Source organism: Lithobates pipiens, unplaced genomic scaffold, assembly GCF_037356315.1.
Source record: "Lithobates pipiens isolate NorthernLeopardFrog02 unplaced genomic scaffold, aLitPip1_a1.2 Scaffold_27, whole genome shotgun sequence".
Classification (NCBI taxonomy): domain Eukaryota; kingdom Metazoa; phylum Chordata; class Amphibia; order Anura; family Ranidae; genus Lithobates; species Lithobates pipiens.
The window spans coordinates 57,915,824-58,060,002 of NW_027507788.1; the positions used below are offsets into that span (position 1 = coordinate 57,915,824).

Genomic DNA, 144,179 nt, shown 5'->3' on the forward strand with positions numbered 1-144,179 from the left:
GTAAGTGGAGCGGTACTATAGCCGGCTGGGTGCTTCAGCTTAATACAGCAACAAAAATAAGACATGTGGAAGATGGTGGAGATTTTAAGGAGATGGGGAGACAATGGGGGCAGTGGAGGGGGGTTGCATGCAGAGGGCAGAGCTGAATAGGGGTAAAAGTGAAATATGGATGCTGGTGCAGAGATAAGCAGCTGTGGAAGAATGCTGAATTCTGCACTCTGTGTGTAGCACAACCCTAAACTCTGCACTATTTATGTAGCACACCCTAAACTCTGCAGTCTGTGTGTAACCCCCTCCCTGAACTCTGTACATAATGCACTCCTGGTATTTAATGACCCTATTAAGACCCTCCCACTGTTAGTGAAATGTGACCACACCCACTATTCGATGCAGTTTGGAGGGTGTGTGTTGAGTTCCTATACCTTTTTTTAGAGAAAAAAAGCCCTGACTCAAAGTATAGGTATTCTACACTTTCAGGGGAGCAGCTTTTTCAGTTTAACACATTTAAAAGAAGAAATTAATAATTTGTTTCCACTTTTTGGCACGAGGTGCCTTTTTAGTTATGGGAGTTGGGTGTCTCAGCCTTAAGGGGACACAACACTGATATCTGCGAAATGTTTTTGAAGGCGGTGCACTACTTTCTGAGTGTGATATATTTTTTAGCTTTTAATAAAGTTTATAGTGTTTTTATGGTATTACACTATCCAAGATCCAAGACTTTGTTTTGTTTTTTGAACAGAGGAGTCCTAAAGGTTGGTGTGGAGTTGGACAGTTATTATCAAAGAAACATTGATGACTGTGGGAGAGCAGTGGTGCCTTTGAATTAACGTTTTAAAGGGGAATGTGCATCTATTTTCAACCAAATACAGGTCCAAAGAGTAAGGTGAGAGCGGAGGGTGAATGGTGGTAGAACCCTCTCCACTTTATTCAGTATAAAGGATGTTTGAAAACTCCACAAAGCACAGCATCTAGTTGTTCACGCATTTTAAGGGACTGCATCATTGGACATTTTTTCTTTTATTTAATAGTATCTTATATATCATTTCACTCATCTTATGATTATGATGTTTATGTACTGTATGTGTGACAGTTCATTTATATGCTGATCATACAGTATCTCACAAAAGTGAGTACACCCCTCACATTTTTGTAAATATTTTATTATATCTTTTCATGCTACAACACTGAAGTAATGACACTTTGCTACAATGTAAAGTAGTGAGTATACAGCTTGTATAACAGTGTAAATTTGCTGTCCCCTCAAAATAAATCAACACACAGCCATTAATGTCTAAATCGCTGGCAAGAAAAGTGCAGACACCCAAACTGGTCCCAATTATCCATTTTCTCTTCCCAGTGCCATGTGACTCGTTAGTGTTACAAGGTCTTAGGTGTGAATGGGGAGCAGGTGTGTTAAATTTGGTGTTATTACTCTCACTCTCCCACTGGAAGTTCAACATGGCACCTCATGGCAAAGAACTCTCTGAGGATCTGAAAAAAAAAAAATAGTTGCTCTACATAAAGATTGCCTAGGCTATAAGAGGATTGCCAAGACCCTGAAACTGAGCTGCAGCCTGGTGGCCAAGACCATACAGCGGTTTAACAGGACAGGTTCCACTCAACAGTAGAACAGGTCTCGTCATGGTCGACCAAAGAAGTTGAGTGCACATACTCAGCGTCATATCCAGGGGTTATCTTTGGGAAATAGATGTATGAGTACTGCCAGCATTGCTGCAGAGATTGAAGGGGTGGGGGGTCAGCCTGTCAGTGCTCAGATCATACGCCGCACGCTGCATCAAATTGGTCTGCATGGCTGTCGTCCCAGAAGGAAGCCTCTTCTAAAAGATGACGCACAAGAAAGCTCGCAAACAGTTTGCTGAAAACAAGCAGACTATAGACACAGATTACTGAAACCATGTCCTGTGGTCTGATGAGGCCAAGATAAACGTATTTGGTTCAGATGGTGTCAAGTGCGTGTGTGGCGGCAACTAGGTGAAGAGTACAAAGACAAGTGTGTCCTGCCTACAGTCAAGCATGGTGGTGGGAGTGTCATGGTCGGGGGCTGTATGAGTGCTGCTGGCACTGGGGAGCTACAGCTCATTGAGGGAACCATGAATGCCAACATGTACTGTGACATACTGAAGCAGAGCATGATCCCCTCCCTTCGGGGGACTGGGCCACAGGGCAGTATTCCAACATGATAATGACCCCAAACACACCTCCAAGATGACCACTGGCTTGCTAAAGAAGCAGAGGGTAAAGGTGATGGACTGAACAAGCATGTCTCCAGACCTAAACCCTATTGAGCATCTGTGGGGCATCCTCAAACAGAATGTGGAGGAGCGCTAGGTCTCCAACATCTACCAGCTTCGTGATGTCGTCATGGAGGAGTGGGGTTAAGGCGATGCTGGAAAATAATGGTGGCCACACAAAATATTGACACTTTGGGCCCAATTTGGACATTTTTAACTTAGGGGTTTACTCACTTTTGTTGCCATTAGACATTATTGGCCGTGTGTTGAGTTATTTTGAGGGGACAGCAAATTTACACTGTAATACAAGCTGTACACTCACTACTTATTACTCACTACTTAAAATATTTACAAGAATGTGAGGGGGTGTGCTCACTTTTGTGAAATACTGTGTGTGTGTGTGTGTATATATATATATATATATATATATATATATATATATATATATATATATATATATAAACATTATATATTATCATTACATCAGGGCCTGCCTCTTACATTGGGGTCACCAGAGAGCTGTCACGTCACTTGCCACAAGATGCAGATTGTCAGACTGGGTATATACAGAGAGGCTGGGTTTATACAAAGAGGCTGGGTATTTACAGAAGATATGCTAGGGTAGTACAGAGTTTCCTAGCCTCAATAGCCATCCCCTAGGGAAGTCACTGGGCAAGTGGTTAACATCTAAAAACAAAACAAAAAAAAACGTTAGCTCTGCTGCTTAACCGCAGCAGAGCTAGCATTTATTTTCCTTTTTCTTCACATGCCAGCACCTCCGTGTATTCTCCGCGTGTTGTGCATCTGTATAGGTACATATCAGGGCTACATAATAGAAGGGGTTTTGTGTTTTACAATAAAGCTTTGTTAGTTTAAAAAAAACTTGCTCCTAACTTTTTTTTTTGCTGGCTCCTAGATTCACAATATGTCAAGCCCTGGTGTGGACGCATAAGTGTCTCCTGAGCTGGATAGCGCAAACACACCCACAAACAGGAAGGGGGAGCTTACGGCTTTGGGACTGGTCACAGGAGAACAAAGAAGACAATTTTAAAAAGAAAGGCTCCTCCTATAAAGTAAGTTTGGGCCTCTTAAAAAAAATTATAATAATAAAGTTATGGGTTTATTCACTTTATCTGCTACCGGACCGCCCACCGCATATATACTGCGGTCGATGTAATTGGACACAGCAGGAGCCAATCAGCAGGTCCGGCGGTCGTGATGGCCACCGACCACCTGCGATCGTTCAGAGGAACGACGGAATGGCATTACTAGTTAAAAATAAAAAAAAGTCCCTAAATCTATCCAATAGTTTGTAGACACGATAACTTTTGTGGAAACCAAAATATGTAGCAGAATATAAATTGATGAAGAAATTTGATTTTTTTTATATTTTTTTTGGATATGTTTTATAGCAGAAAGTAAAAAATATTGTTTTTTTTATTTTATTTTTTTTCAAAATTGTTGCTCTTTTTCTGTTTATAGCGCAAAATATAAAAACTACAATGGGGATCAAATACCACCAAAATAAATCTCTATTTGTGGGAAAAAAATTGCATCAATTTTGTTTGGGTCAATGTCAATTGTCAGTACTGTATCGCAAAAATGGCCTGGTCATTAAGGGGGTAAATCCATCGGGGCTGAAGTGGTTGAAGAACAAGTCCACTTTTTCTTTCCCTGTTTCTTGACCTCCCTAATGTAAGGTGACTAGATTCTTAAAATGAAATCCAGGGACATATTTTTTTTATTACCAAATGGTAAACTATTTTATAAGAATATTTTCCTCAAATTATATATGTAGAGTATGTGGTATGTGTTTATGGAATGATTGTATGATATTTACATTTTTTTCTCCCATTTCATCCATGAGATAAAAAAAATACTTCTAGAATTTTTTGGGGATATGGTAACCAAATGTTAATAAGATAAGATAGAGAAAAAACTTTTCAATGCATATTTTGTATTTTATTCTTACCAAAGAAGCGCAGAGGTGCACTATATACAGAGTGCAGAGTTCAGGGGTGCGCTATATACAGAACCACATATTAGGTTAGGGTGACCAGGCGCCCTCCGGACTGAGAACACTGTTCCCGGACCAAGTCTGTCCCCGGCAAGGGTGGCACCAGGTGGGTACTTGAGTGTGCTTAAGCACCCCTAAAAAAAAATTAAATGCCCTCATAGCACCCCCCAAATTTCAAATGCCAATACTTGCATCTGTCACAATTTTTTTTTTTTTTTAATACCTGCACATCCCCTATCAATATCAGAAGGCTGGAGGCTCTTTATTTTCCTGTGGAGGGATACAGCTGCTTTAGCTGCATAAACTGATAATCTTTAGTTAGACCAGGCAGCCTGATTTCAGGGGTGGATTGATATACAGCCTCTCTGCTGCTTCCTTTAGCCAATGAGAAAGCATTGTACCCACCCCCTTCCTCAGCCCGCCTGATTTGACTTCTATGCCAAGCTGTATCAGGAGGAGGTGCCGGCAGATCGATAGGAGTGGAGAGAACTGAGCCTGCTTTGGTGGATGAATTAAAAGAGGCAGACGTATCATTTCTTAGCCTCTGCAGTGAGCCTGCGAGTCTAAAGAAACAGCTTCTGCCAGCAATGAGAGAGCAGGGGCTGTTTTCACAGTGTGTGATACAGAAAGTTAGAAGAGCAGCACCAGGACAGGATAATTATCTATCTACCTCCCTCCACCCCCCCCCCCTCACTCTATGCAATCATACCTCTCTCCCTCTGTCCAACCATATATCCATCCCTCCCTCATCCAACCATCTCTCCCTCCCTCTGTCCATCCAACCAACCATCTCTTGTACCATCCACCTAACCATCTCTCCCTCCCTCCATTCAGCCCTCCCTCCAACCATCCCTTGCACCATCTATTCCTCTCTCCCTCCATCCAGGCCAGTGCTCTTGTACACAGGTGGCTGAGCCCATTCAGTGTATTTGCAGCCCAGGTGCAATGTACAGCCCTTCACTGACAAATAGTTGTGTGCTGCTGTATTACTCTATACAGTGATCATAAACATCAGTACAGCAGTGTACAACTATTCATGTCAGTGACGGGGTGTACATTGCACCTGGGCTGCAATTACACTGAATGGGCTCAGCCACCTGTGTGCAAAAGCCCTGGATTTCAATAAAAGTAATGTGAACTTTCTCTCTGTATTATGTCTCTTTTTTCATGTTAGTGTAAACGATATCTCATATTGAGTTTGGTGGTCAGTACCATCACCAAATGCAATCTTTTCAAGAGAGTCTGCTAATTCACAAATCCACACTCTATGTAGTGCATGCCTGAATGCTACACTCTGTACATAGCGTGCTCCTTAACGCTGCACTGTGTACGTAGCGCGCTCCTGATCTCTGCACTGTGTACGTAGCGCACTCCTGATCTCTGCACTGTGTACGTAGCGCACTCCTGATCTCTGCACTGTGTACGTAGCGCACTCCTGATCTCTGCACTGTGTACGTAGCGCACTCCTGATCTCTGCACTGTGTACGTAGCGCACTCCTGATCTCTGCACTGTGTACGTAGCGCACTCCTGATCTCTGCACTGTGTACGTAGCGCACTCCTGATCTCTGCACTGTGTACGTAGCGCACTCCTGATCTCTGCACTGTGTACGTAGCGCACTCCTGATCTCTGCACTGTGTACGTAGCGCACTCCTGATCTCTGCACTGTGTACGTAGCGCACTCCTGATCTCTGCACTGTGTACGTAGCGCACGCCTGATCTCTGCACTGTGTACGTAGCGCACGCCTGATCTCTGCACTGTGTACGTAGCGCACTCCTGATCTCTGCACTGTGTACGTAGCGCACTCCTGATCTCTGCACTGTGTACGTAGCGCACTCCTGATCTCTGCACTGTGTACGTAGCGCACTCCTGATCTCTGCACTGTGTACGTAGCGCACTCCTGATCTCTGCACTGTGTACGTAGCGCACGCCTGATCTCTGCACTGTGTACGTAGCGCACGCCTGATCTCTGCACTGTGTACGTAGCGCACGCCCGATCTCTGCACTGTGTACGTAGCGCACGCCCGATCTCTGCACTGTGTACGTAGCGCACGCCCGATCTCTGCACTGTGTACGTAGCGCACGCCCGATCTCTGCACTGTGTACGTAGCGCACGCCCGATCTCTGCACTGTGTACGTAGCGCACGCCCGATCTCTGCACTGTGTACGTAGCGCACGCCCGATCTCTGCACTGTGTACGTAGCGCACGCCCGATCTCTGCACTGTGTACGTAGCGCACGCCCGATCTCTGCACTGTGTACGTAGCGCACGCCCGATCTCTGCACTGTGTACGTAGCGCACGCCCGATCTCTGCACTGTGTACGTAGCGCACGCCCGATCTCTGCACTGTGTACGTAGCGCACGCCCGATCTCTGCACTGTGTACGTAGCGCACGCCCGATCTCTGCACTGTGTACGTAGCGCACGCCCGATCTCTGCACTGTGTACGTAGCGCACGCCCGATCTCTGCACTGTGTACGTAGCGCACGCCCGATCTCTGCACTGTGTACGTAGCGCACGCCCGATCTCTGCACTGTGTACGTAGCGCACGCCCGATCTCTGCACTGTGTACGTAGCGCACGCCCGATCTCTGCACTGTGTACGTAGCGCACGCCCGATCTCTGCACTGTGTACGTAGCGCACGCCTGATCTCTGCACTGTGTACTTAGCGCACTCCTGATCTCTACACTGTGTACGTAATGCACTCCTGATCTCTGCACTGTATATGTAGCGCACTATTGAACTGTTTATAGCGCCCCCTTGAACTCTGTATATAGTACACCCTTGAACTCTGCACTCTTAATGTTGCGTGCGCCTTAACGCTGTACATCGCGCACCCCTGAACTCTGCACTCTGGATATAGTGCATCTCTGTGCTTCTTTGGTGAAAATAAAATACAAAATATCCATTGAAAAGTTTTTTCTCTATCTTACCTTCTTAACATTTGGTAGTCATATGCCAAAAAATTCTAAGAAGTATCGTTTTTTTGTTTAATCACATGGATGAATAGTGAGAAATAATGTATATACCATACAATTATTCCATAAACACATACCACATAAACTGCATATATAAACTTGAGGAAAATATACTTAAAAATAGTTTACCATTTGCCAATGAAAAAAACATTGTCCTCAGATTTCATTTTAAAAATCTGGTCATCTTAACCCAGTGTTTCTCAAATCCAGTCCTCAGGCCCCCCCCAACAGGTCATGTTTTCAGGTTTTCCATTATTTTTCACAGGTAATTTAATCAGTTTCACTGCCTTAGCAATTACCACAGCCGTTTCATCTGAGGGAAATCCTGAAAACATGACCTGTTGGGGGGGCCTGAGGACTGGATTTGAGAAACACTGCCTTAACCTAATACAAATGTACCAATGATCCCCCAAAGGGTTGGGACTTTAGAGGCAGAACTGTATCACCATTTTTGCAAAAAAATTACATAATCTTTATTATATCAATAATAGTAAAACAATGAATTAAAACAAAATCTGTCCGGCTGTTTTCCTCCTATACAAATAAACTGCACTGTCGTACTATATTCTTTGTAAGACTTGTTACATAGACTTGATATTCAGAGTTGTCATAGAGATACCTGACACATTTTAGAGTAAAAAGTTCTCCTTCTTCAGGGATAACTACAAAAAGTGCAGCACAATCGTAACTCACAAACCCAAAAAGGAAATAGGGGTGATGTCAGGGCTGGGCTTAGCCCTTCCTTCTTAGAGCTGGTCACTCAGCTGTCCGCTAATTGCCAGCTCCTATTTCTCCGCAGTTACTCAGCTGTTGATGATATCCTGCTTGTCAGTCCTGCCTACTTAAGCAGTTCAGCCCAAGGGATCTGTGCCTTCGCCTTGGTCAACATCACAAGACACAAACTCCTGCTTTCCTTTTAAAGACTTGCTTTGCTGACATCCCTTCTAGCTCCAGATCCTGCTTGCTGTTTCACTCATTGATCCCTGACTTCTGACTTGACTGACTATCCATTTCAGTTACTGAACTTTGGCTGTTTTGACTACATTTGTTCTTTTTATATTTATTATTAAAAAAAGTGTGATTTTTAACTGTACTTCTGTCTCGGTCTGATTTCATGGTTTCTGACAAGTGATCCCAGTCAGGTGTGATGCGCCCAGAAAGCACTGAGGTCACCCAGAGAGATGTTTTTATTTAGTGAGCCTCTTCATAGGAAATATGAGGCATGCAAAAAGGAAATATAGGAAACATGCAGGGAAGGTCTTCTCTCAGAGCCATCTATTTGCCATAAGCCGTCTTAAAGGGGACCATCCCAGACATAAGGAAGTGAAAGAAGGCGGATGAACTGAGTGACAAGAAGTTGGAGACTGAGTGATTTTATTCACATAACCCCTTAAAGGGATAAAGCTCGGGTGAGTGGGGACCCGAGGGGGCAAGCATGGAGGAAGTCACTGGATTTTTCCTGATTGCGCACTCAAGTCACTTAACCTGATTCTCATATATATATATATATATATATATATATATATATATATATATATATATATATATATATATATATATATATAAAATTTTACTCTGGAGACTTGTTACACATTAACTGAACACCTCATCATTTTTCTTCTTTTTTTCATTTTTTTATTTTTATTCTTATCTCCATTTTTATTTAAATTTTTTCAGTTTTATTATTATTTTTTTATTATATAACAATTTTTTGGTTTATATATGTTTTATATTTCTTCACAAGATTTTTCAAAGCAGTTGGTTTGAGATATAAAAATTGTTGGTGCTGCACTGGTTTGCACATGATTTTGCACTTTTGTGCACAATGTACTTTATGTAATCTGGAGAACTCTGCTTTTTTGCACATTTTTTTCTTTTGCTCATTATTTGGACTCTATCAACACATGGATGGACTAATGACATTTTTCTTATTTTTTGCACCTAGAGATATATAGAGTAATTTATTGAACTTCATAGAAGCACTGGATTTAAGGGTTTCACATCTATATTTATAGTTGTAATTATACATATTTTTCCGTGTTTGATATTGATATTCCTTTACATTTGTGTATCACAGTTCATTGGTTTAACTCATCCCTATACTCTGTATTGCTTTATGCAAACAGGCTGTACGTAAACAACGGGGTGTTTTTAACCTGCTCACTTTAAGGGTTAATTGCACACGCACTTAATATAGGGGAACACTGCATATAATTTCCATAGTCTCATTGGATGATTCAATTTGAAAAAAAATAGAGGTAGTGTGATTTCACTACTAGAGAAGATATTCTGGACCTCCCATTGTGTAGGAGGGCCTTCGACCTTGACTAGCTAAGAGGACTTAAAGGCCCCCCAGAATATCGTTTTAGCCCATATAATATATATATTTGAGGTAGCGCTTGGGGCCCTATTATTCTTTAAAAAAAAATATGCAAAAGAGGAAATGTGGCTAATCGCCCAAAGAGGAATAAAAAAAAAAAAAAATGTATATTTCTTTCTTTGCTCCCTACTCTATATCCAATGGACAATTGTAGCATAAAAGAAATAAGTATTCGGTCCTGGATGTCTAACAGAAAATATATTCCTATGGAGGAGGCAAATAACTGCATCCGTTTCAAGAAGAGATACTGCCAGTAAAGGCAAGGATATGGTCCGGTAGGAGTCTAGGCTGAGGCCACTTTCGATCTGCACTTAGTATATGGGCTGTTGGGTGTGTGACATCTTTGCAGCTTATGTTACACAATGGGCTTAGATGAACACTACAGACACTGGCACCCAGATTCGGTGGATCACTGAAGCTGAACCTTCAGCGCTTAGAGTGGTGCTCTAAGTAATCTAAAAGGGTCACATTTGTCCTACATGAACAGGAGATTGAGCTGCAGAGTTCTGGAGTGAAAATGGACTAAGTCAAAGGCATCTACCATCTTCACCAGCACCTTTTATGCATGCTCTAATTGAGGGATTTTCCAACAAATGCAAAAACTTCTAAACTGAGGAAGCAGTACCTATACCTGTGCTGTGTACAGAACTAAGTCTAAGTACTCCTGTCAGAACCAAGGCCAACTTCTGAACTTCTGAATTTTTAGCACTCTTCCAAACCTATCCAGGACTTGCACTATCTGCAGGACATTTGATGTCAGTTTCTGAGCCGATTTCTCCCTTAGAAGCATGTCATCCAGGTACCTCACAATGGGGATACCCCAAGTCCTCAACAACTCTTAATGGTTCTTCAACTTCAATCACAGAAACCATTGGTGAGGCTAGAAAATCTGCATGCGGAGGTAGAAATACTCAATATTCACTGACCCCAGGAAGTGAGGCAATCTCCGACCAAGCTTACTCCCGTCTTTATTTTATTTTTACCATCAGGAACTTGTTAAGACACTTGAGGTCCAGAATGGGCCGATCGCCTCCATATGGCTTGGGAACTGTGAACAGGTTTGAAAGGAAAAAGACAGAAAAATTCTCTTTTTTGTGGATTCGAAGATACCCTTGAGTGCATAAAACATGGAGGGGGAAAGCAGCAAAACTCCAACTTGTAGCCTCTGGTCACTTCTTGAGTCCATGCGTCTGCAAAGGTCAGTAAACGTCCCCTCAAAACCATGCATGTGGGGGGTGATCCTTCACTGTGAAGGATTTGCCTCCAGGAACAGAGGACTTGGGGGTCCAATTTTTCCTCACAGAACTGGGATGCAGCCTGTTACTTGGAGCAAAAGGCTTGTTGCTTACAAAAGGAACTCTTCTTGAATTCTGAAGGCATCACAAGTTTTTGACCTGACATTTTTCTTCTTCTTAACCGCTTCAGCCCCGAAGATTTTACCCCCTTCCTGACCAGAGCATTTTTTGCGATTCGGCACTGCGTCGCTTTGACAATTGCATGGTCGTGCGACGTGGCTCCCAAACAAACATCCTTTTTTTTCCCCACAAATAGAGCTTTCTTTTGGTGGTATTTGATCACCCCTGCGGTTTTTATTTTTTGTGCTATAAACAAAAAAAGAGTGACAATTAAAAAAAAAAAAAAAACTAATTTTTTTACATTTTGCTATAATAAATATCCCCCAAAAATATATATATATATAAAAAAAAAATTCCTTCAGTTTAGGCCAATACGTATTCTTCTACATATTTTTGGTAAAAAAAAAAAAAAAAAAAATCGCAATAAGTGTTTATTGATTGGTTTACGCAAAAGTTATAGCGTTTACAAAATAGGGGATAGTTTTATGGCATTTTTATAAATTTTTTTTTTTTGCTAGTAATGGCGGTGATCTGCGATTTTTTTTTTTTGATTGTGACTACGACATTATGGCAAATACATCGGACATTTTTGACCCATTTTTGGGACCATTGTCATTTATACAGCCATCAGTGCTATACAAATGCACTGATTCCTGTGTAAATGACACTGGCAGTGAAGGGGGTCAGAGTAAACGTGTCCTGGGGCATGTTTCTAACTGTGGGGGGGAGACATGGCTACGTGTGACACGTCACTGATCTCTGCTCCCGATCACAGGGAGCAGATATCATTGACACTGTCACTAGGCAGAACGGGGATGCTTGTTTACATTAGCATCTCCCCGTTCTTCCTCCCTGTGAGACGATCGTGGGTATCCACGTGGCGATATAGTCTGCGGGACCCGCGACCCGACTCACGGAGGTCCCGGCTGGTGCGCACGGCAGCAAATTTAAAGGGACATACCTGTGCGCCTGTCGGTAACTGGTTAAAGTGTAAGTAAACCCCCCTATCGTTTTCAGCCAAGGAAGCTGACATCTTTGCCTCTGTTTAACCTACAACTGCCATGATGCTGCACATGTGATCAGTTTAGACACCAGCCATTGGATGGTTTGACAGTTTGGTTGAGAGCACAACCAAAGGGAGTGTTAACTTTATGGCACGTGCTGGAAATTAATTGTTTTATGGATGGGTTTACTTCTGCTTTAAGGGGTAAGAGCCATGTTTATCTCCACAATCACCTTCTGAACAAAGGCATCCAAGTATTGTCCAAACAAGCATTTACCCCAAAGGGCAGCTTTTCCATTTGGTTTGTACAATGCAGTTCCACTGACCAATAATTGAGCCATAGGATCTTTTTTATGTGGGCAGATATGGCGTCACTGCGTCACTGCGTCACTGCGTCACTCAATCATAGGTGTAAATGGAAAAAGGTAGGTATAGCGTTGTTCTGGGGTGCAATATTGCATACCACTGTGTAACAATCTGTGCGTCTCCAAATAGTCAAAAAATGTATAAAAATAAAGCGACAGGTGCTCTTCAAATCCGTGATCCTTATAGACCCCTATAGGTATTGCACTCACCCCATACAGGGGTATCTGGCTTTCACAGTATCTGCCAATGTGCAGCAATCTCCAAATCTGTGTCTGCGGTATCAGCTATGCCTTTCCTAACTTGCGGTGTCAGGTGTACCTTTCTCCTTTAAATCTCATGCTGCATCCCCCGCCTATAGGAACGACACATCTCCATAGTGTGATTCAGTTTTAAATTAAAATTACCACAAATGGATTGAAAACTTACTCACATTGCTTCAAATGCATATACAGCCTTTATAAACAGGAAGCCGGGATGATTCAGATATATAAATCCAGCCTAAAGGTTTGTATTTTAAGAACAGAGCATTATGCCTCACTCAGACTTTAAAGTGTTTCTTAAAATGATTCTAAAGGTCATCATTTAAAAAAAAAAAATACAAACATTATACTTGCCTGCTCTGTGCAATGGTTTTGCACAGAGCAGCCCCGATCCTCTTCTTTTTGGCTCTACCACTTCAATGAGTGCCCCCATAAACAACCGCTTTCTACGGGGGCACCTGTGCGGGCTTGCTCCCAAGATACCCTGTCTGCGTTTGTCCAGTGCAGAGGGAGAGATCGGTTGCTCTTGTGCTCATTGTTGGATCGAGATCTGGCTCAGATTGGTATGGGGCAGGCTGGAGGGATCCTCTAGCAGAGGTTTTTTTGCCTTAATGCAAAGAATGTATTGCTTTCTGCACTGATGTGCAGACATGTTGAAACAGGAAGGGCCATCCCCAAACTGTTCCCACAAAGTTGGGAGCATGAAATTGTCCAAAATGTCTTGCTATGCTGACACCTTAAGAGTGCCCTTCACTGAAACTAAGGGGCCAAGCCCAACCCCTCAAAAACAACCCCACACCATAATCCCCCCTAAACCAAATGATTTGGACCAGTGCACAAAGCAAGGTCCATAAAGACATGGATGAGCGAGTTTGGCATGGAGGAACTTGACTGGCCTGCACAAAGTCCTGACATCAACCTAATAGAACACCTTTGGGATGAATTAGAGCAGAGACTGCGAGCCAGGCTCTCGGCCACATAAGTGCCTGACCTCACAAATGCGCTTCTGGAAGAATGGTCAAACATTCCCATAGACACACTCCTAAACCTTGTGGACAGCCTTTACAGAAGAGTTAAAGCTGTTTATAGCTGCAAAGGGGTGAGCCAACTCAATATTGAACCATGCAGACTTAAGCCTCGTACACACGATTGGACTTTCCAACAGGAAATGTTCGATGACAGGCTGTTGGCGGAAAATTTGACAGTGTGTATGCTCCATCAGACAATTGTTGTAGGATTTTCCGCCAACAAATGTTGGCTAGCAGGTTTTCAAATTTACCGGACAAATGTGTGTTGCTGCATTTTCTGAGCGTGTGGACAAAAGTCCAAAGTACAAACGCGCATGCTCGGAAGCAAGGACGAGCCACAAGCGGTTGGTCTTGTAAACTAGTGTGCGTAATGGAAAATTAATATTCGTGACGTGGCAAATTATGAAATCTCAAAACGCAGCGCACATTCTCTTCTTCTTTAATGGGATAATAATGAAGCTGCTTTTGCTGGCGATACTGATGGAGCTATTGCAAATGAATTTTCAAAGGCTTTTTTTTTCTAGTGATATCAAGAATATTATTAGTATTTTTTTAGGCAAGTTACAACACCATTATCCTATAGTTTTTACGATCAAAGATACAACTATGTCCCTGGCCAATTTTACATTGTATATTTTTTTAAATGAAACTGCCTACTCCCAAACTGTCATTTGAAGTAAAACATAGCCAACTATCATTCTCCACAATTTTGTTTATTGTGCATTAAAAAAATACAATTAGACATGCTATCTGCTAATAGAACTTAACCAAAAGGTGCATTCAAAAATATACCAAATCAAATCATTATTCAACCAAAAAAAACAATGTCAAAGCACTAACTCCAAGGCCAATAACAAGTTATCTCTTCCAATTCCACAACATGGCTGGTTGACAAACGACCATTCAGAAAAACATTAAGTGAAAAGTGTGAATCAACACTCACCAAACCTCTACTAACATGAAATTAGCAGAAGGAGCCCAAAGGGTGGTGCTAAAGAGCTGAAAAACCAACATAGTATGTCACTACGTTCGTGATTGTTGGCCAACAATTGTGTGACCGTGTGTATGCAAGACAAGTCTGGGCCAATGCCCTTTAACCACTGGGCACTTAAACACCCTTAATAACTAGACCAATTTTCAGCTTTCGGTGCTCTCACATTTTGAATGACAATTACTCAGTCATGCAACACTGGACCTATATGAAATTTTTGTCCTTTTTTTCACACAAATGGAGCTTTCTTTTGGTGGTATTTAATCACCGCTCGTTTTTTTTATTTTTTGTGCTATAAAAGAAAAAATACAGAAAATTCTGTAAAAAAATGAATTTTTCTTTGTTTCTGTTATAAAATTTAGCAGATTAGTCATTTTTTCTTCATAAATTTTGGCCAAAATTTATACTACTACATATCTTTGGTAAAAATAAGTACAAATTGGTGGATATTATTTGGTCTTTGTGAAAGTTATAGAGTCCACAAGCTATGGTGCCAATATCTGAAAATTGATCACACCTGAAGACGGCCTATTTCAATTCTTGAGACCCTAACATGCCAGAAAAGTACAAATACCCCCCAAATGACCCCTTTTTGGAAAGAAGACATTCCAAGGTATTTAGTAAGAGGCATGATGAGTTTTTTGAAGTTGTCATTTTTTCCCACAATTCTTTGCAAAATCAAGATTTTTTTTACTTATTTTTTTCTTCACAAAATTGTCATATTATCAGTTTATTTCTCACAGACAGCATATGCATACCACAAATTACACCCCAAAACACATTCTGCTATTACTCCCGAGTACGGCGATACCACATGTGTGAGACTTTTACACAGTGTGGCCACATACAGAGGCCCAACATGCAGGGAGCGCCATCAGGCATTCTGGAGAACCCAGGACAATTCTGACATTTCTCTCCTACATGTAAAAATCATCATTTATTTGCTAGAAAATTACATAAAATCCCAAAACATTATATATGTTTTTTTAGCAAACACCCTGGAGAATACAATGGTGGTCGTTGCAACTTTTTATCTCGCACGGTATTTGCGCAGCAATTTTTCGAATGCTTTTTTGGGAAAAAAAAAAAACAGTTTTGTGCTTAAAAAAAAAAAAACTGTAAAGTTAGCCCAATTTTTGCATAATGTGAAAGATGAAGTTACGTTGAGTAAATAGATACCTAACATGTCACTCTTCAAAATTGCACACGCTCGTGGAATGGCACCAAACGTTGCTACTTAAAAATCCCCATAGGCAACGATTTTTTTTTTTTTTTACTGGTTATATGTTTTGAGTTATAGAGGAGGTCTAGGGCTAGAATTATTGCTCTCGCTCTAAGGTTCGCAGCGATACCTCACATGTGTGGTTTGAACACTGTTTTCATATGTGGGCGGGACTTGTATGCGTTCGCTTCTGCATGCGAGCACATGGGGAGAGGGGCGCTTTAAAAAAAAAAAAAATGTATTGTTCATTTTACTTTATTTATGTTAGTTTGACATTTTTTTCCCCAAAAATAAATTTTTTGATCACTTTTATTCCTATTACAAGGAATGTAAACATCCCTTGTAATAGGAATATGGCATGACAGGTCCTCTTTACAGTGAGATATGGGGTCAATAAGACCCCGCATCTCACCTCTAAGCTGGGAAGCCTGAAAAAAAAAAAAAAAAAAAAAGATTCTGGATTTGATAGTATTGGCGAGTCGGTAGAAGCACCAGAGGGCGGCAGGAGGGGGGGATGTCTATGGCTGGGTATCTCAGAGTATGGCGTTGCAGAGCATTGCAGGATATTGGCGGGTGTTGCAGAGCATTGCAGGGTATTGGTGGGTGTTGCAGAGCATTGCAGAGTGTTGCAGGGTATTGGTGGGTGTTGCAGAGCATTGCAGTGTTGCAGGGTATTGGCAGGTGTTGCAGAGCATTGCAGGGTATTGGCGGGTGTTGCAGAGCATTGCAGAGTGTTGCAGGGTATTGGCGGGTGTTGCAGAGTGTTGCAGGGTATTGGCGGGTGTTGCAGATCGTTGCAGGGTATTGGCGGGTGTTGCAGATCGTTGCAGGGTATTGGCGAGTGTTGCAGGGTATCGGCGGGTATTGCAGAGTAATGCAGGGTATTGCAGAGTGTTGCAGGGTATTGCAGAGTAATGGCAGGGAATTGAGGGGTTAATTTTCGGTGAGCAGCGATGTGGGCACTGCAGATGCAACCCACATCGCTGCTGACACAGATCTCTTCCCCCTCCGCTGTACTGATCAGTACAGAGAGGGGGATGGAGGAACCAGCGTCATACCATGACGCCGGTTTGTTTACAAGTGATCACTCCGTCATTTGATGGAGCGATCGCGTGGTAAACGGCCGCGATGAGCGGGCGTTTACCGTGATCCATGATGCGCCGGGTCCTATGGACCCGGCGGTCACGGATGCTCTCGAGTGCACGCCCCAGGGGCCTCGTGAGAGCGGAATTCTGGGAGGACGTCATATGACGGCCTCCTAGAGTTAAACAACCGCCCTGTAGCCGTCATTCGGCTATGGGCCGGTTGTTAAGTGGTTAAACAAAAGTCCACAGTTTTGTTGGCCAACAATCCGATCGTGTGTAGGCTTAAGACTCCATTAAAATTAATGTGCGTGTAAAGGCAGGTGTTCCAATACTTTTGATAATATAGTGTATATGTAGGCACAGCTGTCGCCTAAGGACACTTGCAAAAAACCAAGGCTTAGCCAAGTGTGGAAGGGATATGTCTGGGTGGGAATTTCTGACTTTATTTGGCCAGTGTCCACTCACCTGAAAGGTGACAGCATAACACAATTAGTAATGAACTTTAAAGCCTGTGTCCGGTGATGTTCCCATAAAGAAAGGAATTGTTCTTGGCCTTCAAGGAGGGGGTAAGCCTTCCCATACGGAGCCCTAAGCTTCTTGGGGCAGGTGGGTACTCTTGTTTGAGGAGGGTGACCAGTGCAGCTCCTAATGGATGATGTCCTTAGATGGGGATGAAAAGCAAACGCTTTTTGAGTGAAGGTTTCACAGGCAAATACTTTAGCAGCTGAGTCCTTCCCATGTTCCCTGACAGGAGACTGATAAGGGGGAAATGCGAGAGGGGTTATTTAACAAGCCATCTACACTGTGGGGTAGATTTACTAAAACTGGTGCACTCAGAATTTGGTGCAGCTGTGCATGGTAGCCAATGAGCTTCTAACTTAAAGCGGTTGGATACTGCTGGAAGTTTTTTTTTTTTTTTTCTTCCTGCAAGATAAAGGCATAATGTGCTAGTATACATTGCATACTAGCACATTATGTGGAATTTACCTTAAAAGGAAGCGGTTCCAGTACCACGATGTCAGCATGCAGCCGCTTCCATTTTCACCCATCTTGTTTCTGGGTTCGCAGGCTCCGGCTCTGTGATGGGCCTAAGCCACAATGACGTTCACGGCCCAGGGCTCAGAAGGAATGGCACCTGCTGCCGTTCCTTCAGAGCGCATGCGCCAGCGATGTCACTGGCTGCATGTAATATAAATCTCTCCGAAACGGTACTAGTTTAGGAGCGATTTACACTACCTATAGGCAAGCCTTATAAGCTTGTAAATGACAGCAGAGGAATTTTATTTTCTCTTTAACCACTTTAGGACTGAGCCTCTTTCTGAGATTTGTTGTTTTTGCTAGAAAATTACTTAGAATCCCCAAACATCATATATATATTTTTTTGGCCCTTTGTCATTTAAAAAAAAAAAAATATATATATATATATATATAGGAAAAAAAAAAGTCCCTTTAAGAGCTATGGCCGGAAGTGACATTTTGATGTTGATTCCACCCTGCAGGGATATGGATATGGCGCCGCGCCCCCCCCCCCCATCATCATCATCTCCATACCCAGGCAGAGACAGACACGTTTGCCCTCGCCTCTACCGACAGCTCCGGTAAGTGTCGGAAGGCACCATAACGCAGCAAGGAATGAACTGCCATAGTGACAAGATTTCTTATAATGACCTTAGTCCAGTCAGCATGGTCAACACAAGTTGCAGTCCTTCAACTGTCACAAAAAGATTTAGACAGGGCCTCCAAATGCTGGTCAATGGGATCCTTAAAAAAAAAAAAAAAAACTGTTGCATCCTCCACAGCGATGGTTAAAGATTTGTTAACCACTTCAGCCCCAGAAGAATTTACTCCCTTCCTGACCAGAGCACTTTTTGTGATTTGGCACTGCGTCGTTTTAACTGACACTTGCGTGGTCTTGCGACGTGGCTCCCAAACAAAATTGATGTCCTTTTTTCCCCTCACAAATAGAGCTTTCTTTTGGTGGTATTTGATCAGCTCTGCGGTTTTTATTTTTGCATAAAAAAAAAAAAAAAAAAAAAAAAGCTAAAATTTTGAAAAAAAAAAAAAAAACACAAAGCATTTTTTACTATAATAGATATCCCCGAAAAATATATATATATATAAAAAAAAAAATTCGGCTCAGTTTAGGCTGCTGCCAATTCTTGTACTTGTATTTTTGGTAAAAAAAAAAAAAATTTGCGCAAAAGTTTAGCATCTACAAAATAGGGGATAGTTTTATGGCATTTTTATTGGATTTTTTTTATCTAGTAATGGCAGCGAATTTTGACACATTTTTGGGACCATTGCCATTAATACAGCGATTAATGCTAAAAAACAATTGCATTGGTTACTGTAAAAAATGCCACTGGCAGTGAAGGGGTTAACCACTCAGTGGCGATGTAGGGGTTAAGTGTGTCCTAGGGAGTGATTCTAACTGTGGGGGGCTGTGTGTGACATGTCACTGATCCCTGCTCCCGATTACAGGGAGTGCTGATCAGTGTCATTAGGCAGAATGGGGAGATGCTTGTTTCAATTAGTATCTCTCCATTCTTCCTCACTGTGAGACAATCACGGAGACAGCGTCCACAGGACCCGCGATTACAGGGCTCCCAGCGGGTGCGCACCCGCAAGCCACCTCTTAAAGGGCACCGTACAGGTACGTTAATCTGCCTGTACATGCCCTTCTGCCACAGTAGATCTGCGTGAGGCAGATGGGAAATGTTTAAGATGGGATACTTACTGCCTGATCCACTGAGGGATTAGTCAGTTTTTAGCCAAATCTTACTCAAATGGGTACAGGGCTGATAGAAATGTATAAACTTGTTGGCATTCCTACAGTCACCATAAATATTTAGGGACTTTTTTTTTTTTTTTTAAATGGTAGCGATAAGCAAATTTTTTTAGTGGGATTACAACAGACAAATCTGACCTCAATTCCTCAGAATTGAGTGATTACACATTTTTTTCCTTCTGCTTGATCTGCAATTGCATCTGACTACTTACATTTTTTTTTTTTAAACTGTTGCTTAAAGCCAGAAGATTGGAATGTTAAATGAAAGTAGTTTTGAGGCAGGTCTGTGATTAATTGTGTAGAGGAGAAAAAAAGATAAAAAACGCACGCACCCCTTGTTTGCAACTCCCCACAGCTCACAACCGGTCCTGCTTTTCAGCGGGCACTGCTATAGCTACAGACATTCAAGCCTGACTCCAGACCACGACACCAGGGCTCAGATACTTACAAACCCAGCCACTAGCAGCAGGAGAGGGCCAGGTGGCTGATGGCTAGTTGGCAGCAGAGACTGTACACGGGCAGAGCATTCCATATGTAATTTGCAGTCCAAAGATGCAGCAGAAAAGGCACTTTCATAATGCGTCAGCGCAGAGACCAGAAACATTGTGCCTAAGTCAAGCTTGGAAAAAGCTCAACTAGATAGCTAGAAACACCTCTTTTTGTCTTTCTTCAAGATCTAGACCTTATCCATCCTTCTACCCCTGTTTTTGAGTTTGCAATGGTACCCTGGCCAAAGAATCTTCAGCACAATTTCTGGTGATATGGGTCTGCTCAATGCTGCTACAGTGTCACTTTAAAAAGGTGTTCCTCACTTTCCTTGTACATAATGCTAGCCTGAACTGGCCTAAATTCAAGCTGCAGGTGGCCCTGACAAATAATTTTTGCATCCAAACATATGCAGTCACTTATGAGACTGCAATTGTTTAAAAATTGAACAGGCAGCAGGGAAAATTCCTCCATCTATACTGTTTAGCATGGATTTTTTTTTTTTTTTGATGATTGCTTGTGGTGCAAGCTATATTAAAATAACCTTTGGTCTCTCTCTCTCTCTCTCACACACACACACACACACACACACACACACACACGTTGGTGCATTAAGTATATGCTAAATGAAGTTCTGATGAAGAGCGTCACCCCCACGAAACCAGGCAGCGGCGAGGCATGCTCAATCCACTGGAATGTAGTTCCTGAAAAGCAAAAATCATTTTTTGCAAGGGAAGTTGCACTTTGTAAAGAATTTTTCCCAGAGCTTTTTTCCTACTTCCAGATAATTGGGTTTTGTTTGCAAAGCAAAAATTCACAAAAAAAAAAAAAATACACACCACCCACACACAAACAAACAAACTCAGGTATTTCATTGCTGCAAGCTGGGTTCAAGCAGGTCTTCCTGGATTTTATATAGAAAGCAAGTTTGTAAATCTTATTTACGAGTGCCAGTTTTTACCATTTTCCATAACGTTAAGAAGGTGCGGCAGGTTGCTTATGAACGATTTGTTTTATAGTGGGTGCTTGAAGCCATATCACCTGCAACTATAGAGCCATGTATCTATAGCCATAATCAGAGATGAGCAAGGGTGAGATAGTGAAAAATGTATAAAATAGTGCATCCCCAAAAAAAAAAAAAAAAAAAACACACAGCTCTGTCAAACTTAATGGTTTTTATTAACAAAAAAATAAAAGTTTGAGTGCACAAGCTGATGCCAAATAGCTATGATAGTTCCGCCTCATACTCCTGTGTATAATAACGCAAAAGTTTAAAAAGGATACATACTAGATGTGCCTTTGTACTTTTTTTTGACATGGAATATGTTTGGATTTTTACTGAAAGTGCAAAATATTATATCTTATTTTATTAGAAAGCAGATTTTACTCTGCCAAGTAGAGCTAGAACTCTCCAAGCAACAAGAGCTTTGCCAATATCAGTCTAAGGTCTCACTCAGCAGTGGGCATGTTAGCAAAGACCTCTGCTTCCACATGGATAACAAGAGCCCTTCTGTAGCACGCTGGCAAAGGATAGGCATTTATGCCCAGACTGTGGCTGCTTAAAAAAAAAAAAAAAAAAAAACCACACAAGTAGGAGAAGACTTTTCTTAGCTTTTGTTCTGATGCAGCTGAAATGCATTTACATTAAAACTAAAGTTAAATTTGGTTTTAATTGAACAAAAATAAATTAGAATTACAGGTACCAGGAGCTGCAACAGATGTCCTAAATGGCACTGGAATTATTCAATATCTGCATCCATTTTACTTGTTTGATGTACTCCTTTGCACATTCATAACGTATACAATTTTTCCTCTACGCTTCAAGGTAAATACCACACATGTTGTCATCTACAACTGTAACAGTTATTGTCAACTACAGCATTAAAAAAAATTAAATACAACCATATGGTTCCAAAACAACGTTAAGTAAAAAACCAATGCTGACCTTTGAGAACTCAACAATGAGCCCATCTCTGTTGGGGTTTCATAAAATGAGAACAAGGATTACCAATTTTTTACATTTTTTTCCCCCCAGTAAGGAGAAACCATGGTTTAAAATAAATGCAAACTTCTACATGCCAAGAACACACAAATTAAAAGCATGATTTGTCAGCACATAATTGGTAAATGCATCCTGCTGCATGTTGGGCTGTAGGAGTCACTGCCAAATCTCTTAAGTCTTTACATAATATTTTGGGCATCACAGCGATTTTTCTTTGTCTTCTCCATGGACATCTGCTTTACATTTGGATAGAGACTGGTACAAAGCTAGTCCAAGTGGAAGGGTCGTTGTAGTAAATGTCCTTGAGATACTACCGATTTCCCCCCTCCTGCGTTTGAGCATTGTGTAGAGGACATCTAGGAGCTGTGACTTGTCACATCCTCTTCATAGCCTTCTGTTTTCATATCATTGAGGCCAAGATCTTCATTCTGATCAAATGATCGTTTATACTTCTCCACTGTCATTTCTGGATCTTGCTCTGGTGCATAGACATTCTGCAAGAGAAGAGGAAAATACCCAATCCACATGGTGAAATATAGTAGCCCCTAGCAGAGCTGACCTTTTGCACATAAGAATCATTTTGCCAGGTCCCTTTCTTAGCATTCCTATAGTGGCCACCAAACTGCAGCTCTCACAGAACAAAACAGGGCTGTTGTCAAATTTGTTTTTTTTTTTTAGACAATAGACTATGCAGCTCAAAGTGGGAACACACTCTGGATATTGCTGGATTAGGGCTAAAGATATTTATTAAAGTTGTCCTTCTTGCAAATTAAAGCAGACCTTAACCAAAAAGGTACAGTTGTCCTTTAAGCTAGTCTTTTGTGGCCATCAGTAGGGTTTCTATTAGAGGTCAACCGATATGGGTTTTTCTCTGACCGATGCCGAGATTTAGCAATCACGGCGGCAGATATATGATGCCGATTTTTTTGGGCCGATATGTTAGGCCACTTCCCCCCCCCCCTTCATCTCATAAAATCTAACAGACACCTTTCCCACTGGGGCGTTTTTCAGGGGCTTTTGGGCTAAAAATAATGCCTGTAAAGTGCCCCTGCAGTCTGTGTGAAAGCCTGAGTGCTTTCACACTGAGATTTGCTGGCAGGATGAAAAAAATAAAAATAAAAGTCCTGCAAGCAGCATCTTTGGAGTGGTGTATACTGCTCCTCCACCACTCCTGCCCATTGATTTGAATGGGCACCACTGCTGAAGCGCATGCAATGCGCTTTGGCAGCGGTGATTCACAGGTGCATTTAACCTCTTCCTTGGCCACTAGCTGGGTTATATGCACCCCACTAGCAGCCGAATAGCACCGCTAAAATGACGGTAAAGCGCCGCTAAAACATTAAACAAAACAAACCTCCAATCAGTTTACTTGTATGTATAATTTATTTTTTTTTCCAAAAAAAAAAAAAAAAATTGCGTTTGAAAGACCTCTGCGCAAATGCCGTGTGACATAAAATATTGCAACAACCGCCATTTTATTCCCCAGGATCTCTGCTAAAAAAAAAATTCTGTATAATTTTTGGGGGTTCTAAGTGATTTTCTGGCAGAAAATACAGGAATTTTACTTGTAAGCAACAAGTGTTAGAAAAGATTTAGTCTTTAAAATGGTTAAACTGAGAACTCTACACACTGAGTTGAGTTCATTCATAAGTGTAAACATTGTATCTCTTTACTCTTTTCTTGGCAGACTGCCCAGAGAGGAGGAAAGTCTTCACTGAAGACTCAGGCAACTTGCATTGACTTCTATTACAGAAGTCATTTGCAAGTCTCGCATCGGCAAATATCGGCCGGCCGATATATCGGTCGACCTCTAGTTTCTATACACGTTTATAAAAAGCATCTAAATAATATATTTTAATTATGGTGTGGGTTTGTTTTTCAGGGGTTGGGCTTGCCCCCTTAGCTCTGCTTAAGGCGGAAGCATACCAAGACATTTTGGACAATTTCAAGCACCAAACTTTGTGGAAATAATGTTTCCACAAAGAGGATGGCCCCTTCCTATTCCAACAGGACTGCACACCAGTGCACAAAGCAGTCCACAAAGACATGCATGAGATTTTAGTTAGAAATCTGCCTTCTACTATAAACTTTCAACAGGCAAAGTGGTGACTGGCTTGGAGCAAGAATGAGAAGGTAAAATCTGAACTTCTTACGTGCACAATTAGGAGGTCATTGATGCAAATCTTAACAAAACAATTGCACAACATAGCCAGGTTTTAGCAACCTGTATGGTTAGGTGACGTAACAGTCTTTCCGTTTGATAGTGTTTGGAAGTTTACCTGAAGGTAGCTGTTTCCAGCTGCATCATCAAGAATTAAATGAACTTTCATCTGGCCTTCTAGGATCTGCAGACAAACACAGACAACTTCAGTTTGAACAAATGACAGCAAGTTATATACACACATTTCTTGCGTCGATACTGAAGGCACTCCGGTACAGTCACATGATCTCCCCAGAGGCTGGCTTCAGTAGAGAGGAGAGCTCACCAACAATGGCTGCAGTGCCTATTCGGTAATGTCACACAGACTACTACAGGGCATCCATTGTTGGATATCCCTGTGTTGGGAGCCATTTATGCAACTGGACTGGACTGGAGTGCCCTTAGAATAAGTACAGACATATTTCCTTTACAGGGTAGTTAGTATAGGGCTTAGAATGAGGGTTGAAGCAGGTTTAAGCTTAGATAGTATTTGACTGGACTACTTCATTTGAAGTGTGGACTCAGAGGGGATTTTTGAGGGAAAAGGGTTTTTGTTCAACCGAACCAGCCAAATGAAATCCATGAGTACCTTATAAAAAGGACTTAAGGTGGAAGCGGAGGTAATGTGTGCGCTGTCACACTAGGTTATGCGCCCGAGACCAACCTCTGAGTTAACAAATTTGAAAACTTTGCACAAAAAAAAAAAAAAAAAAAAAAAAAAAGAAGAAGGGGGGCGGGGGGGTGGCAAAGAACCCCCCCCCCCAAAAAAAAACATTGGCTTACCGAACTCCTAATCCCATCCCAGTGAGCCAATGAGAGACTGGGACCTGATGAAACATGAAGTTGCATCATTGTTGGTTATACAAGTACGTTCCACTGCCAGAAGAGGATGGAATCAGGTCACCACTCAGATAGAAAAAGAAATGGACCCAAATTATATCGCCCCTCAGCAGGAATGTGAGATGTTCGCATCTGAGTGTATGCATCTATACCTGCGACACACACACACACACACACACACACACACACACACACACACACACACACACACACACACACACACACACTTCTATTTCCTGGAAAGGATTGCTTGAATCTCTGGATTTGTTAAAGCTCTGAACCAAAATGCGTTTAAAATGATTCACCCTAAAATGGCACATGGATACTTTACCTTTTCTGGATCTTCATATCTGGAAAGGACCGTATGCGTCCATCTCTACAGACCTTTTTATCTTTTTCGCAAAAAGCACAGCAGGCAATTCCCTACTTCATTTCAGACGCGCCCATCACCCACATTTGATTAATTCCATACCAAAAAGGGTAAATTACTTAGAATTAAAACAGAATTGTAGTGATAACATGGACTTTTTGAAACCAGCTAAAAGCTTGGACATTTTATAGAAAGGCATTATAGTCGAAAATTATGGAGAAGAGCCTTCCCCCTGAGCAGCAGAATATACTCCTTCATGAAATTCAACAACCTGCATACACATTTGAGGCATGTATTGAATACCCACCGGCATCTCCTTAAGAATGATCCAACACTAAATCTATTTATAGACACTGAACCACACATCACATTTGGGTGCAAGCAGATTTATTGGATTTGAGATAAAAGGGTCAGGACCCATGTGGATCACTCCCACAGGGTACCTACAAATGTAGCACATGCAGGTTTTTTCAGTTTGTAAAAAAAAAAAAAAAAAAAAAAAAAAAGAAGAAGTGTAGGTCAGTGGTACCCTTTAACCACTTCCATACATATTCACGGCAGGTTAGCTCACCTGCACGAATCGTCGTATATGTAAGGCAGCTCCTTTAACCACTGGGCACTTAAACACCCTTAATAACCAGACCAAGTTTCAGCTTTTGGTGCTCTCACATTTTGAATGACAATTACTCAGTCATGCAACACTGTACCCTTATGAAATTACTGTCCTTTTTTCACACAAATAGAGCTTTTTAGTGGTATTTAATCACCTCTCGGTTTTTTATGCTCTAAAAGAAAGAAAGACCGAAAATTCTGTAAAAAAAAAAAAAAAATGAATTTTTGTCTGTTATAACATTTAGCAGATTAGTAAGTGGTCTTCATAAATTTTGGCCAAAATGTATACTACTACATATCTTTGGTAAAAATAAGTACAAATTGGTGGATATTATTTGGTCTTTGTGAAAGTTAGAGTCCACAAGCTATGGTGCCAATATCTGAAAATTGATCACACCTGAAGTACTGATGGCCTATTTCAATTCTTGAGACCCTAACATGCCAGAAAAGTACAAATACCCCTTTTTGGAAAGAAGGCATTCCAAGGTATTTAGAAAGATGCATGGTGAGTTTTTTTGAAGTTGTCATTTTTTCCCCACAATTCTTTGCAAAAATCAAGATTTTTTTTTTTTACTCCCCCCCCCCCCCCCCCCACACAAAATTGTCATATTATCAGTTTATTTATTTCTCACACACAGCATATGCATACCACAAATTACACCCCAAAACACATTCTGCTATTACTCCCGAGTACGGCGATATCACATGTGAGATTTTTACACAGCGTGGCCACATACAGAGGCCCAAAATGCAGGGAGCGCCATCAGGCGTTCTGGAGCACCCAGGACAATTCTGACATTTCTCTCCTACATGTAAAAATCATCATTTATTTGCTAGAAAATTACATAGAACCCCAAAACATTATATATATTTTTTAGCAAAGACCCTGGAGAATACAATGGTGGTTGTTGCAAATTTTTATCTCACACAGTATTTGCGCAGTAAATTTTTCGAACACGTTTTTTGGGGGGGAAACAGTTTTGTGCAAAAAAAAAAATAAAAAAAAAAAAACCACAGTAAAGTTAGCCCAATTTTTGCATAAAGTGAAAGATGAAGTTATGCTGAGTAAATAGATATCGAACATGTCACTCTTCAAAATTGAACATGCCCGTGGAATGGCACCAAGCGTCGCTACTTAAAAATCCCCATAGGCGACGATTAAATTTTTTTTTACTGGTTACATGTTTTGAGTTAGAGGAGGTCTAGGGCTAGAATTATTGCTCTCGCTCGTTCTCGCTCGTTATTGCGCTCGTTCGCAGCGATACCTCACGTGTGGTTTGAACACCGTTTTCATATGTGGGCGGGGCTTACGTATGCGTTCGCTTCTGCATGCGAGCACATGGGGACAGGGGCGCTTTTTTTTTGTTCATTTTACTTTATTTTAGTTTGAATTTTTTTTCCCCCAAAAATACATTTTTGATCACTTTTTTTTCCTATTACAAGGAATGTAAACATCCCTTGTAATAGGAATATGGCATGACAGGTCCTCTTTACAGTGAGATCTGGGGGTCAATAAGACCCCGCATCTCACCTCTAGGCTGGGAAGCCTGAAATAAAAAAAATAAAAAAAAAAAAAAATTCTGGCTTTGATCGTATTGGCAAGTTGGTAGAAGCACCGGAGGGCGGGCGGTGGCGTCTATGGCTGGGTATCACCGAGTATGGCAGGGTATGGAGGGGTTAAATTCGGTGAGCAACGATGTGGGCACTGCAGATGCAGCCCACAGCGCTGCCGACACCGATCTTTCCCCTCCGCTATACCGATCGGTACAGAGAGGGGGAGGGAGGAACCGGCGTCATAACATGACGCCGGTTTGTTTACAAGTGATCACTCCGTCATTTGACGGAGCGATCACGTGGTAAACGGCCGCGATGACCCGACGGTCACGGATGCTCTCGTGTGCGCGCGAGAGCAGAATTCTGGGAGGCCGTTAATTAACGGCCTCTCAGAGTTAAACATCCGCCGTGAAGCCGTTAATCGGCTATGGGCGGTTGTTAAGTGGTTAAGAGCCATAGTGGAAAACAAAAAAAGGGATAGAGTTTACCCAATCGTGTACCTGTACATCATTTTGTGCAAGTGGTTGTACCAGGGTGATATTTGTAGCTGCAGGCATCACCCCAGTACCGTTTTTCTTTTTAGAGCCAACAGTTGGCTTTCTTGTACTAACCGATGAAACCCTCCCTCCACCTCTTAAACCCCCCCCCCCCCCCAAACCCCGCTTTGTGTTCGCGTACCATAGTAAAACATATAAGCAAGTCGCGCCAGCAAATGTAAACCCACACGCAAGGTATCGCCGTGATCGTTCGAGAGCAATAATTCTAGCACAAGACCTCCTCTTACTCTAAACAGGTAACTGTTAAATTTTTAACTATCCACTGAAAAAAAAAAAAAAAAAAAAAAAAAAAAAAAAAAGTGTGTGTAATTATATATATATATATATATATATATATATATATATATATATATATATATATATATATATATATATATATATATATATATATATATATATATATATATATATATATATATATACACATATACATACACACACACACACACCCACCCCCGAGGTATCCATCTTTTCAGTGGGCGGTTACATTTATGATAATGGTGGTCTCCACGCCACGAGATAACCGTTAGCAGAAAAACGTCACTTCCGCCCATACATCTTAAAGAGCTATTTTTGTTGTATTTTTCAAACAATTTTTTTTTTTATTGCATTTAAGTCCAATTATGAAATCTGAAGTTTGAACCCAGATCTCATGTTTAAGAGGACCTGTCATGCTTTTTTCTAAACAGTTTTAAAAATCAAATAAGGAGAAAAAAAATAAAAAAATTTAAAAAAGCCCCATCCAAACGAGCTCACGGGCAGAAGCAAACGCATATGTGAGCAGCGCCCACATATGAAAACTGTTCAAACCACACATGTAAGGCATCGCCGCGATTGGTAGAGTGAGGGCAATAATTCTAGCCCTAGACCTGCTCTAACTCAAAACATGCAACCTGTAGAATTTTTTTAAAAGAAACAAAAACTGGCGCTGGAGAAAATGTGATAAAAATCCAAAAGTATGTCTTTGACGCCCTGGAGGAGGGGCAAAACGCGTCAATGTCATTTCCGGCCTGCGGCTTAACCAGAGACGCCATTTCACGCCTCTGGAGCGCGCGCTGTACGAGCAGTGATCGAGGAAGTTTGCTATCTGAAAGTTTGCTCTCATATCCTGCAAGTAGCGCCAAAGTGCAGAATTTCAATTGAGCCTCACAGCACTTCACCATGCAGCTTTCTCTTTTATCAGTGGACCATGAAAATTCTCCTGTGATCCAGTGTGTACCCAACGTCTTTGCCTGGAATTTTTACACACCATCAGTTCATTTGCCTGATTTTGGAGTGGAAAGTTTTTGCTTGTTTGGCGAGTGCGGTCTAAGAAGGGGACACATTGTATGCACTCTATTCACGTTGGACTCATTTTAAATTCAACTATTGTCAGATATCGTGGCCATTGATATGAGTCTATTTATTTTCTCACATTCACATGTTTGGCTATTGACATATAGAATTTTTTTTTAAACGTCACCTATGGAGTTTAAGGGTAAATGTTTGACACCATTCCACGAGCGGGCGCAATTTTGAAGAGTGACATGTTGGGTATAAAAAGTTGGGCCGACTTTACCGTTTCGTTTTTTTTTTTTTTTAAATTGTAAAAATGTAGTAATTGAAGCAATATTTTTGGAAAAAAAAAATAAAGTTGATCGCTGCACAAACAAGATTGCAATGACCGCCATTTTATTCTTTAGGGAGAGCCATCTCTATATATAAAATGTTTAGGGGTTCCAAGTAAATTGCTAGGAAGAAAAATAAATACCCGATCAATTTTCTTGCCAAATGCCTGCAACTTTTCCATCCTAGATGATGTACAGCTGTCTCCGAGGGTGAAAGGGTTCTTGCAAACTACCTGCAGACAAAAAACAAACAAACATTCACAAAAATAATGCAACACTGATTTCACCGATCATAGAGCTAAGTAATGAAGAGTGATAAATTTGTACCAAATCTCGGATGTCTTTCAAGAGTCCCTCCAGAGTTGTGAATTTTCCTCCCAACGCTCCCATTCCTATTTCAAATTCTAGCTCTGGAATACTAATACTGCAGGTTTCGGACTGTTGAGATAAAAAACACAATACATTGTTTTCAAGTGCTTTAATTAAAGATGTTAAAAACATAACTGCAACTACCATTAACCACTTGGTAACTGACGGTAAAAGAAAAATGTTTGACACTTGAACACACCACACAAAATATACTGACGCTGCCCTAGACTCCAACCCCCTAGATCACATCCATACAACCCCCCCCTCCCCCCATACTTCTGTGGGTAATGAGCCGCCAGTGGCCATGCAGCCGGAGGAGCTGCTTGGAGATTTGAAATCTCTTTACGCTCTTTCTGCAGCGCTAAAAGGGACAGATCAGAGCAACGCTCTGTACCAGCACTGACCAATAGGAATGACTCAGAACTGTCCCTGAAGTGCTGCAGAAAGGTGGTTTAAGAGCGGGGACTGCAAATCACTCCAGCTGTGTGGGGGCTGACAGATCATCACTGATGAAGGCAAGTACACCAGGGACCGGGGGTGTTGGAATGGTAAGCATTTCAGTGGTGAAGATACCTTCACCAGATGAGCCCAACCTGCATACATTGTCTTGTGTGAAGGTGCACTGGAAAGGACTTTTGTGATTAATTCGTTCATATAATGGTTTTTAGTGCTGGTTGACTTCTACCCTTTCTTCTGATGAATCACTACAGCTTTGCACCCTGCCCCCTGCTTAAAGTACCTATCAAAATACCAATTATAATTTTGACATACCCAGAAAAGTAGGAGGGAGAGAGGGGAAGAGGGAGGCCCACACATTTAGCATTACGTTCAAAAGTTTTGTAAAGCACACTTAGGGCCGGGTCACACATGTCCTCGCATGAATTGCACAGGAACATGGGCTAAAATGTCACTACACCAAAAAGAAGTGCATGCGCTATTCAGATCACATGGTACAAAAGTGCCATACGATCTGATGCGGGCAGATGCACTGCGTTTGCAACTTGCATTTGATATGTTCACTTTATCGACACTCGCTGCCATTGCAAATGGAATGAGTTTTGCATGCCGTCTGAATTGCAAAGAAATGCAGTGTGGTATGGTGTGAAGCGGCCCTTAGGCTCCTTTACCAATATGATCATACATACCTTTAAGACATCCCTGGTAAGGTCAGATGGATCAGTGATATGAAGTGTAATTTTTGTGCCAAGAGATTCAATTGCACCTCCTGATTTTACCTGAAACAAAAAAGCATCAAAATCATTTACTAAAGCCTTCTTGAATTATTTGTCATGTTTTCACTGGTGTGGCACTTTAACCCCTTGTTTCTAGAGAAGTATTTGCACACATTAAAAGTAATTGTAATCCTAAGGCCTAATTTAATCCCCCAAAAAGCATAGCAGAGAACATGCAGAATAAAATGGTGGCACGTTCAATTTTTATTTTTTTTTTTGTTTTTTGTGTCTTAATATTAGTGCAACAGTTTATTAAGCTCAAATATTCAGTAAAAGATCCAAATAAATTTCATTGTAAACAAAACATATTACTCATTTTCATTTTATTTTTTTCATGTGAAGGAACTTTGCCATCACACCATGTGCAACAGCATTTTTATTGTGACAGCTTCTACTGAAGCCAAAAGTCAGAGTGCAGAGTGTGGGAAACCGTATGGATCGGGGGGTCAGGAGAGAGAGTACCTGTAAACAATGGTCCCTCTCCCCCACTGCTGCCAACATTACATATTTCAGTGGCAAAAAAAAAAAAAAAAAAAAAAAAAAGAGGGGGGGGGGGGGGGGGGTTCCACCTTTCAACCTTTTGCAAATTAACAAAAGCTATGCAACAGTAAGTTACAGAACAAAGTTAAAATTTAAAAGCTTACCTCATTCGTTCGATGGCCACAAGCATCACAGTTGTGGCCATGATAATAACTTCCTTGAAATGAGGAATTTCTAGCATTCTGTCAAGGAATTTAAAAATTGGATATACACAATGCCATCTTTTCCTTTTCCATCACAAAACATTTTAAGTGAAATGCAACCCCGCCCCCATTGCATTACTACTAGCTAGCTTATGTGCAAAAACTAGACACAAATTAGCAGTAGCTGCCCGCAGCCCACAATGAGGCTTACAAGTTAAAAACTCAATATTTATTGCTGGAAAATTTCTCAGAATCCTCACAAATATACATACAAGACCCGGGGGGCGGCGGTTAAAGTAAACCCAATTTTTTTGTATAATGTGAAAGATAAAAGTTACGCTGTGAGAATCCTGATCTTTATTCTAATGCCGCATACACAAGACCGGACTTCCCGGCAGCCTAGGTTCGATGGAATCAGTCTGGACAATCCGATCGTGTGTGGGCTAAACTGATAGTTTTTAGTTTTAAAAATCAGACGGACCTAGAAATAGAACGTTTCAAATCTGTCCGGACTCAATTCCTATTGCGAAAAATCAGTCTGTATGCTGGTCCGACGGACCAAAAAAAAAAATATATATGACGCAAGGGAAGCTATCGGCTACTGGCTATTGAACTTCTTTTAGTCTCGTCTTACGTTATGTTCAAACTAAATGGACTTAGTCTGTTCGTGTGTCGCCAAGTCCATTCGTTAAGTCTGTCGGAAGTCCGTCGGGAAGACCGGTGGACCTAGTCTGCCGGAAAGTCCGGTCATGTGTATGCGGCATAAGTTAAAAAATCATGCAGCTCTGTCTAGGCAACCTGAAGCACAGATCAAATAATTAGTCTTTTAAACCATTTCAGCCCTGGAAGATTTTAACCTGTTCACGACCAGGCCATTTTTGCAATACGGCACTGCGTTGCTTTGACAAGTGCATGGTCATGCGACGTACCTAAAGTGTGGCCTCTCCCCCCCCCCCCAGAGCTTTCTTTTGGCGATATTTAATTACCTCTGCAGTTTTAATTTTTTGCGCCATCAACAAACACCCAAAAACAAAATAGACACCCCAATAAGTGTATATTGATTGGTTTGCGCAAAAGTTACCGTGTCTACAAACTGTGGGATATTTAGATGACATTTTAATTTTTTACTAGTAATGGCAGCGATCAGCAATTTAGTGGGACTGCAACATTGTGGCGGACAAATCGGACACCAAGTAAAACTGGTCCACACACACAGAACTATAAAACACCAAACGGATCAGTAAATATATGATGAACTGGTGAAAACTTTGGGTGGGCTCTTGCAGCAAGGTCAGAGCATGGAAGAGAGAACCCCCCCCCCCCTTTTTGCAGGAATATGCATTGCTTCAAAAGGATACGCACTAACTTCATGTTGGTGGCTGCAGGAGCATTACATTCTGGGCAATTGGTTTGGAACTGAAGCACCTGTAAAAGCAAGATATCTGTAACATCTGGTGTTATTATAGTCAGTCTATAATGGAGAAAGGAACCACAACATTCAAGTACAATGAAAGAAATTAAATACTATTTTTTGATAAAAATTAAATACTGAAGGCTTAAAACCCTCCTTTTATTCACCCAAACCCCTTCTCTCCACAAGTGTTAAATATGAACATATTTTGTAATATGCCTTTGTTTAGTCCCTGTATGTAAAAATTCAAGATCATGCACCCCCTGCTGGTACGGCACAGAGGGAGCCCATACGTCAACTAGGAGGCAAAGTGGGAGGACTGGAGCCTCAAGAAGAAGGTAAAGGAACTAAATGTCTCCAGAACAGCCCTGAGAGATCACAGCTCCCCACACAGGTCTTCTTGGCTGGCCAGAGGAAACAAAAACTGAAGAGGAGTGGGTGGAGGCCTCCTTTTAAAGACTTTGAGGCGCTTCCTGTCCTCTGGAAGGAGCCATGATCTCAGGTGCTGTCCCGAGGGAGGGGGGGGGGGGGGGGGGACGACAAAAAAAACACCCCACACCATCAATGAGCAGCGCCGCTGGACCGCCAGCGGTTTTAACCCTTTCGGCCCAACGCCTCAGTGTGAAAGCACTTATACCTGCCTACATCTTCCTAAAGCAATCTGTATAAGAACCTAGGAAGAGGTTTAAACCTATATCACTTGTATTAGAGATGTTAACAGAATGAGCAACAGTGCGCACATGCTAGCATTAGAAGCATTTACTATTCATCATAGAATTTACCAACATGTTTAAAACCAACCAATAAAAAAAAAAAAAAAAAAAAAAAAAAAAAAAGAGAAGAGTATTCCCTTTTCCAAACTACGATCCAGTCCTGATAAAGGCATTGTAATACATCTGTCTGGTATGCGATTGCCTATTCACATATTTAAGTTTTGAAATCAAGACTTTTGTTTTTTAAAATGGTGTTTGCAAACCCACAATGTGTTGACACACGTTAGCCATTTCTGGAGAAATACATGCAGTGTTGGACCCAATAAAAAAAATAAAAAATAAAAAGCTGTGAATTCATCCCACAATACATCTGTACTGCAGAATCACTACGACTACATACTTTGCCTACAACGAGATACAACTGGAGGCATTCTGAATTTTCATAGAAGAGACAGTGCTTTCATTGTCATGCTCAAAGTTACATTTTGTTCTAAAAATCTGGGGGGGGGGAGAATAGCTTTAGGAATGGAAACCAGTCCTTTGCGCACCTTGTTCTACATTCATGGACCCCTACTAAATGTGCATCCCAAGCCCCTTCCACTGTTCTTCACAAGAAGCCAAAGTTTCCAATGTGCGTTTAGCAGTAATCAATGGGAATCTGTTCTGCCAGATCTAACCTATCCCAAACTGTACACTACCTTACCTCATTACGGAGGTCTTCAGCATCATCTTCACTTTTCTCTTCAGTCTGCAGGTCAATTGTGCTCTGAAAAAAAATAAAATAAAAAAAAAATAAAACACACACACTTGTAAATTTTCTATTAAAAAGATGTGTAGAGAATAAAAACGAATCTCCTGAAAATAGCAGGCGTCTGGCTGACTTTGTCAGGGACCCAGAACAAATGTGCATCAAATACAGTCAGTCAATACGTCCAAGTCGCATACTTGTTCTGGGTCAGTGACTTAACATATTAGGCCTCTTGCACACTGCAGCTTGAAAAAGTCCAGTACAGTTTTATTTTTTTAATGAATACAGTCCATTCACTGTAATGTGCCTATGCACACAAGTGTGTAAAGAAGCGCCATGCATTAGATAAAAATGTTCTACTTACCTCTATGCACAGGAAGGTCACTTAACTCTGTCAGTTCCCAGCCAGCACTGTGCGCTCTGTCCTCCCCTGGGTGCCTCGGAGGCATTCATGCATGCTCTAAAGCCAGGCTGTGTGCATCCATAGGCTCCCACAGCAACAGTGAGGCCCATCCCTGCTCTCTCCTCATAGGAGCCTGACTGACTGCAGAAGCCTATGGGTCCCACTACCCTCCATGTGAGACCAGGAAGTGAAGAGAACGGTACTGCAACCGAAACAGGGCTGGAGCAGTGACAAGATCCAGGTAATTGTGTAGGGATGGGGGGTGGGCAAGACAGGTAGTGGGGCATCTTTTACCTCTGACTCAGAGCTCAATAATTTATAAAAAAACAAAAAAAAAAACAAACACACACACACACACCTCCAGCGTACCCTAGCATCCAACTATGCTGTTTTATAAGAATGTGTTCAGAAATGTTTGTCCAGGTACACTTTACATAGCTTAGTATCGATTAACTCACCTCGATGCCTAGTAAGGAGTCCTGTTCTTTGCTTCTCCTGTAATGTGTTATTGTGAGGTCCTCATCTTTGTGAGGAGCAAAAGGATTCTCATAAAACTGTTCCCAGAGGGGTCATCTAGAATCTAAGAAACAAATAATTGTATGTATCAAATTTTGTAAAGGCATTATAAATCATCCAGCCTGCATAAAATGTGTATTGATCATATACATTTCAAGGTGTCGTTTATAGCCCTGTATGCAGTCTATAGTAGAATTAAACCTCGTAAACACAATCTGATTGTTGGCCAACAGAGCGTCAGACTTCCCCCCCCCAAAGGGCGTGCCAGGAACTTGTCTTGCATACTAATGGCACACAATTGTCAGCAAACACGAACGTAGCGACATACTACATGGAATTTCAGCTCGAGCCCCACCCTTTGGGCACGTTCTGCTAAAGGTCGTGTTTAGTAAGCATTGATTTCAAGCATGCGTGTTTGTACTTTTGACTTGTGTAAACACGATACAAAAATTTGACAGACTGTTGTCCGCCAAAAATTTACTAGCCTGCCATCCAACATCTGTTTGCCAACAATTGTCTGATGGAGCGTACGAACAGTCAGGTTTTAGGCAGACAGTCTGTCACACAATTCCTTGCCAAAAATCAGATTGTGTGTACAAGGATTAAGTCTTTACATACTGTCAGCAGTTTGTATTCAAATATGAGGCGAGGCACAGCACAAGTTAATGTCATGAACTGTCTGTAGTGCGAGGACATGTCTACCAAGTATTCAACAACCCCTGGATCTTAGTCTAGTGCTGTGCAGGTGAGAACTACACAGTAAATTATGACCAGGGCTGCCATCAGAAATTTTAGACATTAGGTCAGACAATTTTCTGATCGACTTGGGTGCAACCAGCATGTTGGCTTTTTAGCATGAGCTTGCCAGCAGCTAAAGACGCAGGGATGGCTCCTTGTAACCCCCCCCCCCCCCCCGCGAACAATAGCGCCGCAAGAGGGAGAGATCAACACAGCACGCACCCCCCCCCCCCCCCCAAAATCAACACGATCTGTGCAATGTTGCTTTCATCCAACACAATCTATGGCTTGCTTTAGCCAAGTTCTCTATGAATTATATAGCTCCCCCCCCCCCCCCCCCAAATAGAACAGGAATTACTTTGTTTACATTTTGAGCAATCCTAGATTTGTCTACTCACAAATGTGAAGGGTGTTTCCCCAGCCTTTAGACTTTCAAGTTTTGCAATGAACTCCTCGATCTTGTTTGCGATGTCGGCATTTTCAGCCTATGGTGTAACAGAAGAGATATTACCCAGATGCATGTTGCTTATGTACTGATAAGGACAGACTGCTTGACTGAAGGGGAACACAAAATAAGGTTAGAACAAGACATTTAGTCTATAAATTAGACAAGATTTGTTACAGGTGGGATCACCCATTAACCTTGGGATACAGATCCAAAGCTTACGTCAGCACTGCTATAGCAGAGTAGAATGCCCAATCCCAAAAGGGTGCATCAAAAAAAAAATAAATAAATAAATAAAAAACACAACACACACCACAACCTTAACAGATAAGTATTTGTATGCTTAACTTTCTACAGTCACTGTCCAGCACAATGCTTACTTGCTTTAGTGTTCCCGTTTCTAATAAACCATAAGCACCAGCATAAAGCAAGGTACAAGGAGTCTCTAGGCAGACTTGTTATTTCCGAGAAGCCATGTCCATACACATCAAAATAAGTTAGCAAGTCTATCTTAAAATTTTCCCTAAACGTCTTTCAGGACAGCACCCGAGGATAATCAAGACTTACCAACTAGGGAGGGACAACAGCCTGCAGGACCTTTCTGCCAAATTCCTGATCACCGGCTGACAAAATCCAGTGTAATGACGAACAAACATTAGGTAACTTGACCACGTAAGCTCCTTATAAATTTGATCTGAGGGTGGCACCAGCTTTTTCTGCCCATGCAGTGGCCAGAGCTCCTGTAGAGTGTGCTTGTATTCCCGACAGGAGAGACAAACCCCATCTGGGAATAAGCTTCCGAAAGAGCCGATTTTAGCCATCTAGCAATTGACCCCTTTGATGGCAGAAAAAAGTAAATAATTGGAAGGCGTTTGAAGACTTAAAGTCCCTCGTTACTTCCAAGTAATGTAATAAAATTCTTCTTACATCCAAGTACAAAAAAAAAAAATATAAAAAAAAAAAAAAAACACCCCACACTCTTACTGATAGAGCGGGTAGTTCACGGAATCTTAGGAAGGAGGAAAAAGAAAAGAGGAAAGAAGACCCCGTTTTACAGAATCTATTTGATAACCTGGAATCTGAACTTTGAGCTGGACTGAAATTTTCGAAGGTTCACAATCCAGTCCAAGGCTTCCAAATGACTGAGCCTTGGCCAGGTCCATCTGCAGTTTCTCTAGAAATAGTAAAGAGGTCGTTGTCCAGATAAGGCAATCCAGCCTCTGCGGACAGCACCTCAGGGACCCCAACTCCCACTAGGTGCTCCCTTGTGGGGGGGGGGGGGGGGACCACAAGCATCCTTTTAAAAAATTGAGTGGCTTTTCCTAGTGGGTGGAGCCACTCAGTTGCTGTCCTGAGACTTTTAGGGGGAAAAAATAAATAAATAAATATTGTCCTGTAAAAGGGGGTAAAATCTTTGAGGTCAAGTGGTTAAACTGCTGGTGTGACCCATCATTTGGATGTGGCAGAATGGTGGTTTTATTTCAGGGCACCTTATTCGCAAGCATGGTCAGAAATATCAGACTTACCCTGCGGTGAGGCTGCTCCTGCTGTAAACCTGCAATAGTTCTTTCCAAGAGTCCTTCAATTGTTGTAAGAGCTAACAAGAAGAAGAAAATAAAAAAAGGTATACAACTTAAATTAAATTAAAGTGGTTGCAATGTTAAATAACTATTACTGCCAGCCCCTCTGTTCTACTAAGCAAGCCTACACTGTGTACATTTTTTTTTTCCCCAAAATTGTCCCTGTAAATTTTATTTAAGATAGTTTCTGGCCAGTCACATAACCTCTGGCTGCTCTAAGGGCTACAGCAGGAGCCAAGATCAGAGGTCAGCCAGTAGGTCATGTTGGGGAGGCTCAAGGGGTATAAATAATTCTTTCAGAATAAGGGATCCAGCAGGCTTTATACAGCATATAAAAATCAGGAATTTTAACCGTGCTCACAATTGCAAAAATTCTTAATAAAAATGTCTAAAACCTATAACAAAATAATATGTATACACCATAACTAGTCAGATTATAGTGCCAAAAATCCAAAGAAGTGAATGATAGAATTATAGAGGGTAGAAAAGTAGTGGTGCGCAGTACTGTGGTGAAGAGTCTGGTCAGAACAGGTTAATAGATTCAATAGGTGCTCAAATGATTAGGTGATAAATATACTGTCGTCCAAACTAAAAGGTAATGTATAAACCGTAAAAAACAATATATGCGTTTAGAGAATAGTGAGGGGCCCTCACTGCTATACCGTAGTAATATTTTGAGTAATGATCAAGTGGATATAGGAAAATACTAATAATTAAAGCTGGTGATTCCCAGCGTGGGGGGGGGGGGGGGGGTACCTCGGCGGTTTTATGTAAGGGGTTAAACAGATGAGGAGGAAGGGAGCCCCATAGTGTAGTAATTTTTAACAGTGTTGAAGTTTATTCATAAAAACAAATTTAGTACTCACAAACAGTATTTTTGTATGAGGTATAAACGAGCCTTGAGCTCGATTGCGTCACTTCCGGTAGCGTCCCGACGCGTGTTCGTCACGTGACTTCATCAGGGGAGATCCCCTGATGAAGTCATGTGACCGTGACGAACACGCGTCGGGACGCTACCGGAAGTGACGCAATCGAGCTGGAGGCTCGTTTATACCTCATACAAAAATACTGTTTGTGAGTACTAAATTTGTTTATGAATAAACTTCAACACTGTTAAAAATTACTACACTATGGGGCTCCCTTCCTCCTCATCTGTTTAACCCCTTACATAAAACCGCCGAGGTACCCCCCCCCCCCCCCCCCCCCACACTGGGAATCACCAGCTTTAATTATTAGTATTTTCCTATATCCACTTGATCATTACTCAAAATATTACTACGGTATAGCAGTGAGGGCCCCTCACTATTCTCTAAAAACATATATTGTTTTTTACGGTTTATACATTACCTTTTAGTTTGGACGACAGTATATTTATCACCTAATCATTTGAGCACCTATTGAATCTATTAACCTGTTTTGACCAGACTCTTCACCACAGTACTGCGCACCACTACTTTTCTACCCTCTGTTTTCTTTAATTGGGGTTCTAGTACCCCATCCCAGTGTGTGCAGCGGTACAACAATTAGACTCCTTTCTGATTAGGCGCAGGAATAATTCCTTTTACACTTAGCTTGATAGAATTATACTCTATAACTTTAAACTCATACAATAATGAAGTGTACAAAAAAAAAAAAAAAAATAGATCTCTCTCTCGATATATAAGCAACAGTTCCTCATAAAGATGTGATCATGAGCATACAGTAATAGAGTGCACAGAATATACAGCACCCACACCCCACACCCCCCCCCCCCCCCCCCGATGCCTGGCATGAGCACCAGGATTAAGCGGGGTGCACCCCCCCCTCTCCCCAATGTGTGGGAGGTGCAAGCATGGGGGAGAAGTGAGCAGACGGCCCTCACAGTTATAATATTCAGTTGCAAGCAGCAATTCTATTAAGCGGACACAGTCCAAGCCCCTCTTCTGGGTTGTTTCCCCATTTTTTTGTGTATTTAATGATGTACACAAACCTTAAGCGGGTATAGGTTGTTTTTAACTGTACATGAATACACACACTGGCCAGGACAGAGCTGCAAGACACAGCGCCAGGGGAGGACCCAGATTGGCCGCAGAGCGCCCAAATCACACTGCCCCGGTGGGAACACTGGGAGAAGTGGATGGCCCCCCTCGGAGCCAGATCTGCACAAGAGAGGAGCTGGCGGGCGGCTGAATCACAACCCCCCCCACAGTTGCACTGTGCCATGTAAGAAGTCATATGAAGCAGCAAACAGAGGCTGGGTCCAGCTCACCAGCATGGCTCATGGTGTGGTGGGTAACTTGGATAAGGAAAAATGTCAGAGTAGTGGAGCGTAAAGTCAGGACACCTCAACTGTCAAACTTTGCCAGTCACCATGGCAACCAGGATTTAGCAGGTTCTGGTAAGACACAAAGGATAAAACTTTAGGATGACATAACATTGAAGTGGTCTGCTTCCCAATGCATAAGTGTTCTAGGTCAGTGACAAAAAAAAAAAAAAAAAAAAAGGAAGCCAGAGGAGCAGCATGACTGCCAGGGAAGAGGCAGTAGATGTTAGCAAAGGTAGCACACAGAATTCTGTCTGCAAAGCAGTCAGTCATTGCACAGCAACATCTATAAATTGGTGGACAAAGCACCAAAGGCTCTCCATTTTCATAAATGTTGCTAGGAGGAATCAGAGGGCCTTGCTCATTAGAGCTAGCAATCAAGTAGCGATAAAAAAAAAAAAAAAAAAAAAAAAAAAAATCTGATGGAGAAAATAAAGTACAGTTGTAAGACAGGGGCAGAATAAGCTTCTCTGAAAAGGAGTTTTTTCAGGGGATTGTCTAAAAGCAAACAGTAGGGGATAAATATTGGGACAGATTGGAGGTAGGGAGTTTGTAGGATGGGAGAAGCTTGGGAAAAGTCCTGGAGCTGAGCACGGGAGGAGCAGACGAGGGAGCTAGAGAGCAGGAGGTCGGCATTTTGAGGCTAGGTTAGTGATGTAGCAGAGTTGTGGACGACTTGGTAAGTTGTTAGCATTTTAAAATTTAAATTTGTTGGGTGATTAAAAGCCAGTGGAGGGATTGAGAGGAGTAGCAGACACTCAACGTTTGGTAAAGTGGATGAGCATGGTAGAAGCATTCACGATGGACTGAAAAGGGGGGGGGGGGGGGGGTTGGTTATTTCATAAGGAGGGAGTTGCAGTAATCAAGACAAGAGATGACCAGGGAGTGAACTAGGAGCTTTGTGGTGTCATTTGTTATGAAGGGGTGTATTTTGGAGATGTTGGAGGTTGAGGCAGCGAGATTTGGACAGTGATTGGATGTGGGTCCGAAAGGATAGTTCGATAGTTCAGAGTCCAGGATAAGTACAAACAAGAGCTGCTAGGAAGACAATTTATGGATGTCACAATATTCAACCCAATACCAGAAACAAAAATTTACAAGCAGACAATATAAATACCTCCTTTCTGAGTGCAAGCTGGAATTTCAAAATCAATCTCAGGGATACGAGTTGTTGCATAATCTGTTTTTACCACCTCACGGTTGACATCCTGTCCAGATGGGGAAAAAATAAAAATAAAATAAGGAGTCAGGCACGCAAGAGTCACATTGAACAAAAAATATACAGAGACACACACATTGATCTTTTAGGTCTGCGAAAGCTCTGATTTAGGACTCATCTACACACTGTGCATTTATACTAGTCAAACATAACATGATGGTAGTCAAGTTGGAGGAGAAAAAAAAAACAAAAAAAATAAAAAAATAAAACACACCTGTGATGAAAGCAGTTTTTCTGGAAAGAGGCCAATCACCATACTCTTCTTGTAAAATGAAGATGTGCTGGAAAGAACTTAAGATATTTGGGTGGCTACCAGGACCCAAAAACAGCAACTGAAGGGAAGAGGATTATGGTAGCAGTAACTCAATTACCGTATATACTCGAGTATAAGCCGAGATTTTCAGCCTCTTTTTTGAGGCTGAAAGTGCCCCCCTCGGCTTATACTCGAGTCACCGCTGTCTGCCCGCTCGATCAGCGTGTCGAGCAGACAGACAGCGGCCATTCTATTCAAAAGCCGCGCCTCCGGCTCCGCCTTCGCCTGTGATAGGCGGAACACTGAATTTCCCAGCAGCCTGTGTTCCGCCTATCACGGACATCGTATCATCCTCGTACTACGGACGAGGATGATACGACGTCTGTGATAGGCGGAACACAGGCTGCTGGGAAATTCAGTGTTCCGCCTATCACAGGCGAAGGCGGCGGCGCAGCTTTTGAACTTTACAATGGCCGCCGACGAAGAGGGCACGGGACGGAGGCAAGGGAAGGCACGGCACGGGACGGCGGCGGCAAGGCAAGGCAAGGCACGACACGGGACGGATGCAAGGAGGCAAGTCACGGCACGGGACGGAGGCAAGGAGGCAAGTCACGGCACGGGACGGAGGCAAGGAGGCAAGGCACGGGACGGAGGCTCGGGACAAAGGTAGGCTGGACACACACACACACACACGGATGGAGACACACACAGGGATGGATGGATGGATGGAGACACACACACACACAGGGATGGATGGACGGATGGATGGAGACACACACACACACAGGGATGGATGGATGGATGGAGACACACACACACAGGGATGGATGGATGGATGGACACACACACAGGGATGGATGGATGGATGGACACACACACACACACAGGGATGGATGGACGGACACACAGGGATGGACGGACACACAGGGATGGACGGACACACAGGGATGGACGGACACACACACAGGGATGGACAGGCATGTCTCACCCTCGGCTTATACACGAGTCAATAAGTTTGCCAGTTTTTTTGGGGGTAAATTGGGGGCCTCGGCTTATATTCGGGTCGGCCTATACTCGAGTATATACGGTATTAGTCCGCACCACATCCACCAGGAAGCCCACTGTGTGCGACAGTCCTGGACCCTGCAACTCTGCCTGGGAGGACTTGTCCATAGTGGATTCCCGATTCTGATTCTCAGCAGCTTCCCCTTCTTCATCCTGAGGCATATCCTATATTTCCTCAAAGGGGGGGGGGAGGAGGAGAGTGCCCACATTTGCGTTCAAAGTCAGCAAGACCCCTGAAAGTTGATCACACAGCCCAGATATGGCTGCAGAAAAGACCTCCCTTAAAAAATAAAAGCTCCAAATGTACTGTTCTTGGGACCCAATGAATATGGTGCTTGCATCCTCTTCCACTGATATCCTAAGGAATGTATGTATGTATGTATGTATGTATGTATGTATGTATGTATGTATGTATGTATGTATGTATGTATGTATGTATGTATGTATGTATGTATGTATGTATGTATGTATGTATGTATGCATGCATGCATGCATGTTATAGGAGTGTGTCTATGGGAATGTTTGACCACTCTACCAGAAGCAAATTTGTGAGAGTCAGACACTGATATTGGACATGAGGGCCTGGCTTGCGCTCTTGGCTCCGATTCATCCCAAAGGTTTTATCGTGTTTTGGTTAGTACTCTGGACAGGCCAGTTAACTTTCTCCACCCCAAAACATACTCCGTGTCTTTATGGACCTTGCTTTATGCATTGGTTCGCAGTCATGTAGGAACAGGAAGGGGGCTATCTCCAAACTGTTCCCACAAAGTTGGGAGCATGAAGTTGTCCAAAATGTCTTGGTATGTTGACACCTTAAGTGTTCCCTTCACTGAAACTAAGGGACCAAGCCCAACCCCTGAAAAACAACCCCACACCATAATCTCCCCTCCAAATGATTTGGACCAGTGCACAAAGCAAGGTCCATAAAGACATGGATGAGCAAGTTTGGGGTGGAGGAACTTGACTGGCCTGCACAGAGTCCTGACCTTAACCCGATAGAACACCTTTGGGATGAATTAGTGTGATGACTGCAAGCCAAGTCTTATCGCCCACATCAGTGCCTGACCTCACAAATGCTCTTCTGGAAGAATGGTTAAACATTCCCATAGACACTCTTAAACCTTGTGGACAGCCTTCCCAGAAGAGTTGAAACTGTTATAGCTGCAAAGGGTGGGCAAACTTAATATTGAACCCTACGGACTAAGACAGATGCCATTAAAAAAAGGTCACGCATGTGTAAAAGCAGGTTTCCCAATACTTTTAGTAATATCGTGTCTGGATATATAATGTGCACAACACACACACCGCTTTCTGCAAAATTGGGTTATGACCATAATCAAATATGTACATCAAGTGTTAGGTCATGTTCAATAAAAAAGAGGATATTTCAGGCTTTATAGTTAAAGAAAGTCTTTCTTTAGGACCAGGATCACGTTTCCTCTAGGCAGCATACACATCCTTACCGTTCTGTTTCCAACATTGAGTGAATATCGAACACCTTGTTCCTGGATCCGCCCAGCAGACTGGATCTCTGTGTTGGTCCAACTACACGAGTCACACGTGAATGAGCTGACAATGATCTCTTTGAAGAAGGGAACTCGGGTGAAGAGAAGTCTTGTCACTCCCTGCATGGGATGCACACAATCATTTTACAATTCAATAGGAATTGTTCAGGGACTTCACATAAATATGGGCACCAACATTATAATTACATTGTAAAGAAACTCAACTATGACAAAACTATGTTAGCTGCCTATTAGAGCTGCACAATTAAGCGTGGGAAAAAAAAAAAAAAAACCCACAGCCTCCTCAAACACTTATTCCATTACAGTAAATTAACTAATCTTAACGCCCCGCAACAGCCTGCTAGAGCATTTGGGGTGTTACCATATACTTGAAAGGCTTCAAATATGGAACTTCCACTTTAAGTACCTGTGACCCCCCTGACGTGCCATTTTGGGGGGGGGGCATGGGTACCTAGTTATACGTACCCAGCTCCCACTTCCTCTCCTGGCGCCAAGCAGAAGTTCACCTCCTCACCCCCCAAATTTGCAACACGCAGCCCAGCTCTCGCAATGTGATCCTGTCTGTAAAGCCACAGAGGGGCACCCACACTTGCAATGCCAGTGCCACAGGGGTAGAGGTGTGAGGCTTCGGGTAGCCACATTGCTGGACCATGGGACAGGTGAGTGTTTATTAAAAGTCAGCGGCTATACTTTTTGTAGCTGCTGACTTTAAAATGGGTGGAACTCCGCTTTAATGCCAGTGTGAACACAGACACTTGTCGCTTACAAGTTAAAAATCTGTATTTTCTGCTAGAAGTCTGGGGACTGCGCTGTCTCTAACCACTTCAATACTAAGCACGTTCACGCTTTAAAATGACAATTGTGCAGTCATGCAACACTGTACTGTTGAGAAGTATTGGTATCTGCTTGCCAGACCTATATACCCCCAAAAAGGTATGTCTAACGTGCCTTGGGTAAAGCACAGCCACTTAATTATACAACCAACTACTCCGCTTCCATCGTGATGCAGAAAGTGAACAGTAATAGCTAGGCATATTAGTAACAACCTCTGAGTTTTCCATTCAGACTCCATGAGGCTAGTAAGAGCATTATTTTAACTTTGGTCAGAGATATAAACATGTGTATCTATAGAGGCCCCTTTATCTGTATAGCAGTGGTTCTCAGGACCCACGAACAGGCCAGATTTTAAGTATTACTTTGGGGAGATCAAATCTGAAGATGTCTGAGACGCAACACATCAGTAAGGACTCCATGCCGCCATAATTTTACTTAAAGAGGGATTCCACCAAAAAAATTATATATATATATATATATATATATATATATATATATATATATATATATATATATATATATATATATATATATATATATATATATATATATATATATATATATATATATATAGCCAGCAGCTATAAATACTACAGCTGCTGACTTAATAAATGGACACTCACCTGTCCCGGGTTCCAGCGATGCCGGCAACCGAGGCCGATCGATCGCTTGGCTGCTGCCGTCACCATTCTAGGTGAGGGAATCAGGAAGTGAAGCGAATCGGCTTCAGTTCCCTACTGCGTATGCGCGAATCGCGCAGCGCAATAGGAATTGTCCGCGCTGTCACTGGGACCCGTGTGTGTCCCAGCAGACAGCGCGGCAGGACAGGAAGTGACAGACTCCCACGGGAGTCTATGCCCGGAAGTGGGTGTAAATACCTGTCTTTGACAGGTATCTCCACCCCCCTGTAAGGTGCCAATTGTGACACCGGAGGGGGGGGGGGAGGGTTCCGATCAGCAGAAGTTCCACTTTAGGGTGGAACCCCGCTTTAAAGCGCTCAAACTGCCTTCTAAAATGTAAGTGTTATACCTTCATTAAATTTTGTTTACTCTTACAGAATCACGCTATGTGGCCTTCTTTTATTCTCCCGTTACTGAATATCCACACCACATTGATGAGAATCTGAGACAGTCTTGTATGAAATCACCCTCTTATGGAGACAGATTCCAGGAATATCTAGTCAGAGGATCCCCCAAGTCTTCACCCAGTTTGTAAACACAAGTTTGACTCCTGGAACGTATGTTCTCGCATTCAAACCATCATTTTCATCAGTGGTGGTTTGCTGCACTATTAATATCAGTTTAAGTTCACCATTTGGATATCGGCATGACTTTTGAATTGCTACGGTTTTTACAACTTCTTTTGTGTTGACACATAGCGGACTTCATTATTTCTTGTATAGACCCTTTGAAATATTTATAGGTCCTGTCTTTCACCCACAAATGTATGGATTTTAGGGATGCACCGAAATTTCGGCCGCCGAAACATATCGGCCGAAAATGCCCTTTTCGGCAATTTGCCGAAAGAGAAAAACGGCCGATAATGGAGCCGAAAATGGGGGCCAGGGTAGGCCAGGGTAGGGGGCGGGGCTCCGCCCCCCGCCCCTGGTGTGCCCATCATGAAAAGCTATATCTATATAGTGCGGGAGAGCCGTCTCCGCCGCCTGTTTGATCACAGCGCGGGAACATCACAGCTTTCAGTTCAATAGCTGTGTGTTCCCGGCCGTGCGCCATCACGTACAGCCCCTCCCCCTTGTCAGGGCACTTTGATAGACAGATCACCCGTAGGATTGGACGGATGATCTGTCTATCAAAGTGCCCTGACAAGGGGGAGGGGCTTACGTGACGGCGCGCGGCCGGGAACACACAGCTATTGAACTGAAAGCTGTGATGTTCCCCTGCTGTGATCAAACAGGCGACAGAGGCGACTCTCCTCCTCTTCTCTTCACAGGTTAGCTGCTATGTGAGGGGGACAACCTGGCTGGCTGCATTGCATCATGTGTCATGTATCATGTGTGCAATTTCTCCTGTACCACGTCCCCAGTCTCTGACCATCTCCTGTACCACGTCCCCAGTCTCTGACCATCTCCTGTACCACGTCCCCAGTCTCTGACCATCTCCTGTACCACGTCCCCAGTCTGACCATCTCCTGTACCACGTCCCCAGTCTCTGACCATCTCCTGTACCACGTCCCCAGTCTCTGACCATCTCCTGTACCACGTCCCCAGTCTCTGACCATCTCCTGTACCACGTCCCCAGTCTCTGACCATCTCCTGTATAAAAATATTTTTTAAAAACAGGTCATTTTCGGTATCGGTGCTGTTTCGGTTTCGGCCTAGTGTATTTTTCATTTTCGGTATCGGTTTCGGCACCAAAAAACCCATTCGGTGCATCCCTAATGGATTTGATACATATTCACATGTCCCGTCTTGTATTTCACACATATTATTGTCACATTTATTCAGGCATCCACATCCCATTATTCATTTATGCAGTCTGGTTGTCATTTCGATTTAGGGCTCTTTCACGTGGGACAGATCATTGATGATCCGCCCCGTGGACATCCGCTTGCTCAGCAGGGGTTCGCTCTGTCGATCCCCGCTGAGCAGGAAGATGACAGGTCTGTCTGTGCACACTGTGCAGGGACAGACCTGTCAGAGTGCCGCTCTCCCCCATGGGGGACCACAGAGTTCGTCGTCATCCGATGATGGATGGAAAAGTAGGTTTTTCCTCCGTCACACTTTTTCGGATCGAAGTGGGTTGGATGTCAGCGGACATGTCACCGCTGAAATCTGACGCTCCATAGATAGTCTTTGGAGCATCCCATCAGATCCGGCAAAAGAAACAAAACAAAAACCTGACAGGCCAACCTGAACAGATCGTTCGTGTGCAAGAGGCCTTAGACATTTAGCACTACACTATATATTTACCTTGGGGAGATACAGACTAGTATACGTCAATTGCTGAGCAGAAAATTCTATCACCTGTGATGTATTCCTGTGATCTTACAAATCTGGCCTGTTAGCAGGTCCTGAGTTTTTTTCTTTAGAATGGTAAACTGAGCATTTAACCGCTTCAATACCAGGCACTTTAACCCCCTTCTCATGCAATTTTCAGCACTGTCACACTTTGAATGACAGTTGCACAGTTATGCTACATTTTACACAAATTTTGTATCTTTTTTCCACACAAATAGTTTTCTTTTGGTGGTATTTAATCACCACCGGGTTTTTTGTTTTTCCAAAAAGTTTCTTCATTTCTGTCAGAAAATGTAGTTTTTCTCATATCGTCTTCCAGGACAGCCTTTGAGATATAGGGCTCCTCCCTCCGGGACAGGAAACACGTCAAGCCAATTAAATAAAAGGTGTGGTCCTCCAGGCCCTCCTCAGTTTTTGTGTTTCCTGCCGGACGGGAAGGAGCACGTCTTGGAACTGGTAAGGGGAGCTCCTTCTCAGGGGTTTTACCTGGGGAGAGCGCCTTGATGGACCTGGCCCTTAGCACCCCTCGGTCCGAACGAAGGGAGGAGAGGGTAGCTTTCAGTCCCCGCTGCCATTTAAACGTTCGGAGAGAACGGGACCCCGATACGCGGCAATCTCCCCCTCGGAGCGCTAACCGCTCGTACCTGTCGGTCGGAGGCGGCGGGAGACGTTCGCTCTACCGACCGGCGTTCGGGTACTGTGAGCGGTACGTTCGTAAGAACGCACGGCGTCGGGGCGGAGTTTTTGCGTTCTGGCGTACGGAAGTGGGAGAGACGCACTTCCGCCGGATTCGCGTCATCAGGGGGCGCCGCAGGACCCGTTCCAGTCCTTTGGGCGCGGCGGTGTGACTACAGGGTTGCCTGGAGCAGTGTGAAGGCTCAGAGAGACTGAGTGATACACAGGAACCATGGAGAGTGCGGTTGTGCAGGTGGACTCCGGTTCAACAGGCTCCAGTACCTCTCAGGTAAGCTTGGTGAGGGCAGACCAGGACTTACACTGAGGGGTGGGGGGTCACTCTGACCCGTAGCACCTTCCCGGGGTGGAGAACCTGCTGGTGAAGGGGGGCACTTCCTAAACAGACCCTAGAAGCACAGTGGTGTGGTTAGGGGTGGTATTTTAATGGGACCCTGTTTTTCTTTGTTTTTAGGTTAAACAGGACAGAGCCCAGATACCTTTACCCAGAAGGAAATGTGCCGTGTGTGGGGCTAAGTTAGGCACCGGTTGGGAGAAGCCGCTTTGCCCAGATTGTGTCAGTAGCCTGGTAAAAGAGGACTCGGTGGCAGCTTGTCACAATGTTTTAACATCCGTAAAGGATGAGATTGCATCCACCTTCCAATCTTTTAAAAACATGATGGATAGGATGCAGGGTCCTTCTGTCTCTTTACCCAGAGCCGTGAGTATGCCTTCCTTATCCGAACCAAGTCAGGAGGAGGAGGTGGATAGGGAGAGGTTATCCAGGTCATTAGCCTCCTCTAGGACAGAGTCTACTTCAGAATCTGAGGGGGAGGAAGAGGCCATTAGATCAGCCAGATACAAGCTGTCTTTGGATGATGTGGGTGACCTCCTCAAGGCTATATATGACACCTTAGAGATCAGAGAAGAACAGGTCCAGCTTTCAAAACACGACATGATGTATCAAGGGTCGAGTGTAATGAAAGACAGGGTATTCCCCGTCCATAAGTCGCTAGTGGAGGCGATTCTGCTGGAGTGGGAACAACCGGAAAAAAGGCCATTTTTTTCAGGTAGCCTTAGAAGGAGGTTCCCTTTTGAATCGGATGCGGTGCATCCCTGGAACAAGGTTCCCAAGTTAGACGCTCCCTTGGCTAAGGTCTCTAAGAAGACAGATTTGGCCTTTGATGATATGGGTTCACTCAGGGACCCTATGGATAAGAGGGGAGAGCTGCTGCTCAAGAGAGCCTGGGATGCCTCTTCCATTGGGCTTAAACCGGCCCTAGCAGCTACCTGTGTGGCCAGAAACTTGGAGTGTTGGCTTACACAGTTACAATCACATATTTCTGCAGGTACTTCTAGGCAACAGCTGTTGAAGTCCTTTCCGCTACTGTTTAAAGCGGTGGGCTTTTTAGCGGATGCCTCTGCAGAATCAGTCAAACTGGCTGCTAGATCAGCAGCACTAGTGAACGCTGCCAGAAGGGCCGTTTGGCTTAAAACCTGGTCAGGAGACACAGCTTCAAAACTAAAGTTGTGTGGATTACCCTTTTCAGGGGACCATTTGTTTGGGCCCGGCCTGCAAGAGGCGTTAGAGCGCACGCAGGATAGGAAGAAAGCTTTCCCAGAAAGGAAAAAGAGACCTGAAGGGAAACGCCTTTTTCGAAGCCCCAGGCAGCAAAACCTGCAGGAAAGGGAGGTTCGCCCCAAAAAGCATTGGACGGGTCACAAGGGAAGAGGCAGAGGAGGTATCTTATTCAATCCTCCTCAACCCTCCCCTAAAACCCAGTGACTCCTGCGTCCCGGTGGGAGGAAGACTGGGGAAGTTCCTCCCACAGTGGGAAGCTTCAACCGAAAGTCCGTTCATTCGAGATCTTGTAAGGAACGGCTACAGGTTGGAGTTTGGTTCAGTTCCCCTCCCGAACTTTCAAGTAACAAGGTTACCAAGGGACCAAGAGAAAGCAGAGGCTTTGGCTCTTCTTCTGGGGGATCTGGTGGACCAAGAAGTAATGGTGCAGGTACCTCAGGAGGAGCGAGGCTTGGGGGTTTACTCCCACGTATTCGTGGTAAAGAAACCTTCGGGGAAGTTCAGGTTAATACTGAATCTCCGTCCCCTGAACAGATTTATAAAATACAAGCGGTTCCGGATGGAGTCAATCTTCTCGGTAACCAAATTCCTGTTTCAGGGCTGTCACATGGCCACAGTGGATCTCAGGGATGCATATTTGCATATCCCGATTCATCCGGAATCTCAGAGATTTCTCAGGTTGGCGGTGAGGTTGAACACGGGGGTGTTACACCTCCAGTTTCGAGCTCTCCCCTTCGGGCTTTCAGCCTCACCAAGAGTCTTTACAAAAGTTCTGGCAGAGGCACTGGCCCCATTAAGGCTCAAGGCTATAACAGTGATCCCATATCTGGACGATCTACTGTTCATAGCCCAGTCGGCCCAACAGCTGCAGAGGGACATACAGGAGGCCTTGGTTTTCCTGCGCTCACTGGGGTGGCTGATAAACCAGGAAAAATCCCAGCTGACCCCCTCACAGGAGGTCCTGTATTTAGGATACAGGATTTCTTCAGTGGAAATGAGAGTATTTCTTCCGGAGGAGAAGATCGGCAAGCTAGAGCAGGCGGTAGCCCAGCTTCAATCTGGTCGGGAAGCCCAGATCAGGGAGGTGATGAGAGTCCTAGGGTTGATGACATCATGCTTTCCAGCAGTGGCCTGGGCAGGACATCATCAGCGTCCTTTACAAAGACTCATGCTCCGTTATTGGGATGGCAGGCAGGAGAGCCTGGATCAGGTTATGCCCCTATCCTCGGCAGTCAGGAGGTCTCTTTGGTGGTGGCGGGCCCAGGTCAACCTAAACAGGGGTCTTCCCTGGTCCCCACAAGCTACGGTGGTGGTCACGACCGATGCCAGTGCGCTGGGTTGGGGTGCCCACCTAGAGGGAAGCTTAGCCCAGGGTTCCTGGTCGAACCTAGAGACAGGTCGTTCCTCAAACCAGAAGGAACTTCTGGCAGTCTGGAAAGCTATAGAAACATTCCAGTCCCAGTTACATGGCAGGGATCTGCAAGTTCGCTCAGACAATGTGACAGCAGTAGCCTACCTGAACAAGCAAGGGGGAACCAGAAGCCCTGCACTGCAGGTAATTGCGGACAAAATCTTCTGCTGGGCAGAGAAGAATTTGTCCTCAATATCAGCCATTCACCTAAAGGGAACCCAGAATTTCCTGGCCGACTTTCTCAGTCGCCAGAAGATAGGTCAGGACGAGTGGGCCCTCAACAAGGAAGTGTTCGAGGAGATCGTGTCATGCTGGGGAAGGCCAGAAATAGACCTATTTGCAACAGAAGGCAACAGGAAGGTGACAATTTTTTTCGGTTCACCCACAGGATCGGGCCAGGGGGATAGACGCCCTTGCCAATCCATGGATGTTTGGCCTGTGTTACGCCTTTCCTCCCGTAAGGATGGTGGCGGAGGTTCTGCAGAAGTTCCGTTCGGAAACTACGGACCTCATTTTAGTAGCTCCTTTTTGGCCAAGGAGACCCTGGTTTGCCAGCATAAAGAGATTGGCCGTACATCCTCCGCTGTTTCTACCAGTCAGGGAGGACTTACTTTCCCAGGGGCCGATCCTGTGCCCTCAGATAGAGAGGCTCAAGCTTGCGGCCTGGTATCTGAGGAACAAATCTTAAGGTCACAGGGTTTCTCAGAGAGAGTGATTAAGACCTTGTTAGAATGCCGTAAACCTGTTACTAGGGCAATTTACGCCAAGGTAGGAAAGAGGTTTAATTCCTGGTTGCGAGAACAGGGGATTGCAAGTCCCGGGGTCCCGGCAGTCCTAGATTTTCTACAGGCAGGGGTAGAACTGGGCCTATCTATCAGCACTCTAAAGGTACAGGTGGCGGCCTTAAGTGTTTTCCTTCAGTCCTCCCTTCAGCAGAATCCATTTGTCAGGAACTTCTTCAAGGCTCTATCTAGATCCAGGCCTGTGAGAATGAAGTCCTGTCCTACTTGGGATTTGGCCTTGGTTCTTAGAGCTCTGACCCAAGATCCATTTGAACCATTAGAGGGGGCTTCACTTAAGTGGATTGTACTAAAGACTGTATTTTTGATAGCGATCACGTCAGCTAGAAGGGTCAGTGATCTACAAGCGCTCTCAGTCAGAGAGCCATTTCTGTTAATCTTAGAGGACAGGGTAGTACTTAAGACTGATCCTAGTTTTCTTCCTAAAGTGGTGTCCACTTTTCATAGGACACAGGATATTATTTTGCCAACTTTTTTCTCAACCTCAGACAAGGATGAGGCGAGATCTTTAAGTTTGTTAGACGTCAGAAGAAGTCTATTGATTTTTTTAGAAGCCACTAAGGTCTTCAGGAAGTCAGACTCACTTTTTGTTAATTTTTCGGGCGCCCGCAAGGGCTGCAAGGCGTCCAAAGCGTCTATCGCCAGGTGGATACGAATGGCGATAGTTAAAGCCTATGAGTTAGAGGGGAAGCAGGCACCCTTAGTTAAGGCACATTCTACAAGGGCGGTTTCAGCATCATGGGCAGAGAGAGCTGGAGCCTCTCCGGAGGAGATCTGCAAAGCAGCAACGTGGTCCAGCTACTCAACGTTCGCAAGACATTACCGTCTGGATTTATGGTCTGATAAAGAGCAGACTTTTGGACGTAAGGTCCTCCAGGCAGTGGTCCCGCCCTGACAAGGTGAGCTCCTTGCTTATCATCTCAAAGGCTGTCCTGGAAGACGATATGAGAAAACCGGAGTTAGACTTACCGGTAACTCTTTTTCTAGGAGTCTTCCAGGACAGCCTGGCTTCCCACCCAAAGTTGTTTAAATTGGACTAAGTGGTGAGGATGTGTATTAACATGATTGTTAGTGTGTTATGTCTTTCAGAGCCTCCCGGCGGTTCTTGGAGTAAAACTGAGGAGGGCCTGGAGGACCACACCTTTTATTTAATTGGCTTGACGTGTTTCCTGTCCCGGAGGGAGGAGCCCTATATCTCAAAGGCTGTCCTGGAAGACTCCTAGAAAAAGAGTTACCGGTAAGTCTAACTCCGGTTTTTTTCCTTCACTGATGTGTACTGATGAGGCTGCACTGTTGAGATAGCACTATTGGGCACAAATTGGTAGGGATGCACCGAAATTTCGGCCGCTGAAACATATCGGCCGAAAATGGCCTTTTCGGCATTTTGCCGAAAGAATTCTTGCCGATAATGGCGCCGAAAATCGCGCATGCGCAGTAGCGGTGGGAGAAACTTTGGATGACATCACTCGTTCTGTGGGCGGCTTGCACGTTCCTCGCAGATAAGACGCCGCACTCGTAAGCACGTTCCCTGCTGAGACGCTGGCACCTTCCCCGCGGACGCTCCTCGTGCTTGTGAGACGCTGCTGGGACCCGAGAGACGCTGCTGGGACCCGAGAGACGCTGCTGGGACCCGAGAGACGCTGCTGGGACCCGAGAGACGCTGCTGGGACCCGAGAGACGCTGCTGGGACCCGAGAGACGCTGCTGGGACCCGAGAGACGCTGCTGGGACCCGAGAGACGCTGCTGGGACCCGAGAGACGCTGCTGGGACCCGAGAGACGCTGCTGGGACCCGAGAGACGCTGCTGGGACCCGAGAGACGCTGCTGGGACCCGAGAGACGCTGCTGGGACCCGAGAGACGCTGCTGGGACCCGAGAGACGCTGCTGGGACCCGAGAGACGCTGCTGGGACCCGAGAGACGCTGCTGGGACCCGAGAGACGCTGCTGGGACCCGAGAGACGCTGCTGGGACCCGAGAGACGCTGCTGGGACCCGAGAGACGCTGCTGGGACCCGAGAGACGCTGCTGGGACCCGAGAGACGCTGCTGGGACCCGAGAGACGCTGCTGGGACCCGAGAGACGCTGCTGGGACCCGAGAGACGCTGCTGGGACCCGAGAGACGCTGCTGGGACCCGAGAGACGCTGCTGGGACCCGAGAGACGCTGCTGGGACCCGAGAGACGCTGCTGGGACCCGAGAGACGCTGCTGGGACCCGAGAGACGCTGCTGGGACCCGAGAGACGCTGCTGGGACCCGAGAGACGCTGCTGGGACCCGAGAGGCGCTGCTGGGACCCGAGAGGCGCTGCTGGGACCCGAGAGGCGCTGCTGGGACCCGAGAGACGCTGCTGGGACCCGAGAGACGCTGCTGGGACCCGAGAGACGCTGCTGGGACCCGAGAGACGCTGCTGGGACCCGAGAGACGCTGCACATACTGAAGTACAACAGTGGGCACTGGGCACTGTCCCTCCTAGATGGCTACCATTACTACTATTCGCCGGTGAGCAATGCATTGCCTTTTTGCCTTAAACTGCCAAACAATCCAACTCATTTATTTTACTATACTACTGAAACTGTTATAGCAGTCAAACAACATGTATTACTTACGCCTTTGTGCCATGCAGTATGGTATTAATTAAATGTCTTACAGTACATCGTGATGTAGCAAAAGAAAAAAAAAAAAAAAAAAAAAATGTAAACTGATTTGAAATGGAATGGCATGCTATTTATTATTCTGTAGTACTAGTATACTATAAAATGCATGCCCTTGTTGTCATTGAATATTTATATTATTATATAAATTTTATTGTACAACAACAAGCACATGAAGTTATAGTATTATATTATACTGCAGAATAGCGCCCAAAAAATTAAATATAGCATGAAATTGCAATTTGCATGCAAGCAATCCATTCCATTTGCAATGAAATTTAATCAGTGCAATTATATTATCTTTTGGTACAAGTCAGGAGATATACTGCAGTGCAGACATATTAACTACCTTGCATGGCAAGAGCTGCAGCGTTTAAAAAAAAAAAAAAAGTGATAGTTTGTTATTTTTTAAAACTGCCTCCTGGGATTTAGCTTTAAAATTAATTTCGTCCTTTTTTTTCTTCTTTTCCCCCTCAGATTTCACTCCCACTATAGATCATTCTATGCTATTATTCTGCGCTACCAGCAAAGGTGGACCATGTCTGCAGTGTGGAAATATTTTAAAGTTTCTGATAAAGACCCCAAATTTGCTATCTGTAGTCTTTGCTCAGCAGAAATTTCAAGAGGGGGTACAGTGCCAAGGCATTTTTCAACAACAGGTTTGATACACCATCTGAAAATACAACATCCAGTTCAGCATTCAGATTACAAGAAAACAGTGCCACTTCCAAAAAGTGACTCAGGCTCAACACCATCTGTGGCCACGGTCTTTGAAAAGGTAAAAAAATTTGCAAGTGACAGTCCCAAAGCTCGTGCCATAACAGATAAAATTATGGAATTTATTGCATTAGACGACCAGCCATTCTCTGTTGTGGAGGACATTGGATTCCGTAGGCTTATGCAACATATTGATCCGCGTTACTCACTACCAAGCAGACGCTACTTTGCAGATACCCGTCTACCTGAATTGTTTTGCAGTGTTAGAAAACACGTTCAAGAGCTCATGACTACCGACATCATAGCAATCAGTTTTACTACCGACATATGAAGTTCAGACGTCAGTCCAACGAGCATGCTTAGCCTGACAGCGCAGTGGATAGATGACAAATTTCAATTGCAAAACATCCTACTTAACGCACGCGAGTTTGTTGGATCACATACTGCAGCAGCAATAGCTGACACTTTAAAATCCATGCTTGACACTTGGCACATTGAGAAGTCTAAAGTGCATTTGATTGTACGAGATAATGCGCGGAACATGGCAAAGGCAATGGAGGACAGTGAACTTAAAAGCATACCGTGTATGGCACACACGATGCAATTGGCTGTGAATGAAGGATTGCTGAGTCAGCGCACCATATCTGATATTGTATCAAAAGGAAGAAAAATTGTGGGTCACTTTAAGCATTCTCCACTTGCTTATTCCAGATTACAAGCTTTGCAGATACAGTTTGGAATGCCACCAAAACGACTGCAGCAAGATGTAGCCACTCGTTGGAACAGCACCTACTATATGCTGCAAAGTCTTTTTGAACAAAAGCGTGTTTTAGCTGCATACATTGCAGATTACGAGCTGCCGGCAACACTGAGTGCACATCAGTGGATGTTAGTTGAAAATAGTTTGTCTCTTCTATCTCCATTTGAACAGTTAACAAAAGAAATAAGCTCAACTAATGCTTCCATTTCTGAAGTTATTCCCTTGATTGCCGCACTGAAGCGTCTGCTAGGAAAAGAGATAGAAACAGACCATGGCGTAAAAACGGCTAAAACCACTCTACTGGAGGCTGTTACCAACCGGTTTCAAGACACCGAGTCCAACCCTCTGTACTGCATTGCAACAGTTCTAGATCCTCGATTTAAAGAGCATTATTTTAATGTTGAGAAAAAGCAGCGTGCACGGGAAATGATACAGGCACAAATGGAGGTGGTGGAAGCATCCGGTGAAGGAGTTTTGAGGTGTAGCACAGAGGAAAGTGAGAAGAAACGGTTGCATACAAGTGAAGAGGAACACGCTCCCTCCATATCTGATATGTTTGAAGAAGTTTTACATGAATGCACCCCGGTCCATAGCAGTGCAACAACAAGTGCAGCTACCCAACAGCTGGACATTTATTTAGCTGAACAGCCTATCGCCAGAAGTGACAATCCCCTTGTGTACTGGCGCATCAACAAACAACGTTTTCCTTTGCTTGCACAGATTGCACGCAGATATTTATCTGCCCCAAGCACCAGTACAGAGAGTGAGAGACTATTCTGTCTAGCATATCATATTCTTGACGAGAAGAGAAATCGTCTCTCCTGTGAGAAAGCGGAGCAACTTTTGTTCTTAAAGCTAAATCTGCCACTTATACTGAAATAGATTTATAAATCCGTAGCATAGACTAATTCCTTTACCATGTTGTTGAACATAGTAAATGAATTGGCATTGGACTGTGCTATTTGGACAATTGGAACATACAACATAGTATGACTGACTACCAGTATGTTCCAGTTGTCTAGTTGTGCCATACTGCCATTAGTGGTTTGTTCATTGTAGTAGTTCTACAGTTTTTGCACTTCAATTTAAGAGATCTCCAGTTTTAGTACTGTACACAGTCACACACATCATACATAGTTTGTTGCTGTTGGGCCAAACTATATCTCTCTCTCTCCCTAAGCTTTCAGCCCGCTGCATGTGCAAAACTGTATGTCCTGTATCTGTGGCTGTCCACATATTCCAGTACTATACCACACTGTGTTCCAGATATGGGCAGAGACTTCCAGAAACAGACTAGTCTACATTGCTTGCTGTGATTGCCCGAGCACCGCTGCTGTAGACCAGACTGTAGACTGTGTTCCAGGATGTCTCTGCTCATACCCGGGGGCCGGAAAACAGTGTGGTCTACTGTATGACTGTGTATGTAACCCGCAGCTACATACATACACTTTTATCGCACATGCAGCCGCTGACACCTTAGGGAGAGATAACTGAATTACTACTAGTTCTTCTGGTTTAAGTTGAAAATTAATAAAGTCTAAGACATTAAGTCTTCTTAGACTTAGTCGTTTTATTTTTATATTATTTTATTTCATTTTTTTTATTTATTTTGTTGTTATGGTTCAATGTGCACTGACTGCAGTCTACACTGTAGGATATGCGGTAGTAATTTATCATTTCATTTTGTATTTTACGATTTTATCTTCTGTGTCCACTGTCCAATTTATTTGGGTTGCTTTATTAAAGTACTGTTATTTTCCATTACTGGACTATTCTTTTATTCATAAAATTAATGATTCAGTTGAATATGAATACTATATAAGGCGATATATATATTTTTTTTTATATATAAAAAAAAAGCCATTTTCGGTTTCGGTGCTGTTTCGGCCTAGTGTATTTTTCATTTTCGGTATCGGTTTCGGCACCAAAAAACCCATTCGGTGCATCCCTACAAATTGGCATCACTAATGGGCACTGTTGGGGCTGCACTGATAATCAGGGCACTAGTGCCTTGATTGTATGGTCCTCCCTGGTGAGGAGATGCCACCGATTAGCTCTCCTCTCACTCTGTCAGTGTAAGATGAGAAGAGCCAGTATTTACATGTGATTGGACACCGCTGATCACATGGTTAAAGAGCTGCATCATCAGCTTTTTCCTGAGATTGGGGGTCACACCATGTCCCAGGTACACAGCACACTCACGATCACGGTAAGACGCCATGATGTCATCTCGCATATGTGGGTGTGAGGTAGTAGAAGAAAAGCTCCAGTGGTTTTTCTGACTGTTTAAAGTCAGTAGTGACAAAAGCTGTAGCCGCTGACTTTTATTGGACACTCACCTCTCCCAGGATGGAGAGTGTGCTCACATGAGGGGGCGCCAGGGACTGTCTTCAGTCCTTGGCATCTTAACCATGGGCAACCCGCTTCAACAGCTTGCAGCTTCACAGCCAAGTGCCCTCAGTGGATTGTGAATGGTCCTGTGACATGTCCCAGATGACTGTGGGGGGGGGGGGGGGTCCCGCTCCCCCCTAAAACACTAAATGTCAAAGAGGAGCGGGGGAGGAGGCCTAAACGCAGAACTTCCCCTTTAGACCTGATTCACACCTATGCATTTTTAGTGCTTTTTGCATATTTGCACTACAGAACGTGTTCCATAGGAAACCATGTTAAATGGACTGTAGTGCAAGTCTGCAAAATGCACTAAAAAAATGCATAGTTGTGAATCCAGCCTTAGGCTGGGTTCACACTGGCGCGGCTAGGAGAACCGGATGCGATTCGCACCGCACTGCAGTGCAAATCACATCCGATCTCTGTGCGATGCGAGTTCAGCCATACAGATAGTATGGCTGAATTGGCATCGCACTAGAGGTCGACCGATATATCGGCCGATATTTGCCGTTTTTTTAATAATCGGCATCGGCAGATTGTGCTGATAAAAAGCCGATTTAGAACTACAGCGCGACTTAGAAATGACTTCTGTAGAAGTCAGTGTAAGTTGCCTGAGTCATCATAGAAACCCTTTCCTCCTCTCTGGGCAGACTGCCAAGAAAAGAACAGAAAGATACAATGTTTACACTTCAATGAATGAAGTCATCTCTGTGTGTAGAAGTTCTCAGTTTAACCATTTAAAGACTAAATCTTTTCTGACACTTGTTGCTTACAAGTAAAAATCCTGTATTTTCTGCCAGAAAATCACTTAGACCCCCCAAAAATTATATATATTTTTTTAGCAGAGATCCTAGGGAATAAAATAGTGGTTGTTGCAATATTTTATGTCACACGGCATTTGCACAGAGGTCTTTCAAATGCACTATTTAAAAAATAAAAATAAAAACAGTAAAGTTAGCCCATTTTTTTTTTTTTCGTCTAAAAGTTTTGACTACCTGTTTTTATTTAATATATAGGTTTTTTTTTTTTTTTTTTTTTATCTAAATCATACATACAAGTAAACTGATTGGAGGTTTGTTATGTTTAAATGTAAGAAATTTTCTGTATCACTTATGAAGACTGCTTTCACACTGGAGCGGGCAGGCGTTGATGGTAAAACGCAAGTTTTAGCGGCTCTTTACCATCATTTTAGCGGTGCTATTTGGCTGCTAGTGGGGCACATATAATCCAGCTAGCGGCCAAGGAAGAGGTTAAATGCGCCCATGAAGCACTGCTGCCAAATCGCATTGCATGCACTTCGGCAGTGGTGCCCATTCATATCAATGGGCAGGAGTGGTGGAGGAGCGGTATACACCACTCCAAACGTGCTGCTTGCAGGACTTTTTTTTTTTAAGATCCTGCCAGCGCATCGCCTCAGTGTGAAAGCACTCGGGCTTTCACACAGACTGCAGGGAAGCCATTTTGCAGGCGCTATTTTTAGCCCAAAAGCGCCTGAAAAACGCCCCAGTGGGAAAGGTGTGTTAGATCAAGGGGGATTAAAAAAATTAAAAAAAAAAAAAGGAAAAAAATAAAATAAAATCGGCCTAACATATTGGCCAAAAAAAAAAAAAAAAAAAAAAAAAAAAAAAAAAAATCGGCATCATATATCGGCTATCGGCCGCCATGATTTCTAAATATCGGCATCGGCCAGAGAAAAACGCATATCGGTCGACCTCTACATCGCACCCGCCACAAACTCGCACAGGACCCTTTTTTTGGTCCGCAGCAGAATCGGATCGCATGGGTGTTCACACCATTCAATCCGATTCCTGTCCGAGTTTGCAGATCGCACTGCGATATGCAAACTGATCTGGGGGTGTCATTAAGGTTTCACTGACACTCCCAGCAGTCCACATAGGGCAGTGTGAACTGCCGGCGGGAGGCATGCGATGCGGGAACCCGCCGCGGATTTGCGGCGTTCCCGCATTGCTCCAGTGTGAACCCAGCCTAAAAGTGGATGGAGTGCAGCGTTTTCTTATCTCACTTCAAATCACTAAGAACCCACACACTGTCAGATTTCTGCAGATTTACCAAAACCATGTAGTACAAGGGCCTGCCTGATTACATACAAATTGAAACTAGGGCTGAAACAACTAACAGATTAATCGACAACTAATCGATTATGAAATTAATTGATTACTATTTTCATAATCGATCGGCCACTAACATAATGGGGTTAAAAGAAAACTAAAATTAGCCCTTTATTGTACAAAAAGAGCAAGTCGCTACTGTAAATATTACTTTCAATGTCCCATAGTAAAAAATGAACCCCTTACAGTAGTGATTATTTGCTCTTTGTACTCATTTTAGTTTTTTTAACCCCATTATGTTACTAAACATCTCAGGCCTGGGTCACACCTGTTTTTTTTTTTTTTTTTTTTTTTTGCAGAAACGCACTACAGTTCATTTACATGGTTTCCTATGGGACACGTTCACATCCATGATTTTTCTCAGCTGCTGTGTATTTGGAAAAGACAAGGACTTTTTAAACGTAAAATGGTGCCATTTTGGTTTAATATACTTCAATTGAGAAGCTGCAGAAAAACATGTAATAATGCGTTTTTTGCAGCAATTTGTGTTTTTTCAATCTGCCCAACAAAATTGGCCTAAAAAATAAAAAAAATTTGCAGCAAAATTACCCTTTTTTTAAGGTTATTAACTGATCAAAACAATAATCGGCCAACTAATCAATTTGTTAGTTGCAGCCATAATTGAAACTCCTAAGGTCTGACCTCATATTATATGGTTTTGGTAAAACTGAAGACAAAAATCTGCAGAAAATCTAATAGTGTGTATGGGGCCTTAAAGCGGGAGTCCACCGGGACTCCGCGTTTTTTTTTTTTTTTTTTTTTTAAAAGCCAGCAGCTACAAATACTGCAGCTGCTGACTTTTAAAATAGTGACACTTACCTGTCCAGCGCGCCCGCGATGTCGGCACCCGAAGCCGATCTCTAGATCGACACTCGAGTGCTGCCGCCGCCATCTTGGGTATGGGAATCAGGAAATGGAGCCTTTCGGCTTCATTTCCCGGTTCCCTACTGCGCATGCGCGAGCCGCGCAATGAGGACGGTCCCCGCTGCCTCTGGGATCTGTGTGTTTCCCAGCAGGCAGCGGGGCACTTGCGGGAAGGGGCGGGCACTTGCGGAAAGGGGCGTAAATTACGCCCCTTTCCGCAGAGAGCTATCCCGGAAGTGGGTGCAGTTACCTGGATTATCCAGGTAACTGCACCCCCCTCCCCCCTGAAAGGTGCCGATTGTGGCACCGGAGGGGGGGAGGGTTCCGATGAGCGGAAGGTCCACTTTAGGGTGGACCTCCGCTTTAAGTGCAATGGCTTTCTCCACTTCTGTTAGCCTGATAACTTCTGACAAGTTCTAGAAGACAGGAGATAGGAAGGTGTGCCAGGGGAGGTGCTAGCAATAGATTAGCAGACTGCTAAACCACTCACAGGCAAGCTCTGTATGTGTGGGCGGGGTGTATGCGCCTTTCCTCCAATCAGCTGTCTCACAGTGTCTACCAATAACAGGACCTGCACTTTCTAATACGGTATATAAAGACAGCAGACAAACAGGTACAACTTATGTAAGGAGATTCGTTTCATCTCCGTCTCATCAGAGCCTGCGCACGTCACTAGGTGCGTATATATGTATACAAAGCACCCCATGTGACCAAGGCCTAAACATCCCACACCATACATGACAGCAGATGTAAAACACGTCTGCTGGTTCTATAGGACTACGCAGTACGCACACTCCAATCACAGACCCCCGCTCCCCCGGCTGTCCTATCACAGCCCTCCGTGTACGGTCAGTCCGGCCCCTCCTCTTACATTCTGGTAGCAGTTCATACACAGCGATTCGATGGCCTCCGTCTGCTGCTCCTCGTCCTCCGCACTGATATCCCGGAACACGGAGGACACCGGCTCTGGGGCGCTCAGGACGGACATGCTGACGGCGGTCTGCTCGGCCTCGAACACGCTTCCTCCACCGCACACGTGACCAACCCGGAACTCCCCGACCGCCCTCTCTTAAAGGGAACGATCGTCTTTTTATGTCAGAAATAGCGAGAGCACGGAATGCCTACTGCGCATGCGCCATATTAAAACTTTGCGCTCTAATGATCATGATTTGGCTGGGGGAGGAGCCCAGCACACAGAAGTGACTGGGTGATGAGTGGGAGATACATAACTACCGTCTGGTTGTCTGACAGACGTCATGTGACAGGGAGGGGCCATCCCATCCTCCCCCTGTAGTAGCAGGCTGTACTCCAGACAGTGGGGGGGGGTCAGTCTGGGGTGTCAGTGTTTACGTGGGGGGGTCAGTCTGGGGTGTCAGTGTTTATGTGGGGGGTAAGTCTGGGGTGTCAGTGTTTATGTGGGGGGGTCGGTCTAGGGTGTTAGTGCTTATGGGGGGGGGGGGTTGGTCTGGGGTGTCAGTGTTTATGTGGGGGGGGGTCGGTCTAGGGTGTTAGTGCTCATGGGGGGGGGTTGGTCTGGGGTGTCAGTGTTTATGTGGGGGGGTTAGTCTGGGGTGTCAGTGGTTATGGGGGGATCAGTCTGGGGGTGTCAGTGTTTATGTGGGGGGGGGGGTCAGTCTGGGGTGTCAGTGTTTATGTGGGGGGGGTCAGTCTGGGGTGTCAGTGTTTATGGGGGGGTCAGTCTGGGGTGTCAGTGTTTATGGGGGGGTCAGTCAGGGGTGTCAGTGTTTATGTGGGGGGGGTCAGTGTCTGTGGTGTCAGTGTTTATGTGGGGGGGGGTTAGTCTGGGGTGTCAGTGGTTATGGGGGGATCAGTCTGGGGGTGTCAGTGTTTATGTGGGGGGGGGGTCAGTCTGGGGTGTCAGTGTTTATGTGGGGGGGGGGGGGGGGTCAGTCTGGGGTGTCAGTGTTTATGGGGGGGTCAGTCTGGGGTGTCAGTGTTTATGGGGGGGTCAGTCAGGGGTGTCAGTGTTTATGTGGGGGGGGTCAGTGTCTGTGGTGTCAGTGTTTATGTGGGGGGTCAGTCTGGGATGTCAGCAGTTATGGGGGGACAATCTGGGATGTCAGTGTTTATGTGGGGGTGGTTGGGTGTCAGTCTGGGGTAATCCCATGAAACGCGTAAGCTGACCTTTCAGATTTTTCAGCCAGGATACACAACACCCCGGCCAATACAACTATAATGTCTGTAATGGTGCTTTTAACCAATCAGCATTTGAACGTTTTTTAGTATTTGTATATGTAAAATAAAAACTTTGTTAACCACTTGCCTACTGGGCACTTAAACCCCCTTCCTGCCCAGACCAATTTTCAGCTTTCGGTGCTCTCACACTTTAAATGACAATTACTCAGTCATGCTGCACTGTACCCAAATTAATTTTTGAGGAGGGAGAGCGGCGCTGAGAGATGATCTCATATGTTTACATATGAGATCATCTCTCATTGGACAAGCCGATCGCGCTGTAAACGGCCGCTGTGATTGGCCGTTTACAGCGATCTGTGACTGGCTGTGTCCGGGGGACACGGCCAGCACAGAACTTCCCCGATGCGCGCCCGTGGCGGCGCGCAGAGGGGAAGTGAACAGGAGGATGGCCTCCCGGCAGTTAGGGTCCGCTCTGTAGCCGTCTTTCGGCTATAGGGCGGGTGCAAAGCGGTTCATTTTCTTTTCAACCTTCTTGATTTGTGTATTCATTAACCACCTGAATACAGTGCAGTTACACCCCCTTCCTGACCAGACCAATTTTCAGCTTTCAGCGCTCTCACAGTTTGAATGACAATTACTCAGTCATCCAACACTGTATCCATATGAAACTTGCGTCCTTTTTTCCACACAAATAGAGCTTTCTTTTAGTGGTATTTAATCACTAGTGAGTTTTTTATTTTTTGTGCTATAAATAAAATAATACGTAAATTTTGTGAAAAAAATGCCTTTTTCTTCGTTTCTGTCATACATTTTTGCTAATTAGTAATTTTTCTTCATAAATTTTGGCCAAAATTTATACTGCTACATATCTTTGGTAAAAATAACCCACATTAGTATATATTATTTGGTCTTTGTAGAAGTTATAGAGTCTACAAACTATGGTGCCAATCACTGAAAATTGATCACATCTGATCAGGCCTTCAGTACATCAGGTGTATCTCATTTCTTGAGACACTGACAAGTCAGGAAAGTACAAAAACCCCCCAAATTACCCCTTTTTACAAAGTAGACATCCCAAGGTATTAAAGAGGAGCTGCACCTAAAAAAAAAATATTAAAAGCCAGCAGCTACTAATATTGCAGCTGCTGACTTTTAATAAAATCACACTTACCTGTCCCAGGTTCCAGCGATGTCGGCGGCAGATGACGAGCGATCGCTCGTCTCGCTGCTGCCACCGCCGCCATCCTCTGTCAGGGAATCGGGAAGTTAAGCATGACGGCTTCACTGCCCGGTTCCCTACTGCGCATGCGCGAGTCGCGCTGCGCGTCTCTTATGGTCCCCCGCTGTGTCTCTGGGAACTGTGTGTTTCCCAGAACACAACGGGGGGGGGGCGGAGCGTCTGCGGGGGTCTGCGGCGGTCTGGCCGGAAGTGCACCCCCCTCCCCCCTGAAAGGTGCCGATTGTGGCACCGGAGGGGGGGAGGGATAAGATTAGCGGAACTTCCCCTTTAGGGTGAAGAACCGCTTTAAGTAAGTAGCATGGTGAGTTTTTTTAAGTTGTCATTTTTTCCCACAATTCTTTGCAAAATGAAGATTTTTTATTTTTTTTTACTAAATTGTCATATTATCAGGTTATTTCTCACACACAGCATATGCATACAACAAATTACACCCCAAAATACATTCTGCTACTCTTCCCGAGTGCGGCGATACCACATGTGTGAGACTTTTACACAGCCTGGCTACATACAGAGCACTAACATTGATGTAGTACCTTCAGACGTTCTACAAGCAAAAATGACGCATCTCATTTCTCAACCACCTATTACACTTTTGAAGGCCCTGGAGTACCAGGACAATGAAATTTCCCATAAAATTACCCCATTTTGGAAAGCAAACACCCCAACGTATAATCTGTGAGGCATAATGAGTCTTTTGAACGGTTCATTTTTTTCCAGAAGTTTTTGGAATATGTGGAAAAAAATTAAAACACATTTTTTTTTTTACACAAAATTGTCAATTTATAAGATATTTCTAACACATAGCATGTATATAGCAAAAATTACACCCCAAAATACATTCTGCTACTCCTTCCGAGTATGGCGATACCATATGTGTAGGACTTTTACACAACCTGGCCACATAGAGAGGCCGAACATTGAAGTAGTACGTTCAGGCGTTCTAGGAGCATAAATGACACATCTCATTTCATTCCTACCCATCACACTTTTGAAGGTCCTGGACCACCAGGACAGTGAAATTACCCACAAAATGACCCCATTTTGGAAAGCAAACACCCCAACGTATATTCTATGAGACATGGGCTGCAAATAGGTACTCGGGTACTCTGATGGGCTGGAGATAGGTACTCGGGTACTCTGATGGTCTTGTGACAGGTACTCGGGTACTCTGATGGCCTGGTGACAGGTACTCGGGTACTCAGATGGGCTGGGACAGGTACTCGGGTACTCTGATTTCCTGGTGACAGGTACTCGGGTATTCTGATGGTCTGGTGACAGGTACTCGGGTACTCTGATGGTCTGGTGACAGGTACTCGGGTACTCTGATTTCCTGGTGACAGGTACTCGGGTACTCTGATGGTCTGGTGACAGGTACTCGGGTACTCTGATGGTCTGGTGACAGGTACTCGGGTACTCTGATGGCCTGGTGACAGGTACTCGGGTACTCGGATTTCCTGGTGACAGGTACTCGGGTACTCTGATGGTCTGGTGACAGGTACTCGGGTACTCTGATGGTCTGGTGACAGGTACTCGGGTACTCTGATGGTCTGGTGACAGGTACTCGGGTTCTCTGATGGCCTGGTGACAGGTACTCGGGTACTCTGATGGCCTGGTGACAGGTACTCGGGTACTCTGATGGCCTGGTGACAGGTACTCGGGTACTCTGATGGCCTGGTGACAGTTACTCGGGTACTCTGATGGCCTGGTGACAGGTACTCGGGTACTCTGATGGCCTGGTGACAGGTATTTGGGTACTCTGATGGCCTGGTGACAGGTACTCGGGTACTCCGATGGCCTGGTGACAAGTACTCAGGTACTCTGATGGCCTGTTGACAGGCACTCTGATGGTTTGGTGACTGGTATTTGGGTACTCTGAAGGGCAGTGACAGGTACTCATATGGACTGTGACAGGTACTCGGGTACTCAGATGAATTGTGACAGGTACTCGGGTACTCAGATGGACTGTGACAGGTACTCTGGTACACAGATGGACTGGAACAGGTACTCGGGTACTCAGATGGGCTGTGACAGGTACTCGGGTACCCTGATTGACTGTGACAGGTACTCGGTACTCTTATGGACTGTGACAGGTACTCAGTACTCTAATGGACTGTGACAGGTACTCTGTACTGTAATGGACTGTGACAGGTACTCGGGTACCCTGACGGACTGTGACAGGTACTCGGTACTCTAATGGACTGTGACAGGTACTCGGTACTCTAATGGACTGTGACAGGTACTCGGGTACCCTGATGGACTGTGACAAGTACTCGGGTACTCAGATGGGCTGTGACAGGTACTCGGGTACCCTGATGGACTGTGACAGGTACTCGGTACTCTAATGGACTGTGACAGGTACTCGGGTACTCAGATGGGCTGTGACAGATACTCGGGTACCCTGATGGACTGTGACAGGTACTCGGTACTCTAATGGACTGTGACAGGTACTCGGGTACCCTGATGGGCCGTGACAGGTACTCGGGTACCCTGATGGGCCGTGACAGGTACTCGGGTACCCTGATGGGCCGTGACAGGTACTCGGGTACCCTGATGTGCCGTGACAGGTACTCGGGTACTCTGATGTGCTGTGACAGGTACTCGGGTACTCTGATGTGCCGTGACAGGTACTCGGGTACTCTGATGGGCTGGGACAGGTACTCGGGTACTCTGATTTCCTGGTGACAGGTACTCGGGTACTCTGATGGTCTGGTGACAGGTACTCGGGTACTCTGATGGTCTGGTGACAGGTACTCGGGTACTCTGATGGCCTGGTGACAGGTACTCGGGTACTCAGATGGGCTGGGACAGGTACTCAGGTACTCTGATTTCCTGGTGACAGGTACTCGGGTACTCTGATGGTCTGGTGACAGGTACTCGGGTACTCTGATGGTCTGGTGACAGGTACTCGGGTACTCTGATGGTCTGGTGACAGGTACTCGGGTACTCTGATGGTCTGGTGACAGGTACTCGGGTACTCTGATGGCCTGGTGACAGGTACTCGGGTACTCAGATGGGGTGGGACAGGTACTCGGGTACTCTGATGGGCTGGGACAGGTACTCGGGTACTCTGATGGGCTGGGACAGGTACTCGGGTACTCTGATGGGCTGGGACAGGTACTCGGGTACTCTGATGGGCTGGGACAGGTACTCGGATACTCTGATGGGCTGTGACAGGTACTCGGGTACTCTGATGGGCTGTGACAGGTACTCTAATACTCTGATGGACTGTGACAGGTACTCTGATGGACTGTGATTGACAGGTACTATGAGGGGTGGTGACAGGTCCTCTTTATTGGGGGGGGGGCAATCAGTATGATTGGTGTACACTGTATGCGGTAACGAGATGTTACCGCAATCTCCTCCTCACACACGATCGGCGTGTGAGGAGGAGAACCCGGTAACATCCCGTTACCGCGGTTTGTTTACATTTTAGTGATCGGCTGTGAAAGGATCACAGCCGATCACGTGGGTAAACAGCCGGCCAATGGCTGTTTACCAGCGTCGGTGACGAGCAGTGTTCCCGGGGAACACGGCGCCACCGACGTGCACGCGCAGCGCGCTCGCGATCACGCGCCGTGCACTTTCGGGGTGTGACCATCTGTGATCGGCCGTGACTTCATCACGGCCGATCACGTGGTAAACAGCCATAACGAATGGCTGTTCACCCCCTTCGGTGGCGAGCGGTGTCTCCGTGACACGCCGCCACCGAAGAAACAGGGATGCGCGCGCACGATCGCGCGCATTCCCTGTTTAAAAAAGAGGCCGTCATATGACGGCCTCCCGCCACAATAGGTGCGCCGCCTGGCCGTCATTTGACAGCCTGCGGTCGGCATCTAGTTAAACCCTACAAGGCACATGCGAAGTCCCACCCAATCGTGTCCTATTGTTTGTGTAGCGCTGACATCATGGTTTATTGATGTAATTATGCATGCTTTAATGTGAGGTATATGGACACTACTGTGGTTTCGCACTAGAGCCATCTAGTGGCCAAATATAGGTAACACACCTGTTTATGATTTACCTCAGAACAACCTAAAGACTTGTAAAGGAAGTGACTGTATTCTGAAGGTTGACCTTATTACCCAGGAGTCTTTGTGTGACCTACCCATGAATACCCTCTTACGCAGTGAATGCTGGGTAAGGGATATAAGGGACAGCAGCGGCCATTTTAGGTCTCTTGGGACCACGCTGCCTGCCTGTGCAGATCTGTGAGGAGGTTTCCGGGAGACAGCTGCAGACAGTCACCGCGGATGGCACACCTGTTTGTTTGCAAAGGGATTTGACGGAGCCTGAGAGCTGGTGATCAGATTGACGAGGCCCAGAGAAGCTTATCGGAGTATCGGAGGACCAGATCCAGTCAGCAGAGTGACACAGAGCATCTGCCCAGCTGATACAGAAGCAAGCTACAGTTGCCGGATAAAAGTCATCACCCAGAACTCTGATCCAGCTGGTGAGCGGGTTACGGCCCACCGTTTGTTAATTTGCTGCACATAGACTCACTTACAGGCCTCGCTGGAACTGGTTGTTCCACGGAGGCATAACAGAGCAACTGACATTGAGCAGGCTTGAGGCTCAGGCTTGAGACTTCACTTTAGTGCCCAAGCGTTGTGTATAAGTTCTTGGAGTTATACCTGGAGTACCTTAACCACTTCAGCCCCGAACCATTTTGCTGGCTTACGACCAGACCACTTTTTGCGATTCGCCACTGTGTCGCCTTAACTGACAATTGCACGGTCGTACGACGTGGCGCCCAAACAAAATTGACGTCCTTTTTTTCCCCACAAATAGAGCTTTCTTTTGGTGGTATTTGATCAACTCTGCGTTTTTTTTGCGCTATAAACAAAAATAGAGCGACAATTTTGAAAAAAACGCATTATTTTTTACTTTTTGTTATAATAAATATCCCCCAAAAATATATAAAAAAACATTTTTTCCCTCAGTTTAGTCCGATACGTATTCTTCTACATATTTTTGGTTAAAAAAATCGCAATAAGCGACTATTGATTGTTTTGCTCGAATGTTATAGCGTTTACAAAATAGGGGATAGTTTTATGTAATTTTTATTAATAATTTTTTTTTTTTACTAGTAATGGCGGCGATCAGCGATTTTTTTTTATTGTGACTGGGACATTATGGCGGACACATCAGACATTTTTGACACATTTTTGGGACCATTGGCATTTATACAGCAATCACTGCTATACAAATGCAGTGATTCCTTTGTAAATGACACTGACAGTGAAGGAGTTAACCAGTGGGTGGCAGTGTAGGGGTTAAGTGTTCCTAGGGGCGTGTTACTGTTGGGGGCTGGGCTTTCTTTTAGTGAACACTGATCTCTGCTCCAATCACATGGAGCAGAGATCAGCGTCACTTGTTGCTAGGCAGAACTGGGAGATGCTGTTTACAACGGCATCTTCTAGTTCAGCCGCCCCGTGAGACGATTGCGGGTATGCCCACGGCGATCGAGTCCGCGGGACCCACGACCGGACTCACGGGGGTCCTGACCAGGACGTATGTTTGCAGGGCGGCAAATTTAAAGAGACGTACAGGTACGCCCATTTGTCTGCCCGTGCCATTCTGCCGACGTACATCGGCGTGCGCCGGTCGGGAAGTGGTTAAGCTAACTCTTACCTACCTTTTGGATTGCAAATATCAGAGGAGTCATCTCTAGCTAGCGAAGAAAGAAGATACGGGAGAGAGTACTTTAAGTGAGGCCTCACGTATAACTTTAAAGTAGCGGGAGTTCCCAGGTTTAGATAGAAATATATATATATTGATATATATATATTGATTTATATTGTACTGACATCCTATATTGGGATGGCAGTACAATTACTATTGAAATATTTTACAGTAAACAATATTTCTGGTTAAGTATCCAGTTGTGTGGTGTACTGTTTTTCCTCACCAGGTGGAGTCAGTGGATCCTGAGGGTACAATACAGGTACTTTGCATTGTTGTATATTGTAATGTATTACATTGCACCACAGCTGTGCCAAGGGGATTGAGTTAAGTCAGTGGGGTTTCTAGGTACAGTGCAGGCTCAATCAAAACCGGCAGCTTCTTCGGGGGTTAGTGCTACATTTGTATAAGTCTGGGGTAAGAGTAGTTGGGGAGTGGCTGGTTCTTCAATGCTGAGTGACTCACCTGAGTGTGAAGATCAGGAATTCTCCATGTGCTTTTGGGTCAGTACACACTGAAAACAGAGGATCACTTAATCGATTAAACCGTGTTGCTGAGATGGAGGAGCTGATCTATTTAGCTATAGATAATATCTCCAAATTCACGGTCACATGGGATGCATGGATAACCTTCAAAAAATCCCAACCATACCAAGATCTTATAAACACTACATATTAACTCCCAACCAGGGGGACCCTACGCTACCCCTGTCCTTAAAGACTGAAAGGGGCTCACGCCCAACTTTGACACGTCATCAGGCTCTGATTACTAGAAGCTGGAGAGGGTAGCTGGTGACTACCTCACCCCCCTCCTCCTCAGATCCCTCCACCCCCCTTTTTTTTCCTTTTTCCCTTCTCTCCTTTCCTATAATAATCTCGGCTCTCTTCTTGTGTTCTTCCCCCTATACCCCTCTTAGCCCTTGTACACACGGTCAGAGATTCCGACAACCAAATCCGTCGGAATAATTCCGATGGATTAATTCCGGAAGAGGTCCGGAAGTGATGTTGCATACACACGGTCGGACTAAGGCCTCATGCACACGAGACGCAGGTGAAAACTCTGCTCAAAAAAAGCTGAAACACGTGTTTAGAAACGCGCGTTTTGCCGCATTTGCATGCCGGGTTTAGCTGCGTTTGCGTTTATAAGCATTTATAAAGATAACATCATGTAGACCCTCAAAGCATGTTGTTTTTTTAACTATTTCTGCTATTTTGATCAGAGTGAGCAGCAGCATAGAGAGCAGTTGTACACTTGCATTTGCCTCTCTTTCTGTGGTATATATTTTGAAATGGATCCCATATTGAATATATGTCAGGAAATGCTCCTGATGTTGCTCTTGATGAGACAGCAATGTCGTCGCAAATTTCGTGAGAGGTCCAGAGTCAGAGCTCGTCGATATTGGACCCATCCGTTGATGGGACAGCGAATGCCCGTTGGATATTTCACAAACATTTATGTGCAGCTGCGTACCTACCCCGACAAGTTTTTTAATTTTAGCCAGATGTCCATTGTCACATTTGATCTGCTCTTAGAAAAAGTACGACCTGGTCTGACATCATGGACACCAATATGAGAAACAGTGTGTCACCAGAGGAACGTCTGTTGGTAACAATCAGGTATGTGTATATATTTATAAAATATATTTATCTATAGATGTACAGATGAATTTTTTTCTCTGTCCTTTATTTAAAAAAAAATAATGTCTATTTATAGCAAATTATCCAATTTTTTTAAATATCTAAAATTTTCTTGTGGCAATTTTTAAACATTTTCATTATTTCTAATATAAAACAATTATTTTTTTTATTAATTTTTTCTAGTTTCAAATAGATTTGCTTTTAAATAAAACTATGTTAATTAGATTTTTTATAATTGTTTTAAATTTATTTGGCCAATTTTTTAATATATTTTTATCGTGAAATATGTATTAATGTATTTTAATCCTTTGCTGCTGTATATGGTTGTATAATATTTTTTAATGCCTTATTAAAATATCCAGAATCCTAAACCTAACCATTCATCCTACCCCTAACCAATAACCCTAAGGCCGCGTACACACGCGGGGACTGTTTGCTGAAACTGTCCGCTGAAACCAAGTTTCAGCGGACAGTCCGCTCGTGTGTGGGCTTTCAGCGGACAGTTTCAGCGAACAGTCCGCTGAACAAGGTTTTTCGGAAATTCCGAAAAACTGTCCGCTGAAACCTTGTTTCAGCGGACAGTCCCCGCGTGTGTAGGCTTGTTCGTCAAACAAAGTTGCGCGCATGCTCAGAAAGGATTTTCACGCCGAAAGTTATAATGCAGTGTATAGGACGTCGTATTTTTCGTCCCGTCGTACGTGCCGTTCACGTCATCGTGCACGGTTTCAGCAAACTGTTCGTCCGTCGTGTGTGGCCATGTCCGTCCATGCTAATTTTGAGCGGACTGTTTGCCGAAACTGTTTGACGGACAAAGTTGGGCGAACAGTCCCCGCGTGTGTACGCGGCCTAACACTAACCCTATCCCTTGCACTAACTCTAACCCTAAACAACCCCAAGCCTAATCCAACCCTTAATCCTAAACAATAACCCTAACCCTAACGGATAACCACTTACCATAACACCCAACCCTAATGACCAAATTACATTGCCGCAGAAGGTCATAGTTGACTTTGAGGCCATGTATGACATGACATTTTGCGACCCGATTTTGGGGCCCCCTTTCTCGGGGTGACTTGGTGATAGGAACCTCAAATTTGGACATGTTGTAGTGCTAGTTCCACGGTGTCTGCATACCGAATTTGGGGTTCTTGACAATAAGTAGCCCCAAGATATGGGCCCCCAAATTCGGGTCACAAAATGTCATTCTCTGATGCAGAAAAGTGCATGACATTTTGCGACCCGACTTTGGGGCCCCCTATCTCGGGGTCACTTGGTGATAGGAACCTCAAATGTTGTAGTGCTAGTTCCACAGTGTCTGCATACCGAATGTGGGGTTCCTGGCAATAAATGGCCCCAAGATATGGGCCCCCAAAGTCGGGTCGCAAAATGTCATTCTCAGATCATATTTCTGAGTTTTCAGGTCCAAAAAATTGGGTTCCTTTAAAAACGCTTATAAAAGCCGCGTTTTGCGTCTGAAACGTGGACATTTTTGCGTCTGAACCCATGTTTTTGCTTTTGCAAAAACGAGGTTAAACGCAACTGCAGAAAAGCTGCAAAAAACGAGACTGTGTGCATTGACACATAGGATAACATTGAATGAGTTCAGGGGCAGTTGAAAAAAGTGTCCAACTGCATCTGAACACGCGTTTAACAGCGTCTCGTGTGCATGAGGCCTAAGATTTAAATACCAATAAAGGTGCCGCGACCGTTTTAATACCAAATCTTTGTGTTGTGTATTTTATTATATTTTAGTCATTAAGTGTGCGACCTACAATCCCATGTCCTGTAACATGCAACAACTATATTTTTATCCCAAATACTCTGACCATAACATCAGTGGCCCACAATGATCTAACAATGAGATTTGCATTGATTATGTTCTGGTAACTATGACGATGTAAAAATGATATTCAACATGACAGGGTCAACATATATTGGCCATTCACTGGGAACTTTCCAGCACTTAGACCTTTAGATGTTGAGATACTCCAGTACATAAAATAAATTCATTTAGCAAATGTATTCAGTACATATGCTGCAGTTTTTATTTTCTTTAAATGCTCATATAGTGCTTCTTAAAAATCGTTTATAGATGTTATTGGCTTTTATTGTTTTAAAATCCTCTTTAATTCCAAGTTTATAATGCAGAAACGCACCTACAGTTCATCATTACAAACTTGTATATGAACCTGTGGCTGTATAGGTAATTCACAATCCTAAACAGGAAGACAAAAATATAAAACAAAAATCTGTTGATTCTACATTCAATCTAGATGTCTTTAATGCTGAACTCCATGATAAGCAAATATTTTCTAAACACAAGAGCCATGTGTATTCTTCCTTGAATCTTGGTGTATTTTGTGTGTTTCCTCCTGGTCTGTGCAGTAATCCAGTGTAACACTAAAATTAGTCTCTGTGCTGGAGCTTCCTGTATTAAAGACTGGTCACTGCTGCTCTGGCTTCTTGTGCAGGGTGACTGGTCCTGTCTCCGCCCCTCCTGTAGTTTTCTCTAGGAAGCCTGTAGTGGGTGGGATCTGCTGGGTCCCTCCCACAGCTCTGCTCTTTGCACAGGCTCAGTAATGATCTCACTGCTAATTTTACAAGGTAATATCTGGCATTTGATGCACACAATGTGGACTTATATCTTCTGAGGCTATTGAAGAATATATTTAAAAACATGTATTTGTGCCCAGAGTTCTGCTTTAAGTAAGTGATTTTATTTAATGGGGAATTCCAGGCAAGAAGCAGCTTGCAATACACAGCTGAAGCATCGGTTGACTGTTTTGCTTGGCAAAGAATATGTAATATACAGGGATATGGGAAATGGTATTGATTCAAGCACACATACTAACCCACACAGGTAGGACTGCATGGACTGATGTCTTTATTTAACCTTACCAACGATGTAACTATGTAATTCTGTGCAGCCAGTCTTATGATTTGCACATCACTGTCATATTGCATACCAAAGGCAAGTGACACCCTTTATTTCCTTTTTCCTGTTTTAGCTACCTGCTTGCTGGACAGTAAATCAACACTAGTTAGAAACAAATCCAGTGGTGATAAGTATGCTGCAGGAAAAATTGTGTCACCTGCTTAGACACATAAGGGTTAATTTAGTAAAGGCAAATAGGCTATTCCCTTTTCAAGGACATTTTTTCTTCAGCAGAATTTTCCCTTAGCTATGTGACTGCAGTGAAAACTAATTTTCCAAGAAAATGTAATCACGTGCAAGAAAAAAAAAAATGCTTGCACATGTTTGCATGATGCAAGTCAGCAGAGCTTCACATCATTCATTAAGCTAAGGGAAAACTCACTTGCAAAGTGAACAGCCTATTTGCCTTTAGTAAATCATACTGGTGTGTGCTGTTGGTTTATTAATCAAAAGAGTTGTATACTAAAATACAGTTAATTTGGCACATAAAGTTTTCTAGCAGTGTACTTAGTTGTTTAACTGGGGTTGCACTTTGAGCCCTTGTACACACAGTCAGAGATTCCGAAGGAATGTGTCCTATCGGACCGTTTTGTCAGATCTTCCGACTGTGTGTGGTCCCCATCGGACTGTTTCCGTCTGAGTATCCGACGGACCAAGTTTTCCAACTTGTCTGTAAAATTTTCTGACAAAATGCTCCGATTAGACATACTCCGATCATGTGTAGCCTACTCCAATGGACAAAGTGCCATGCATGCTCAGATCAAATTCCTAGACCAAAGCTATTGGCTACTAGCCTGAACGTAGTCCCGTCGTAACGAAATAATGTCATCACGTTATGTACAATCGGATTTTCCGACAACTTTGTCCGACCGTGTGTATGCAACAGTTTCGGACAAAATCCGTCGGACAAAATCCAACAGATTTGGTTGTCAGAATGTCCGACCGTGTGTACAAGGGCTGACGGTATAAATGCACTGTATCATTAACTTATTGCAGTCAGTCCCACTTAATGCAAAATGACCTCTATTACAGGTTTTGGGATATATCCTTCCATAAAGATTCCAATTTCTCTTGTACTTCTTGTATTGAAGAGACAGTGTCCTGTAAATTGGAAGAAGCAGGAGATAGTCTATAGTTCAATTCTTCCATTTCCATATTAATGGTCCAGGTAAAATGTTCAATCTGCATCTGAGTATTCCTGTTGAATTCCTCCACTTCTCTCTGCACCTGAGCTGCCACTTCTTCCACATAAGGGCCTACAGGCTCAGTTGCTTGTGTCTCTGGAAACCGTTCTCTTAGTTGCTGGGGATAGGACACCAGGTGTTCCTTTAAGTCGTCTAGATTTTTGTGGATTTTCTTATGTAGCTCTTTTGCATTCTGTGATAGTTTATTAGATAATTCTTGTACATGCAGGGTCAATTTTTCCTGAGAAGTCAGGGCATGGGGAGACAGGTTCCCATGAAGCTCCTCAGCTGCATGATGAATCTCTGCCAAAAGTTTCTCTCTCAGGGGATGCAAAGTTTGTCTCACTTTCATTGTGTGTAGAATGATTTGGTCTTTAATGTTTTCTGCAATGTTCTGTGTCACCCCTTTACTAATGTCATCCTTGTACAGGCCAAGCTGCGTTTTGAGCTGTTGTGCTCCCTTCCTCACCTGATATTTGAGTTCCTCACTGTAAGGTGACAAGCGGTTTTGTAACTTTTCAAGATTCTTGCTTATCTTTTGATGGGCTTCATCCATATAGGGATAGATTTTCCTTTGGACCTCCTGAAGCTCCCTGCGTATCAGTCTACGTAGTCCATCAGAGTCCTCGTACACGTGTTTCTGGAAATTTGTCTGCAGAGGCCCAAATAACTTACCCACGTAGCTGACCCCATTATGAAGGCTGCTTTTAATCCCGCTGTACAAATAAATAATTAAATGATATATTAAAGGTGTATGTAAAGCCAGTCACTAAAATCTCATATAAGCTTTGATATGTTAAAGTAAGTCCAAAATTAAAAAAAAAAAATATTATTAGATTTGAAAATATCAAATAATATGTAGCACCTGGGTAGTTGAGGAGTATTTAAACTTTTAGACAGAATCTTTGACTTATTGGGGAGATTTAAAGGGGTTGTAAAGGTTTTTTTTTTTGTGTTGTTTTTTTTAAGTAACAAACATGATATACTTACCTCCTCTGTGCAAGGGTTTTGCACAGAGTGGTCCCGATCCCCCTCTTCTGGGTTCCTCCAGCAGCAATCCTGGCTCCTCCTCCGTATTGAGTGCCCCCTCCACATTCCAAGAGGACACACGTGCGGACGCGCTCCCAAGTCCTGCTGCTGCGTCCATTGACACAGACGGCAGGACTTGGCTCTGATTGACAGCAGCTGGAGCCAATGGCTGCACTGCTATAAATCCATCTAATGAGGACCAGAGACAGCGGCCGGAGGTGCTGTGCTCGTCCACATCGATGAACGATCTGGTTCAGTTAAGTAAAAGGGGGGAGGGGGCTCTGGGGGGCTGCTGCACTACAGAAGGTTTTTCACCTTAATGCATAGAATGCATTAAGGTGAAAAGCCTTGAGGGTTTACAGCCCCTTTAATAAAATGGGTGAACTCAGAATCTGGTGCAGCTGTGCATGGTAGACAATTTGCGTTTAACTTCAGCTTGTTCGATTAAAGTTTGGCAATAAAAATTTAGAAGCTGATTGGTTTCTGTGCAGAGCTGCATCAGATTGTGCATGCTTCAGTTTTGGTAAATAACCCCCATTGTGTGGTAAAAGTTTGAAAGGATGTATTTAGTTCAGTAAACTCCAGGAGAGAGGGTTAGGGCACAGGACAACCCCAAAACAGGCAAACATGCAGCTCCAGACCTCTCTTTTAGTTATAGCCTAGGTTCACACTATGCCAGTTTCGCAGCGGCTGCCTTTGCATGGGCATAGCAGCCCATTCACTTAAAGTGATATTAAAGGTTCCTTTTTTTAAATAAAATGATAAACACGTCATACTTACCTGCTCTGTGCAACCCCAATCCTCTTCTTCTCGGGTCCCCCTGGCTACTCCTCTTTGATGAGTGCCCCCATAGGGAGCTGTTTCCTATGGGGGCACTTTTACAGGCTTACTCCTCAGCCACTTTGTCTGCGTTTATTGACACAGACCGGGTGGCTGGGCCCCACCCTCCGCTCCTTGTCACAGCATTCGTTTGACAGCAGCAGGAGCCAATGCATTTTTGATCCAGCTGTGGGAAAGCATGAAACACAGTCCTGCACCTGCATATAGTGTGAATCTAGTCTTAAGAGTAACCAAAGAGCACTGGTGCCCCATTGGATGAGCAGTGAGAACAATTAAAATGTCCATTGGCAGCAACTTAAAGAGGAACTATACTCACCTTCAGTCCAGCAATGCAACATCCCGAAGCTCCCTGCCAGCCAGGCGGCCACTTACATTTTGGTTGGTCAGCTTTTGGGTATTGCTCCCCCGGTCACTTTCATTGGCTGGGCTGAGATGGAATCTCTTGTGCATGCATGGGAGTTCAGTCAGCTCACCATTGCCTAATTTGTTCAATGAGGTGCACATGTGCAGCTCACTGTACAGGGGTAGACAGGCAGGTAGGTAACTGTAATGCAGAAGAGACATAGCATGTCTCTTCTGCATTAAAAAATCCTTTGTACTATAAAGTTCCACTTTAAACCCAATTCTCCAGGACACCCTTCAGTACAAAAACCTCATCCTAATATGCTCCAAACAGCCACCTTTCTGCTCTGCCCTCACTGGATATATCTTCCAGCAGAGCAGCCAAAATCCTTTAAGAAACAGGGGAATTTTTGCTTCTTTAAGCCCAGGCTCGGGGCTGTCTTTCAGCAACACCCTCCCCTAGCAAAAGCCCTAGGAAGCAGAATTCATTCAAGGCAATCTTCTGTCTAGGCCACAGCCCAAAAGGCAAAAGACCCTTCTAGTAGGTCACATCAAATATTTATATCTTTCCCCAGCATTCATCACTGGCAATAAATCTCCTAGTGATTTACTAGAGAGAAACCAGCCTTCATACCTCAAAATTAATGTTTCTTCTTGCACTGCCGTGGACACTTCCCAGCAACAATCAGAAGTAAATAATAGTTTGAACTTAGAGAAAAGCCAACAAACACAGAAACTATAACAATCTGGCTGACTACAGCCTCGCTGTCCACTAAACTTAGACTAGGGACACACCAGCTTAAAGCAGGGTACCTGCAAATACTTGGTGATCCTGCCATGAAGGAATTTGTTGCAGAACTTCCTGTTATAGGGTGCCAAAGCTCTGTCCTTGTTTCCCTATTGCCCTTCTCCACTCTCTCCTAGTCACATGTGCTCCACCTTCAAAGTGAACTTGTTGTTTTGCCCTCCATGAGCCGCGGAGTGGCCTTAGTGACCAATCGCCCACTTGTTAACATAAAAATGTAGGCAGCTGTTATCCTCTGGTTGGACCTACTGTGCCTCCCACCCTCTGCCCTGCTATGTAAGGTAGAACTGTGAAGGGGGGGATGTATGGCTGGAAACATTGATGTAAAGGGGGGCTGTGATGTAAGGATGGGAGGTTGTTAAGTGAAGGGGGACTGTGATGTAAAGGGGGCTGTGATGTGAAGGGAAGGGGGAGTGTGATGTGAAGGGGACACTGCAATATAAAGGGGTGCTGGTATGTGATGGGGGACTGTGATGTGATGTAAAGGGGGCTGTGATGTGAAGGGAAGGAGGAGTGTGATGTGAAGGGGGGACTGCGATGTAAAGTGGTGCTGGTATGTGATAGGGGACTATGATGTGATGTGAGGGGGGAGTGTGATGTAAGGGGGAGTGTGATGTGATGGGGGGCTGTGATGTAAGGGGGCATGTGATGTGAAGTGCGGGACTGTGATGTAAAGGGGGGTTTTGATGTAAAGAGGGCGGATTTGATGTGAAGGGGGGCCAGTGATGTAAAGGGGGGGGCTGTGATGGGAAGAGGGCACTGTTATGTATGGGGGGCTGTTGGTATAAAAGAGGGGACTGTGATGTGAAGGGGGCCATGATGTAAAGGGGATTGAGATATGAAGGACGGCTATGATATAAAGGGGGGACCAAGGACATTGATGTAAAAAGGGGACTGCAGTATAAAGGGAAATGGGGAGCTGTGATATGAAAGTCATCACACAAATGTGAGATCTGAACCTCTGCTGGAACACAATTTTACTGACTGAACGTTGTTGTGACTTATAATTCAATATCCCTGGTTCAAGAGTGTAATATTATCACTTACCTGTCCTCACTGACTGAGTTTTCTTGGAAATTCCATCCAATTTTTCCATTCATAATATGGCTAAAATAATCCCAGAATCTGCTGTTAGATTGATCCGATTGGCAGACTGTCCATGAAAAAGTCAGACTTAGAATCATGTTCTGTGCATAATAGGCACATTTACAACTGGCCTAAACCACTAAGCCATCAACAACTAATATGAACAAATTTTATGCATACATTGAAAAAAGATGTAGGAGATGTAGCCTTTTTTTCCAGGAAAATTGCTACATAATTTAACCAAAGCAGGCCTTGCAGTACATGATTCAGTTTCTTTCGTTCAACCAGATGCTTAAATGAAAGAAAATGAATTGATTCCATCAACCACACAGTGGAGGTGGATGAGAAAATCCCTCCCACTGAGCGAATGTTTTCTGACAGCGGGAAGGCTTCTCCGCCATCAGAGTACACTCATCTGTACTGCCGAATATACCTGATGATGGGACTGATAAAGTGAAAATTTAGCAACAGACTGATTGTACTAAAGTCTATCAAGAGATTGACTTCTGTACATACAGCCTGCCCATAGATGGATCGATATTCTGCTGGTTCTTGCTGTACCAGACAAATTTCAATCCATTTACATATGGCTGGATTAACCCCCATAAGTGTATTGTGTGGTGCTCACAAAGTGGATTTATATTCTTTGTGGCTATTGAAAATATATTTAAATGAATGTGTTTGTGAAACTGAGGATGCTCACCTACCTGTTAGTGATGAGATTAGTAGCAAGCATAGGAGACTCTTGTTTGCCATCTTTTAATAAATAAAATTATGCTTTTTTGTGAACCTGAAATGTAAAACACAAAATACAGAAAAATTACCTGGGAGAAAAGTACATCAAAACCGTAACTAAACTAAAACTTATCACCCAATAATGTACAATTGTACTGAAGTTATAATGACCAATGACTGCCTTGCCATCCTGGAGGAACATTGTCATTGAATAAAATGTAGTACTGCGCCAGAATTGTTCCACATTTCTGTCCACTTTCAAGCTGGTTTTAAAGATATATAAGGTGCTGTATCTGCGACTATTGAGATCCAGTATTACTAAAGTCATAACTGATTTGTGAAGCTTAAGCTGGCCATACATTATTCAATTTTCCTTTTTAATTTGCTTTTGATTAACCTTCAACTATGTAGTAGTGCAAGAGCCTGCCTGATTGCATACAAATTAAAAGTCAGGGAACCCCAAGGGGCAACATTGGTGTGGCCCAGAATGTATTAAAGCGGAGGTTCACGCAAAAATGGAACCACTTTTTGGAACCCCCCCCTCCGGTGTCACATTTGGCATCTTTCAGGGGGGAGGGGGGTGCAGATACCTGTATTTGCACCCACTTCCAGGCATAGACTCCCACATGAGTCTACGCCTCTTAAAGCCCCCCCCCCCTCGCTGTCTGCTGGGAAACACACGGGTCCCAGAGACAACAAGGACCATCCGGATTACGCAGCGCAACTCACGCATTGCACAGTAGGCATGGCTTCATTTCCTGATTCCTCTTCATCAGGGCCATAGGTTGCCTTAATTAAGACTTAAGACTTAAATGATAGGAAATTATTAATAAAAAAAATCAAAGGAACACTAAAGTTCTTCTAGGATTAAAGTGTTTTCTACCCCAGGATTTTAAATTCCTTATATGTGCCTGCTGTACCATGTATTTGTATGAAAAAGTATCCTGTTCTCTTTTTTTGCTTCCTTTATGTGAAATCTCTGGTGTTCCTGCCAGCCACTCCTCTTTTCTGTTAAAAACTGACCACATCAGGCAGGAGAGCTTTGGTTAGTTCCCTAGCTGTGCTGGGAACTCAGCCTGCTCTCCTCCAATGATCAGACTTGTCCTGACATGCCCCCCTACAGCCTATCAATGGCAAACTCAGTGTACTGTTCCTTCTCCTCCCCCCGCTCTTATGTAGTTGAGAGAATGTGATCACTTATAAAAAAAAAAGGGGGGACACAGTGGGCATCTAACACCTAATTATACTGTTTTTCAAGATGCAATTTGGTTGAAACCTCAAATTGTTTGCAAAAGGGGATCTCCCATTGCTGTTGGACATTATTGCATCAGATGCCTTCAATCACCCTGTGGTACCTCTCACTGAAAACTGCTTTACCAGTAGCAATAACATCAGCCAGAAGAGAGTCAGCATTGGTGGCCTTGGGGTTTAAAGAAACCATAATTACATACTTCCCAGACAAGGAACTCATGCCAATGCTTGAATTTTTTGTGCCTGAACAGACCTTCAGAGTCCATATCACACAAGAGGTTGTCCTCCTACGTTCCTTTTGGGTGGTACTCAACAAATTAGCGATTGGATATGGGCCAAGCTTTAAAATGTTTAATCATGGGGACTTCTGCCTTCAGGAAGTCAGAGGATCTGTTTGTCATTCCAGATGGAACACATAATGATTTTGGATAATGGAACACATAATGATTTTACGGCTTCCAGAAAGATTATTTCCTTTGGTTGGTAAAGCTCACCTCCTTGGCCTACAAGTTGAAAGGGTTGGCCGTGCCAGGAGAATCACAGCACCCTTCATTAGAAGGGTTTCGACCTTGAGAGTGGCAGCAGGCCGAGTGTCTGAAACTATCTGCAAGGCAGCTACGTGGGCACCAAAATACTCATATTCATGGCTTAATGACAGTTGAGTTTGGCAGAGGCATCCTGGCTTCTGTTTTTTTTTTGTCAGAATTTATGAGTGTTTAGAACCTCCTCTGTTTTGGCTAGTTAGTTCCCAGCTGTGCTGACAGGGAAATGGAAAATTGAATTCAAACACTTACCGTAATTTTCCTTCCCTGACGAGCTCCATGGCAGCACAGATCCCATCCAGCTTGGTAGGACTAGTTACAGAATGCCAATGCTGTGTGGGGGCTTAAATTTATATGAGTTAAGTCCTGGAGGCATGGGGGGAGCCTATACCCAGCCCCAGCTGTGTTGCAATGGAGCTCGTCAGGAAAGGAAAATTACGATAAGTATTTGAATTCAATTTTCCATTTTCTACTGTTCCTTCTCCTCCCCAGCTCTTTATATAGAGAATGTGATGACTTATAAAAAAAAAAAAAGGAAAAAGGTATTTATAATGTTTTTTTTTAATATCTATACACAAAAATTTTGCATTTCATTTTTTTTTTTTTTTTTTTGCAGAACTTGGTTTATACAAAATCTTTTTGCTTGGAAACTAAAACTCCTCTTGCTTATGTATATTTGTGCTGTAAAGTCACAGGTGATTTTTTTCTTATTTTAATCCATAAGGTTGCATTATACTCTTTCTATATTATAGCTGTAGCCCGGTATTGTGAAAGCCTCATGTGTCTAAATTTAAGAGGAAGAGACCATCAATAGACAACAGTGGTATCATGGTTTGAGGGGAGGCAGAATACAGTAAGAATTTGTGCAGGAAAATAAAATGGCAAGTTAAAGATTTGTGAACTATAAGGCCTCATGCACACGAGACGCAGATGAAACCTCTGTTAAAAAAAAGCTGAAACGCGCGTTTAGAAACGCGCGTTTTGCCGCGTTTGCATGTCACGTTTAGACGCGTTTAGACGCGTTTAGACGCGTTTGCGTTTAGACGCGTTTATAAAGATAACATCATGTAGACCCTCCCCAAGCTCTCAAAGCATTTTTTTAACTATTTCTGCTATTTTGATCAGAGTGAGCAGCAGCAGCATAGAGAGCAGTTGTACACTTGCATTTGCCGTGTCACTTGCCACGGCACCTGCCACAAGTTGGGGATTGTCCACTTGCCACATCACCTGCCACGTCACCTGCCACAAATTGTGGATTGTCCACTTGCCACGTCACTTGCCACATCACCTGCCACGTCACTTGCCACGAGATGTGGATTGTCCACTTTCCACGTCATCTGCCATGCCACCTGCCACAAGCTGTGGATTGTCCACTTGCCATGTCACCAGCCACATCACCTGCCACAAGTTGTGGATTGTCTACTTGCCGCGTCACTTGCCACATCACCTGCCACGTCACTTGCCACGTCACCTGCCACAAGTTGTGGATTGTTCACTTGCCACGTCACCTGCCACGTCACCTGCCACAAGTTGTGGATTGTCCACTTGCCACGTCACTTGCCACAAGCTGTGGATTGTCCACTTGCCACGTCACCTGCCACATCACTTGCCACGTCACCTGCCACAAGTTTTGGATTGTCCACTTGCCACGTCACTTGCCACGTCAGCTGCCACGTCACTTGCCACGAGATGTGGATTGTCCACTTTCCACGTCATCTGCCATGCCACCTGCCACAAGCTGTGGATTGTCCACTTGACACGTCACCAGCCACATCACCTGCCACAAGTTGTGGATTGTCCACTTGCCACGTGACTTGCCACATCACCTGCCACGTCACTTGCCACATCACCTGCCACAAGTTGTGGATTGTCTACTTGCCGCGTCACTTGCCACTTCACCTGCCACGTCACTTGCCACGTCACCTGCCACAAGTTGTGGATTGTTCACTTGCCACGTCACCTGCCACGTCCCCTGCCACAAGTTGTGGATTGTCCACTTGCCACGTCACTTGCCACAAGCTGTGGATTGTCCACTTGCCACGTCACCTGCCACGTCACTTGCCACGTCACCTGCCACAAGTTTTGGATTGTCCACTTGCCACGTCAGCTGCCACGTCACTTGCCACATCACCTGCCACGTCACCTGCCACAAGTTGTGGATTGTCCACTTGCCACGTCACTTGCCACATCACCTGCCACGTCACTTGCCACGAGATGTGGATTGTCCACTTGCCATGTCACTTGCCACGTCACCTGCCACGTCACTTGCCACGTCAGCTGCCACGTCACTTGCCACAAGATGTGGATTGTCCACTTGTCACATCACCTGCCACATCACTTGCCACATCACCTGCCACAAGTTGTGGATTGTCCACTTGCCACATCACCTGCCACGTCACCTGCCACAAATTGTGGATTGTCCACTTGCCACGTCATTTGCCACATCACCTGCCACGTCACTTGCCACGAGATGTGGATTGTCCACTTTCCACGTCATCTGCCATGCCACCTGCCACAAGCTGTGGATTGTCCACTTGCCACGTCACCAGCCACATCACCTGCCACAAGTTGTGGATTGTCTACTTGCCGCGTTACTTGCCACATCACCTGCCACGTCACTTGCCACGTCACCTGCCACAAGTTGTGGATTGTTCACTTGCCACGTCCCCTGCCACAAGTTGTGGATTGTCTACTTGCCGCGTCACTTGCCACATCACCTGCCACGTCACTTGCCACGTCACCTGCCACAAGTTGTGGATTGTTCACTTGCCACGTCACCTGCCACGTCACCTGCCACAAGTTGTGGATTGTCCACTTGCCACGTCACTTGCCACAAGCTGTGGATTGTCCACTTGCCACATCACTTGCCACGTCACCTGCCACGTCACTTGCCACGTCACCTGCCACGTCACCTGCCACAAGTTTTAGATTGTCCACTTGCCACGTCACTTGCCACGTCAGCTGCCACGTCACTTGCCACGAGATGTGGATTGTCCACTTTCCACGTCATCTGCCATGCCACCTGCCACAAGCTGTGGATTGTCCACTTGACACGTCACCAGCCACATCACCTGCCACAAGTTGTGGATTGTCCACTTGCCACGTGACTTGCCACATCACCTGCCACGTCACTTGCCACAAGTTGTGGATTGTCTACTTGCCGCGTCACTTGCCACTTCACCTGCCACGTCACTTGCCACGTCACCTGCCACAAGCTGTGGATTGTTCACTTGCCACGTCACCTGCCACGTCACCTGCCACAAGTTGTGGATTGTCCACTTGCCACGTCACTTGCCACAAGCTGTGGATTGTCCACTTGCCACATCACTTGCCACGTCACCTGCCACGTCACTTGCCACGTCACCTGCCACAAGTTTTGGATTGTCCACTTGCCACGTCACTTGCCACATCACCTGCCACGTCACCTGCCACAAGTTGTGGATTGTCCACTTGCCACGTCACTTGCCACATCACCTGCCACGTCACTTGCCACGAGATGTGGATTGTACACTTGCCATGTCACTTGCCACGTCACCTGCCACGTCACTTGCCACGTCAGCTGCCACGTCACTTGCCACAAGATGTGGATTGTCCACTTGTCACATCACCTGCCACATCACTTGCCACATCACCTGCCACAAGTTGTGGATTGTCCACTTGCCACGTCACTTGCCACATCACCTGCCACGTCACTTGCCACAAGATGTGGATTGTCCACTTTCCACGTCACCTGCCATGCCATCTGCCACAAGTTGTGGATTGTCCACTTACCACGTCACCAGCCACATCACCTGCCACAAGTTGTGGATTGTCCACTTGCCACACCACTTTCCACGTCACCTGCCACGTCACCTGCCACAAGATGTGGATTGTCCACTTGCCACGTCACCAGCCACATCACCTGCCACAAGTTGTGGATTGTCCACTTGCCACGTCCCTTGCCACGTCCCCTGCCACGTCACCTGCCACAAGTGGATTGTCCACTTGCCACATCACTTGCCACATCACCTGCCACAAGTGGATTGTCCACTTGCCACGTCACTTGCCACGTCACTTGCCACGTCACCTGCCACAAGTTATGGATTGTCCACTTGCCACGTCACATGCCAGTCACCTGCCACAAGTTGTTGATTTTCCACTTGCCACGTCACCTGCCAAGTCACTTGCCGCGTCACCTGCCAGGTCACTTGCCACGTCACCTGCCACAAGTTGTCTATTGTCCACTTGCCACGTCACATGCCAGTCACCTGCCACATGTTGTTGATTTTCCACTTGCCACGTCACCTGCCAAGTCACTTGCCGCGTCACCTGCCAGGTCACTTGCCACGTCACCTGCCACAAGTTGTCTATTGTCCACTTTCCACGTCACTTGCCACTTCACCTGCCACGTCACTTGCCACAAGTTGTGGATTGTCCACTTGCCACATCACTTGCCACCTGCCATGTCACTTGCCACAAGTTGTGGATTGTCCACTTGCCACGTCACTTGCCACAAGTTGTGGATTGTCCACTTGCAATTGCAATTGTTTAAAATATTTTTCTAATGGTTTTTCATCATTTGCAATCATTTTTGAGATTTTTAATGTAAAAAAAAAGGTCACCTTTAAAAACGCATATAAACGCAAACGCGGCTAAACGCGGTAGCGGCGTTTTGCCGCGTTTTACCGCGTTTTGCCGCGTTTTGCGTCTGAAACGCAGACATTTTTGTTTCTGAACGCATTTTTTTGCTTCTGGAAAAACGAGATTAAACGCAACTGCATATAAACGGAAAAAAACGAGACTGTGTGCATGGACACATAGGATAACATTGAATGAGTTCAGGTGCAGTTGAAAAAACTGTCCAACTGCATCTGAACGCGCGTTTAACTGCGTCTCGTGTGCATGAGGCTTTAATCATAAACCTGTGCTCTTTACTTCTGCTGTGTATAAATTATTTGAAGGTATACTGAAATATTATAATATACATTTTATTGTAAAGAACATTCTAAATGCAGAGAATCATAATGAACGCAGGAAACACAAGTCATGTCCAACTGACTTAATCAGTTTTATGAGAAATTAAAGTCAAATTCCAAGTGTGCTTTCAATTTAGCCACTTCAGCGCTGGAAGGTTTTACCCCCTTCTTGACCAGGCCATTTTTTGCGAAACGGCACTGGGTCACTTTAACTGACAATTGCGTGGGTATGCAACTTTGTACCCAAACAAAATTTATGTTCTTTTTTCCCACAAATAGAGCTTTCTTTTGGTGGTATTTGATCACCTCTGCGTTATTTTATTTTTTGCGCTATAAACAAAAAAAAGAGCGATAATTTAGAAAAAAAATATATATTTTTTTTACTTTTTGCTATAATACACATCCACATTTAACCACTTACAGACCGGACCATTTTGCTGGTCAAAGACCAGACCACTTTTTGCGATTCGGCACTGCGTCGCTTTAACTGACAATTGCGCGGTCGTACAACGTGGTTTCCAAACAAAATTGACATCCTTTTTTCCCCACAAATAGAGCTTTATTTTGGTGGTATTTGATCACCCCTGCGGTTTTTATTTTTGGCGCTATAAACAAAAATAGAGCGACAATTTTGAAAAAAACTCTTATTTTATTTATTTTTTACTTTTTGTTATAATAAATATCCCCCAAAAATATATAAAAAAACATTTTTTTCCCTCAGTTTAGGCCGATACGTATTCTTCTACATATTTTTGGTAAAAAAAATCGCAATAAGCGATTATTGATTGGTTTGCACAAAAGTTATAGCGTTTACAAAATAGGGATAGTTTTATAGCATTTTTATTAATAATTTTTTACTATTTTTTTTTTTTTACTAGTAATGGCGGCGATCAGCGATTTTTATTGTGACTGCGACATTGAAGGGTTGCCAGCCAGTAATGATCCCTCTACTTGATACCTCAAATCCTGTGTGCGAAATAATCTGATAATATGACAATTTTGTAAAAAAAACAAAAAAAAAACTTCATTTTGCAAAGAATTATGGGAAAAAATTACAACTTTCACCATGCTACTTACTTAATACCTTGGAATGTCTACTTTCTAAAAATGGGTCATTTGGGGGGTATTTGTACTTTCCTGACTTGTTAGTGTCTCAAGAAATGAGATGCACCTGATGTACTGAAGGCCTGATCAGATGTGATAAATTTTCAGTGATTGGCACCATAGTTTGTAGACTGTATAACTTTCACAAATACCAAATAATATACACTAATGCCGGCCATACACGATGCGAATTCCGAACGACCCGTCGAACGATAAACGAAAGCGGCACTCACAACAACATGCGAATGTGCCATCAATTAAGTACGAAAATCGTACGTTAAAACACTATGTTTTAACGGGTTTTTTTTATTCCGTGTTGCGTTCGACCATTCGTTCGTTGTTTTATATGGTTTCCTTCTGGTTCAAACTTTCCAGAGATCGTGCGCAGTTCATTTTCTTATGTCAAATCGTCCAACTCTGCCATTAACGATACGATTTTTGGACGATTTTTGAAAAAAAAAACAACATGTTGGATTTGTCAATTTGCCCTGTCGTACGAAAATCGCATGTCGCGCATACCACACTAACGATACGAAAATCGGTCGATTTTACTTTCGCTCGGATTTTCGTTCGGAATTCGCATCGTGTATGGCCGGCATAATGTGGGTTATTTTTACCAAAGATATGTAGCAGTATACATTTTGGCCACAATTTATGAAGAAAAATTATTAATTAGCAAAATTTTATGACAGAAACAAAGAAAAAGGCATTTTTTCACAAAATTTACATTTTTTTTTATTTATAGCACAAAAAATATAAAAAACGCTAGTGATTAAATACCACTAAAAGAAAGCTCTATTTGTGTGAAAAAAAGGACGCAAGTTTCATATGGATACAGTGTTGCATGACTGAGTAATTGTCATTCAAACTGTGAGAGCACTGAAAGCTGAAAATTGGTCTGGTCAGGAAGGGGGTGTAAGTGCACTGTACTGAGGTGGTTAAAGTAAACGTAAACCTGGGGTTCAGTTTTAAGTTTAGATATGGATGTTGGAAATGCTACTTGTAAAATATATTTGAATTATGTACACTCCTAGACACAAATACAGCCGTGTGAATATTGTTCTAAATTTCTAAATGTATCCCTGCAAAAGATTTTTACATGGTGATACTACACTTGTATCACGTGTTTTCACCTCCCTTTCTATACACACCAAATTTGATTTGCTTTTGCAGCTGTTGACTGGCATAAAGTGCTAATGATTATTTTGCTTACAAAAGACTTCAGTTCTTCTCTTTAGTTGTACAACATTTAATGTAAAAGGGCAATAAGCACGCTGTAAGTGCAACCTTACATTAAGGAACATTACACTTCATCTGATATTTAATCACCCATGTGGCCATTTTGTCTGGATTCTTCTGTAATGCATCTCTAACCCACTGAGTTTTAATGATTCTACATTAGTAGCGTCAGCAAAAATGGGCATATTACAATGTATTCTATTCACTGGATCATTAATGAAAGGAATGAAAGGAAATGAGCTATATACAGATCCATGTGAAACACCACTACAAATTCTGGTCCATTTACAAACACCCTTTGGTATCTGTACTCTAAACTAGGGATGAGCCAAACACCCCCCCAGTTCTGTTTGCAGTAGAACATGCGAACAGGCAAAAAAATTGTTTGAACACGCGACCACCATTAACCACTTACAGACTTTTACCATTTTGCTGGTCAAAGACCAGACCACTTTTTGCGATTTGGCACTGCGTCGCTTTAACTGACAATTGCGCAGTCGTGCGACGTGGCACCCAAACAAAATTGACGTCCTTTTTTTCCCACAAATAGAGCTTTCTTTTGGTGGTATTTGATCACCCCTGCGGTTTTTATTTTTTGCGCTATAAACAAAAATAGAGCGACAATTTTGAATAAAACGCATTATTTTTTACTTTTTGTCATAATAAATATCCCCCAAAAATATATAAAAAAACATTTTTTTCCCTCAGTTTAGGCCGATACGTATTCTTCTACATATTTTTGGTAAAAAAATTGCAATAAGTGATTATTGATTGGTTTGCGCAAAAGTTATAGCGTTTACAAAATAGGGATAGTTTTATGGCATTTTTATTAATAATTTTTTATTATTATTTTTTTTACTAGTAATGGCGGCGATCAGCGATTTTTATTGTGACTGCGACATTACGGCGGACACATTGGACATTTTTTACACATTTTTGGGACCATTGTCATTTATACAGTAATCACTGCTATATAAATGCAGTGATTCCTGTGTAAATGACACTGGCAGTGAAGGGGTTAACCAGTGGGTGGCAGTGTAGGGGTTAAGTGTTCCTAGGGGTGTTACTAACTGTGTGGGGGCTGGGCTTTCATTTAGTGAACACTGATCTCTGCTCCAATCACATGGAGCAGAGATCAGCGTCACTAGTTGCTAGGCAGAATGGGGAAATGCTGTTTACACGGCATTTCCTCCATTCAGCCATCCCGTGAGACGATCGCGGGTATGCCCGCGGCGCTCACGATGGCAGGGCGGCATTGAAGATTGGATGTACCTGTACGCCAATATGCCTGCCCGTGCCATTCTGCCGACGTACATCGGTGTGCGCTGGTCGGGAACCGGTTAAAGTCTATGGGACACAAACTCAAAGAATCTAAAAGTGCTAATTTTAAATGCTTATTTGCAAGTTATTGCCATAAAAGTGTTTGGGGGCCCGGGTCTTGCCTCAGGGGAATAGAAGTAGAAAAGATGTAGCTGGATAGCCGCACTCCAAATTATTCAACTTTATTTCAAAAATGTATGATTTTAATTACATTTTTGAAATAAAGTTGAATAATTTGGAGTGCGGCTATCCAGCTACATCTTTTCTACTTCAGTTCCTGTTGCAAACAGAGCCAGCACCCTGTGGGATTGTGGAGACAGCTGTTTTGGGAGAAGTCATTACCTTAGAGCGGTAATTCTTTGTATTTATATCTTGCCTCAGGGGACATGTATCAATGCAAAAAAGTTTTAAAAATGGCAGATTTTATGGGAGCAGTGATTATAATAATACTTAAAGTGAAACAATAAAAAAAATATAGATAGTACCAAAAAAAAACAAAAAAAATGGTGTGGATGTCACCCCCAAAATCCACAGCAGGCCCTTCAGGTCTGTTTTGTATATTAAGGGGAACCCCGCACCCAAATTTTTAAAAAATGGTGTGGGGTCCCCCAGGCACTATATACTCTGAACAGCAGCATATACAGTGACTTGCGAAAGTATTCGGCCCCCTTGAACTTTTCAACCTTTTGCCACATTTCAGGCTTCAAAACATAAAGATATAAAATTTGAATTTTTTGTAAAGAATCACCAACAAGTGGGACACAATTGTGAAGTGGAATGAAATCTATTGGATAATTTAAACTTTTTTAGCAAATAAAAAACTGAAAAGTGGTGCGTGCCATGACTGATGGTGATAAATAGAATCCACCTGTGTGTAATCAAGTCTCTGTATAAATGCACCTGCTCTGTGATAGTCTCAGGGTTCTGTTGAAAGCGCAGAGAGCATCATGAAGACCAAGGAACACACCAGGCAGCTCCGTAATACTGTTGTGGAGAAGTTTAAAGCCGGATTTGGATACAAAAAGATTTCCCAAGCTTTAAACATCCCAAGGAGCACTGTGCAAGCGATCATTTTGAAATGGAAGGAGTATCAGACCACTGCAAATCTACCAAGACCTGGCTGTCCCTCTAAACTTTCAGCTCAGACAAGGAGAAGACTGATCAGAGATGCAGCCAAGAGGCCCATGATCACTCTGGATGAACTGCAGAGAACTACAGCTGAGGTGGGAGAGTATGTCCATAGGACAACAATCAGTCGTACACTGCACAAATCTGGCCTTTATAGAAGAGTGTCAAGAAAAAAGCCATTTCTCAAAGATATCCATAAAAAGTCTTGTCTAAAGTTTGCCACAAGCCACCTGGGAGACACACCAAACATGTGGAAGAAGGTGCTCTGGTCAGATGAAACCAAAATAGAACTTTTTGCCCACAATGCAAAACGATATGTTTGGCGTAAAAGCAACACAGCTCATCACCCTCAACACACCATCCCCACTGTCAAACATGGTGGTGGCAGCATCATGGTTTGGGCCTGCTTTTCTTCAGCAGGGACAGGGAAGATGGTTAAAATTGAGGGGAAGATGGTTGCAGCCAAATACAGGACCATTCTGGATGAAAACCTGTTGGAGTCTGCAAAAGACCTGAAACTGGGACGGAGATTTATCTTCCAACAAGACAATGATCCCAAACATACAGCAAAATCTACAAAGAAATGCTTCACAAATAAACGTATCCAGGTGTTAGAATGGCCAAGTCAAAGTCCAGACCTGAATCCAATCGAGAATCTATGGAAAGAGCTGAAAACTGCTGTTCACAAACGCTCTCCATCCAACCTCACTGAGCTCGAGCTGTTTTGTAAGGAAGAATGGGCAAGAATTTCAGTCTCTCGATGTGCAAAACTGATAGAGACATACCCCAAGCGACTTGCAGCTGTAATTAAGTATTAACGCAAGGGGGCCGAATAATTTTGCACGCCCCACTTTTCATTTTTTTATTAGTTAAAAAAGTTTAAAAAATCCAATAGATTTCGTTCCACTTCACAATTGTGTCCCACTTGTTGGTGATTCTTCACAAAATATAAAAATTTTATATCTTTATGTTTGAAGCCTGAAATGTGGCAAAAGGTTGAAAAGTTCAAGGGGGCCGAATACTTTCGCAAGGCACTGTATACTATACAGCCTGCCCTATATGCTCTGCAGAATATTGGGCCTTAGGTGTTGGTGGTACCAGAACACTGTAAGCCCTCAGTTACTCTTGTTGGCTACAGGAACGGGCCCTGCTGTGAAATATTATATCAAAAATTGTAATTACATGCCCCTGTTAAACAGGGCCAGAAAAATTGGGCCTTGGGTGGTGGTGCCACAACACTGTAAGCCCTCACAGTTACTCTTGTTGGGTGCAGGAATGGGCCCTGCATTGAAATATTATATAAAATTTTTTAATGATATGTCCCTGTTAAACAGGGGCATTAAAATTGGGCCCTGGGTGGTGGTGGTGCCCTAAACCAAAAATATTGTTGGAAGCTAGCATAATCAAGATTGAGGAGGAATAGATTAGTCAGCATAGGTAGTCTTCAAGGGATCCCACATCCATAGCAAATTCAATCAGTTACATCAGCATCAGGTGCTTAATAGCTGCTGATCCAAGACTGATTCATTTTTATGAATGTGAGCCTATCAACAGAGTCTGTGGACAGGCACACTCTTTGGTCCATAACAAACCCTCCAACAGCACTGACTGTGCATTCAGATAGCATGCTGGATGCAGGACAGGCCAGTAGCTCAATTGCATATTGAGCAAATTCTGGCTAGTGGTCCATCTTCAAGACCCAGTAACCCAGTGGATGCTCTGTTGGAAAGGTCTTCAAGTCTGCTCTTGCCCCTAGATATTCCTGCACCATGTAATGCAGACGCTGTTGATGGTTGCTTGAACCGATCAGACCTTGCCACTAAGGACTGAAAAATAGTTTAAAGGCATTGGTCAGCCGGCCACATTCTCCACCGCTCTTCCTCTGACTGAACGAATCCTCAGCAACACATTGTCCAGCACCAGGAAACTGTAATATCCCAGGGTCTGGAAATGTGTTGCACAAACCTTTTTTCAAGGCCTCCTGAAGAGGTTTCATCCTCTGCTCCCTCTGCGAAGGCAGGATGAGTTCTGCAACCTTACCATTGTAACGTGGATCAAGAAGGGTTGCCAGCCAGTAACGATCCCTCTACTTGATACCTCAAATCCTAGGGTCCTTTCACAGGCTTTTCTGAATCAAGGAGGCCATGCAGCGTACATTTGCAGAGGCATTCGATTCTGAGTCCTCTGGGTCACTAAGGATCACATGATCCACGACTACCTCCTCCCAGCCACATACAACTCCTTGGGTTTCTGGGGCCTGAAAACCTTCACTTGAAGACTGCTTCTGAGTGTTATTCACTAAAGCCATGCTGACACAATCCTCCTCCTCCTTTTCTTTCTGTGTGTTTGACAGACCCACCGGAATGCTATCTGGATAAAGGGGGCCTTGAGAGGTAAGGTGTCAGGGCCGGGCTTGGCCCTTCCTTCTCTGAGCTGGCCACTCAGCTGTTGGATAATTGCCAGCTCCTATCTCTCCACAGTTACTCAGCTGTTGCTGATTTCCTGGTCGTCAGTCCTGCCTACTTAAGCTGTCCACTCCAGAGGAGCTCTACCTTCACTTTTGTCAACATCACAGAGACGCTCTCCTGCATTCCTGTTAAAAGACTTGCTTGGCTGACATCCCTTCTGCCTCCAGGTACTGCTTGCTGTATGATGACAATCATCTCCGGCTCCCTGGCATTTGGCTTGTCTGACTATCTGTTCCAGTACCTGAACTCTGTCCATGTTTTGACAATGTTTGTTCTATTTACTTTTATTATTAAACAAGTGTGATATAACTGTATTTCTGTCTCAGTCTGATTTCATGGTTTCTGACAAAACTAAGTCCTCCTCTTCCTCCCGCTGTTCTGCCTCAAGTGCCCTGTCCATGATTCCACAAAGCATGGGCTACAACAGGAAGACTAGAGGGACAGTGTCATTGATGCATGCGTTGTCGCTGCTCACCATCCTTGTGGCCTTCTCAAATGGTGACTGGACAGTGCATTCATCCTTGTTCAGTAGCCACTGTCATGGTGAAAAGAAGCCAAGCTCCCCTGACTCTGTCCTGGTACCACAAATGAGGCAGTTGGTGGGCAGGTTGCATTCCCTTTGAATGTCAGCCAGCCGAGCACTGATATTGTATGACCGGCAGAAATGACCACAGACTTTTCTGGCCTGCCTCAAGAGATCCTCTAAGCCTGGGTACCTGCTCAAGAACTGCTGCACCACCAATTCAGCACATGTGCCAAACATGGGTCAAGTGCCCCTGTCGGAGGACGGAGAGAAGGTTAGTGCCATTGTCGCATACAACCATTCATGGCTGAAGCTGGCATGGCGTCAACCACCTCTGAGCCTGCCCCTGCAGAGCTGACAGAATCTCTGCCCCAGGGTGGCTCCTGTCCCCTAGGCAGACAAACTCAAGCACCCCATGGCATCTTTTAGCCTGACTGCTTGTGTAGCCCCTTGAATGCTTATGGAGCACCGCTGGTTCAGAGAACAAATCTGCAGAAGAGGCCATAGAGGAAGAAGAAGAGGAGGGGGTGGAGGAAAGAGCTGTGGCAGAATCACCACTAGCATTTTGGAGACGGGGTGGCGGAACAAGTTCCAACACCACTGAACCCTGTCCTTCCCAGCTGCCAGCAGATTTACCCAGTGCGCCATCAAGGAAAAGTAATGTCCCTGCCCATGCCTGCTGGACCATGAGTCAGTGGTAATAGGAACCTTATTGCTGATTGCCCTGTACAATGAGGCCAAAACATTGCCTTCCATATGCTGGTAGAGTACCGGATTGGCCTTCCATGAAAAGAAATGGCGTTTTGGAACCTGCCACTGTGGTACAGCACATTCCACAAATTCACAAAAGTGGGCAGAGTCTACCAGCTGAAAAGGCAGCAGTTGCAGTGCTAGCAATTTGGCTAAGCTAGGATTTAGATGCTAAGCATGTGGATGGCTGGGACTGAATTTCTTTTTATGGTTCAGCAACTGGGGTAGGGAAATTTGCCTGCTAAAATCAGATGGTGGTGTACTGCTAGCAGATTGGTTGCAAGTACTTGGACACCTATCGCTATACCTTCATTTCTCTCAGTGCAGGTTTATGAGAGGACAGGAGGCATAGTAGGGTTGGAGATCCCAGATGAGGAGCAAGGAGTAGTCTTTCTTTTTCATTAATGTGGGTCTTTCAAGTGCTGTTGCCAATGGACAGCATGACGGGTAGTCATATGTCTGGTCAAGCATGTGGTGCCTAAGTGGCTGCTGTTCTGGCCATGCTTGATCTGCTTCAGACATAGGTTGCAAACAGCAACAGTGCAATCTGCTGCACAGGTGTCGAAAAAGACCCACACCAAGGAACTTTTAAAGTTCAGCAGGGAGTCAGCAGAGCCCTGCACCTGTGGAGCTCTGCGGTGTGATGCAATAGGATGGTATCCCTTAAGCTGCCCCCTCAAGGACATCCTGCCTTGCTGGAGTTGTGCCTCCTCCACCTCCTCCTCTCAGGCACCCAAGTACAGTCAGTGACCTCATCACCCCCTCCCTCCCCGTCACTAGAGCAAACTTGACATTATGCTGCAGCACAGGGAACATGACTGACAGTTTCTTGTCCTTCTTGGGCACCCCCTCTCTCTAGGCTCACATTACTCCCTTCTTCAACCTGGGAACCAACATCGGAGCCTTCAAATCGATGCGCATCCTCCAGCAGGTACCCGACACTGTGGTCAAATAATTCTGGGGACCCCTCTGTGCATGATGGTGGGGCTATGGAAGGAGTGACTGGACAAGGAGCTGGTGGAATAGGCCACCTTGGCAGCTGCGTTGGAAGGCAAACGCTTCTGAGCCTGGGTGACAGAGGATGAGGAGGATGCGGACGGCTTTGTTATCCACTCCAGTAACTCTTCTGCATGTTCTGGCTAAATAACGCAGCCAGCAACAGAAAAAAAAGGACAAGCGTGCCCCACGGCCACCTGCAGAGGATTCACCATGTCCATGACCACCATTGTTCACTGTAGACACAGATGCTGCTTGCCCTGTTTTAGTGGCCTTAGAGCATCTGCCTCTCCTTGGTGGCCTTCTGGACATGATTTATTTTTTGTTTTACAACACCACACTACATTGTATTAGATACTGTGTACACCGCCTGAAGTGTATTAGAAACTGTACACACTGTATTAGATACTGTGTACACTGCCTGCACTGTAAACTCTGAATATATAGTCTATGCTAAATGCAGAGTATATATAATATATATATATATATATATATATATATTGTAGACATGTCACTGGAGAAGTGATCGAGGGGGTGTACATCTCACCTAGGTTGCTACACAGTGTGAGATGGTAAATCCAGGATGGATCAGTTTCTCAGCAGCGATATGCTGCTGAGTTGTTATTTAATTTTGCCGGGCCTGGGTTTATATGGAATGGCAGGTAGGTTTGGTAGAGGGACCTGTCATTCCACATCCCCCGATCCAGTTCTGGGTTTGGGATCAGGTGAGCTTGGATCCTAATTAGCCTGGGAAGCTAAAGGCTCTGTAGGGTCTGCAGGTGATTGCTTCTCAGCCAGGGAATGAACAATCTGTGTGTTGAAGGAAGCTGCAAGCACAGCCACTGCTGGAGCTAAAACTCACCCTGCGACATCCAGGCGAAAGACGCTGTGTTTGTAAGTGTCAGATAGGTGAGCAGAACCTGTTAGTAAGCGCCCAGCCGGGCTAGGACTTTTATTTTTGTTGTACTTAGAAAGCACGGTGTTGCTGTATATTTTGTTTGCTGGACTGTTTGTACCACGAATAAACGCCAAGATCTGCTTTATCAAATTCCAAGTCTGCTGTGAACTGTGTCCAAACACACCCTACCCCGGGAAGATCCCTTACAATATATATATATATACACACACACATACATAGAGAGCACAGGAAGATATCAGCTCACAAGATTTCTAACTGAATGAACAGCTATTTTTTGAACTTATCAGACAGATGTATCATAAAATGCATTCGATGGCATATTTATCAAAGGGAGCAAAACAAGAGATATGTATTATTACGCTTTAAATACCAAACATTCCCAAATATATTTCTCAAGTGAAACATCTAATTTCAAATTAGGCAAATTAACCACTCATCTCACGCTATGGGATTTTTTATTGTTTATTTTATTCACCCCCATATAACTGGATGCAGCATCACCCTTCTCCTCCCTTTAACACTGTCTTTAACAGGACTACTCAACTGGGCCAAATGTTCATGTTAATGACGTCACTGGATTCTAGGATGTTGGTGGTCAGATTATGCCAACATGGCTACGACCCTCTATGGGCATTCTTAAATCTACAGGATTGATAACATGTGGTCCATGAGAAGTATATATAAAATGGTCATGTACAGAATAGAAAATGTAGGAATGCAATTGATCTTTTGGTCTTTTTCAATACTTTTTGATATATATTTTTGCTTGGAGGCATGAACTATGTACCCAACTTATAACAGAATATTTAAAATATATGTGTTATTGTTGGTTTTAGCTATCTAAAAGAAGATTTGTTTAGCATAATTAGTCAAATGTATTGTAGTCTTTTTTTTTTTTTTTTTTTTTTTTTTTAATAAGGCAGTACTAAGAGCTAAGTTTAGGTTTCAACTGCATGAAATGATAAAAACACTTAAAGAATTCAGTTTACAGCAGTCAAACCTTTGAAAGATTAGCCCTATTTGGTTGCTATAGGTTACAGCTATTTTATATAGTAGCTTTATACTACTTGTATAAATATGCCCCAGTTCCTTCTGTCACATCAGTATCTTTCAAACTAAACATGAAAGAAATATTAAAATGTGTTTGATCCCTAGTAAAAACATTATATTTTCCTTTTATAGTACAGTCCAGCAGCCCTTTAGGGAGGAGTGACCTCTCATTTTAGGGAATTCTGGTTGATTTTATAATTATTATTTATATTTATAATTAACTGATTTATTAATATAAAGTTGCTGCTAAGTAAATTTGTGCTCATCTATGAATATGCTATTATGCTTTTTTGATATACACTATAAATATAAAAAAAAATCAAAGAGACATGCACAAATTGGAACATTACTCAAATTCTTACCTAGATTGTATATATATAAACTTGATATGTAAACTTTCCAATCCACTTGTGTGTTAAAAATGTCTTCTGCAGTCACCTTTGTGATAGATCCATAAAGAATGTTGCTTATGCTGGCCAGCTCACTTTTATACAACTTGAGAAAAACAGTTCACCCGGTGACGCCTCTTCATCTGTAGAGTGAACAAAGTGACCCCGGTAACGCATTGTCAGCACACCAGATCTTGAAGGAAATTTTCAAATGACATTTCCTTTGCAATGCATGTTGCTAATTGACCACAAGGGGGCCAAAGCTGTAATGTACATCGGTGCTCTTACGTCATCACTATTTACGCATCGTCTGAGCATACGTGTTCTGGGGAGAAAGGGCATAGAGCAAGTTGTCCTAAGATTATGTTGTGGTTTGTGACATTTATGAAAGTACTACTTTTATAGATTTTTACACTTTTGTGGAATATCACACATGAAAAATTTAACATTAATCAATAACATGTTTTAGAAACACTGACAGTAATGCTGCAGAGTTTATTTTTATTGGTAACACAATCATCTAGGAAAAAAAGATACTGATTTATAGTATACTACATTGGAGTCTGTGTCCTCCTCATACATTTGCTAAATAAAAGAGTTGTCACTGAATGAAACAAAGGTGTGATTGGTTTTGTTACAGTAGCTGACAATAGTCTAAATATTTGACAATAGCCTAAATTAATTTCATCCATTCTTCAGATCATTAAATATGAAAATAAAGGGTGATTTTCTCTAGAATAAAAATCATACATCATACATGTAGCACCGTCTCCTGAAGAGCACGTGCTATGTTTTTGAAATTTAAGGTTACACCTGAACTGCAGTTTGGTTTGGTTATAATTTGTCATGGTTATGCAGTGATCTTCCTGTTTGCTTACCTCCCCTCATGTGTTCAGACTAAGAGGCCAGCCACTTCCACCTGGTGGTTTTTATAACCTCTCCTCTAAGCATGGTTCCACCCCAGGCCCTATCAGGGAACCTTATATTAACCTGTGCACTGCAAGCCAACAGTGCTGATCAACCATTGTGTATTCCTTTGTGTGTTTAGCTTCCTGTTACCTGCCGTGTGCTCTTCTGTTGTTCCGTTACCGACTTTGGCGTGCCTTTGACTATCCCTGTTTGCCAGTGATCCTGACCTTTTGGCGTGTCCCTGACTATTCCTGTTTGCTTGTGGCCCCGACCTTGGCTTTGTCCCTCACCATCCCTATCCTCCTGTTGCCTACTGTGGATGTGAGCTGGGGGACCCTGGGGGTCGAAACCTGGAGCCAGTTGCAGCCAAGTCCATCCTCACCACTCGATGCTCTGGTGAACACCTGCTGGCTCTTAGACTCTGCGCCCCAGGGAATCTTACGCTCTAACCCCGGTGGGACCTGTCTCCCATCCGCAGCAGTCAGCCGTAGGGTCCACAACCTTGCTCACAACTCCTGATCCCTACGGTGTGCATCTGTCACCTCGCCTCAAGGTGACCTGACAGTTTGATCAGCCATGGACCCGGCTGACATACTGCTTCCTGCAGATGATCCATTGCAGAGCTTAGTTCGCAGACTTGAGCCCCAAGAATCGCATCAGACCCAGGTGATGCGATTCCTTCAGGATTTGGCATCCCGTGTTGAACAGGTTCAGGCCTCATTAGGACCCCCGGTTCAACAACCTCAACCGCTATCTGTCGCTGCACCTATCGCATCAGTCGCAGCAGCCACACATTCATTACAACTACCAGCTCCGGCCCGTTTCTCTGGGGACTCCAAGGCTTGCAGGGGGTTCCTTAGCCAGTGCACAATTCATTTTGAACTTCAGCCCCAAAACTTCCTGTCCGATCGGGCAAAAGTTGCATATATCATATCCCTCCTGTCCGGCGAGGCGTTAGCTTGGGCTGCCCCTCTGTGGGAACTGAATGATCCAGTGGTTTTTAGCCTGTCTGATTTCTTGAAACTTTTTCGGAATATCTTCGAGGAACCGGATCGTGTCTCCTCAGCGGCTAGCGCTCTTTTACGTCTCCGTCAAGAGTCCGTGTCTGTGGGACAGTATGCTCTTCAATTCCGTATCCTCGCAGCTGAATTGAGCTGGAATAATGAGGCCCTAGTTGCAACCTTTTTACATGGCCTCTCTGATAGAGTGAAGGATGAATTAGCAGGAAGATCCCTTCCTGCTGATCTGGACAGTGTCATCACCTTGTGTAACCAGATCGATATTCGCTTTTAGGAGGGCACTGGAAAAAAGACGCCAGCACTCCCCGTTCTTTAGGCAGCCTGAGCCCCCAGTCCCTTCTCTTCGATCCGAGGAGCACCCCCTGCCTACCGAGGAACCTATGCAGTTGGGCTGGACTAGGTTATCTCCCGAAGAACGTGCTAGGCGCAGAACTCTGGGCCTATGTCTCTATTGTGGGGCCAAAGGTCATTTCCGTGACACTTGTTCTCTTCGTCCGGAAAAACGCTCAGGGCTAATACATCTGGAAGGTGGAGTATTAGACCCTGAAATATCACCTTCACCTTCTCGTCTTCTCCTTTCTGTGTTGCTTCATGTCGGTGCTTCCTCTCATTCGGTCTCAGCACATCTTGATTCCGGAGCCGCTGCCAATTTCATGGATTGGGAAACTGCATCCTCCATGAGACTTACCCTTTTGCCCCTTACAACACCATTGGTGGTCTTGGCGATTGATGGCACGGTTCTCCCAGGGGGCCCTATCCGCTTTCAGACTCTTCCTGTTAAGATGTCAGTAGGGACACTCCACCAGGAGTGGATATCCTTCCTTGTCTTACCTAAGGCTTCATCTCCTATCATATTAGGTCTTCCTTGGTTACGGCTCCATTCTCCACACTTGACTGGTCTGCTGGACAGATCCTGGCTTGGGGTTCCTCCTGTTCCTCTTCCTGCCTACTCAAGGGTACCCCAAAAGAGAAACTTCCTGTTACCACCATCCCAGTATCTTCTGCTCTTCCCGCTGTATATAGCGATCTCTGGGATGCGTCCTGCAATAGTCGGACTGATGCACTCTCTAGGTCATGTGGCACTCTGGATGAGGGGCCCACCTGTGAACCTGAGTCGATCATTCACTCCAGTTCACATAACCATTTACCTTTGCCTGTCCCTAATCTCCCTTGGACGCACAGCCAGGCTAACTTGTCTGCAAGTTCCACAGTTGCTATGCCCTGTGATGCGATTGAGATGGTCGCTACACCTGACATTACTATTCAGTCGACCTCTGCACCAGTTATGCTCAATGAGCTTCCTGCTTCTTGTTCAGCACCTTCGGTGACCTGGCCTCACCCTACTGCTACTATGCCCATTCAAATCCGCTTAAGAGGCTCAATCCATCCTTTGGATAGAATACCTCATTTGGCCAGAAGGGGGTTTCAATTTTTTTCTCAGGGTTCTCTGCATTCTGTTTGTGTTGCAGCTATCCAGCTTGACTCTTGTGACATGTCACCTTCTAACCAACCTGACCTCAGGGATCCACTGACCTCTGCCCAGTCTGGTGGTCCTGTTATGGATGCCCAGCTCATCTTTAAGGGTGTGGGGGACCCTGCTCAGACTCCTGATCTTCTCATGCCCTTACCCATTCCTAAAAAGCCTTTAGTCCTCAAGTCCTCTCGTCCTCTCCCTACCTTGGTTTCGGTCTCTGAGGATAATCTAAAATACGAGGCTAGTCATGTTTTAGATTCCCGGCTCCGTAAAGGCATTCTTCAGTACCTCATACTTTGGAAAGGGTTGGGCCCTGAGGAGAGGTCTTGGATCACTGCATCTGAGGTCTTTGCTTCTCGTCTGTTGAGAGGGTTCCATCTGGAGTTTCCCTTTAAGCCTGGACCCAGGCGGGGGAGGGGGAGGCCTCGTAAGAGGGAGGGTACTGTCATGGTTATGCAGTGATCTTCCTGTTTGCTTACCTCCCCTCATGTGTTCAGACTAAGAGACCAGCCACTTCCACCTGGTGGTTTTTATAACCTCTCCTCTAAGCATGGCTCCACCCCAGGAAACCTTATATTAACCTGTGCACTGCAAGCCAAGAGTGCTGATCAACCATTGTGTATTCCTTTGTGTGTTTAGCTTCCTGTTACCTGCCGTGTGCTCTTCTGTTGTTCCGTTACCGACTTTAGCGTGTCTTTGACTATCCCTGTTTGCCTGTGATCCTGACCTTTTGGTGTGTCCCTGACTATTCCTGTCTGCTTGTGGCCCCGACCTTGGCTTTGTCCCTCACCATCCCTATCCTCCTGTTGCCTACTGTGGGTGTGAGCTGGGGGACCCTGGGGGTCGCAACCTGGAGCCAGTTGCAGCCAAGTCCATCCTCACCACTCGAGGCTCTGGTGAACACCTGCTGGTTCTTAGACTCCGCGCCCCAGGGAATCTTACGCTCCAACCCCGGTGGGACCTGTCTCCCGTCCGCAGCAGTCAGCCATAGGGTCCACAACCTTGTGGTGCACTCCTGATCTCTACGGTGTGCATCTGTCACCTCGCCTCAAGGTGACCTGACATAATTATTCCAAATCTTGACCTCAGCATCAGTCTTACTGGACTATAGGGTGTTCGGCCTGGCCACCGGGGGCGTTGTCTCTTCTGGCAGGCATGGAACCATGGTCTGGTTGGGTGCTTTAAGGTTACTTTCTCTCAGAGCCCGCCCAGTGGGAGTGTCACTCTTGCTGTGCTTTCTGGGAAAGGGTACTTAAGATGCGGATGTCACGTGGTCCGGGGTTATGGTCCACAAGTATGTTCTGACTCCATGGTCCTGGTCCTCTTGACCAGCCCCCAGGAAGGCTATGGCCTGGGGTGTGGATCCACCAGACTTTATGTCTCGGGGCTGGCTAGCCCGAGGCAAGGAAACGAAAGAAAGGATTCCGAGGTGGTCCGGTGCTGTCTCCGGTTGTGGAGAGGCCCAGCAACTTTGTAGCTATCCAGGGGAGAACTCTTCAGAAGAAGGCCACGCATGGGTTGGCTTCTTAGCAAGAGCCTGGTAGGGCTGAAGTACCTAGGCGAATCCAATCTCATGGGTATCGCCAAACCGGCTGAAAGATCCAGGTATTACACAGGTGTTCTACAAGTTCTAGTTTCCTACATGTTCTACAACAACGTCTGTGACAGAGACTTATTCCTACATGTTCTACAACAACGTCTGAGACTTGTTCCTGATTTAAGCACCTTGTTGGTTGCTAGGCCTTGTGAGAGAGGGACTATCCAACTTGAGTGAACATCCAGCTGTGAATGGCCATTCTCTGGATTTAGTCGAAGTAAGCAAATTCTTTATTATTGACTTTGACACTGATGGCGCGTACACACAATAGGACTATCCGGCGGACTTAGTCTGGCGGACAAACCGCCGGACTTTGAAGCGGGGGACCGCCGGACTTTCCAAACAAGCAGACTTGCCCACACATGACCGGACTTTTCCGCCGGACTATGGTGGGAGTCTGCCAGACTTTTGAAATGAACGGACTTGCCCACACACAGAGGAAAGTCCATTCATTTTGAACGTGGCTCAAGGTAGCTGGGACTAGCGAAGGAGGTCAATGTCGCTGCCTCCGTCGGCAAAATTGACACTTCACTGGCCCCGTCACCTGGTATGGACTTAAAGGGGAAGCCCTACGCCGAAAAAAAGGTGTGGGGGTCCCCCCCAAGTCCATTACAGACCCTTATCCGAGCATGCAGCCCGGCCAGTCAGGAAAGGGGGTGAGGACGAGCGAGCGCCCCCCCCTCCTGAGCCGTACCAGGCCACGGCCCCCCCACCCCAAAGCACCTTGTCCCCATGTTGATGAGGACAAGGGCCTCTTCCCGACAACCCTGGCCGTTGGTTGTTGGGGTCTGCGGGCGGGGGCTTATCGGAATCCTGGAGCCCCCAGATACCGGCCCCCCACCCTATGAGAATGAGTATTGGGGTACCATGTGAAAAAAGTGTAAATAAAAAAAAACACAACACGTTTTTAAAATAAATTATTGCACAGCTCCGGTGGTCTCCCGTTTTGGGGGGTCTTCTCACCGGACTCCTCCGCTATCTTCTGCTAGCTCTTTTACTAGTGGAGGAGACCGGCTTTCTTCTTCGACACCGCCGCCGCCATCCAGGGGTCTTCTTCGGACTTCGGGGGTCTTGTCCCCCTCTTCGGTTCTTCTTGCCGGGCCTCCGCTTTCTTCTTCCTTGAGATGTTGACTCAACGCTCTCTCTGGCTGCAATGACAGGGACGCGTTGTGCGGCAACTTATATAGGGACAATGGACGGGGTCACCGGGTGATGTCACATGGTGACCCCCCTTATGATGTCACAGTCCCGGAGGTTGAGGAGAACATAGTGTTCCCCTCAACCCTGCACATAGCATACCCCTCAACCCCCCACTCTGCAAATAGAGCACTCCTCAACTTTGCACTCTGCACCTAGCACACCCCCCAACCCTGCACTTTGTAAATAACACATCCCTGCCCTCTGTACCTAGCGTACCCCTGAACGCTGCTTCTGTACATGGTGCACAATTCAACCCTGTATGTAACACCTTTCAACTATGCACTCTTTGTGTAGTGCACCTCTCAACCCTGCACTCTGCACTTTGGATCTAAGGAAAAGTACCTCCATGGTAGTATTCTCAGGAATACTATCGGTACATCAAGCCACACCAGAAAGGCAGAGGAAGATTAGGGAAGTAAACAAGTGGCTGAGGAGCTGGTGTAGAAAGGAGGGGTTTGGGTTCCTGGAGGACTGGGCTGACTTCTCAGTCGATAACCGGTACTATAGAAGGGACGGACTGCACCTAAATGAGGAGGGTGCAGATCAGCAGGAATGAAGATGGGCAAAAAGTTAGAGGGGTTTTTAAACTAGGCGATGGGGGGGGAGGGTCCAGAGGTAGAAATAGTCAGCGCAGAACATATTCCAGAGGGTAGTATTGGGGGCATTAATGGTAGGTTGACCAAAGCACATAAACCCAAGGTAGTAAGTCCTAGTTGCAATCTCGGAACACCCAATAAGATAATAGTACGCGACTGGTCTAAACTACGTGGCATGTTCACCAATGCCAGGAGGCTAGCGGACATGATGGGTGAACTAGAGATACTGCTGTACGAGGAGGATTTGGATTTTGTGGGAATTTCAGAGACCTGGTTCAACAGCTCTCATGATTGGCTGGCAAACATTCAAGGGTATGCCCTTTATCGCAAGGATAGAGAGGGTAAAAAAGGGGGAGGAGTGTGCCTATATATCAAGAATAATGTACAAGTGAGTGTGAGAGATGACATCACTAAGGGGGCTAGGGAGGAGGTGGAATCCTTATGGGGAGAGCTCCAAATGAATGAAGCTAAGGGGAAAATAATACTGGGAGCATACTATAGGCCCCCTAACCTGAGGGATGAAAGGGAGACAGATCTCCTATCACAATTTGGATTAGCAACAACACATGGGAAGTGTTATCATAATGGGAGATTTTAACTATACAGATATAGACTGGGCGGAGGGAACCACGCATTCATCTAAGGCTCACCAATACCTAAATGTCTTGCAGGACAATTTTATGGGTCAAATGGTAGACGCACCAACTAGAAAAAAAAGCGTTACTGGATCTACTGATTACCAACAATACAGACCTGATCACGGATGGGAAAATGCGGGGTAATTTGGGTAACAGCGATCACAGATCAATTGGCTTCAGTATAAATCACACAAATATGAAACATAAGGGGAATACAAAGACACTGAATTTCAAAAGAGACAACTTCCCTAAACTACGAGGCTTGCTAGAAGGCATAAATTGGAATAAAAACTTAGGAACCATGAACACAGGAGAGATGGGTTTGCTTTAAGAGCATATTAAATAAGGGCATTAGCCAATGCATCCCATTGGGTAATAAATTTAAAAGAGTAAACAAACGTCCTAGATGGCTTAACTCCAATGGAGAAGGCCTTAAAAAAATACAAGGTTGAGGGATCAGCATTCACACTTTATAAAGAATACAACAAGAAATGTAAGGGTGCAATAAGGACGGCTAAGATAGAACATGAAAGACACATAGCAGAGGAGAGCAAAAAAATTCCCAAGAAATTCTTTAAGCATGTAAACAGTAAAAAAGGGAGGACAGAACATATTGGCCCCATAAAGAATGAGGAAGGACATCTGGTTACAAAGGATGGGTAGATGGCGAAGGTATTGAATTTATTTTTCTCTTCAGTAACCAAAACTGCAGTGTTTATCCTCATGCCACATCACAGGAAGCACCTCCATGGTTAACAGAGGACAGAGTTAAAATTAGACTTGGGAAACTTAACATTATTAAATCACCAGGATCAGATGGCTTGCACTCGAGGGTACTTGGGGAACTCAGTCAAGTAAATGCCAGACCATTGTTCCTAATTTTTACTGACAGTCTATTGACTGGAATGGTACCAGCTGATTGGAAAAAAGCCAATGTAGTACCAATATTTAAAAAGGGTCCAAAATACATCCCTGGGAATTTTAGACCAGTTAGCCTAACATCAATAGTATGTAAACTCTTGGAGGGGATGATAAGGGACTATATACAAGATTTTAGTAATGAGAACTGTATCATTAGCAGTAATCAGCATGGATTCATGAAGAATTGTTCTTGCCAAATCAATCTATTAACATTCTATGAGGAGGTGAGTTGCCATCTAGATAAAGGAAGGCCCGTGGTTGTGGTGTATCTGGATTTTGCAAAAGCATTTGACACAGTTCCCCATAAACGTTTACTGTACAAAATAAGGTATGTTGGCATGGACCATAGGGTGAGTATGTGGATTGAAAACTGGCTACAAGGGCAAGTTCAGAGGGTGGTGATAAATGGGGAGTACTCGGAATGGTCAGGGGTGGGTAGTAGGGTCCCCCAGGGTTCTGTGCTGGGACCAATCCTATTTAATTTCTTCATAAACGACCTGGAGGATGGGTTAAACAGTTCAATCTCTGTATTTGCGAACAATACTAAGCTAAGCAGGGAAATAACTTCTCCGCAGGAAGTAGAAACCTTGCAAAAAGAACTGAACAAATTAATGGGGTGGGCAACTACATGGCAAATGAGGTTCAATGTAGAAAAATGTAAAATAATGCATTTGGGTGGCAAAAATATGAATGCAATCTATACACTGGGGGAAGAATCTAGGATGGAAAAGGACCTGGGGGTCCTAGTAGATGATAGGCTCAGTAATGGCATGCAATGCCAAGCTGCTGCTAACAGAATATTGGCATGCATTAAAAAGGCGATCAACTCCAGAGATAATAAGATAATTCTCCCACTCTACAAGACTATGGTCCGACCGCACCTAGAGTATCCTGTCCAGTTCTGGGCACCGGTCCTTAGGAAGGATGTACTGGAAATGGAGCGAGTACAAAGAAGGGCAACAAAGCTAATAAAGGGTCTGGAGGACATTAGTTATGAGGAAATGTTGCAAGCACTGAACTTATTCTCTTTGGAGAAGAGACGCTTGAGAGGGGATATGAGTTCAATATACAAATTCCATACTGGTGACCCCACAACAGGGATAAAACTTTTTTACAGAAGGGAGTTTAACAAGACTCGTGGCCACTCATTAAAATTAGAAGAAAAGAGGTTTACCTTAAACTACCTAGAGGGTTATTTACTGTAAGAACAGCAAGGATGTGGAATTCCCTTCCACAGGCGATGATCTCAGCTGGGAGCATTTATAGTTTCAAGAAACTATTAGATAAGCACCTGAACGACCGCAACATACAGGGATATACAATGTAATACTGACATATAATCACACGCATGGGTTGGACTTGATGGACTTGTGTCTTTTTTCAACCTCACCTACTATGTAACATAATACACCCCTCAATGCTAGTGCAGTTTGTCCACACCCACAATTTGATGCAGAGGTTACGATGTACAGTAACCTTTAGCAACCAATTAATGAGCAATAATGCTTTGCAGTAACCTCCAAAAACCAATTAGTGAGCAGTAATGATGTTTTGTAACCTCTAGCAACCAATCGGCAAGCGGAGATGTGCTGTAACCTCTAGCAGCCAATTGCAATCGCTGCCTGATCTGCTGCAGTAAACTAATGTTGAATCTAGCTGGGGGGGAGCAATAAGATGTTTGCCCAGGGTCCAATCAATATTAAAGACGGCCCTGCCAATAAGGGACAGATATGAATGTGTATGAACAACTTAATCCACCAAAAGGAATAAAACAGGGGAAAAGAGAGAGAAGGGGGAACTATCACAGGAGTTGCCTTGTGTTGCTGCATCAAAACTGATGCAAAGAGTGCACAGTATACCCAAAGCTGAACAAACAGTCCATCCCCACTGAAGGGATAATATATACTGCATGGTGACTGCGGTTAACCACAAACATGTGCGAGTAATTAGAGGGAGGGCGTTAACCCCTGAATGGAAGACCATTCAGCAGTTACACTGCTGTAGCAGGGATATAATTGTGTATGAATGCAATCAATGTGAAGTACAATGCAAATCTATGGACAATGTTATTCACTAGTATTGGATGCCATCTAGTGACCAAAACTGGAAATGGACTTTAGCTATTTTCCTTTCTATGGTGTTGGAAAGATAACAGGAAGTGACTGTGTTTACTTTGGTCATCTGACCTCATTTACCCAGGAGTCTGTGTGACCTACCCATGAACACTTTGGTATGCAGTGCATGCTGGGTAGGGTATAAAAGGGACTGCAGCAGCCATATTTGGTCTCTTGGAACCACGTTGCCTGCCTGTGCGGAACTGCGTGTGAGGTTCCCGGATGCATCGGTAGATAGTCACCGCGGAGTGCAAACCGGACTGTTTGCTGGGTGACTTGACAGAGCCAAGAGCTGGTGATCAGACCAATGGGGATCGGAGACGCTTGTTGGAGCAGCGGAGAGCCGGATCCAGTCAGTGAAGTGACACGGAGCATCTGGCCTAGTCAGTGAAAGCAAGTTGCAGCTGTAGGACTCGAGCCATCACTCAGAACTCTGATCCGATTGGTGAGCGGGTTGCGGCCCACTGTTTAATCTATTACACGTACTTAAACAGGCAATAAAGGAGAACCCCGACAAAAATAGCACCACATCCCAGAAACTATAAACAAAACAGGAAAGGACACTGGGGTTTAGCAAAACCCTGGGACTTTTAAGGTGCTAGATAATATATAGTTGGCTAAAGTCACAATGACAGTATGCTCAAACTAAAAAAAAGTTGTTTTTTTCATTTACAAACAATAAAAACATTGGTATTATCATTCAAATGATGGGTACAATCCATAAATCCCACCAAAATGGTGAAACATAAAACAACTGATCCATAGTATACCACTCTACATGTTTTGCTTGTTTAGCTTCTTCAGGAGTGTTACGGTATATGAATGAACTAGAAAATACATAAAGAAATTTGATTAAAAAACACATAATTGAATTACAAAATACAAAACATGTGAACAATATATCAAACACATAAATTCTGTTATTGACAGATTTATAAATGGTGATTGAACCAGACACAATCAATAATTGAATACAAAGATATTTTATATTACTCTTCACTGTAATTGTCAGATACTGAATGAACAACACAAATAATGGGTCATAAAACTATAGTACAATAGGTCTGCAAGGAACCTTACCAAGAAATGCCGCTGAATAATATTAAAGATGTATCTGAACCACTAAAAATAGTGGTCAGTGAGTGGAGCCCTAGTGTCGGAGTCCCCAAGCAAAAGTGCACGCTCACATAGATGGACCACAGGAGGTCTAATAATGTAGGTAAATGAATCAACCTAATATAAAATATATAATGGATCAACATAAACTAACAGAACCAATTAGATACGGTAATAAAATGTAGCTAAGACATGCAATTACCTCAAATTTAAGGAATGGCATAGATTGAATCAGGGAAATCAGAATCATGAGAATATAAAATCCTCAAATTTGTACAGATACAGGCATCGTAGATTTCCACCAGAACAGTTGATTCAGGCAAACAGAAATATGAAAAAAAAAAGAAACATTAAATTATATTCCTTATTAAATGTTGATCTAAAGGGAAAGGTTCACCCCAATACATACCTTTTAGTCAATATATATGTCCCAATTGAAGCAAAGGAACTGCTAGGGTAAGAAAAATTCAATCCAACAGAATAGCTATCAGACCGGCAAGAGAGCAAGCGGTAAATAAACCGAATTTATATAGCCCTCCCAGTCCAGTGGTGTCTGACATCACCACCAGAACTGTGGACGCAAAGAAGGGCAGAAGTACGCCGCATAACCACTCCCCACATCCTAATGACGCTTCAAGCGAAAATATCGTCTATGAATCAACGCCAAACAGGTATAGATTCAAAGAAGATCTGCATGTCATCTTGGTAGAACAACTGGCATTCCCACCCCCCCCAGATACAGGTTGGCATATGAGGGTGCGCATTTGGTCCCCATAGCCACCTCCTGTATCTGGAGGTAGTGCGATTTACCAAAAAGAAAAATATTGTTTTGAAGAATAAAGCTAAGAAGGTCTAGAATAAATTGATTGTATCTATCAGATACCTCAAAGTCCTCCCTCAAGAATTCCTTTACAACACCCAATCCTAGATTGTGGGGGATGGAATTGTACAGGGCTTCAACATCCAGTGAGACTAACCAAGAGCCTGCCGGGATGGATACACCATCTAAAACCCTAAGCAGGTTACTGGTGTCCTGCAAATAGGAGGCGAGTCTTTCTACATGTGGTCTCAGAAAGTCGTCCACCAATTGGCTAGCTTTTTTTTGGTTTTGTTTTGTGTCTGCTTGGACCCTATATGACCTTATTGCCTAATATTAACTTTAGCATTCTATTGGAAATGGAGCCCGGTGCGGAGTCTCTACGCATTGCACTCTCATGTATCCATCTTTGTCTTTTTTTTGTGATGGTTGGACCACATGGGCGCCCGGGGCTCATAGGGATTGGAACATATAATCAGGTGTTCCGGTCCCATATGGACCTTTTTGTTCAGGGCTGCGGTACGTCCGTTTTTTCTATTCCCCCTGTTTATTTTTTATTTTTTTTCTCTTTTTTGGATTATTATTTGCCCATACGCGCCAAATAGCTTGGGGCTGTTTTTTTCCAATACCTAAGATGACGCATTTGGTGTTCTGAACTTGTGTTTTCCTCTTCCTATTTTTGATGAGTCACTTCCGGTTAAGATTGACGCTGTAACAGCGGCATTTCCGGTGTGTCTTGGCTAAGTGCCATACTTTGTACTTCCAGGTTAGGATGACGCTGTGAGCGTCATCCCCCGGTGTAGTCTTGAATGGGTCTGATGACTCTTTGAGCGCATGTGCACGGCACCACCAAACCTGGTGCTTGAAGTATCATTAGGATGTGGGGAGTGGTTATGCGGCGTCCTTCTGCCCTTCTTTGCGCCCACAGTTCTGGTGGTGATGTCAGACGCCACCGGACTGGGAGGGCTATATAAATGCGGTTCATTTACCGCTTGCTCTCTGGCCGGTCTGATAGCTATTCTTTTGGATTTAATTTTTCTTACCCTAGCAGTTCCTTGGCTTCAATTGGGACTTTTATATTGACTCAAAGGTATGTATTGGGGTGAACCTTTCCCTTTAGATCAACATTTAATAAGGAATATAATTTAATGTTTCTTTTTTTTTTTTTTCCAGATTTCTGTTTGCCTGAATCAATTGTTCTGATGGAAATCTACGATGCCTGTATCTGTACAAATTTGAGGATTTTATATTCTCATGATTCTGACTTCCCTGATTCAATCTATGCCATTTCTTAAATTTGAGGTAATTGTATGTCTTAGCTACATTATATTGCCTTATCTAATTGGTTCTGTTAGTTTATGTTGATCCATTATATATTTTTTATTAGGTTTATTCATTTACCTACATTATTAGCCCTCCTGTAGTCCATCTATGTGAGCATGCACTTTTGCTTGGGGACTCCGACACTAGGGCTCCACTAACTGACCACTATTTTTAGTGGTTCAGATACATCTTTAATATTATTCAGCGGCATTTCTTGGTAAGGTTCCTTGCAGACCTATTGTACTATAGTTTTTTGACCCATTATTTGTGTGGTTCATTCAGTATCTGACAATTACAGTGAAGAGTAATATAAAATATCTTTGTATTCAATTATTGATTGTGTCTGGTTCAATCACCATTTATCAATCTGTCAATAACAGAATTTATGTGTTTGATATATTGTTCACATGTTTTTGTATATTGTAATTCAATTATGTGTTTTTTGATCAAATTTTCTAGTTCATTCATATAACGTAACACTCCTGAAGAAGCTAAACAAGCGAAATATGTAGAGTTGTAAACTATGGAATGATCAGTTGTTTTATGTTTCACCATTTTGGTGGGATTTATGGATTGTACCCATCATTTGAATGATAATACCAATGTTTTTATTGTTTGTGAATAAAAAAAACTTTTTTTAGTTTGAGCATACTGTTATTGTGACTTTAACCAACTATATATTATCTAGCACCTTAAAAGTCCCCGCGTTTTGCTTAACCCCAGTGTCCTTTCCTGTTTTATTACACGTACTTAGACTTACTAATAGGCCTTGCTGGAACCTGTTGTTCCATGGAAGTGCAACTGAGCAACTGACACTTAGTAGGCTCAAGGCCCGTTACACTCTGATACCTAAGTGTGATTACAAGTTTCTGAAGTTATACCTGGAGTGTTCTAAGTTAACTTTTTCTACTTACCCCTTTGGATTACAATTATTTGAGGAACTATTTAAGCTAGTGAAGAAAGAAGATAAAGGAGGAAAAACATTAAGTGAGGCCTCATGTTAGACTTTAAATAAGGGGAGCTCCCAGGTCTTGATAGTAACATACTTACATGTTGTTTATTGTATTTTCCTGTTGACTTATGTTGTGCTGACGTTCTATGTTGGAACGACAGTGCAAACTCTGTAACCACCTATTTGCTATATTTTCAGTAAAGTATTCCTGTTTAAGAGTACAAGTGTGTGGTCTTTCCCCACCAGGTGGAGCCAGATGATCCTGAGGGATAGACACAGGTACATTATATTGTTTACACTGTATTGTATTATTATTGCACCACAGCTGTGCCAAGGGGACAGAGTCATTCAGAAGGGGGGTTTCTCAGTAGAGTACAGGCCCAATCCAAATCAGCAGCTCCTTCAGGGGTCAGGGCTACACTGCAAATTGCTTCCTCATGTAAACGCAGATGTAAATGCAAACAGCACTGGCACCAGAACATCAACACAGGTCAACATCGTATGTCCAATACAGTGTATTGTCAATACGCATTGGGAAGTCCGCCTAAACCCCCAAAACCGACCAGCGGTGGGAAGGGGGGACCCCCAGCAAGCATCACAGCTCCCAGGATAGAGAAAACCACAGTGAACCATGGCGCCCACAAAATAGTCCATCAGATGGAACTGAGGTGTAAAGGGTATGGAAAACTTATTGATGTATGAAATATTGTATGCATGATAAACACCTATCCTATATCATAGCCCAATTAGTTATAAGGGAAAGGAAAGGGGAAATAGTGAAAACATAAGTGTCTGTGTCAGATTTTGCCCTCCATGCTTCCATCCCTATTCTATTGAGAAAGAAAAAAGTTTTGGGACTTTAAATGAGGCATAAGACCAGTATAGTCAATTGTCTCCATCTCTATTAACCACTTAAGGACCAGGCCTCTTTTTCAGATTTGGTGTTTACATGTTTAAAACAGTTTTTTTTGCTAGAAAATTACTTAGAACCCCCAAACATTTTATATTGTTTTTTTTCTAACACTCTAGAGAATAAAATGGCGGTCATTGAAATACTTTTTATCACACCGTATTTGCGCAGCGGTCTTACAAGCGCACTTTTTTTGGAAAAAATTCACTTTTTTTGAATAAAAAAAATAAGAAAACAGTAAAATTAGCCCAATTTTTTTTTATATTGTGAAGGATAATGGTACGCCGAGTAAATTGATACCCAACATGTCACACTTCAAAATTGCGCCCGCTCGTGGAATGGCGTCAAACTTTTAGCCTCAAAAATCTCCATAAGCGACATTTAAAAAATTCTACAGGTTGCATTTTTTGCGTTACAGAAGAGGTCTAGGGCTAGAATTATTGCTCTCGCTCTACCGATCGCGGCGATACCTCACATGTGTGGTTTGACCACCGTTTTCATATGCGGGCGCTACTCACGTATGTGCTCGCTTCTGTGCGCAAGCTCGTCGTGACAGGGTGTTTTTAAAAACCTTTTTTTTTTATTATTTATTTTAATTGATTTTATTTATTTTTACACTGTTTAAAAAAAAATGTATCACTTTTATTCCTATTACAAGGAATGTAAACATGTAAACCTTGTAATAGAAAAAAAGCATGACAGGTCCTCTTAAATATGAGATCTGGGGTCAAAAAGTCCTCACCTCTCATATTTGGACTAAAATGCAAAAAAAAAAAAAAAAAAAAAATGACATTTAAAAAAAATATACCTTTAAGAGGTATTGGCGGAAGTGACGTTTTGACGTCGCTTCTGCCCTCCTATGGCATAGAGATGAGTGGGGGCCATCTTAGCCTCACTTGTCTCCATACCCAGCTAGCGAAAGGACCCGATCGCCCCCGCAGCTACCGACGGCCAGGTAAGCGGCGGAAGGTGCGGGGGGGTGGCACCTCTCCCGCTGCCGATGGCGGTGATCTTGCGGCGAATCCGCCGCGGAGACCACCGTTATCGTACAGACGACTGGCGCCTGAAGAGATGGATATCTTGGTTGTGGCAGCAGCTGCTGCCGTTACCGAGATATCCCTCTTCAAAAATAGGACGTACATCGTCGTGCGCTGGTCGGTAAGTGGTTAATATAACAAAAAGAGAAAGGTTGGGACTTTGAATTAAACATTCAACAGGAAAGCAACATGGACACTATGTACTGATAACAATGTATTTATTACATGTAACAATGCACATACTCATGCAAGTATAAAATGAATAATGCTAAAAAAAAGTTTTCATATTCTTACAAGTGAACAAACATGATAAAGTAAGACCCGAAGCATTACCTGCAAGGTAATTTAGTGCAGGGCAAGCATGACAGGGGTTAATGGGGCTATAGTGAGGAAGGGGGGTGGTGCTGTTCCTGGGGATGGAAGTGAAGAGTGGAGGGGGGAGGAGCCTGCATCAAGGTAGTTAGAATGAAAGGGGAGGCATCAGCAACACGAGGAGTGAGGGGAAGGGATTTTCTCCTTCCCTATGGCTGCCTTCCGTTGAGACAACTGAGAGAATGGGGGACGTGGATCGGCTGATGGATCAGCTACGGGCCGTGGCGGTGGTGCATGGCACCGACTGGCTTCATGCCCAGGTGTGGAATCTGTTGATGGGAGCTGCACCTCCCCCAGTTACTCAGGCTCGAAGGTCTAGGCCTTCAGAGCGCCTCAGCCCGGAGGTATCTCCCAGGGTCCGGCGCCGAATTAGGAGCCCCATGGAGACGCCCTCCAGGGACCCTCCGGCCCCCGCAAGGAAACGCTAGGCACATGTGGCAACGGTGCGGCAGGGGGGGAATCCTCAGCCTAGGCGGGACTTAGAGGATGGAAGATGTGGCCCATCCCTCGGCGAGTGCAGAGAGGTCATCTGCGGCGCCTGGCATTGGCTCTAGGGCCACCCAGGTGGCTCAGCGGGGGAGAGAGATGTCCTTGGGAACCGGCCTGATGCCTGGAGCGGCTGGTGTCCCCGCCGTCGTGGAGCTGGGAGGGGAGAGAACACCTGTTAGTGACACTGCAGCAAGGGGTCGGACGGCGAAAGGTGCGCAGAGAATGGCTTCACCCCGCCTGGCCGGGGTGACTGCCTGGCTGGTCAATGACGGGGAACAGCCTGGGCCCTCCAGGAAGATGGAAAGCAGTGACATCACGGGCAGCCACATTGGCGCCCAACAGGAGTCAGGCGATCCGGGCTGGGGCTGCGCGGAGGTTCGAGATGATGCTACCTTATCCGAAGGTGAGCTAGAAGATGAGAGCACAGACGAGTCGGCTGTGGAGTCGGCACCGAGGGAGAGTACGATGAAGGCTCGTTGTGGTCCTTAGCCTGGTAAGCGGCCTTTAGGCCAACTTTCTTTTTCTTCTGTGGGTGTGCCTGTGGTTGGGGGAGCGGTGTCTGCGGGAGTGTTGCCTGGGGTGTCTGTGTCGGACGGGTTCAGTGGATAGCACGCAGGAGCTGGCACAGCTGCTGGCGGGTTTAAAAGAGGTGTTAGGGAGGTTGGCCCCGTTGCCGGAAGCTGGGTCACCCACAGCAGCTTGAGTTCCGAATAATGATGTGGGGGTGTCGGGGCCTATGGCAGTTGCCAGCGGCACGCCAACTATGGGGACAGTGACTGGGGTGCCGCAAATAGCCACGGGGGCGCCGATGGCTTCAGGAGCAAGGGTAAAACAAGCGGCTGGCGGCTGCTACGGCTGGGGTGCATGCACCGGGACATCACATATGCCTGACCGGGGAACATAAGGCGGACATGGGCGTGTGGGAATCCTTCTTGGATTCTTATAATGGCGGGTCAGTGTGGATGTCGGAAGCGATGTCCAGTTTTGATTTGGAGCTTTTCACTGACGCCGCAGGGTCGGCAGGTTATTGGGCATATTTCCAGGGGCAGTGGAGTGTGGGCCCGTGGCCACTGGAATGGCAAGAGGCTGGGTTCACCAGGAATCTGGCATTGTTTCCAATTGTGCTTGCAGTGGAGCTTTGGGGTTCTCAGTTTGGCAATAAGAAGATCCATTTTAACTGCGATAATATGGCAGTTGTGCAGGCTATTAATAGTGTGTCAGCTTCATCACCAACAGTGGTGTGTTTGTTGAGGCATTTTGTGTAGGCTTGTTTGCGTTGCAATGCTTTTGTATATGCGGTTCATGTTCCGAGGGTGCACTAATTCATTGGCCGATGCTCTCTCTCGGTTTCAGTGGGACAAGTTATGATTGTTGGCTCCGGGAACGGCGCAACTGGGAGTTCCATGTCCAGCACAGCTGTGGCAGATTGCATTAGAGTGACTGCAATGCTGATTCTTCGGTGAGTGAGGCTACGTGAGCGGTGTATTCAAGAGCTTGGGAAGAATTTTACGGTTTGGTGTGGAGTTTGGGTGGAGTGGTGCGGATGGGGAGATTGGGTTACTTGTGTTGTATTTTATAGGTCAGAATGTGGAAATGGGAATTTCAGTGTCGGTGTTGAATAGCAAACTGGCGGGGCTGGCGTTTTTGTTTAAGTTGATGAGTCGCAGGGACTTTAAAGATTTTTTGGTGCGGCAGGAGTTGAAGGGGTACCGCAAGGGGCAGCGGCCTGTGGATCGGCAACGAGTAGTTGCAGGTTGGAATCAGGCAGTAGAGTAGTCAAAGAGCAAGAAAGGGTCAATCACAAGTGGTAGCAAATACAGAGGGCAGCAAGGAAGACAAGAGCAAGGCACTGGCTGAGAAGGCACAATAACCTGGCAAAAGAAGAAGTCCTGAGATAAGGCTTATATAGGAAGTTCATGGGAGGAGCAAGGATTTCAAGGTTCAACAGTAATCAAAACTCAAGGTAGGGTTGGCCAATAGATCAGATGGGATCGTCTAATAAATCAGGCAGAGAGCTGTCCAGCATCCCAGATAGCTCAATGGGAAGAATCAATGCCAGCCACAGAAGATGTCACAGGTTCAAGCCCAGGTCCTGACACTAGTGCTAGAATTATTGCTCTTTCTTTAATGATCGCAGAGATACCTCACATGTGTGGTTTGAACACCGTTTTCATATGCAGGAATGACTTAGGTATGCGTTTGTTTCTGCATGTGAGGTCGGTGGGATGGGGCTCAGTCTTTTTATAAAAAAAATTTGGGTCACTTTTTTCCTATAACAAGGAATGTAAACATCCTTTGTAAAAAACGTATGACAGGACCTCTTAAATGTGAGATCTGGAGTAAAAAAAACTCAGATGTCATATTTACACTAAAATACAATAAAAAAATAAATAAATGTCATTTTTTAACAGAAAATAAAAAAAACCCTTTAAGAGCATGGGGCGGAAGTGACGTTTGATATCGGAAAAAAAATAAAATAGATGATGTTGCGCTACCCTAAAAACTAAACTATAGTACCTAGTGCATAAATATCCTGTGTGAATACTCAACTAGTTTAAAGAATACACACGCCCTAAAATAAATAAATGTGTCAATATTCCACTATCAAAAAAAATATATATAAAGTGTCTGGTGCATAAATAAATAAATGCGCAACAGGCTATATTACAAAAGTGTAGACCCCTCACAAATCTTCATGGGGAAGCAGCAGAAATAAATAAATAGATCAATGAATAAAAGTGCCTAGTGCTTAAAATAATCAAAGAGTGGCATTAATCCATATTCACATAAAGAAACTCTATAGAGATGACAAAATCTCCAAATGTGCAAAAAACGTGCAGCAAACTTCTCTTGAATCAAAGTCCAATCAAGTGCATTAAAAATAAATATATAAAAACGTGAATCACACAGTGCAAATCAGCAGAATACAGTCTATAGGTGAACTGAAATGAGCTGGATAAACAATGGCTCATTAAGTGCTTCTCCAAGTGAAAGGAAAAGTTTATATCACTCTTGTGCCTCTTCAGTGCTCACAACACATCAGGTGAAATGGCCCCTTACCTTACGGCTGTAAGGTAAACAGCAGGTTAAGAAAAGGTTGAAGGATCCAGGGGATGTATCCCTATTACTGGCAGATCATACTGTCCCCTAGGGCTGCTGCTAATGCCACGTTACTTTTCTTAAGGATCTCCGTTCCCTAAATCCTCCTTAAACAGTTACAAATATATTAGAGGGGACATGTGGAGAGCTGTTTTCACCCAACCATTTGTACATGGTGCAGGAGATATTGACGTTTGATATCGCTTCCACCCTCCAATGCTATCGAGCCGAGCGGGGGCCATCTTTCCCTTACTCAGCATCCAAGCAGTGAGGGGAGCGGACGCGATCACACTGGCTAGGACTTCCTTTGAAGGCTTCAGAAAGGTGGCAATCTATGTTTATATGTTCATACATATATATATTTTGTCCAGAGCTAATACTATCTGCACAAATCCCCCTTGTCCGCCATGGGGGGGAACCTTTGGAGGTTGAAGATATTGTTTGGTCACTGAGTCACTGGTAAGCAGTTATGCTCCCTATTTCTTTCTGCTGTGTTGTTAGAATTATTGTTTATACTGTTTGACATATTATATTCAGATTTCTTATGACTGTTTATCTATACCATTTACTTTATAGATTTATTCTCCTGAAGAAGCTGTCCTAGAATCGCAAAACTGTTGAGGACTGTATAAATCTGTGAACATACTTTTTAACCAATTATCAAGCCTGGAAGTCTTTAAGTATCATACTACTGTATTGATCTTCCCATTGCATTTATAATTTGTTGTGATTAATAATTTTATGTAATAAACTAATTTTATGATAAATCTAACCTTGTGGTCGGTGCCAGGGTTGTTAATTATTTTTTTTTTAATCAATAGTTTTTATTAAAGTTTACATTTTTATCAAGACAAATGACAGAAATTATGACTAAATAACAGATCAGTTACAGTATTTAGATACATAGATAATAGTATCCAAAAATAATAAAAAATATAATATAAAGAAAACCATATTAATTATCTCAATTATAATCGGGATAATAAAGATAATGATCAGGAGGTTATTAATACATCCATTGTGGAGACAATACACAAAAGTAATATAAATATTATCTTCATATATTTATATACTGCCAATTTAAGTAATTCAAAGATGATGAACCTAAATATATTCCCGAACACCCCTATGGGTGCTAAACTGTGTTCGGGACAGTAATAGTAACCTGTCATTTAATAGATACAAAACAAAGATTAAAATATTAGAGCGGGGTAAGTAATTTTTTAATTCAAGTTATCTAGGAACAAAGAACTCGTGCAATGTTTTGGGGACTAGCCCATTTTAACCATGGTTGCCATATTTTATGAGTGTGTTCTTTTTTGTGAGGCCGAAGAGCTAGAATTGATTCATAAATGTAAGGAGTTTGAGTCGATTCTATCACTTCTTTTATGGAAGGAGGATCAGGATTTTTCCAGTTCCTCGTTATACTGATCCTGGCTGACAGCAAAATATGCGTAAACACATTTCTAAACTGGATAGGATATCTATCAAGATCAATGGATAATAGAGCCAGTGAGGGATTTGGAGGAATGACTGTTTTGGTAATTTCAGACATAACTTGAAAGATTTGTTCCCAATACTTCCCAAGTTTAGGGCATGTCCAAAATGTATGCAACATATCACCTTTTTTGCCGCACAATCTCCAACATTTGTCATCAAATGTGCCGTTGAATTTAGATGTTTTCTCAGGAGTAAGATACCAGCGTTGAGTCAATTTAATGGATACTTCCCATAATGTAGAGCAGCATGTGGCTTTATATGTGGTGTTACAACTTTTTCCCATTGGTCAACTGTATAGGTGTATCCTAATTCTTCTTCCCATCTAATTAAAGGGATAGTCTTTGTAAACACACTTTTTTGTTGAAGAAGATTATAGAAAAGAGAGATCCCTTTTTGTTGATGTATGGGGATCTTAAGGAAGGACCAAGCCGATTGGGGAACATTATAGGTCCATGATGGGAGGTTGGAAATGCAATTCTTAGTTCGGATGTAGAGGAATAAATCTGAATTTGGCAATTGAAATTTCTTTTGAAGTGGAGGAAATGGTTTGATCACCCCATTATCAAGTAGATCAGATAGATATTTAATTACCTTCTCTATCCATGGTGTAAATGAGGTTGTCTTCATGAAATTATGTAGAGTATTTAGCGGAATTTGGACTTTGGTAGGAAGAGGGTGTGAGGAAGTTAGATGCAGAAATTGAACCCAGGATTTAAGTGTCGCTAATATTGTTGGGGAGATGCGAGAAGGTATCTTGGCTCCAAGTGCCATGGAAGGAATCCATATTGATAGATTATTTCCTGGGATCTTAGCAGTTTCCATCTTCCCCCAAATTGTAGATGGAGGAGATAGAAACCATTCCTTAGACTGTGTAAGAACCGAGGCTAAATAATAATCTTGGAAATCCATATACCCTGTTCCCCCAGCTTGACGTTTCCTCACTAAGTTTGAATGAACACATCTAGATTTTTTACCCTGCCAGATGAATCTAGAAAACAGAGTCTGAAGGGATTGGAAATATTTTAACGGAATTGGAATCGGGAGAGTTCTAAAAAAGTATAACATTTGTGGAAGGTGAAGCATTTTAAATGCTGCCAAACGTCCCATCCATGAAAATTCATGGGATGCTAGTTTAGTGAGATTTTCTTGTAATGCATTACGAAGTGGAATATAATTATATTGGAACAGTGTTTTAAATGAATTTGATAATTGAATACCCAAATATTTAATTGTACTTTCAGTCCATGTATAAGGGAATTTTAATTTAAGATGTTTAGTAGTATTTTCATCTATCCCCAAGTTCAATATACAAGATTTATTCGCGTTAAGCCTGTAATAAGAAACTTTGCTGAACATATTTAGTGTTTCCTGAATTTCCGATAAGGATTTCACGGGATCAGTAATCATAAGAACAACATCATCTACAAAAAGGTTGATTTTATGTTTTTGTTCAGCAATGGTAACGCCTAGAATCTTTTTGTTGGACCTAATACTCTCAGCTAGGGGTTCAATAACAAGGTTAAAAATTAGGGGGGATAAGGGGCATCCTTGTCGTGTACCATTTGTTATTGGGAATGGAGGTGATAAAGAATCCGTAGTATACACTCGAGCCGAGGGGACAGAGTACAGGGCTAATATTGCTTTGTTGATTTGACCTGTTAAGCCAAATTTAGTCAGAACGGATGACAATGAACAATGAACTCTATCAAACGCTTTTTCAGCGTCAAGCGATAGAAACAGGGATGGCGATTTGGTGAGTTCTACATGGTGTATTATATTTATCATTCTTCTAGTAGCATCCGATGCTTGTCTTCCTTTGGTGAAACCCGACTGATCTCTATGGATAAGAGAGGGTAACAAACTATCTAGTCTTTTGGCTATAAGTTTCGCATACATTTTAACATCTAAATTGAGCAAGGAAATTGGTCTAAAATTTTTAGGTGAAGATGGTTCCTTATCTGGTTTTGGAAGAGTTACAACAAGAGCATTCAGCATTTCATTGGGAAATGATGAAGAATTGGCTGCTAAATTATAAATGTCACATAGTATAGGTGCTAGAGTACTTTGAAATTTTTTTTAATATTCCCCTGTAAAGCCATCTGGACTAGGTGATTTCAAGTTAGGAAGAATACGGATAGTTTGTAGAATTTCAGGGATAGTAAAGGGAGAATTGAGAAATTCTAATTGTTGTGGGGGAAATAGATGGAAGTTTGACACTCTCCAAAAAGGTGTCAATCTCCTCCTGAGAAGGTTGATGGGTATCACCATCGTTCTTAATGTTATATAAATCATTATAATATGAACTAAATGCTTCAGCTATTGAAGAAGGCTTAAGTAATTTTTCATTAGTGTGAGGATGGTAGAGGAATGGAATTTTAGTCTTAGATCGATAACCTTTAATGCGTAATGCCATTGTTTTCCCTGCTTTGTTCCCTGTTGCATAAGTGGTAGCTCTGAATTTTTTTTTCTTTTTTTTTTTTGTGTTTTCTCTCGTTCAAAAGATTTATTTGTTTTAGAAATAATAAATAACAACAAATACAGAATATTTGACAAAACAAAAATATTAAAATATAACATTAAAGTATAAATGTTATATAAAAAATAAGTAAATACATAAATAAATATGCAAATAAATAAAAATAAACACACTAAAACAAGAGAGGGGTGCTCCATCATTTACAACCTATGAAGATGAATGCAAATTATAACTACAGATATCTAAGTAAAAAGGAATAAAATACCAAGGAGGAATAATAAACACTCCAAAAAAATAAAAAAAGTGTGGTTATTATATAATCTAGAGAAGACTAGAGTATAAAGTTGTTTATATCTGAAATGTCAGGAGCTCAAAAAACTAGAAAAGACAGAAATATATAAATTTTACATATTTGTGCAAAACGAAATCCTGACCTTAGGTATACTTCTATATAGATAACAAATACTGTAGTATAATTAAAGGTTTTTTGAAGAAGTATGGAAGAGAAAATGGTAAAAGGAAATGGGGACAGAAAGGAGGGGGAGAGATAATTATTTAACTCCAGGGATAAATTATAGTTTATATAGCTAAATATTGTACCAGAAAGAGAGAGAGAGAGAGAAAAAAATATATATATATATATAAATTACCATGACAAGAATATTCGATTATCAAAATTATCTGACATATAATATCTAATCCATGGTCTCCATATGTTATTGAATTTTGACAGACGATTCTTATCTAAAGCGTCCATTTTGGCATGTATGAAAGATTGGTTCATTCTAGTTTTGGTTTCTGAAATATTCACAACAGATGTTTTCCATGCATTGGCTACTGTCTGTTTTGCAGCTATCAGAAACGTGAGGAATAGTTTGAATCGGTTCTGTGTGAGAGAATCCGTTTTTAGATTAAGGAGAGCTAGCATTGGGTCTGGTGAAATAGAACAATCGAATAGTTTCGAGATAATCAGAAAGACTTTTTTCCAAAATGAGTACACAATAGGACAATGCCACCAGATGTGCATATATGTACCCTGTTCTAGACAGCCGTGAAAACAGAGGCCTAAATTATCAATTATGAATTTGGCTAATCTGGCAGGAACCAAATACCATCTTGTAAGCACCTTATAAGATGTCTCAATTGCCAAAATGTTTGTGGAAGAAGATTTAGTATTAGACCAGATATGAGACCAAGTTTTGGGATCAATCGTGCGCTCAAGATCTTTTTCCCAAGTGGATGTATATGTAGGTACTATTGTGTTAGATCTAGTAATCAATTGAGTGTAAATTGTAGAGATACAACCCTTAGCGTAAGGTTCTTTGAGGCAAATTTTTTCAAATTGGGAAATAGATTGTAGATTTTCACTAGAATTAAGGAAAGGAGTATAAAAGTTTTTTAGCTCTGAATTTTTTATAGTATTTCTCATGTGTCTCTAGATGTAGGGTTCTTAATTCATTACGTAACTGGAAAATTTGTGTTTTAATGAAAGGAGAAGGATCATTTTTATTGTATTCCTCAGCTTTGGCTATCTCCTTAGTAAGTTCATCCATTCTCTGAGTTCTCTTTCTTTTAGCTTTAGAACCTAATTGCATAAACACCCCTCTCATAACAGCTTTATGAGCATTCCATAATATCATTGGGTCAGATATAGACGTCGAATTAATTGAAAAGAATTCAGTAAGGTGTTGCTGGAGTGTTGTGGAGTAATGTTCATTTTGGAGAATATAGTTATTAGCTCTCCATATATATGAATTTGGTTGGGATGATGTGGTTGTTATAGACATGCATCTGATCACGTGGCCGTATGTATATGGGAGGATGAAATCTTGTCAAGCAGCCATGTATCTGTCAAGAATAAGTCAATTCTGGAGTAGGTATTGTGCCGTGGTGACAAATATGTGTAATCCCTTTCATTAGCATGTCCACATCTCCACACATCAAATAAGTCGTTTGAAGTTATGAACTTAACAAGGGGAGAAGCATAGCGTTTGGACTTAGCAGAAGAATCCATATCATTGTTTGGAATCAAATTGAAATCTCCACATATCAGGAGGTGTCCTTTTTGAACTTTCTTCGCCTCCTCTATAGTTTTTTTAATGAAATGCATTTGCCTCATATTCAGAGCATAAATAGATACAAGGGTGTATTGAATATTGTAAATGGTACAAATCAAAAAATATAGCGACCTTCAGGGTCAGTGATACAATTATCTAATTGAAATGTAATAGTATCTCTAATAGCTATTAACACCCCTCTTTGTTTTTTGGAGAATCTTGTTTGAAAAATATGAGGAAAATGTTTATGTTGACATTTGGGAGATGCATCTTTAGCAAAATGTGTCTCTTGAACACATAATATGTCACAATTAAAGGATAAGGCAGACCTCCACATAGAGGTTCCTTTTGCTGGGTGATTCAGTTCCCTTGCATTTAGGGACAATATTTTGAAAGACATATTAATATATATCAAAATGAGATGTTACTATAATTCTATATATTCCTAAAAGAATATTCTCTAGTTTCTATAACGCTTAAACTAAATATCTAAGTATTTGTTATATGATCAGTTCACAGTTACTATTAAATCATGCACACAACAATGTCGATTTTTTTTTTCAAACCTATGAAAAAAAAAGTTATTACTCTATTAGTAGTTATTTGGCAATATATATTGCAAGAGGAAAAATAAAAAATAAAAAATAAAAATTAACAAAAAAATAAATAAAAAAAGGAGAGAATAAAAAATAAAAAATAAAAGAGTAAAGAAAAAAATATTTTCCAAGAGTCAGCAGTAATCCACTCAAAGGAATGCTGACCAAGATGGGGGGTGAAGTTCAAGTAGTAAGGTATTGAGCATCAAACCAGACTGTATATGTCAGTAATGCATTTAACAGGCAGGAGTAGTTCATTTGTATTTAATTCTATTTTGTTCACGTTTTTGTCCAAAGTGGAACAAATTAGGTTTTTCCTTCAAGGCAGGGGTGTTATGTGGAAGATCAACTATAATACCCCATGTTTGGAGTAATTGCATGCCATCTTCAATGGTAGATATAGCAAAATGTTTCCCGTTGTAAGTGGTCAAGATAGTGGCCGGATGTCTCCATTTGTATGTGATCTTATGATTAGATAATGCCTTTGTTAAAGTTTTGAGCTGTCTTCTCATTTGTAGTGTAAATTGCATGAGATCGGCGAATAATTGTATATCTGAGTATGGTGGTGGCAGAGTAGTTAGCTCCCTCGCTTTGGGGAGAATTTGCTCTTTAGCTTGATAAAAATGAATTTGCAGAATAACATCTCTGGGAATTGATTCTTCTAGTTGTTTTGGAATTCTATGAATACGATCGATTGTAAGTTCAATCGGCGATAATTCTGGCAATAATGTAGAAAATAGTGTATTTGCATAGTTACGTAAGTCCATAGGTAGAACTGACTCTGGTATTCCTCTCATTTTAATGTTGTTTCGACATGAGTGGTCCTCGAGATCTGCCAGTTTCATCTTGACCCACATGGAATCATCTTTTTGTTCTGTACATGCATCCACTAGCTCATTCACTGTTTCAGTGCATTCCTCCATTTTGTTTTCAACATATTGCAGTCTACCATCCATATGTTTCATATCAAGAGAGAATTTATGAATCATGGAGGATAGATTAGATATAATAGATGATTGTAATGACACAAGCATTTCTTTCATTGTGGTATCTAGTACTGGCTGACCTGATGTTGGGAAAGCAGCTATAGATGTCTGTAATGAGGACATAGCATTATCACTATGCAGAGCTGTGTTCACAGTATCAGCTGCCTGACAAGATAAATCCAGCTTCATCCGCGATTTTGCGGGTCCCTGAGATGTTGGGGATAGTTGAGAGGAGCCATTAGAATATTAGGATGATAATTCCTCATCCATTTCAGGTGGATGGCTGGCAGAAAGGTTTGTGTGAGTTTTATTATTTTTCCTCACAGCTCCGGCGACGCCATCTTGGATTTTAGTCAGCTCACTGCTCTGTTTAAATGTAAATGATGACAGCTTTTTTGGTCCCCTTTCTTGTCCTCTTTTGCGAGACATTATTGCCCCTACTGTCCCAGGAGTACTGCAGAGTATTTAGGTATGTTTTTAGAGGAAAATACCTGCCTGTTTTTTGCTGTTAAACGGCCGGCTGTGGAGAGCTCTAGGCTTAAGCAGCCATCTTCTTCAGTGCGCAAGCCACGCCCCCCCGAGATTGTCAATTTTTTAAGGAGGTTATAGTTGACAGCCTAAGCAACTGTCCCTATCTCTCTTCTCTGTTCCTATCTATATACATTTAGTGTTTTGGAAGATGGTACCTTATAAATGTCACATTTTGATAAAGATTGAGGCTAACTCATAATATATTTATTGGCATTTAGGTGTCACTTTAATCTTAGAAACTGGCTCTGTCCTTTCAAAAGCTAATGAAAGAACATCTGTGTATGACTGATACTAAATACTATATATTTAATAACCCAGAATTAAACTGCTTCTATGATTATACTACTTCTACAGATCACAGCACAATTCGCTAAGGCAAAACCATCTTACCCTTACATTTATGTTACAGCCAGGTCACATGATATTGACATCACACATGTTGGCGTGTATACAGGCTATAGTGGAAATCTCCTCCTACCTGAACAAACTCTGCAAGTTATCATGTGACTGTGGCATACAGATCAGCCAAAAAGGTATACAGTGGCAGTAATTTAATGTAAAAAGAAGATTTATAGGCTGTGGGCACTGTGGGTGGTGGGCAAGTTAACTATTTTCATATTACTGGATTTCGTAATACTTTAAACCCAAAAGCAAACATTTATGATATTGCAGCTTACCAATTGTTAGATGTGATGCCAACAAGTCTGTTTTTCAAAAGCACAAGCTCTCCATCGGAATTTATCAATTTACATGGATGAAACCATGTGAAATACAGCCCAGTGCTTGTGCTGTGTAATTTGCCCCCCTGTATTACCTGGTTGATCCTGCCAGTTTCTGCCCTCCCCCTTTGTAAACTGACCAAGGTTAAGCCTGGCTGCTAAGCCTTGACACAGTGGTCAGTTTACGTGCCTTCGTCATCCGTATCTCTCATCTCTGCTCTTGTGTGTCTCCCTCCTCTCCCTGCCTGTCAGTCTGTGTGTGAGCAGCCCCTTCCCCTCCTCTTGTAGCACTGCTCCAAGCAGTGCAAACATTACTGCTCAGTGCTCACAAGCACTGCCAGACCCTCTGCTAGTATATCCTGTAATATATACTGTATGCCGTTTTTTTTTTAATTCATCCTCTAAATACCTTATTCTTTCTCCCTGATCAGCGGTCACGTGACCATTTGTCACGCTCTTCCTCCGATTTATACACTAGGGTGGGATGTCATGTGACCGCTGGCAAACATCAGAGGGCGATCTCGGCCCCTCCCTTCCTAGTGTATACATTGGAAGGAGAGAGCGATGGGCGGTCACGTAAATGCTGATCTGGGAGAAAAAATAAGGTAATTAGAGGATGAATTTTAAAAAAGGCATACGATGTATACTACAGGTTATACCAGCAGTGGGTCTGGCAGTGCTTGTGTGCACTGCCTTAACCCCTTTAATACTGGCAGAGGTGATTAGAGTGATCCGTTTTTATTTATTCGTGCAAAACCTTTATCCCAAAAAGGAAAAACATGTTTGCTTTAACTGCTTATAAAGTGTTAGCTGGAGCTTGGCTTACATTTGTTAGTGTATCTAAATCTGTTAGTAAATTTTACACCCCCTCCCCCTCAGACTAACAATGCTGCTGTCTGCTCTGCCTCCTGTGCTTATTGTCTCCAGAGCTGTGTCATGAGGTGAAAACAAAGGGGAAAAAAGCCAAAGAAAATAAACATAAGGGGACAAGGGGAAGCACACAACTAGCACAGTAAAACACTTTATTAAACTGCAAGAACAAATAAATCAAATGCACTCACTGTAACCAGATTAGGTGTGCAACTTTTGCCATCCCGCATAGATCACAGAAGAATATTGACCTGTGTGCAGCGAACAGAGAAAGAGAGACAGAGCTCCCTGTAACAATCCCTTTTTTACAATCACACACCATCCAAACTGCATCCTACTGCCAGTCCCATTCGCTTTGGACCAATCAGTGTTCACATGACAGCCCTCCTTATATTACTGACTGTCCTGCCATACTTGGCTTCTGGGGACAGTATTGCAGTCTATGTGCCCTGGGCCATCTTCATCATCAATCTATTTGAAGCTTCGTGCACACCAGGTGGGCTGAAGATAACTCCCTTTGCTATGCAGATTCTGTTTGGTGCCACATTCCTCTATACCTTTTAAACGTGTGGGACTGCAAGTGTCAGTATGGCTGAGCTTGGTTGTATAAACAGATGTGTAGAAACTTCACAAATGTAACATTAATTCATGTTCAATTCCAACATAATCCGCCTTTGCGCCTAAAAGGTGCATACCACCCTTCTTCAGACACGGCCTGGCCACATACATAGACCCAACATTGAAGTAACACCTTCAGGCGTTCTAGGAGCATGAATTACACATCTAATCTCTCATCCACCTATTACACTTTTGAAGGCCCTTGAGCACCAGGACAATGGAAACACCCACAAAGTGACCCCATTTTGGAAAGCAAACACCCCAACATATAATCTATGAGTATTTTGAATGGTTCATTTTTTTTCCAGAAGTTTTTGGAAAATAATAATGAAAAGGCATTTTTTTTTACATAAAGTTGTCCATTTATAAGATATTTCCAACACATAACATGCACATAGCAAAAATGACACCCCCAAAATACATTCTGCTACTCCTGAGTATGGCGATAGTACATGTGTGAGACTTTTACTAGGGATGAGCCGAACACCCCCCCGGTTCGGTTCGCACCAGAACTTTCGACCGGACCGCAAATTCGTACGAACGTTAGAACCCCATTGAAGTCTATGGGACTCGAACGTTCAAAATAAAAAGTGCTAATTTTAATGGCTAATATGCAAGATACTGTCCTAAAAAGGGTTTGGGGACGTGGCTCCTGCCCCAGGGGACATGGGTCAATGCCTAAAATGTTTTAAAAAATGTCAGTTTTGGCGGGAGCACTGATTTTAATGACGATTAAAGTGAAAAAAAGTGAATTATTTCTTTAAATATCGTGCCTGGTGGGTGTCTATAGTATGCCTGTGAAGTGCCACATGTTTCCCGTGTTTAGAACAGTCCCTGCACAAAATTACATTTAACGGAAAATTATTTTTCAAACTGCTTGCGTTTTTTATGTAATATCTGGTGTCGGCAATATGGATGAAAATCATTGAGAAAAATGGCATGGGTAGCCCCCCCTGCCCATTAACAGCCCCTTTGGGTCTAGTATGGTTAGTAAGGGGAATCCCATACCCATATTAAAAAAAGGAAAGACGTGGGGCCCCCAGGCCCTATATACTCAGAACAGCAGTATACAGGCGGTGCAAACAAGACAGGGACTGTGTAGATTTGTTGTGTTAAGTAGAATCTGTGTGTAATTTTGAACTGGTACATTTTTAAAGTGTAGCTGCAGTCAAAAAATCTATTTTTAAGCTTTTTGGAAAACATAGCGAAGGGTTATCACCCCTGTATAAGTTGTTTTGCCGTCCGTCTTTGTTCATCTCACTTCCTGTTGTCTCCTTCCGTTTGCAAGTAGGAGACGTTTGTAAGTTGGATGTTTGAAAGTAGGGGCCTGCCCTATATGTTCTGCAGAAATGGCGGAACAAGGTGTTGGTGTTGCCACAACATTGTAAGCCCTCAAAGTGACTCTTGGTGGGCGTTGGAGCGCCCTGCTGTGAACGATTATATCAATAATTGTAATTACATGCCATTGTTTAACAGTGGTAGAAAAATTGGGCCTTAGGCACTGGTGCTGGTGCCACGACACTGCAACCTCTCCCATATACTCTAGCTGTGGTGCAGGAATGAGCCCTGCTGCAAAACATTGCATAAAAAATTGTAATTAAACGCCTCTGTTAAACAGGGGCTGAAAAATTGTGCCTTAGGCACTGGTGTTGGTGCCACGACACTGCAACCTCTCCCATATACTCTAGTTGAAGTGCAGGAATGAGCCCTGCTGCAAAGCATTGCAAATAAAAATTGTAATTAAACGCCCCTGTTAAACAGGGGCAGAAAAATTGGGCTGGTGGCATCACCCAGAACCAAAAATGTTCTTCCAACATATCAGTGGAGGAGGAAGAGGATAGACAATCAACATAACAGGACAGTCACTCAGCATCAGCATAGGCAGTCTTGAAGGGATGTGATATTTTAAAATAAATTATTCAGTTACACCAGCTTCAGGTGCTTGGTAGCTGTGGGTGATCCAAGACTGATTCATCTTGATGAAGGTCAGTCGATCAACTGAGTTGGTGGACAGGAGCACCCTGTGATCGGTAACAAAGCCACCAGAAGCACTGAAGGTGCGTCCTGAAAGAACGCTGGATGCAGGACAGGCCAGTAGCTCAATTGCATACTGTGCAAGCTCTGGCCAGTGATCCATCCTCAAGACCCAGTAAGTCAGAGGATTTTCGGTGGGAAAGGTGTCCAAGTCTGACCTTGCCCCCAGGTATTCCTGCACCATGTAAATCAGACACTGGCGATGGTTGCTGGAACCGATCATACCTTGGGGCTGCCGACTAAATAATTGTCTGAACACATCGGTCAGATGGCCACCTTCTCCACCACTCCTTCTGACTGATGCCTCAGCAACACGTTGTCCAGGACGAGGAGTTTGTAACCTCCCAGTCTCTGGGAACGCGTTGCACAGACCTTTCTGCAAGGCCTCCCTGAGATGTCTCATCCTCTGCGACGGCAAGATAAGGTTGGCAACCTTACCCTTGTACCGTGGATCAAGGAGAGTGGCCAGCCGAAGAATACGAGGATCCTTCCGCAGGCTTTGCAGGATCAGGGAGTCCATGCAGCGTAGGTTAGCCGAGGCATTCGGTCCGGAGTCCTCTGGGTCACTAAGGACAACATGATCCGTAGCTACCTACTCCCAGCCACGTACAAGTCCACCGGTTTCTTGGGACTGTAAACCAAGACTGCTGCTGCTGCTGATGCTGAGTGCCAGCCTCCACCTCCATGCTGACACAATCATCCTCCTCCTCCTCCTCCTCATCCTCTTCCTGTGTGATGAGTGGCACAGCAGGAACACTGTCTGGATAAAGGGGGCCTTGAGAGGCAAGGAAGTCCTCCTCTTCCTGCCTCTGTTCTGCCTCGAGTGCCATGTCCATTATTCAGCGCAGCGTATGCTAGCTATGTAGGTGGATATAATGGTGTATACTGTGGTCAGGACACGCAGACAGCACGCACAATCTCCTACAACTGACTGCAAGCTCTATTTAAAAAGAGCAAGATAGCTAGCTATGTAGATGGATATAACGGTGTATACTGCGGTCAGGGCACGCAGACAGCAAGCACAATCTCCTACAACTGACTGCAAGCTCTATTTAAAAAGAGCAAGATAGCTAGCTATATAGGTGGATAAAGCGGTGTATACTGCGGTCAGGGCACGCAGACAGCACACACAATCTCCTACAACTGACTGCGAAATCTATTAAAAAAGAGAAATATAGCTAGCTATATAGGTGGATATAATGGTGTATACTGCGGTCAACCACTACAGAAGAGCAAGAACGCAAAATCGGCCGATAACGAACAGTGTATACTGTGTTGAAGGTACACAGAACACCCGCTAACTCCTACAGACGCCAACACACTACACAAGGCCGCCGTGCTGGCGGCCTTATATAGTGTAGGGCGTGTACTACACAGCCTGAGCTATGATTGGCCACAGGCATCCTGCCTGTGGCCAATCATGGCTCTCCTCGCTGCCGGCGCTGTGATTGCCCAAGCATGCGGGGTCACAGTGCATGCTTGGCCAATCATGAGCCAGCAATGCCCTGCGATGGCGCAGTGCATTGTGGGCCGTGAGCGCCACACGAATTTGGCACGAACGGCCCATAACCTTCGGTATTCACCGAAGCTCATCCCTACGCAGGTCCTTTTCCATCCTACATTCCCCCAGAGATTCTCTCCCCATTGTATAGATTGCCTTCATATTTTTGCCACCCAAATGCATTATTTTAAAATTTTCTACATTAAACCTCATTTGCCATGTAGTTGCCCACCCCATTAATTTGTTCAGGTCTTTTTGCAAGGTTTCCACATCATGTGGAGAAGTTATTTCCCTGCTTAGCTTAGTTTTGTCCGCAAATACAGAGATTGAGTTGTTTACCCCATCCTCCTGGTAGTTTATGAACAAAATAAATAGGATTGGTCCCAGCACAGAACCCTGGGGGACCCCACTACCCACCTTTGACCATTCCAAGTACTCCCCATTTATCACCACCCTCTGAACTCGCCCCTTGTAGCCAGTTTTAAATACATGTACTGACCCTATGGTCCATGCCAACTGACCTTATTTTGTACAGTATACGTTTATGGGGAACTGTGTCGTATGCTTTTGTAAAATCCATATATACCACATCTTCGAGCCTTCCTTTATCTAGATGGCAACTCACCTCCTCATAGAAGGTTAATAAATTGGTTTGGCAAGAATGATTCTAGGCTAACTGGTCTGTAATTCCCAGGGATGTATTTTGCGCCCTTTTTAAATATTGGTGCTACATTAGCTTTTCTCCAGTCACCTGGTACCATTCCAGTTAGTAGACTGTCAGTAAAAATTAGGAACAATGATCTGGCAATTACTTGACTAAGTTCCCTAAGTACTCTCGGATGCAAGCCATCTGGTCCCAGTGATTTATTATTGGACTTGTTATCCAAGTATCTACAAAGTACAAAATAAGATAGTGCAGCGCTCGACTAAAAATAGAAGAAAGTATTATAAATTATAAAGTGCAGCGGTGCATAAACATATAAATAAAAAACATATACAAATCAATCTGAATGTATTAAATTATTAATATCGTGCAAAAATGTATATCAAAAATATCCAGAAAACACTCAGAGCAAACAAAAGAAATATTAATACAACTAATCCTCTAAGTGTCCACAGTGATGTTCACACAATGACATCCACTAAAAAGTGCTTCCTGCTGCAAACCAAAGGCAACCGAAAGTGCATTCACACTGTGCAGGTTATACCACCACTAGGCACTCACCAGAATTAGTAGGGTCAGGCTGTCAAAAATCTTTCAGTCTCACAGAACCTCTGCAATGCTCTACACTCCTCTTGTGACAATCCTGAGTCACGAGAGGAGTCATCCTGGATGACTCAAAGATCATACAAAAAGTAGCCAATTAAAAAAAGCACACTGTTTTTAACCAGTCATTAAGTAAAAAAAAAAAGAAAATGGCCCTTAATGTACATCTATCATCAATCACATCCAGTAAAGCAAAACTATGTCAGTCATACCACCATGTGCCAATCGACCCACCCAAAAAATAATCCAGCAATCACCAACACACTCCAATTCTGAAGACTGCTTGCCATAAATGACAGCTCAGAAGGATGACAAAGCGGAGGGGTCTTCCGGGTGATGTCTTTGACCATATTTGGTTAATGACAACATGGGGATTACCATGGAACAGTTTTTTGTTTTGTTTTTCAAATAAAAGAATTGGTCACAAATTGTGTGTGCTTTTATTTACAATTCACTTTTTTTTTTTAATGAGTAGGGGTATGCACTTCTTTTTTTTGTTTTTGATTTATAAAGTTTCATTGAATAAGCAAATTATATACATATAAGAGCATGTCATGTACACATTTCACAAAAATGAGCAAATCTAGTATTTACCATAACTAAAAATAAACAAATTATCAAGTAATTAGAAAATTTAAACCAGATATTTAAGCATAAATTACTAGTCTTGAGGATAGATAGTAAGTTAAATCCAATCAGAAATCTGTGTTTACCATAAAGTCATGAAGTCAGCTCTGATGATGCAATGAGATAAATTTTATGAAGGTTGTAGTTAAATGGACAACCACAGTACCAATGTTGGAAATGTGTAGTAGAATAGAAAATGGGGAGAAGAAAAAAAAGGGAGGTGTTAAGATTTTCCCTCTCTCTCCCCTGTCTCCTCTCCCCCCTCTCCTTCTCCCCTCCTCCTCTCCGTCTCTTGTGGAGGGGGGGCTGGAGGATGTAGACAAGAGGGTAAAGGAAAGAAAAGCAGTGGAGAAAAGAAGGAGATGGATGGGAAAAGATGAAGCTGAAAAGTGATGTAGCAAGGGCCCAACCCCTAGAGGCCTAATGGTGACCTCCAGAGTCAAGGAGAGCTAATATCCTTCTTTGTAGAGTGGGTTACCAGGCATGGAGTCCGTTTTAACCCCTGCAGCACTGGCGTAAAGTGACAAAAGACCAGGCTGACACTCTCCCATGAGCACTAAGACATGTTGGTTCTTCCCCACGTTGGTGGAATGCACAATAACACAGTCTATATGCAGTCAAGATGTTACTTGCCCCCTTCCCACGGGGCCAGGTGGTAGGGGTGACTGCCACAGGAATAACGCTTTGAGCCCCACATTGGGTGCCAAATGTAGCAAGGACCCCGACCCCTAGAGGCCTAATGGCGACCTCCAGAGTCAGTACGACATCCTTCTTTGTAGAGTGGGTTACCAAGCATGGTGGGTGAAGTGCAAGAAGAAATGGTGAGGGCCAGTCACTTTTTGAATGCAAACAAGAGATTTATTGTCTCTTAACAGAACTGTGGGAGAGAGCGTTAGGGCCCAGACACCCTTGAGTAGATGCAATGCAAATTGGCAAATTCCGAGACTTCTTTAGGTAGACAGCTATACTGTGGAAGGCCTCCAGTCAGATAACACTTCTGTACAGGTGGGACTGCTGTCTCCTATGGCAATGGGCTTGAGGGATAACGAGAGCACTGGGTCCAGGAGCAGCCACAGAGATAAGAGGAGCAGCTTCTAGCACAAGCCGGGTGATAGCATGGGGACTCTTGATTTTGTCCCTAGCTGAGATAGTGATACTCTTGTTCCAGTCTGCCTGTAGTGTCCGCGGAGGTTGGGCCGGCATGACTATCTCAAGCAGGGATTCCCTGCAGCGTCCACAGACGATCCAAGGCTACAGCCGTGGGGCCAAACTGGAAAACACTTCCCGCAAATCAGTCCCAAGGCCTTATTGCCTGCGGCCATGTACAGGGTAAGACTACCCCTAGGTGTCTGTACTTCCAACCCAACATAGTATCTCCAAGCTGCACCATCTTTTCCACCCAACAATCAAATACATGTTGCAGCACTCCCTTGTCCTCCTCTGCAGAGTGGTATCTCCTCCTCCTGCCCAAAAGATTGGTCCACACACTATCTGGAAACTTCAGCGCCTGCCTCTTTCTCAGCGAGGTAAAACTTTAATGGAGTCCGTTTTAACCCCTGCAGCACTGGCGTAAAGTGACAAAAGACCAGGCTGACACTCTCCCATGAGCACTAAGACATGTTGGTTCTTCCCCACGTTGGTGGAATGCACAATAACACAGTCTATATGCAGTCAAGATGTTACTTGCCCCCTTCCCACGGGGCCAGGTGGTAGGGGTGACTGCCGCAGGAATAACGCTTTGAGCCCCACATTGGGTGCCAAATGTAGCAAGGACCCCGACCCCTAGAGGCCTAATGGTGACCTCCAGAGTCAGTACGACATCCTTCTTTGTAGAGTGGGTTACCAAGCATGGCGGGTGAAGTGCAAGAAGAAATGCTGGGGGCCAGTCACTTTTTGAATGCAAACAAGAGATTTATTGTCTCTTAACAGAACTGTGGGAGAGAGGGTTAGGGCCAGGACACGCTTGAGTAGATGCAATGCTAATTGGCAGACTCCGAGACTTCTTTAGGTAGGCAGCTATACTGTGGAAGGCCTCCAACCGGATAACACTTCTGTATAGGTAGGACCGCTGTTTTCTATGGCAACTAATCTTGTAACAGTCAATGAAAGGTAGTTGGTAGTAACCCTTGGTAAAACGGAACAGTCCGTTTCTTATCTCCCCACGTAACTGAATGTAAATCTTCACTCACTGAGCTCCCAGTCTCTCACTAGACTTCCAGATCCCAGTCATCACTAGATCCCCTGAGCTTTTGCACAGCTATCTCACTGTATACTCCTCAAGCGTCACCTCCACAGGAGCACACTGGACACCCAGCAAGAGCACAATGGCAGCGAAGGTGCCCAGTGTGTTCCCGGACCATATATACAAACAGTAACAAAAAACTGGCCACTGCCCACACCCATAACTGCCATTCACAGTGAGGAGCCCATGGAGGGCATATGCCTTTAAGGGGGCTTGGGCAGTCTTCAGGCACCTGTTCCACATCTATCCATTCCATGCATGTGCTTCCACTGTGGAAACACTTATAAATTTGTAGTGTTAGGACTGCAAGCAACGCAGGGTGCCGTGACGAGGCCCTGCAGCTTTCACATGTGTTTGCAAATGAGTGCTAACTAAACCCCTGCTTTTAACAGATGGTTAGACAGGCTAATTTGGTTGGTCAGCAGACTGGTTGGTGAGTTGAGCTATGGAATTGTCTTTGTTTATATGTTAATTACAGTAGAAAAACAGTGCAAATACACACTATGACATATCTTAATCTATATATATATATATATATATATATATATCTATATATATATATACAGATCTACGGTGTCCTACAGGCTTCTCGATTGATCCGGGTAGCTGGGAAAAGCTGTGGTGTGATGTTGTGTTGAATAGCTGTACGTTCAGGAAAACCAGGAAGTAGTCAGCTCCATGCTGACCAGCTTGAACCTGAAGTGGAAATTATGTCACCAGCAGGGGGCTGTCTCTATGGAATGAAAGGCTGCATGCTTGGAGCTCACAGCTCCTTCTACTGGCCTGTTGTTCTCTGGAGGAAAGCATCATTAAAGTGGAGGGCCGGTTATAAAAAAAAAAAAAGTCAGCAGCTGCAAACACTGCAGCTGCTGACTTAATAAACACACTCACCTGTCCAGGGCGCCCGCGATGTCGGCCGCCCGAGGCCGACCCGTCCCTCGGCTCTCGGGTCCCGGCGCCGCCATCCCTTGTAAGGGAAACAGGCAGCGGAGCCTTATGGCTTCACTGCCCGTTTCCTACTGCGCATGCGCGAGTCCCGCAGCTACTGCGCATGCGCGAGTCCCGCAGCGCTTTCTGAATGGGACGCGCTGTGTTCTGGAACACACAGTTCCCAGAACACAGCGCGACTCATTACCCAGAAGACGCCGCGACGAAGACAGAAGACAGAAGATCTCCGCGGAGGAGGAAGAGGAAGATTGGGAGAAAGTGCCTAGCAACAGGCATTTCTGGTAAGTAAAAAAAAAAATTTTTTTTCATTTTTTTTTTTTTTTAGATTTTTTGTAATTTTTTAACATTTTTTTGTTTTTCAGGGTGGCCCTCCCCTTTAAATACACTCTCCTCGGCATGATGTCTGCGGCCGTGGAACTATAACGGTCACCTGACCAAAAGCAATGGGATGAAGGAATTTCTGAAAAATAGCAGATTATAAATAGTTGGGCTTAAGGTTGACAGCTGATGCAAAACAGAGCACATATTGAGCTAAAAAATGCTAAAAATCTAATTAAGGGTGCATGATCTGAATATCAATATTAAAAAATCAATCAAAAGAATTAATCAGATATATAAAGGGGAGGAATATATTAAAAATAAATATACATATATATACACACATACACATATACTGTATACTTTAAAAATATGTGTGAAAATGAGTACCGTATTTGCCGGTGTATAAGGCGACCCGGCATATAAGACGACCCCCTAATCTTACAGGACAAAAACGCTTTTAAAACTGTACTTACTGTATAAGACAACCCGGCTTTTGAGGCTTCCGAGGCTTCATATTTCTTCCTTCTTCCTGCATTTGCTGGAGCCAATCACGGCGAGCGATGTATTCTATTAATGAATACAAAGCCTGCTTGGATTGGCAGAGGCTGTAACATCATCAGCCCGCGCCACTCTGACTCTCCAAGCCAATCAGAGCAGGCTACAGAGTAGCCTGCTCGGATTGACAGAGGTCATTACTCCAATCCGAGCAGGCTTTGTATTCATTTGAATACATCGCTCACCAGGATTGGCTCAGCGGTATATACTGTATGTAGCCGAAGCTACATACAGTATTACCGAACACCCAGCCGGCATCCGAGGGGCTGACCCGGCGTATAAGACGACCCCTGCTTTTTGGCCAATTTTTTTACATGTAAAAGGTCGTCTTATACGCCGGAAAATACGGTATGTAAGAATGGCATTATGTACAGAATTCACATATTTGTAAGAGACATCGTAAAATGTATTTTTGTATTTTTGTATACTGCATGACCACACATATGTAGATGTGTACCAATGTATGCTTGTGAGAGATATGTATTATTGTATACTGTATGACCACACAAATGCAGATACACACCAATGTATGTATGTGTGAGATGGTTACTTACAATCCCACCACCCCCAACCACAGACTAGGGACCCAACGATATCCAAATTTGAAGATGATGAATGTACAGTTCTACTGTAAAAAATGAAAAAGTATTAACCACTTCACCTCCAGAGGATTTGGCTTCTCAATGACCAGAGCAATTTTTACAATTTGGCACTGCGCTGCTTTAACTGGTAATTGCGCAGTCATGGTATGTTGTACCCAAACAAAATGTGTGTCCTTTTTTTACCACAAATAGAGCTTTCTTTGATGGTATTTGATTGCATCTGAGATTTTTATTTTTTGTGATATATAAACAGAAAAAGACCAAAAATATACTGTCTAGTTTAGCGCTGGACAGCAAGGATTTACTTTACTGTTTTTTGTTTGTTTTCATGACTTTGAAAACCTCTTCTAAATAAGGCTGGCAAACCACCAGATTTAAAAATAAAACTGCCGGCACACTGACCTCAATTTCCAGAAAAGGTGATCCCCACGAGCTAATCTCCCACAATATATATATATATATATATATATATATATAAATATAAATATATATATAATTAATATGTATGAATGTATATATATATATATATATATATATATATATATATATATATATATATATATATATATATATATATATATATATATATATATATATATATATATATTTATTTTTAATATGTTCCTCCCCTTTATATATATGATCAATTATTTTAATTGATTTATTTACTATTGATATTCAGATCATGCACCCTTAGTTTGATTTTTGCCCTTTTTTAGCTCAATATGTGCTCTGTTTTGCATCAGCTGTCAACCTTTGTTATCCCAATTATTTATAATCTAAAATGTTTCTGAAATTCCTTCATCCCACTGCCTTTGGTCCATTGACTGTTGTAGTTCTACGGCCGCAGACGTCATGCCCAGGCCATGAGGGTGTATTTATAATGATGCTCTCCTCCAGAGAACAACAGGCCTGTAGAAGGAGATGTGAGTTCCGAGCATGCAGCCTTTTATTCCATAGAGAGAGTCCTGACCCCTTCCTCCTGCCCCCTGCGGTGACATCACTTCCATTCTGGTTCAAGCTGGTCAGCATGGAGCGGACTACTTCCTGATTTTCCTGAATGTACAGCTATTCAGCACAACACCACACCAGAACTTTTTCCAGCTACCTGGATCTTGCAAGGAGCATGTGGAACGCAGTATAACTGCCAGAACTACATACTTATGATGAGCATGACTCCCACTTATATCTTGTAAGTGTTTTCAATCTTGTGCAATAAATGTTACTGTTTTAATACTACACTAAGAGAGGCACTCCCCCCCACCCCCTTGTTCTTATATGTTTTGCAGAGTTGCTGGACACACTGTGAGGGTGGCTGCCTCTTTTTAAATCACTCCCTTATCGCAGTTCAACTTTGTTTTTACCTTATGGGTCCTTTCACACGGGGCGGATCAGTTCTGATCCGCCCCGTGGATATCCGTTTGCTCAGCGGGGATCACTCCGCCGATCCCCGCTGAGCAGGGAGAGGACAGGTCTGTCTCTGCACACTGTGCAGGGACGGACCTGTCACAGCGCCGCTCTCCCCTATGGGAGATCGGATGACGACGGACCGCAGTACCCGTCGTCACCCGATCCGATCCGCAGACGGATGGAAAAATAGCTTTTTCCTCCGTCACACTTTTTCGGATCGGAGCGGGTCGGATGTCAGCGGACATGTCACCGCTGACATCCGACGCTCCATAGAGCTCTATGGAGCACCCGTTCAGGTCCGCCTGAAAAACTGACAGGCGGGCCTGAACGGAACGTCAGTGTGAAAGGGGCCTAAGGCTGACTAATCAAATGTACATTATTACAAACTAAGGGCATTGCCTCCTGGAGCGCCAGATACCCAATTTACCTTCAGTATGACTCGAGTGGGCACTCCTGCTGGCAGAACACATTTGTAATCCGTAATGATTTTTGCA

The 144,179-nt window shown here is 43.6% G+C and overlaps 2 protein-coding genes across 2 annotated transcripts; both read right to left on the minus strand.

The window, feature by feature from the left end:
* Window positions 1-21,370: 21,370 nt before the first annotated feature.
* On the minus strand, window positions 21,371-64,005 carry ZPR1 (ZPR1 zinc finger). The gene is given in 18 exon segments (XM_077456962.1): window positions 21,371-22,561; window positions 22,564-22,590; window positions 22,593-22,706; window positions 24,492-24,557; window positions 30,096-30,185; window positions 30,280-30,390; window positions 31,467-31,556; window positions 32,198-32,232; window positions 32,235-32,267; window positions 33,595-33,661; window positions 35,064-35,126; window positions 35,970-36,061; window positions 36,064-36,091; window positions 37,164-37,250; window positions 38,737-38,807; window positions 42,210-42,300; window positions 45,093-45,254; window positions 63,808-64,005. Coding segments are annotated over 18 exon segments (1,383 nt in total). The 5' UTR covers window positions 63,925-64,005; the 3' UTR covers window positions 21,371-22,522.
* Window positions 64,006-75,674: 11,669 nt separating this feature from the next.
* Window positions 75,675-101,511, minus strand: APOA5 (apolipoprotein A5). Its single transcript, XM_077456963.1, has 4 exons — window positions 101,216-101,511; window positions 82,581-82,663; window positions 81,835-81,940; window positions 75,675-78,487 (listed from the first exon to the last, which is right to left on the minus strand). The coding sequence occupies exons 2-4, from the start codon at window positions 82,627-82,629 to the stop codon at window positions 77,614-77,616; spliced, it is 1,029 nt and encodes a 342-aa protein (XP_077313089.1). The 5' UTR covers window positions 82,630-82,663; window positions 101,216-101,511; the 3' UTR covers window positions 75,675-77,613.
* Window positions 101,512-144,179: the final 42,668 nt, after the last annotated feature.

Excerpts from the sequence above, each read along its gene's own strand:
- APOA5 (XM_077456963.1), bottom strand. The coding sequence starts at position 82,629 with ATGGCAAACAAGAGTCTCCTATGCTTGCTACTAATCTCATCACTAACA. Across the intron at positions 81,941-82,580 it reads ACTAATCTCATCACTAACAG|TCTGCCAATCGGATCAATCT; the intron begins GTAGGTGAGCAT and ends TTTCATGGACAG. Across the intron at positions 78,488-81,834 it reads AACTCAGTCAGTGAGGACAG|CGGGATTAAAAGCAGCCTTC; the intron begins GTAAGTGATAAT and ends TTATTTGTACAG.